We start from the raw sequence: 144,179 nt of genomic DNA, 5'->3' as shown, positions 1-144,179 counted from the left end.
ATACGATTTTATTATTATACACATGTCTATTCCTAATTTTGATTTCCATAGTAAAATAAACATATAATTATTCTGTTCCATTAAAGTGTCAGATCCATACAAATTGCTTTTAGAAATATCGATAAGTGCTAAATATAACTCACATTTAAACTGTGAATTCCCTCTATTCCTCTATATTTACTAAGTGCCAACACCTACCCACACAACTTTAACTCAATTAAAAGAACAAATAATTCACTTTCAAGAGAAGCCGTCCGATACACGACGCTCTGCAAACTAGACGGGAAAACAAACTTTCTACATTTTATATAATAAACAGTTATAGCAGTAATTAATAAAAATGTTCTCTGAATAAATGAAATTCACTCACCCACAGTTTTAATTGAACTGGGAATCAAGCATTCGTAACTTTCGGACGTGCGAATGAACAGTGTAGGATAAATTGTTTATGGTCGTAGTTTGATAGTGCGAGCTAGCTGAAGACTGAGCATCGTTATGCGGACCGTGTAGCGGTCAGCTTCGTTACTGGTGTTGCAAACAATGAAACAACAGCAATCGCGAATCCCCCGCGACTCTTGATTACTACAAATTTTAATTCGACACAACGTTTTGCAAGTCATTCGTTTTTATTGTTGTTAAACTGTTCAGGGTTATATTTAAAGTTGAATTTCTGCGAATATATTCAGACATGATTTCACTTTTTCAATATTTTCATGCTTCAGTCGCTTCGGTAAATAAAAGAAAACTGGCTAGATCGAAAAAAAAAACATTTTTATTTAAATACTTAGATTTGTGTGTAAAGCAAGAAGTTTATGATTTTTCGAAATCAAACGTTATTCGAATAAATTTGAAATTATTATATTTATAAATTGATTGTGCTTATAAGTTTATCTCATTCTAATAACAATAATATAATAATGATGGAAGAATCAACACTACGACTATTCTAGCTAAGGATTAAGTATTTGAAGGACAAATGGTCGGTTTACCAAAAAAACACTAAATAAAACTAAAGCAAGCAATGCTGCCTTTCATGCAGCGTAGCTGGAGTAGCAGTATGTAGTAGAGTAGGTAGCTAACACCAAATATTAAATATTTGGTGTTAGCTACCTGTTACCTGCCTCGATAGTTGATTCAATAACATTATTATAACAAATCCGCACAGTAAGATAAGCGTGGTGTCAATTTTTAAGCAAAGTAAATTCGCCAAACCTCTTAAAGAACCTTTATTTATGTTAAGTAATAGCGTCGTTGGTCTAGTAGCTACGTTATGAAGCTTCCAGATCCAGAGGTTCTAGGTTAAAATATTGCGTCAGGTAAAAGAAAGTGTTTGTCAAGAAATTCTCAAAAGCCCGGAGATAGGTAGTGATTACACGAGGAAACCTTTGAAGCATATCACTATATTTATAAATATATTTCAGATCAAAAGCATTATCATACGCACGCAAAGACTGAGCATGTCGCTAGTATGTTATAAGTCCATTGTCGCTTCGATCATAATGGTTAAAGGATATTGCACCTAATACCGAAAACAGTAGAACTGATTTAGCATGATCGTAATTTTTGATAAAGGTTATAACGCAAGCATACCTCATAATACTTCACATAAGCAAACCCATTGTCATTGCTAATATCATGGACGGTAATGTGGCCAGCCGCAATCATGTCGCTGTATTAACGTTATAAATTAGGACGTTAACGTCTGGGCCCACTCAAATAATCGTAAAGCGAGTCTAGTGGTCATTCTCTGCACTTGTGTATGCTCCCTTTGTCAGTTTCATTTTGCTTTGTACACGAAAATGTTGAAAAAGGAAGAGGAATTTTCTCTATTCCACGCTTGAAGTGGTCTCATGATGAGGATTTAAAAATAGTGTTTAATAAGGAAACATTGTAACTTACGTCTTACCTGAGTTTGAATTGGAAATTTTATTCCGTAACGCGTTAAATCGTAACGCGACGGAACCATCTTTATTTTTCATTACTTTTTTATGATATAAATAAGTCTGTGCTTGTATAATATTTTTAATATGTAAAATTTTTCAAGTGAATACGATAATTTCGTGGACAAATGATTGACAACAACATTACTCACGCGTACATTTTATTTTAATTTCAATCCATATTAAAATGTTTATTTAGCTACGTATTTATTTATTGTATAAGAAGATAGAAGCGATCTCGCATTTCGCGTTGATACGTGGGATGTACGTTGAAAACAGAGACGAACGCAAGCGGTACTAATGGTATTGAGTCGGCCAGACATCTCTCGAAGCATCAGCCACCAGCTCTTCGACGTGATGCATACTTATTGCTCGATTTTCCACAGAGCAGTTTCAATTGTACCATCCCATTAGCGGCATTCGATTGCCTCTGGTTTCGATAAAACTTAATAGAATTCTATATTATTCTATACGTTTTAAATATTCGTGACCTGAAGTAGAAATTATTCCAGTTAATTCCAAATTTAAAATAATTTGCGGAACTATGACCAGCGTAGAATTATGTAAAATATTAAAGATAGTTTTATCTAGAAAGTTTTAGTTATTATTTTTAATAAGTTTTGTCAAGCGGTATGATATAACTATTATAATATGTACTTTAGAAGTTTAAGCAATTTATAAGTGGAGCCAATGTATAAGTTTTGCCATATAAGGAGGAAATGGGGGAAGGGAAGCCGGGATTCTGGGTACTATACATTGCATACAATGCTTGTAACAGTGATGCTTGTGATTTCGTGCTTTAATTTTATGTGCATATTCTGTACTTATATCAAACAATTATTTATTTTAAATTTAATGTAAGGTTAAGTAGTTGAAATTGTATATGTTTAAAGTTATTAGATATATCGGAAACTAAAACCAATAGTTTAAACATAATTAAGGAAAATATCTTTATAAAAAAATTTTTGTAAATTTAAATGACAACTTTCAGATTTTCAAAATTAAATTTATGAAGTAGTAAAATAAAATTATATAACATTTATCAACTTATTTATTTTCAAAACAAGACGAGAGCAAAACAACTTAACGAGAAATAAGCAGAGCCCTTTGAAGAGCTTAATCACTCAATGGACTTATATTTAAAAATAAAACCATTTAAAATATCAGTAAAGGGGTTTCATTACTAATTGACGGGTAAAACAAGTGTCGTTTCTGAGGGTATTAGATACGCAAATATTTATTCTAATTAGCAATCCCCATTTTAGTCTGCGATTGACTATAAAGGAATCGTTGACATCCGAGAGAAAAAGGGCTTCTTAAAGGTACGGAATTTTGAGTGAATACTTCTCAAGTCTTTCGCGACTTAAATTAACTGAATAAGAGCATTTTCTTATTGTACGTGTCATATTCTGTTCGTTTGTAATTTGTCAGGTCGTTTAAAGCAAGTTAAAGGGTCTTTAATTAATATAACGTAAATTATAGATATATTATAAATATGCCAGCCAAGATTACCCAGCGGTTAAAGCACCTGTATCTTAAGCGAAGATTGTAAGTTCAAAACCGGGCAAGCACTATTTAATTTTCACGTGCTTAATTTATGTTTATAATTGATTTCGTGCTCGACGGCATATAACATGCTATATACGTTTAAAAAAGTTATAAAAAGTTGTACCGTACAAGCTAATACATTGTAATTAACGATAAGTTTCTTTTATTTACATAAGCAGGAGTATAAAGTTGACAGTCTAAATTCCTAGCTTCAGATTGCAATTGAGAATTCCTACAGTAAAACAAAAAACGCAACAACGTCGTAACTATTTATTGGAATCTGCAGCATTAAGCATAGACAACCCTATATATTCTTTCTACTTTAAAAAACTAAATTGAGTCAATACATGAACAATCGCAATTTTTATCGTTACAATCTGTAATCATATAAACGGTATATAGTTGATTAAATGATCATCTTAATATAAATATACCAAGTTAATAGTAAATAAGTTAAGTTCGATTTAAGTGGAACTGTAATGTATGAAAATAAAATTTAGCGATATTTTTTATAGAAAAGAGCATTTTCGACCATTTAACAACATTGATAAAATGATAGAAAGTTATGTTATCCTCCGACCGATACATTGGGAGGGGAGAAATGCAATAAAAGATAGATAATACATTTTCTTTGTAGATTTTATGCTTGACCGCACATGGAATATTTAAAACTGGCTTCGGTCCTTTCGAATTGAATAGCTATCCATGTGAATACGGTTTCGATATATTTACATACAGGTGCTTGGGTATAAATATATAAAATGCTTTTAGAAGTATTTATTATTTCGTGGATGCGGTTGGTCTTCACTTCACTCTGACGTTGACTCCCGAAGTTGACTATTTTATAAAATGGCATTCGGTCCACGAACGATGACTTGTGTTTCTTCTATTATACGACTAAGTTGAAAACACTTTCTATCAGATGAAAGATATCTAATAGTTCTATTTAATTGTGATGTTAACTTAGTATTATAACACTTAATATTTATACCTTGAGTATTTAGTAGTTAGAATACGTGAATAAAAACTGAAGATGCTATCTTTCTTATCTGGGTTCACACCCAGGCATGACACTGAGTATTTATCATTCGCATAAAGAAGCGCGGTGGAGTAAGCTCCAAACCTTGGCCTTTGACGAGTAGTGGGCCATTTACTTTTTTAATCTACAATAAAAGATAATGCAAAAACGTGTATCTTTGTAGGAAATATTTTGCTTAAATATGTTATTCAATTGCCTAATTGACTGTCGGTATGTCCAGGTGGTGAATTGTTTGTACGAAGCCGCAACCATGACCGTCCAAGTACAAGATCAGAGCACAAGACCAATCCAATTGCATCGTGGGGTAAGACAGGGAGATGTAATATCACCGAAACTCTTTACCAATGCATTGGAGGACGTCTTCAAGACACTCGATTGGAACGGACGCGGCATTAATATAAATGGCCAACACATTACACATCTGCGAATTGCCGACGACATTGTCATCATGGCGGAGACTGCAGGATTTGGAAGAGATGCTAAACAGCCTGAGCGATTCTTCAAGACAAGTAGGTCTCGAGATGAACATTGAAAAGACCAAAATGATGGCAAACCGTCATGTATCCCCGAGACCAGTGGTCGTAAATGGCTCTCCACTTGAAGTTGTGCAGGAATATATCTACCTGGGTCAAACTATATATCTTGGCCGGCACAACTTTGAGAAGGAGGCTAAAAGAAGAATACGTTTGGGCTGGGCGGCATTCGGGAGGTTACATCATATTTTTGAATCGTCGATCCCACAGTCGCTTAAGAGCAGGGTCTTCAGTCAGTGCATTCTACCTGTAATGACTTACGGTGCCGAAACGTGGACACTTACCGTAGGACTGGTCCACAAATTTAGGGTCGCTCAGCGAGCAATGGAACGTGCGATGCTTGGGGTTTCTCTGGCAGATAGAATCCGAAATGAGGACATTCGCCAGAGAACTAAAGTCACCGACACTGCGCTTAGAATTAGCTCGCTGAAGTGGAAGTGGGCTGGTCATGTCTCCAGGCGCATTGATGGCCGATGGAGCCGACACGTGTTGGAGTGGAGACCACGCATAGGCAAACGTAGTGTAGGACGCCCTGTGACAAGATGGGCCGACGATTTAAAAAAGGTGGCAGGTTCGGGATGGATGCGGACTGCCCAAGATCGGGATGGTTGGCGTTCTATGGGGGAGGCTTTCGTCCAGCAGTGGACGGCAAAAGGCAGAAAAAAAAAATTTTTTTTTTCAATAAAACTGCTATGTTTTGTTTGGGTTATAACAATAAATATATAGTTAATATTTTCGTTAGCTGTCGACCGTCTGCAATTATTGTGAGACTATTGTTTGAGGATTTGCAACTAAGTCCTTTCAAAGGTAAGACGTTATAAAAATACAAAGTACGTTCTGTAAAGCTTTCTGTTTCCTGTTATTTACTTGTTTAACCTTACACACAAGACATAAACAGCATTTTGTATTGTTTGTTGTTGAAAATAAAAACAAATATTTTTACACGTCTCTAAAATTTGAAGTCCATTTGTAACATGCTTTTTTTTATTTTTTTATTGTTGCTACACATCGCTACACGATTTTTTTCTGTTATTTACAAATATTTATGAGCTAGTCCGCACTGCGAATAAAACTGCATGGTTCTATTTTTGCATTTATGAATACTTCTATATTTATGTACACGCACGCACTTGCAGTTTAAAAGTACAAATTTTACGTGGTGCGATGCGAATTAAGCCACAAAAATAAAAATCGTGCTGTCTTATTTTACAGTGCAGCCTTAGTTTTAGCCTTATGCCTAAAAACAGTTCGACTTATGATGACGACATACAATATGACTTATTATAGCGTCGTATTAAATTTCATTAGTTTCATCCCTGTATTATATATTCAATTAAAATAATCTGAATGAAACAATATATATTTTTTCAATATTATATTAGTTTAGTGTGCCCATTTCCTTGAGATAGTGAATAAAATATAACCTACACATATCAATAAAATAAACAAAAGTTATTTATTTGTATATATTTTTAAATACTACATTAATTATTTTTAATAAAGATTAATGATGGACAGAACAAGTACGTTGTCTTTGTACATATGTACGTACCATTCCTAAATGTGGATACACAAAACTCTACCAGGGTTTTGTGTATGCACATTTAGGAATTACCCACTCATTTAATATTTTACCGATAAACAGCAATACTTATTATTGGCGTGTTTCGGTTGGAAGGGTGAGTCAGAGTAATTACACAAGGGACATAACATCTTAGTTCTAAGTTGGTGGCGAATTGACAGTATTAGTAATAGTTAGAAATTCTTACATACATCGACTGGGTATTTATCACAATGGTCTTGCCTATTAAAACAATAATGATCATTTTATCGTCAATCTAAAAACAATTGTATTAGTGTTCATACATACAATATAATATAATAACTTCGTCCAACATATGGTTTTTTTTTTTTTTTATAGAATAGGAAGGTGGACGAGCATATGGGCTACCTGATGGTAAGTGGTCACCAAACGCCCTTAGACATTGGCATTGTAAGAAATGTCAACCATCGCTTATAGCCAGTGCGCCACCTGTAATTACACTGGCTCACTCACCCTTCAAACCGGAACACAACAATATCAAGTATTGCTGTTTTGCGGTAGAATATCTGATGAGTGGGTGATACCTACCCAGACGAGCTTGCACAAAGCCCTACCACCAGTAAACACAACAACCAATCTTAAGACAGCGACCAATCTTAAGGGATACTACCAACCGCACCAGGCATATTATAGTGCACAAGTGTGTGGCCATCACCACTATCAAAGGTGTAGTCTCTATTCCCTCACTCATAATCCGATGGGACGGCAAATCCAAAATGACTGTAAAGATTTATGTGCCTTTAACGCAGGAACAACAGCAACACTAGCTTTCGAAAGCACGGGAGTATATACATTTCCAGCTTGCAGACTGCAGGCTGCTACAGAATATTTTTGACAGCAAAACCCAATAACTTTTTATTCGCCCGATCTGTGTCCAGAACCTCGGGATCTGCGGCCTTATATCTTAACCACTAGACCAACGCGGCGTAAAGTCTAATCAGATGATAAGTATATAATTTTATTATTATCTTATATCCGAGAGTAAACATTGCTCGCCTTTCTTTATACAAGAAAAAAAATATATAGACATAGCATAATGTAATATTCAAACAATCTCTAATTAGTGACGGCATCTTGACGATCCCTAAAAAGCAGTGACATTACAGGGAAGGGTGCAACGATTACGGATTCAAGAGTTAGCCCCGACTCTACAACTTTGGTCTAAATTAGGGTCACCATGAATTTGGATTCACATGGGTGAGTTAGTGTGTAACTACCCTAAACCGCTACTGAAGAACCAACATTATTTTTTTATAAATTGAATGTAATGAAAATCGTGGAATAAAATAGTTTATTATATCGTTGCAATAAAAATGATAACGTACCAAACTGATTTTACAATTTAAATATGTAAAGTCATACACCATGTGGTATGTAACTGGCACTCTCTTAAATCATCCGAATAATCTAAATTAGTACTAGTAGTGATTTGTTATCAACACAGAACCGATATAGCTCAACGTATAGAACGTGGGTCTTAAACGAAGGTTTCCAATTCGGGCAGACACCACGGAGCTTTCAGGTTCTTAATAATACAAATCATGCTTTGTACTTAAAGAAAAAGATGGGGAATTTTAAATATATTCGATAAATATTTGACAACATGAACAGAAGAAGCGTGGTGAAATACGCTCGAAACGTTTCTCTTGAGACAAAGATATTTTTATATAAATACAAATAGCAGTTCAAAGACATAGAAATAATAACCATCTTTTACATCGTCATTGCGCCACTAACCTCTGGAACTAAGATATTATGCCCAGTCTAACTGGCACAAGTCCTGTAGCTACACTGGCTCACTCATATAAGACAATCGTTCTCCGCCGCAGCGTACTCCAATTTACTTTCAAAGATGCCAGGTATATGTTAGCTACAGGTTAATATATACCTTTACGTGCTTTCACACGAGTGTGTTACACTGCCAACCTTAAAAATTCAGGCTATTAACTAATAAATTATTGACATCATAATTTTTAATCGAACATATTATTAACATTGCATCCAGCAATTATTTTTGTTAAAATGTTTTTATTATGCAAGAAACTGGTTGAAACAACTGTACTTGTACTGGTTGTACAAGCTGAAGTTGAAGTAAATTGCTAATAGTCTTCTATTAGGAGCCATTTACATTAAATTATAATTAATTGATATGTACAATTTATATTAAGAAAGAAACATTTTTAATTCAAGCTTAGCGGTAAATTCAATGGTGTGAAGGTGGTTACCCACCCGCCGTGTCTGCATACCTTACCACCGGATAAAGATATTAAGAGCGTAACATGATTTAAAGTAATACGTTTATGAGACAATTTTCTCATATTTAAATCAAATAATACTACTGAAATGTATCTAATAATTCTTTAGTCCCGATTTCAGCATAAACATGGTTTTCCTACTGTCTAATTAACATGGAGCTGTTTCTCTTATTTTCAGCCTGTTTATTTACACTCAAGGGAAAATTGCGCTGAGAACTACCTTCGACCAAATAAAAGTACTCTGATTGCGGATTAAGAAAAATAACATCTCGTTTTCCCTCGTAAAAGAAACCTTCCATGAGCACAGGCGTTATTAGTTATTTATTCATAAAGATTTAGTTAAGCGGCGTTATTGTTATAGCCTAGTTATTTAGGAACGAGACTGTGCAAAAGTGGCTTAACTTACATTATGAACAAACAATATAAAAAGATTTTTTATAATTAGACGACATAAATAAGAATTTAACAAGACACAGTGCCAACTACCGGGCGTAAAAAAAATCAGTCCAGCCGTATCGGAGTTTAGTGACAAGCGTATAGATTATATTTATATATAATTATAAAAATACGTTTTATATTATACAATACTTCTACAATTATATTTAAAAGATTTTATCATATATGGTGTCGGAATTTAAGCTTTAATAGATTTTCAATCAAATGTTACAATTCAGGACTACATTACTTCAATTTAGAAACTATTTTTATTTAACTATTATTGGATATGTTCTACAAAACATCAGGGTTGTGTAACTTCTATTCTAGCGGTTAATATTAAAATGCAAGTTTAGTACTTGGAGGCATATTATAGAGATTATGTCGTAAAATGCTGGCACGACGCCATGTCTCTGATCGCGGTTAACTATTTTAGTCAAATTGCCACCCGTTTGCACGGATCGTAAAGGAATCGTAGAACATAATTTATCAATCTTTATGTTGTAATGTTGCTTTCAACAAACATAAACACTTTTTTAACAAATATAATAAAAAAATAAACATTTTGATGTTTTTTATATCGTTGTTAATATGGACATGTTATATAAAACTTTCAATAGTTAGTTTGAATTGTTAAAAAGCATAAATAACATATAAAATTGGTCACGGTCTTATTCGACGGAGACCAGACAGTTGTCAAGTCAACTACGCAAGATATATTATATTATATGTAAGTGTATGAGAGTACACTGGTTTTCCATACTTTTAAAATCCGATGAAAAGGCAATCCAATACACACAGGAGACAGGAGAGAGTGATATCTCTGAAGGGTATCTTTACGTGCTTTCACACGAGTGTGTTACACTGCCAACCTTAAAAATTCAGGCTATTAACTAATAAATTATTGACGTCATAATTTTCAATCGAACATATTATTTACTAGACCAAGGTATTAATAGTTTTAATATATTTACACATAAAAAGAGGCCGTATGTTAAAAATAAATAAAAAGTCCTAACAGACATATAAATAAGAACTAAATAAGACATTTAAATAACTAAAAGTATCGTTTATTTTTATACCGTATCGAGACGTTTAGTTAAATTCATCGAGTATTATAACCGTATCATCAAAGGATTTTGAATTCAATATCGTGGCAAATCCGTTTCGATATTGAAGTGTTTTTATTTGGCATTTATTGCTAAGGATTGGGGAGTCGCACAGTCAATGATTATGGTTCAATTTCCTTGCATATAGCCAGTTAAGTTGCACTGTTGCATTTAAATGTCCTTATACAATATATTTACCATTTTTTAAATAAATATTGACAACGAAAAATATAGCAATTATTATAACGTGATAAAAAAATATTTAAAAATACTAAAGGATATAAGCCCAATTATAATGATACTAGTGATATATATGTCCATATGTTATGGTGATATGTATATATGTTCGCTCAGTTCAAAAACCATAAACCTAATTAAAAAAATTGGGGAATTAATGTTTCGATATTTTTTTCTACTCTCATTCCTTTTTCTTATTGATAACACTAAAAAAATAATTTTACAAACAGAGGTGTAAATAGTAATTAAGGGCTTTACTTAAAAACATTGTTCTTATCGTTCTTTCTAATGTCTTTTTTTATTGCATAGGTAGGTGGACGAGCATATGAGCCACCTGATGGTAGTCACCAACGCTCATAGACATGGACATTGTAAGAAATGTTAACCTCGCCAATGCGCCACCAACCTTGGGAACTAAGATGTTATGTCCCTTGTGTCTGTAATTACACTGGCTCACTCACCCTTCAAACCGGAACACAAAAATATCAAGTACTGTTGTTTTGCGGTAGAATATCTGAGAGTGGGTGGAACCCACCCAGACGAGCTTGCACAAAGCCCTACCACCAATAAGTATGTCATATAATGACAGACAGAGATAATCAGTGTTTAACTAGACAGTCGCTGAGCAATGTTTATAAGTAAGACTGTTAAAGTTTCGTCTTCGTCTATAAAAAAATAAAGTGATATTCTGTTACTGCTGGGTTAAGGCCTCCTCTCATTTTTGAGGAGAAGGTTTGGAGATTACTCCACCACGCTATTCGAATGCGCGTTACGGCATATATTCGGGTATATATTCCCTCACCACCGAGCAGGAGATGAATTATAAACACAAATTAAGCACATGAAAATTCAACTCGGAATCATCGATTAAGATTCTCTTTTTCTAACCACTGGGCCGTCACGGCTCTTATAGTACGACATATGTACATATTTATATACAAATGACCACTATTTGTAAGTTGTATAGATTGTAGATACAAGAGTCGTATCGATAATAAATAATTATTTACAAAAAAGGCACAGCATTACCTTCGAGTAGTATTACATAAAAAATAAGACTATTATTTAATTAAGAGTATTATAATATAAACTTAAAATACATAACTAATATTCGAAGATATCCACTGTGAAACAAATATTTTAGTAGTTATATATGTAAAGAAATAATTGTAATATTTTTTCAATGTTTCATAAGTTTGCATTGATACAGGCATTTCAGTTTTGTGTAATAGTTTACATATGATAATAAACAATTTTAGAAATGACATTTAAAAAAATATTTGATGTTTTAAATAAATAATTATTTAGTAAAAAAAGGTAATAACGAATTGTAAGAAAAACGGAATAATTAACTTTCAATGTCGTTTCTTTGTGTACAGATGAAGCTTAAGTTTATTTATTTTTAATCCCTAAAATAAAAAAAATATATATTGAAAATAATAATAGAAATTTTGCTTATATATATATATATATATATACTGACTGACTGAGTAAATAAAAATGCAAATATATCTTAATTCTTTAAGTATTTAAAGAATAAATAACGCAACATTTTAATATAATTTTATAATTATGTATCCAAAAAGATAAAAAAAATTGATAGCAATTTAATATAATATCGAAGTTCGATTCGTTTTCAAACTTTCAAATAAGAAACGATGAGTAAGTATAATTTCTCATTATACGAACTAGCGGACCCCGTTCGAACGAGCCGCAAAATCAATATGTCGTGGCTTGTGGTATTAAAGCCTATCCATCAACACTAACAAGGCGGGTAACTAAATGAATGACCCTCGTTTCCTGTAGACGGCGGTCAAGAATCGTACCTAAAGTCACTTCGGCCCAGTCTGGCCCATCCTCAAGAATAATTGGACCATCTTATAGCGTCTGCGGTCAGCGAGCAAGCAGATATTAATTGGTTTGCTCTGAATAATTCAATTCAGTTACGGCTCCACTCACGGGATTCAGTTAATTTTCTATTGCGATACATTCTTATAATAATGATTACTCTCAATAAAATTTTAAATATAAATAAAATACGTATCATTAATATTTTAGCTTTTATTTTTTTTAATTAATTACTGCTAAATTATATAGTATACATACTTACTTTTCTACTCTGTAACAATGCTTTTAATACAGATTAAATATAGTCTTTGCATTTGATCAAAGTTATCTTCGCTCTTTAATTTATCCGCGCTAAATATATTGACATTGATACGTTTTCAAATAAAAAGAATTTGATTGGAATCGTTGAAATGTTTTTAACTTTATATATAAAAAAAATAATTGTCAAAAATGTCAGGCTTTTGATATATTGTATATGTTTCATGTCTAATTATATATGCATCATATTTCATTTGTTATCGTACTCGCTCTTCTTATTTTTTAAGTCTAGATACTTTTATCAAAAAAACAAATCGTTTTGCTTACCAGTAATTGTCTCCGAGACGTAATTGAGAAGCTACCAATATTTCATAGTTACGGATCAGCTATGAATACCTAATATAAAAAAGCAAGCTAAGTCCCATAAATGGGCAAAAGATGCCTCTCCGTTCGAGAAGGCTAGAAGTCAATTCTACCACACTACTCCCACGCGGATTGGTGGATACACATGTAGCAGGTATTCATCTAACATATGCAGGTTTTCTCATGTCTTGCTTCACCGCAGAGCGCGAAATTATAAACACAAATTAAACATATGAAATTCCGTGGTGCTTGCCCGGATTTGAACCCACTATTTTTAGTTAAGATTCAGTTTCCTAAGTACTAGACTAAGTATAGACTCTATTAATATCAATAAAAATATAGTAAGGTAAATTTATGAAGATTACAGAAACTAATGTTTCAATAAAAAAAAATGTAAACACTACTTTTACAAGCCAAATGTTTCTCGTATATACTACCCGAGCATTTATTGCTAGTAATAATGAATGTCTGTTATATTGTGTTATATTGAAAAATATTTACATTTCATAGAATATTCAGATGGTAGTCGATTTGGCTAATTCGAACGTAAGCAAATCCATTCATTAGCACATCTACATAATCGCCTAGGGCTGATTAAATTTGTAGGAACTGTGAAAATCTCTTGATAACAATTTATACGTGAAAATAAACAAATCTAATACTTATGTTTTGAATATTAAAGGCTATATTGGAATAATACCAAAAATCAACATTCTTATAAAATGTTTCAATAAATTAATTACGTTGCAGAGATTCCAATCACTACATGAGTTAAATAATGTTTTGATAATTTAAGAAATGAAACTACGGTTTTTTTTATTTCTGTGTTTATAATTCAGTGTGTTATTAACGATTTCTAACGCGTGCTGGCAATACAAGAGTTACCAAATTTTCGTTATTGGAGATATAGCAAGATAATAAAAAACGTTACGAACTATTTTAATTTTCATCTCCAAAATAAAATATAATTTCAATTAAGACAAATTTCAAAACCTGAATTCGATTGATAAGTGATTTTTAAATAATATACAAGTTTTTATTCTGCAGATTTCGATGTATAAGCGAATTATGGCTTTTCCGTTAAGATAGTCTCAATTGCAATCCTTGGGAGTTGGCAGTGCGTACTCTCCCGTGATTCGGAATGTACGCAAAGCCGTTGGTTGGTAAACTCTTTTCAGTCGTAAATTCATATGTGCAGTTTTCTAGTCTTCCTTAAAAGTACCTTGCATCGGCAAAAGCCGTTAGGAGGTTAACATTATACATTTTTGGCTGATACCGATCAATTTTCCTAATTTAAATTTATCATATAAAACTATAGATATATAAAAAAAAACAGTAAAAGTAACAGCCTGTATATATCTCACTACTGGGCTAAGGCTTCACTCCGTTTGGGGAGAAGATTTTTTTTTTTACTATTAATAGGCCAGCGTTTGACCGTTGACTTGCCTGATGTTAAGCATCGACACGGTCTAAGATGTAGCACGCTTGCCTATAAGAAACCTGTTTACTCTGGATTTGAAGATACTAACATTGTACCTATCGGGAAATACGGACTCAGGCAAAGCATTCTAAAGTTTAATTTAGAAGATTACGATGTTTTATTTCACCGAGCACGAGATCAATTATAAACACAAATTAAGCACGTCAAAAATTAATCAGAACTTGTCCAGGGTTGAGCCAACAACCTTCATTTTAGAAACAGGTTTCTATCTCGAAATGCTGATAAACATTTGTCTATTTTAAATTATATTTTAAAACATCAAATTTAAAATATCTACTTCAAAGCTATTTTTATAGTTATATAATTGTTTTGATAACAAGAAGTAAAGTTATCAAGAAGCAATTGACTCTTGTAAAAGTTTTATTAGTTTACTATAAAACACGAGGAACTTATTACAAGGTTCGGGTCTTGGCTGACGACCACTAAACTTAAGTTATTGAAACTTTGCAGTCATAATAACCGCGGGGGAAAACTTGCTTTTTATAAAACAATTTTACATTTGCATTTTAAATAAGATTCGAAACAATTTCGCTTATTAATAGATATTTAATTAATTCGCCTTATAGAAATAATTTATATTATCAAAATACTAGACTAACCGCTTATTTAATTGAAGATTTAGAACTTTTTGATTAATAAATTCCTTCTCAGGGCGAATTAATTGAAGAGGCGTGAATGATAGTGGACAAGGAATGATGTTTAAGTTACGAAATATAAGCGTAATACTGTATATAATACTGATATATAGTATTACTTTTTTTTTTTTTTTATATTCGCCGGAAGGGCAAATGACTCTACTCCACCTGATGGTAAGTGGTAGTAGAGTCCAAACGCGACGACGGCCAGTACAGACGGGAAAAACGTTCTGTCGCCATCGCCTTGCCGGCCCGCAAGATGCCTCTTCACGCCTCGTTTGAAGGAACCCGGGTTGTAAGAGGAGGGGAACACGTGAGCTGGTAAGGAATTCCATTTTTTGGAAGTGCGACAAAGAAAGGAGTTGCCAAATTTCTTTGTTCGCGATGGAATTGATGTCACAGTAAGGCGGTGACATCGAGAACCAGCTCGCGTGGACTTAAGAAGGAAGGGGGAAGCAGGAATTAGAGAGAATAATTCCTCAGAGCACTCGCCGTGATACAGTCGATAGAAAGCGCTCAGTGCTGCTATCTCACGACGCAATTGTAAAGGTTCAAGGGTGTTTGTGACCTTTACGTAGCCAATAATGCGTACGGCACGTCGCTGCAACCGGTCCAAGGCCTCAAGTAGGTACTTAGCGGAGCCATCCCAAAGGTGCGAGCAATATTCCGCGCAAGACCGTACCTGTGTTTTGTACAGCAGGCACAGTTGTTGTGGCGTGAAAAAGCGCCGCACCTTGTTCAGAACTCCGAGTTTCCGTGAAGCTGTTTTTATAACAGCCTCGATGTAATCCCTTGGACTAAGGTCGCAGCGAACGTCAATCCGCTTATATTTCGATAATGCATAACAAACATGCAAATATTTGTTACGTTCTAAATATGATTAAGAATATTGCAAAAATATTTCTTCATTTACGATTAAAAACTACTAAATAAAAACTTTTTGTCTCTGAACTAAACATTCGAAATTAAAAAAAATAACTTGAAGTAGTGACAAAATTTAGTTTTAAAAATTAAAATCAAAATATTGTAGACTTATAGTGCTATGTAGACTTTTACAAGCACTTTTAAATTTATGTTCATTTGAATTATAAAATGATATGAAGATTCTACAAAGAAGAAACGACGACAAACTCTGTAACGATACTTTTCTGCCAATTCAATAGCATAGGTATAAAAATCTACAAATACTAACTCCACTCTTTTTATCACCTATATAATCTTGTATAGAGTTATATATATATATAATCTTGTATTACAGGCACAAGGGACATAAAATCTTAGTTCCCAAGGTTGGTGGCGCATTGGATATGTAAGCGATGGTTGACATTTCTTACAATGCCAATCTCTAAGAGCGTTGGTGACCACTTACCATCAGGTGGCCCATATGCTCGTCCGCCTTCCTATTCTATAAAAAAAAAGAGTAATATGAGGTATATTACTCTATTCATTGGTGTTTTTTTTTAAATAATATTTTGCATATTTCAAAGTTTGTGAAGATTTTGAGTTATATGTATTTAAATTAAAGCGTTTAACGTTAAAAAATTAGTGTAATATTTTGTATAGATTTAAGCTCGCCGCTTGTACTGGACACGTGTCAAAAGGAACGCTTCTTAAGACACCAAGACCCAAGGGTCAACTCGCCTAAAGCGGTTCTTGCGGTCACTGGCAGGCGTCACTTTGACAGACAGGCTTACTTATGTTTACAAGTCCCTCGGGACAAATGCGAGGAAGGCTACGTGGTTACGAACTAAAATGGATATATCGAATTAAATTCATTATTTATTTGAACATTTATTTCAAGTTTAATTAAATAATTTTAGGCACGCGGTGTTTATCTTTTTAAAATAATTTAAGCGTTTAAAACAATTACAATTTTCAAATAAAAATTTAAAAAATTGGCCGTCACGGGCCTTGTGTGTAATGTCGAAATTGACGGTTATTGAAAGAATTTATAATAAAACCAAAAAATATCTGTATAAATATGTACTTATTTTATAAATAAAAAACAAAGAGTTTCGTTACTCGAACTAGTAAAGAGGACGTGACTGCATAAGCGTCACGCCGTGTGCCGCCACGGCATACAACGACTGCCTCGTTGGTCTAGTAGCTAGATATAAGACCGCTGAACCAGAAGTCCTGGGTTCATCTCCCAAGTCGGGCCAATAAAAAGTTATTGGGTTTTTTCCTGTAGAAAACTCGTGTGTAGGTTTTAGGTACTCTATGTCCTTTTCCCTATCATACAAAATTTCATAATAACCGATGGAGTAGTTAAGCTGTGAAAACATACAAACAACATAACAAAAAAACTCACTTTCGTATTTATAATATTAGTTAAGATATAGTCTATACTATACACACGAAATAAAAAATAATTGCACTAAACTGAAAATATGATATTACTATTATTTACGATATCGAATTTATGAGTTAATAAAATGGATAGAAAAGAAAAGAACATTAGCTGAAGCTGAAATCCGATTTTAAGTTAACAAAACATATGAAATGTCCTTATTTAATTGTATTATACTGTAACAATAGACTGTTGTATTTAATTATACCGTTTGTAAGTATATTGTAAGCTTATTGTAAGGATTCTCATCGATGACACTCTTTATTTATTAAGGAATATATTTATGAAATTGGAATACAGATAAATGAAATGAATGAAATACAGAATGATCAGTGATTTTTGTTTACCTTCTTTTATTTATGATTAGTTTAATATTATTTATCATATTATATATGTTTTTTAATAGATTATGTTTTTTATCAAAATATTGAGATTATTCTTTTAGCAGTTATGTCGATTTTTGTACCCCATGTTTCTGTTTTCCTTAATATTTTTAATTTTTCCATGTTTTGTTCTACATTTAAGGTGTTTTGGATTAAATCTTAATTTAGGTTCATAGATTCAATAGCTCAGCGGTAAACGGGCAGCCTAGTGATGTTAAGGTTGTTCCGACAATATTCCAAGGTCACACCCTCGGCTATCGTTCTCTCCTAAATGCTACTTATTTCTGAGTTTCATACCGGTTCTTATAATCTATATTACGAATGTGTTAGTATATAATATAGATTCTATTAAGATTAAAAAAAATTATACATAACAAGAAAACCAAAGGCTTCCATTAACGATTAATGGCGTTACACTACAAGAAAAAGCTAATGAAAGATATCTGGGATTGAGACTGGATAGCAATTTGTCGTGGAAAACTCACATAGAACAAATCAAAGCAAAACTTTCTTCATGCATTGGTCCCATTCGTAATTTTGTTCGTTGTATTCCACGACCACTACGCTATAACATCTATAAGTCCCTAGTTAAACCACATCTTTACTACATGGTTAAGGTGTGGGGTACTGCTACTAAAAATAATTTAGCAGAACTTCAAATTATTCAAAATAAAATTATTAAACTTATTTTTCGATACCCATATTTAACACCTACTACAAAAAATTATACAGACACTAAAATTATGAATATTAAACAATTATATATTTACAATATTTGCATATTAATACACAAACTACTAAAAAATTCTCTCCATACTGACTTATCATTCACATTTAAACACGAAGTAACAAAGCGAAGATGTCGCCGAGCTAGTTGGTTGGTACGCCCGAAGACTCGAACAAACTACGGTAAAAAATGATTACCTTCGAAGGTGCGCAGATTTATAACAAATTACCCCCAATAATTAAAAATTGTAAGTCAATGCAAACGTTTAAATCTAAATTAGCACAACATGTTATAAAGAGCTATTTTTAATTTTTAATTGTGTACACACTATTTTTTAATGTGTACATACTATTTTCTTTTGTTTATACTCGTAACGATACTACTTTTTTTTTCTTTTATGATTTGATTAATATTATATAACATACATAATATTGTATTACTCTCACAAAATTATTGATATCACAAGAACGACGAACTATCTACATAATATTTTCTTTAAATTGTAACATTTCTCATATAAGTGACTGTATTGTCTTTTTTGAGGAATAAAGTCTATAAACTGAAAGGCTTCTAATTTTTTTTTTATCTCACTTCCTGTGAAATCAATTAAATAGTGTTTTTGATCCAGGTTATGAACTTTAACGTTACATTAAAATACAGACAAAATACAGGCACATAATGTTCTTCTAACTTATCTTGTTTGCCACTGTATCTCTTAGCTTGGTTGGTACAGTAGTCTCTACGACTCATTACTTTTAGCGCTATAGGTCTTCGAGTAACGTTCATGATATTTCAATTGGATATGCGGTTGCTTATTATGGGCTATATATTTCCTAAACTCCATTTATGCTGTTTAATGTGAAGCATGAATTTATTAAATCGAAGTCCCCCGCCGCGTCTGTCTTTCTCATCGCGATAAATACTAAACAAAAAACACAAAATACTACTGAATGGATTTTATACTGCTTTTACCAGTGGATGGAGTAATTCATGAAGACGGCTTTGGTGTTTAATTAAATAAGATTTTCTAAAAATTAGCGAAATTAGATGATGATTGTTGAAGATGACGGAAAAATCATTCCGACTGGGAACTTTACTGGCGTGCGTCGTGTAAACCAAAAGAGTTATGTGTTACGATATAAACGTATTATGTATTCCCTTATTCCACCTTGCAAATTTGAGACTGGTAGCTATTTTATCTACAATAATATCCAATAAGATTACGCTGCAAATCTCCTATAAATATTTTATAATGGGATAAAGTTTTTTATTTGTACCTTCTCTCCGTGAGATTAAAGTGTCAAGAATAAATAAGAAACACTAGCATTTATGGCTTTTGGCGGATTATGCTAGAAAGTAATTATCATAAGTTAGTTCACATATGTTGGTGATTCCGCATTTCTGCCAGGAGTTCTGCATTACGACGCTTGCGCCCTCTGGGACTAAACATTTGCTTTCATGAATACCTTACCATAATAGACGCTGCGAACCTTAGCCGTAAAAGCAACAATGTAAATTTAATCTTGATTCTCATTCTAAATTATGCGAATACTGCGTTCACTTTATTTTTAGTATTTAAATGAAATAGAAAAAGTAAGTTTGTATTTAAGATTATTCTTAAATAGATCAAATGCTCTTAGGTATTTTTTATATTGAGTTTATAAGAATATCGCTTTATTCAGACGAATATTCCGATGCAAATTGAATAATTTTGTTTTTGATTAAGTTTCGTAGCGGGGACAAAAAGTTCATATTGTGTCAATTTAACTTCTAATCACTTTTTAAATACGTTAGTAGCGAGACGAGCGCGTGATCAACGAATAAATTTGAATTTATTAACAAACTGATTTCCCTCCGCCCATTTCGCCGACAGTTCAAGGGGAACTTAATTGATTTTTTTTGTATTCTATCGCTTCTGTAAAACGGAAATTATAGAATACTCATTAAGATATTAATTTATTGTATGTGATTAAATAAAATTGGACAGAATAGACATAAAAGCAATTAGATGAAGGACAACGAAACAAAAATACAATATTGTGTACGGACCTTTGGACTTTTATCACCATCAATTAAATTAATCACCAGCAGTATTACATCAAGATGAGATAGAAGAAATTTGGAGAAATATCTCAGCGACAATCGTGATTTAAAGTGAGATTAGCAACAAATTATTTTATTTAAAACGTGTGGAAGCCTTTGGCAAGTTGTTTGATAACAATCGCTTTTATATTCCGATCACATAGAAACCACGAAGACATATCAAACAGTGTGACCATCGCCACAGTCTACAGCAAAACAGATTCATAGGAATAGGCAAGTGTAATACGGGCTTAGCGTAATAAATTCAGAATGGGTACGACTTTCATGTTCTTTATTTGACTCGTCATCATTCTCCTAGAATCCTCAAGTATAATTACTATAAATGGCTTAAAGGGCCTGTCCCAGGCTCTGTTGAGGGTGCAGCCTATGTTTTTTATAGTATCTTCGATATAATAGAGTCTATGCATTTGCGCTAATTCTCACCCAATATTCGAAGTATGTTATCTCTTAATAAAATATATACCACTCCCATTTTATATGTTTTATTATTTTGTTGTGACCTCTTCAACCATTTCAAATGATATTTCCTATGTAATAAATATACAAAACATGTATAGAATAATTATAGATTTATTTGTATAAAGAGCCTAAATACTATTCTTTTACATTTTACTACAGTAAAAAATATGCTCATGTAATATTAGAAAAATATATTATTTTAAGTGAAATGTGTTTAACAAATATTATTATTCGGCTTATAAACACGGCACGGCAATAAACAATAAACTTAATACCTATTTTATATTAAATATGTTTATGCCCTTCTAAACGAGCTACACAAATGAGACATCGCAAGTCCATCTAAGGGTGGATTTTTTATTTTAATTTAAATTAATTCTCATGAATACTCTAACAGTATAATCCACTCATTAATAATAGATTATTAAAATCAATTAACAGCCAACGAAGATATACACATCAGGTGACGAATCAACATATTTTATACCCTTATTAGAAACTTAAGGGAAACCCTTATTAACCTTTTTTTAAATAAAGTTGGGCGGGCGACAGTAGAAGTACAAATTAAAAATTAAATAAACATAGTAATAACCTTTATTTCCAGTAGAGTTATATTTATTAACTTAAAAATGTTCACAGCTAACAAAAGTGAGCGTCACTATTCATAAGAAAAAATATGTTGCGCATGCAAAATACCTAATAACGATTGTACTCCCGTACTTTGATGAGCTACGTTTATAGAAATATAATTTATTATTTAAACAAAAGTGCCTTGAAATGCCGGAGGTTTAATGCACGCATTCCTCTGTTATTAAACCGGCGAGTCCGGAACAAAGGAAGCAGTGGAGCGTCGATTGATAATTAATATTGTTTTATTATAAGCTCCGTATCTCGACGGAGCAATGTGCCCCGCCAAATTCTAACGCATTCATGCGTGATAATACAATAATGGTATTACATTTAGACTAATTTCAAGCACGGTTTTATTGCAATACGCTTTGATTATATTTTTTGTTTACATTATAAAATCACTGAATTTATAAATATCTTTATTTTTTTTATTAAATTATTTTGTACGAAACACGTCCTAAGCGGTGGGACCGATTTTGATATAAATGTTTGTTTGTGTTTACCCTTAAACCCTCAATAGTTTGTAATCTGTCCAGTAGGTGGCACTGCAATCGGGTTAGAGGATTTTTGTTTTAAAAGTAAAACATTTTTCACCCGTACGAAGTAGAAGTAAATAAAATTTTATTAGTCTGTAAAGTATAATTTTATTTATATAACACATATTTAATAAAAAAATCACAATTATGTATAAAAATGAACAAACATATTTCTTAAGGTTTACAATTTATTATAATCGTAATAAATATCTAACATAAAAGAAACTGAGCATAGAACATATGGATATATTCCATCAACATCTAAAATATGATATTCAAAAATATCTCAACCATACGGCCATTATATATTTTATTATCTTAAGAAAATGGCCTTTTAAATATTCTAATGTGCAAAATAAGTTCAACGGCCGTTATAATGGTACAGTAATGGTTATAGCATTTTTACATTACATCTAATCGAGATTTCAACCCTTACTTGACAGGAGGTATTAACCTTGCCAAATAGATAGACGCTATCTCCGTCTCCGCCAAAAATATAAATAAAATTTATAAAGGTTTGTGTTTATATTTTGAATTTGAAAAAGAATATCGAACTTTCTTATAATAATAATGAGGTTTTAAATAATGATTTTAAAATTGGGTATTTTGAATATGAATAGTAGTTTATATTATTTGGTCTATCATCTGGATAGGTACCACCCATCACATATTCTACCGTCATGCAGCAATCATTATTATTGTTGCGTTTCGGTTTGAAAGGTACAGGTACAAGATACATAACATAATAGTTCGCAAGATCACTGGCACCTCGGTGACGTAAAGGATGGTTACTATTACTTACAGCCAATGTTTATTGACCATGATGATCACCGACCACTTACCATCAGGTGGCTCTTTTTCCGTCCACTATTGTATATAAAGACATTATATTGTATATAAAGATATTATTATTGTGTATGTTTTATAATTATATTATAGCCGTTTATTAAAGTATTAAATATATATATATATATATATATATATATAATGCTTTAATAAACGGCTTTAACGATTCGGCTCACATTCTGATAAGGTTTTGCTTTTTAAGTTTATCTATAAAAAATTTATTGAAAAAACGCATTTCTTTCAAAAAATATACATTACTTATAACTGTATTATTGTTATTATTTGTCTTTAGTCTTTGTTTATACATATCCATCACGCTACGACCTATAAGAGTAGAGCATCAATGATTTTTTTTGCAAAAACAAGAAAAAATATTCCTTTTGAGAGCTTCCGTTGCGTGCGCTGCGTAAACGGTTAAAGTTACATAACAATCATGTATGACGGAACTGTTCCTCTTGAAAATCCGCGATAGAATTTTAGATATATGCTTTCTTTCTTCATTCTTTTAGGGTTGACTCACTATAACCTTTTGTATGGTAATCAAATTTGTTCTAAAATAATGCATTATTTGTAAAGTCGTTTTTATAAACATGACATTAATTCTTATGAAAGACATCAAGATCAGATCATAGACAATTTTTAGTACTTTTTAATTTTGATATATTTTTAACAATAAGTAATAATTAATACAATTATAGCGTCCTGGGTATAACAGTATTAATAATTACTTATTGTTATACACATTGACGGTGTGAGGAATAGTTTGTACAGTGGGCGTCTGGTGTATTTGATTTCTAAAATAAAATTTAAAAAAGATAAAAACTTTCAAATTATCGTGTGTGAATTTACGTGTTAAATTTTACATTATAAATGGACAGTGTCTGGAGTAGCAGAACCTCGTTCGGGTCGACGCCGCCTCGTTGATTGATTGCGGCGGAGACCTCACATATATTGCATAGCTAATTGGAGTTTTAATTGCTCGCGTTACTTTTCTATATAAACGTATCAATTGTCGTATAAAATATTTCGTATATTTATATAAATTACTAGCTATCCTTCTCGACGTTGATCCTTCTCACGGGTAGAATAAAGGTCCACGTAGAGTATTTATATTGACAAACGTTCACTTTAATATACATTAGTAATAATGTCCTCCAAACTGATTTCGGCCACGGTGGCAAATCTCAAGAGAGATTAGCCAACTGCGCAGGATATATTATAGTGCACAAGTGTGTACACAAACACAGCACTCTCTCTTCCCTCACTCTCGGCAATCCGATACGACCGGAAAGAGTTCAGGCTTAGGACCAACGGCTTTACGTGTTCTCCGAGGCACGGGAGTATACACACTTCCAACTTCCAGACTCCGGGACTGCTACTGAGAATTTTCTGACAGAAAAACCCAATAACTTTTTATTGACCCGACCTGGGAATTGAACCCAATACCTCCGGGTCTGCGGCCTTACATCAAGCCACTAGACCAACGAGACAGTAATATAAATTATCATCAATGTAAATAACTAGATTTCGCCCGCGGCTTCATAGCCACCTGGTAGGTGGTGACCATTGCACATATAATAAAATGAGTATAAGCTGGCATCATATAGTAATAGCCATAAATAATCTTCTTTATTATAATTTTTATATCTCGTTATAAAAAATAGTAAATTAAGAATCCTGGATTGTATTGTATTGTATTGTTTACTAGCAACAAAAGGATATAAAAACTTTATATTTTATATAAAAAAGGGAGTTTACACTAACTTTCCGTTTCCGGAAAGTCAAAACATTATTTACGAGGCAAGGTATTCGTTACTAAAATAAAATATTGTATTTCTATAATAACATTTAATTGCTTCTACTATAATAAAGTGAATTCTGATTTAATTTTGTTTTGAGTAAAGACTGGACGATTATCATCCATACGGGCCTCTACGTAAGTAGTGTGAGTAGTGATAGCTTATTTATTGATTGACGAAAACATCTAGGAAGATGTTACAAAAAACACAAATTTGTTCTTAAATTTCATGTTATCCTAAAGCTCACAAGCGAATTTCAGCTTTTTGTTTGAAATGAAACATTCAGAACGTTTGAGACACCTATTTTTATTGTCTGCATGAAACAATAAACGAATCTCGCTAAACGATGTCGAAATAGAGTTGAGTTGGAACGGGAGAGGCGCGATTCAAAACAGATTTGCTGCACGCATGACTGATGCTGGCGACACTAACGACACAATGATATGAGCGACCCTTTAACGTAATTTTTTAACGCAAGGGTGAACTAGACTCCATTAATCTCCGTAGCAACAGCAACACAATTAGGTGAAAAAAATTGAATATTAAGCTGCAGCCATTAGAGCAAAGGGCAAGACAAATGACGCAGCTCTAATACGAGCAGGCGCCATGTTCGTATGATATTGAAGAATATGTCACACATTAATCTTACCGTGTAGGCAATTTTTGTCCTTATTCATACGTACAGGTTTCTACGTGAATATTTTAGCATATTATTAGAGAAAATATTCTCTTAAGATACTGGCGATCTGATCATAGTTGTTTGGAATAAAACCTTAAGTGTGAAGTTGGACTTGTACTTAAGAGTGAAATTGGGGTAAATTGCAGATACTTGTAAGATAATTTTTGCATACATTTCTTAAGCCGTATTAGTTTTTGAAGCGTTCGCTTAGAAAGCGATATATTGTTGAATATGTTCTCGAGATCGATAGTGCTAAATTATTGTATTGTCATCCAAACAACATGTTTAAAAACATCGAAACAATTGTAAAATCGACTCAATGCTGATTTCTACAAGTAGTTAGATATTCCTCGTGATAATATTATATATAAATAAGTTTTTTGTTTATAAGCTTACATAAGTGAGAGAAAAGTTGATATAACATTCCTTTAAAATGAAAACTGGCGTTATCGTAAACTTCAAATTTTATAATCATAAAATTCTAGAAGATTCAAAGTTTATAGCCAACATCGGAACATCTAAAAGTTGATATTTTTATGATGATTATGTGATAGTGAGAGCCGTATAGCCCAATGGATATAACATGCGAATTTTAACCTAAGATTGTGGGTTCAAATACAGTCAAGCATCACTGAGTTTTAATTTCCTTAACCCCACGTTGAGCCATCATGGTGGAATAAACTTCAAGCCTTCTCTTCCAGAGGAAAGAAGGCTTATAAACAACAGTGGAAGTTTAACGATGTAATTCTTTTCTTTTTAATGCAACAGTCACTATATTAATAGCTTAACTTTTAATAGCGATTAAAATATATGCCTTATATTCATTGTTTTTATACAAATATTTAGTATACCTAATACATGTAGTTTAATATATGCAAAGGTTTGTTAATGTACAGCTAAATTTGTTTACGCGATCTTCTTTAATTTATCCTTAATGGGTTTGGAACAAGCAGCGTTCGTTCTGATTGCCAGACACCCCCGGGAGCGTATATATCTTAACAATACAATACTTTGATACCTATCTACTTATTCTAAAACATTCTTTAAAATATTCGTATGAATATTCACAAGGTATTTAAATATTTAAAGTTTTTATATTGATGGCATGGAGACGGGAAACAAAAGAGCAGTTCAATTGAAACTTTGAAGTGTATATAATATTTTATTCGACTGCCATTTTGGTCTAGTGACTGTTTACTAGGCTGAAAATCCCGAGATCGTGGGTTTAAATACCGGGTCAGACCAAATAGAATTAGGTATTTTTGGCAATGTCATTCCAGTGCCTCTTGTAATTTATAGTCGTAAGTAATATCTAAATATCTCATCATCTATTCTTAATTATACTATCTGTGTAAAAGACGAGATTTTAAAATATATTAATTGTCACCATAAGATCGTCTGAAAATTAATCAAATTTCTAGTGTCAATTGCAAAGAACAGCTGCTATTAAATAATTAAATTATTTGATTCAAATGCCACAATTTGTGAAAAAAACTACTTGCTGCATATTCTAAATAAACAAACATGACTTCTATCCTCTTAAGTACAGTCTTAAATGAGCTTCGACACCGACAAAGGATTCCTCCAGACATCACTCCGCGGGGAGTTCGGGGGACAAAGTAAAATGCAAATCCTCATGTATTTCCAATTAGTACCTCCCCGCGCTGTCATACGGTAACTTAAGATATCTAGTGTTGGAACACTACGTTGGAATAAGATTTATTTATTTATTATTTGAAATCTATTCTAGTTTATTACGAAATAGTTCCCCGCGGTTGCGTCCGCGTGTGAGGGGGAGGTACGTGTTAGGTTCTCCATTCGACAACATGCATGAAAGTTTCGTGATGAGGACGTGACAGCGTAAAAAAAAAACAAACAAACTTCGCATTTATAATATTAATTACAATTAGTGCATTATACTTCACGTGCGGTATCGTTTTTATGGGATTCACTGGCTTAAAGTCTATAATATTTTCCGTGCTATAATTACTTTCAATCTCTAAGCAAAAATAATGTCTATCCCTCACTACACACTTTCTCATTTATAATATAACGAGAACAAACGTGGTTCGTTTTATCCGTCACCACCCGTGTCTGCTTGGACGTTTTCACCCGACCCGATGTTAAGCCCCAGGACCTCGAGATCTGAATCCTAACAAACAAGCCACTAGCAGCTATAACACTTAAATTTCCTACATCCTTGAAATTATAAATATCGACCTAAATATAAATAAATAACACAGCTCATCGTCTCTGTAATGTTGAAATGTGAACAATATTTAAAACAAATATTTTGTACGTGTGTGTGTGTATGTTTGAAATAGGATTATTTATTGAGCATTGGCAATTGGTTTTTCGTTGCCTTATATTATTGTTACAAAATCTTGAGAGTTGCACTTTATTATATATATGGACAGATATAACGAGGATGCCTATGTCTACAACAATCCCCAGACATCAAGCGCTTATAAATAATACATTTTGATCCTCCCGAGTTGCAAGACGATCCGACACCTGGACGGTTTTGAAAATTTTAATATAACGCGAAAAACCTTTGGTGCGAGTTCTGTTTTTCATGAAATATTTAAACTTTTAAAATGAAATAGCGTTTTCTATGAAAATAAGATAGGATTGCTTCTATTAGATGTCACAATAGTACGTAAATAAAAGGCATATAATATAACTCAATTTTTTCGTTACCTTATTAAACAATTCTATCGGAATACGAATATATATACTAATATTTTATAGATTAAGCTGAATAGTTTGTTGGTCGTTTGAGTACGCTAAACTAATCTATCAATCTGATTTAAAAAAGATAATTGGTTCCTATATAAACCACTTATACCACAGATAGCTTATCAATACTAATGTTATAAATGAGACTTACTTTAGACTGTCTGTCTGTTTGCTTTGACGAAATTAAATTGTCACAAGATAATTTTATTAAAAACCCTGTGACAAGATGGACCGACGATTTAAAAAAGGTGGCAGGTACGGGATGGATGCGGACTGCCCAAGATCGGGATGGTTTGCGTTCGATGAGGGAGCCTTTCGTCCAGCAGTGGACAACAAAAGGCTGAAAAAAATAATGAAATTTGGTGAACTCTTTTTATATTGAGATTAGTTGTATTATATTCATTTTTTTGATTCTCCATATTTATCGATACATGATCGATGAGTTCAGTTCATATACAGCAGTGTTACCGTCGAACCGAGATAGCCTAGTGGTTAGAACACCTGAACTTAAACTTAATCAAGCTCAAGAATTATCATAAATCAAGAAAAACATCATGAGGAAACCTACCTGCATTGAATGAAGAGTATCTGCCATCAGAAACCGAATTGCAACAGCGTTGTTGGATTTGCTCCAAACTATATCCTCAAATGATGGCAAATTTTTTACTGGTGGTAGGGCTTTGTACAAGCTCGTCTGGGTAGGTACCACCCACTCATCAGATATTCTTCCACAAAACAGCAGTACCTGCTTCCCCCTTCCATCTTAAGTCTACGCGTGCTGGCTCTCGATGTCACCGCCTAACTGTGACATCAATCCCATCGCGCACAAAAAAAATTGGCAACTCATTTCTTTGTCGCACTTCCAAAAAATGGAATTCACGTGTTCCCCTCCTCTTACAACACGGGTTCCTTCAAACGAGGCGTAAAGAGGCATCTTGCGGGCCGGCAAGGCGGGGACGGCTAGTACAGAACATTCTTCCCGACTGTACTGGCCGTCGTCGCGTTTGGACTCTACTACCACTTACCATCAGGTGGAGTAGAGTCATTTGCCATCCCGGTGCATATAAAAAAAAGTACTTGGTATTGTTGTGTTCCGGTTTGAAGGGTGAGTGAGCCAGTGTAATTACAGGCACAAGGAACATAACATCTTAGTTCCCAAGGTTGGTGGCGCATTGATGATGTAAGCAATGGTTAAAATTTCTTACAATGCCAATGGCTATGGGCGTTGGTGACCACTTACCATCAGGTGGCCCATAAGCTCGTCCGCCTTCCTATTCTATAAAAAAAAAGAAGGCACTGATAAAAAAAATATTTTTTATGTATTTCTTTTGCGTAGAATTATATTAATATAAAATGTTGTTTTATTAACTTCCCATTTGGAAAATTTATGTGGCCGCGGTCAATTCTGTGATCAATTCTGTTATAAAAGGATATATCTATCCTCGTGTGTTTCATTCGTCTCGATATCACGAGAATTGAAAACAAATGACGTTATCAACTTCTAAAATTACATCCCACGCGTAATAACATTATGACCACAAAAGTGTATGTTTTTATTATTGTTCGATTCGAACCTATTTTTATTTATTTATAATAGTCAATAGACATCGCACTGTAAGAAATAGTAAAGATCCCTAACATAGCGAATGTGAATTAATTTTGGGCAGAATAAATTCCACCCAGACCATTTTTTTCAATAAATTGTTTAAAACTTTAAAAAGATACTTTAAGTCAAGAGTAAAAATATATCAAAACAATTCTAGAAGTTGAATCAGAAATCATGAGCTGGAATCGGTAACAATAAATTCGATGCACAGTATAACGGCCATTAAAATGTCCTGAGATGGCACTTTCGAATTTAATTTCTCGTTATTACGGAGACGCCTCGGGACGTTGTCAGTGAAAAAAATGGCATTTCATAAATAAGAAAATGCTAAGTCGATGGACAGACGTCCTTGAGCTAATTAAAGTGTCATTGTTCTGGTATTTGTAGCTTCTTAAATTATTATATTGTTTAATATTAAGATAGATAATATACGATTAAACTAATATATCAATCAATCAATCAATCAACAGCCAATCGTTGTCCACTGCTGAACATAGGCCTCTCCCAAGGTGCGCCAAAGCTCCCTGTCCTCCGCCTTCCGCATCCAGTTGGTGCCCGCCACCTTCTTAAGGTCGTCGGTCCACCTGGCTGGAGGGCGCCCTACGCTGCGCTTGCCGATTCGCGGTCTCCACTCTAGGACTCGTCTGCTCCAACGGCCATCGGTCCTACGACATACGTGACCAGCCCACTGCCACTTCAGCCTGCTAATTTTGCAAGCTATGTCGGTGACTCCGGTTCTTTTCCGGATAATCTCATTTCTGATCTTATCCTTCAAAGATACTCCGAGCATAGCTCGCTCCATAGCACGCTGAGCGACTTTGAATTTGTGGACTAGTCCCGCAGTTAGTGTCCACGTTTCGGCACCGTATGTCATGGCAGGTAAGACGCATTGGTTGAAGACTTTCGTCTTCAAACATTGCGGTATAGACGACTTGAGGACTTGACGAAGGTTGCCAAATGCTGCCCATCCCAAGCGAATTCTTCGATCGGCTTCCTTCTCGAAGTTGTTCCTACCGATTTGTATAATCTGTCCTAGGTAGGTATATTCACTAACAACTTCGAGAGGTTTGCCCTCGACGTATATCGGTCCCGGCACGACATGCCTATTGAACATGACCTTAGTCTTGTCCAAGTTCATGCCGAGACCGACACACCGGGAAGACTCGCCTAGGCTACGCAGCATTTCGGTGAGTTGTTCCAGCGACTCTGCTATGATGACGATATCGTCGGCAAATCGAAGGTGTGAGATGTACTCGCCGTTTACATTGACTCCATACCTAGTCCAATCCAGCGTTTTGAAAACGTCTTCCAACGCGTTGGTGAACAGTTTCGGGGATATTACATCCCCCTGTCTTACCCCTCTGCGCAGTTGGATCGCCTTCGTCTTACAGTCCTGGATTTGGACAGTCATTGTAGCGGCGTTGTATAGACATCTCAGTACCTCGATATATCTCCAATCGATATGACATCTCTGCAATGAGTCGAGCACTGCCCAGGTTTCGATGGAGTCGAAGGCTTTCTCGTAGTCCACAAATGCCATACACAGCGGCTGATTGTACTCTTCGGTCTTCTGCACAATCTGCCGAACAGTATGGATGTGGTCCACGGTGCTGTAGCCTGATCGAAAGCCGGCTTGCTCTGGGGGCTGGAACTCGTCAAGTCGTCTGGCGAGACGGTTCGTGACGACTCTTGAGAACAGCTTATACACGTGACTCAGGAGGGAGATTGGTCTGTAGTTTTTCAAGAGGGTTTTATCACCTTTCTTGAAAAACAGTACCACCTCACTCCCGCTCCACGTTTCCGGGGTCTTGCCATGTTGGATGACGGAATTAAAGAGGCTTGCTAGCTCTTTCAGGACCGGAGTCCCGCCTGCCTTAAGCAACTCTGTTGTGATTCCGTCATCTCCCGGAGATTTGTTGTTTTTAAGCTGTTCTAGAGCCGCCCTAATCTCTCCTTGGTCAACGACCGGGAGCTCCTCGGAGTAATGGCGCATAAGAGGGGCGCGCTGGTCATCAATACTGATTCCCATGGGTTTATCCGATCTTGAAGAGAACAACTGCCCATAAAACCTCTCTACTTCTCCGATAATCTCAGGCCTAGAGGTAACGACCCCACCATTTTCAGTTTTAAGTTTTGTCAGACGCGGCCTCCCAAACTTGCGAGCGAACACTTTCGATCCCCGATTTTGCTCAATCGCAGCCTTGATGGCACGGGTATTGGAGCGTCGGAGATCGCGTCGCGTCAGCGTTTTTATTGTTCGGTTTAAGGCCTTATCTGACAAAAACGATGGTAGTTCTCGTCGTTTTCTCATGAGCTCGAGTGTCTCAGCAGAGAGTTTTGGTGCGTTGTCTCTTCTCTGTGGCGGAAAACACTTGCGGGATGTGTTTTGCAGTATTTTGACCAGCGTGTCGGTTCTCTCATCAATGCTGCTTATGGTTTCCAACGCGGTGAATTGATTTTGAAGTTCCATTTGGAACTTTTCGGAGCCTTGAGCAGCTTGGAGCATGGTAGGTCGGAGAGTAGACCTCATCATTCTCGATCTTTCGGCTTTTAAGTCGATATTTAGAGTGCCTCGAACCAAGCGGTGATCACTTCCGGTATTAAACCTGTTGATCACTGAAACATCTCTAAATATGTGCCTTTTATTCGAGATGATAAAGTCTATCTCGTTCCTTGTCACGTTATCGGGGCTTCGCCAGGTCCACCTCCTCTGAGGCTTCTTTTGAAAGAAAGAATTCATCAAAAAAAGCCCCTGCGCTTCGAGAAAGTTTACCAGCATTTGCCCCCTGTGATTTCTGCAGCCCAAGCCGTAAGGTCCGACTTTCGATTCACCGCTATCTTGTACTCCCACTTTAGCATTAAAGTCTCCCATAACAACATTGTAGTGGGCCCTCGAGGTGTCGTTGAGGGCCTTTGCGATGTCCTCGTACATCGCTTCGACCACATCATCAGAGTATGTCGAAGTTGGCGCATATACCTGTACAACCTTCAGGGAGTACCTGTCGGAAAGTTTTAGGACAAGGTACGCTACCCGGTTCGACACACTACTGATTTCCACAATGCTGCTAATGAGATCCTTTTTGACTAGAAAACCGACACCACCCTGGGAGAGGTTATCACCTTCGCGGAAGTAGAGTAAGTTACCGGACTCTAGAGTTATCGTGTCCTCCCCCTGTCTTCGGACTTCAGATAACCCCAGTATATGCCAGTTTATATGACTTAACTCTACTTCTAATTCGGCGAGGTGATGGTCCAGCCTCATCGAGCGTCCATTATACGTTGCCATTTTCAGTCGTTTTATACGGTAGCCTGCCGTGAACCGGTGATTCTTAGCACCCCCTGCCCTGCCGATACCGCGACCGCTACCTTGGTCGGGCCTAGCGGGCTTGCCGGTAACTGGGGGCCTTTTTTTGGGCGCATCTGCCATTTAGGGAGGTGGTTTGCCCATACTCGCCGCGCTGGGCAGGCGTGTTGGCGAGCGCAGTAGGGGGTAAGATGTTTATGGGAGGGGGGACGCTGCTGCCCATCCCCCCTTTTCCCCGTCCCTCAGTCGCCTCTTACGACACCCACGGGATGAGATTGGGGGAGTACTATTCTAAGCCGGTACTAATATATAAAATATTGTAAATAATATGTATTTGTTGTTTTTATTACGTTCATGGATTGTTTCACACTTAATCCACGAATGAATATTTTAAATGAATAGGAATTGAGTTATTGGACAAAATTGTATTTATAAAATACCCAAATTGTTCACAATGGACAAGTAAAAATGCAGGGCGTGATAGCTTCTTATTGTAGCAACCAGCAACATACATAAGAAATTATTATGGGCATGACAAATATGGAATTAGCATCACCCGGTGATATTTTATTAAAAACATATATAAACATTTATATAAGGAAATTTAAAACCACATTAAGCTTTATATTTTAACTGTAATCAACATATCTGGAAAGACGTTTTTTTTTTAATTACTTTTCCGATTTAAATTGGATGACTGTTAACACGCGGGTGCCGTGCGCGTGTAGTCAGCGAGGCGTAGAGATCGTAGAGGTTAAGTTGACTAACTAATTTTCCACACTGCTAGAGCTAACTTCGGATCCAATATTTAAATGCAATTTATAATATATCCAAAAGAACATATGGAAATCGTATGTTGTAAATAAAATAAATATTAGTGTTTCTTTTTGTATACTTGTTCTATATGATTTTATAAGATTTTACGAAGGGAACGAAGTACAAACGTAATATCGTAACGTAAATTTAACATAATTATATTATACTACTTTTTAAATCAATATTAGATAAAATATGTATTTGTTTACTTTATTCTTAGTGTGTTAATTATTATAAGCCCTTAATTTAAAATAAGGATCAATAGCACAGTGGTTTACGGGCCGCCTAGCGACGTAAGTAGTTGCAGGATCGATCCTGACCCCTTGAGCTATTGTCTTCCTAACTCCTTACACAATTCTTGCACCTTGGATTGGAAAGGTAAATAGGAATATTTCCTTAAAGGACATTGCAACTGTTCTTTAAAAAAATTGTTGTTCTTTCTGAATCTTTGTATTATTTAAATTATTTATATTATTTAGACTAAAATGAGATAAATATAATAAAATCAAACATAAAAAAAATATTATTATATTTGTAACATATTATATTCCCTTTGCACGCTTACATCAAAGTTAAGCACTCATATAAATTTAGATTTTTCTGCTTAACACTAATAAATATTCTTTGAAAAACATTAAAGAATAATTTTGCAAACGGTTTTGGAAATGTAAAATCAAAGGACTCTGAAAGGTTTTATATTAGCTTGGATATCGTCTGTCTCAGACGCTACCTGTTGCCGGCCACTACTTGATAAGTCGACTTCAACTAAGCCCACGCGCTAATATTTGACTTGAAAAGAATCCTTAATATATATAAGTATTAAGTTATTAATATATTCGTGTCTTAGCCCTGAATATAAACCTGTATTTATAACGAAAAAAAAATTTGTAAAAGTATACATTTTAATATAAAAATTGGAAGCTGTTTTAATAGTTACTTTAATAAATTGTGTTTTTATTTTATTTAAATCATTTTTATAAATAAAAAGTGAAGAATGTCAGTGATGATTATGATGATGTCCTCCTGACCGATTTTGGCCCCGGCGGTCAATTTCAAGAGAGATTACACAAATAGCGAAGGAGACATGATAGTGCACAAGTGTATGCGCACACAGAGATGCACTCTCTATTTCCTCTCATAATCCGATGGGACGGCCATTCAAACGGCATTTAAATCGGAAAAAGTTTCGAGTTTCGATAGTTCCGAGGCATGAGAATGTACTCACTTCCAATTTTCAGACTCCAGGCTGCTACTGAAAATTTTCAATATAAAATCCCAATAACTTTTTTATTTGCCCAGCCTGGGGGACCTTTAGACCCGCGGCCTTATATCTAGCTACTAAACCAATGAAGCAGTCAAAAATTAAGACAGGAATGTTATTATATAATTTGTTTATCAAAATCAAAACACACAATTAACGCTTCATATGTATGTTATTTATAACAGAAAGTTAATAAAATGAATTAAATAAACTGTTTATTATAAGTTTATTGCAATTTTAGAAAAGAATGCAGCGAAATCGCAATACAATGCGATACTCCCAAAGCAAACCTGTATAAAATACGCGATGCTATTATTCCAACTATTCCACCACTTACTGAGGGAATAAATCTTGGATATATATTATTTGGACGCAAATACGCGACGGACAAAACACTTAACCTGATTGACCCTCGGATGGTATTTTTATTGCTTCTCGGTCTTGAGTCCTTTTTTCTGCACTTGCCTCCTTTGAATTACTCGAATTTTTGCCGAACTTGATACCTTTTATTTTGTTATAGATTATCTAAATAATACGATGATATATCTCTATGTTTAATTTCATTAAATTTTAGGTAAGTTCATACATGTATCCATATAAACATCCATAATTGTACTCCTATAATATATTAATTGCATGAATGAATAATTCATTAATAAAGAATATCGATTTGAAAGCTTAGCGCGTTTAAACGAAGAAATGTGTATAATACTGTGATTGAAAATGAATACGTTACTGTTCGGTGGAAAACGAATACTAGTAGTATTGTATGGAAACAAATTGTAAGTTCAGCCGGCAGTCGGCACAGATTGAGACAATAAATTGCGGAGTAATGGCATCATGTGGGCGACACACCCTAGCGCGATAGCACCCCGACACATTACGCCCAAATTAAGACAGCTTGCAGCTACCAATATGCAAATCCTGTGTTCCAAGCCTGTACGAGAGCCTAAACAAATATTGTTTGTAATAACAGAGACACTTTGTCTTTCATAACTGACATTTGCAACGTACAGAGACGAGTGTTATGCAAATGATTTTAACAATCGTGACGATATTTGCGAGAAATTAATATGTCATATTGCTTTGAAAATATATTCCTTTTGATTTAATTAAAAATTAGTATGCATGATTATGTTATTTCAGCTAGATACGACATAATACATACACAAATTGAAATGATTGAAATATAATTTTTTTTAAACGAAGAAAAGTTTTTGACCAGACAAGGATTTTACTTACAGCTATTGATTATATATTATTCTAGTTAAAGTTTATATATATGTTAATGTAAAAGTATGTTTGTTTTCAGTTACAATTATTCTGTTAACATAGTTGTTTAGATCAAGCTAAGGACTATTGTCTTTCCTTTGTTAACTTGAACGCTCAGTATTCCTTTGAATTGCTTCGCATCGTAAAATAAAAGCGGTTTGCATTTCCGCAACGTATTTGTTGCTCGTTTGTTCAAACAAACAGAAGAATCCCTAAGTTCCTTTCAGTCCGTGATAAAATATCACAAGGCAGTTGAAGCGCATTCTTACGATTCCCCGCCTTAAACCAGCGGCACGGAAAACATCTTTGTGTTTAACGATACCGCGAAGTCTTATAGCCACAAACGTAATAATATATAAACTAAAAAATGCAAAATATATAAAATAAATAAATACAAATGAACGCAATACCAACTACGCCTTTGTAAACAGGTAAACAAGTTTACAACGCTAAGTTATATAATAATAAGTTTTTATAGTCTCAAGCATCGTGATAATATAATTATAATATATAAGATACTTTTCTCTTTATATTTGGTTAAAAGTATAAAGTATTAAAGTCGAGTACTTGTAGGGAGGACCTAAATGGCAATATGCATGATCAAGCAGCAGTATTCTTTATAAAGTTTTAATAAAAATCAACTCTCGCGGGATTCTTGTAACTCTGAGAGCGTGCCGTAGCAATTTTCCAATACAGCCATCGGAGGTCTGGAACATCAGAGTCTTACAAGCTGAATTGATACTTCAGACACGCCGTGAAACGCTATTCTCTTGAAAGCTTTTATATTATATTATCTAAGACCTTTCAACACGTGGGAACCGTCTGTCGTACCGATCAATCGATTTCGATTCTCTCATCTCTTGGGTAAAGGCTAGTAGATACACGAATGTGATGTCTCTGAAAGTTGTTTGCCACCTGGGCAAATTATTGAATTTTTTTATATTGTGAATTTACTTTATAATAAATATAATACAGGTACGTTTATGTTACAAACAACTTTTAATCAAAATTATACCTATTTTTTTTTTATAAAAAGTATTAAATGGCAGCGAACATTTATTTTCAAGATACAAACAAGACTATGAATAATATCCTACAATATACTAATATCAGTGCGTAGTATCCCACAGAGCAAAGACCTGTTCTCCTGTTTAAGGAGGAGGTTTGGAGCTAATTTGATCACAACTGGTTGGTGGAAATACATGTCACAAAATTATAACCGATATATGCATGTTACCTAACGATGTATTCACCCCAATTTGAACAGACCATTTTTGGTTAAAATTGATTTGCTTGAGAATTATTATTAGAGGTTATTCTACGGGTACAAAAAAATATAAAAACAATAAAAAATATTTACCATTTCTATAAATATAATAGGTAACCATTTACCTATTATATTTATAGAAATGGTAAGTATATTTACGGCAAAATAGCTACATGAACATTGGTGCTGTAAGAACTATTAACCATTCCTTATATCGCCAATGCACCACCAATCATGGAAACTGTGTTGTAGTTAGACTGGCTCACTCACTATTTACACCAATATGCAAAAAATCTCTCCCTATTCGAGAGCACTCTTCAAACCAGAAAACAACAATAATAAACAATAAATTAAGTATTTCTATTTGGTGGTAGAATATGTGAGTTATCTACCCAGACGGACTTGCACAACACCCTAAAATCAAGTAAAATTATTTATATATTTAATATTGGTAAGCTCTACAATTTATGTGTTGTTTATATGTATATGTTCTTAAAGTCGGGGGTAAATTTTTCTCGCAAGTCTAGTAACTTGCTCATAAGGCAGGAATCAAGACCAACAAATATAATTGGACCTCTAATCTCGATAGCAGCTTGGTGTTAGGAAGTTGGTAGTCTTACAAAACCATTATATATAATGTGTATTAAAATTTATCTATGTATCCTCGATATCACACCCTCTTATAATATTCTAATAAATATTATTGCTGTATTCTATTTAAAAGTTTAAAAGAACCAGTGTAATTAAAGTCACGATACAAAACTCCAGTTTTGTTGCTTAGCGGCACAAGGGCGGTGTATGGAGAAACTAAAAATATTGCAATCATATTATTTAATTATCATGTTAATTATACATGAGCAACATATTTTTCTATTCGCAACAAATTCCTCCAACACAACATATTCACGAACTCTGCCAAAGCATAATGCTTGGATAAGAAAACTGCTGCTTATGCTACAAAGCTTATTATAAGATAATCTAAGGCCAAGAGAACGTTTGAGGTGGGATCGTTTGAGCATCACTTGTGCAAATTGCTTAGGGCAGGGCTCAGACGCCAGGGTTCCGCTTTAGCGAACTCGCGCCTGATATAAATCCACATTATGCAAGTTACAACGTTTTGGTTCACTGCCAGCAGTCTCCGACGCCGACGCTTGCACATACCTACTCATAAAAGGAGTTGCTAATACCAAACAATGGTTACTAAGGGGCCAATCTGACTTATTGGACAATCAACTTATATAAATTGTATGTGCAAATTGATGTCGTTGTATTTCTACCCGCATCAATTTGTCAAATTATCAAATTAATGGCCAATTGTTCGGTTTTTTGTCTTGACAGAGCAACGATTACGATTGCGACGTAATGGACGTATTATCGTAGTTTCTTATTAAGCGAAACTTATTTAATTTACTCGATGTTTCGTTAATTGGAAAGATATAAACTAACAATCGCTGTGTATCCAGACAATTTACGACTATTAAACTCGTCAGAAATACCTCGCACTGATGTAGTTATTAAAGTTCTGAGAGGTTCTCTATTATGAATACTTTCAAAGTTATTCAAACTTTTAAACGAAGGAATAAACAATCCTTAACCCGCCTTGAACGTCTTGAAGTATCGAAAGTTATGGGTAATTGTAGCAACTTAATAGGATCGCCTACAAAATTCTGTATAATGAGATCAGAACTCGATTTACATTAAAAAGCCTTCGGGCAAATCTAATAAAATTAACAATTCTTTCGTCTGTCTGACACGGGCTTGGGCTTCGCGATTGAAATTCAAATCCAAAGTCTCGAGCATATCTAATATAATTAAGACGCTTCAGTAATTGAGTAGACATCCACCCCTGTTTTAGCAAACTTTCACTTTTATAAACTGACGTCTAATAAAAAGTTTTTTATGTGTTTTACTTTGTACTAACTACCTAGGCATCTAATTATTTACCAATGCTGAGTGACGTATAATTTATGAAGAAATCATACTATTTTTTTTATGTTGTCAAATGACATATAAGTATATATAATTTTTAAGTTAATAAAAGCCAAGATTCCTTTTGGTTTAGTCTTTTATGTATCAATCTTATTAACTTAAAGAATTGTACATAATAAAGTGACAATATATAGCATTTGACAATTTGTTGTATATGTAACTGTCGGGACTGATATTATTGATATTTTTACCATAATAAGTGTTAATATATTCTAAATACATATTTATGTTAAACTTCATGTTTGTAATACATTAACATCACACGCCATACAACTGACACACAGTTTAGCTAAATAGCTTTGTCAGTAAACATCAGTGTGGGATTTCGTCTTAATCGCAAGTCATGGCAAGATTAACTTCGAATATTATTCATAGCTACAATTATATAAACCTACCTATCTCCAACAATCCCTCCTTAAATACATGTATAATAGTTTTTCTATCGTCAATTTTTTTCTAATTAACGAAGAATATTATATACAATTAAGTGAACTAATAGAAAATTAATTACGGGCACGTAACGTTAAGTTAATACGTTTCGCGGTATATGTAAATAAGTTGCCCGCAAACACTGGGTGAATTAATGTCTTACGTCTCGCGTGCCCGAAGCCCGAGGGAGCTGGGAACTTAAATTGTAACAATATCGGTTCCTACACGTCTCGCTAATAAGAACGTATTCAAATTACTTGTTACTCGTGTTATACTTGTAAGCGTGTGTAGTCTGGATTTATTTTAGATATGCATATGTATTTATGTTTACTATATACAATAACTAGGTACTTAGATATGCAAATAAATAATTGAATAGGAATGTAGCGCGCGTGGATAAAGTTAATAAATATTTTCGGAAAAGGTTTTAATAGCTATCAATTTTGAGAATTGATACCTATCTACTTATGTTTAGTATTTTTAGGTAAGCGTCTTTATATTTTGCAATTTACTAGCTAACCGGATTGACTTCGCTAGTGGTTATATATTTTTTATCAAAGTTATTCGGTGTTTTTAAATACTATATTTACTCATTAGTCTACCGCCAAACAGCAATACCTATTTAGTATTGTTGTGATCCAGCGAGCGAGCCAGTGTACAGGCACAAGGGATAACATCTTACATCCCAAGGATGACGGCGCAGCGGCGTTGTAAATAATGGTTAATATTTCCTACAGTCTTCTTTACGAGGAATCGCTTTATGCCACTTTTTTACACTGCGCTGACCATAAATACGATAAAGATAAGTTTCTAATATTATTTTATAGAAATGATTATTATTTTTCCACAACCATAACATAATTTACATATGTCATATATTTTTAGAATCTACAAACTAATATCCATTTATAATTTGCGCTGTTGGTATTGTAACTACGGGCTGGATAGGCGGCGGGTTGCTGCCAGGGGGCGCACTTTGCTGACCTACAGCAATTAAAACACTGAACTTGAGTAGGATAGGCGTCCGCACAGATTACAAACAGCGCCTCTAACTTATAACACAAAATGTGCGGATTCCTAAATGATAGAAAAAGATATTGCAGTCGCTCGCACATCGCGAGGTACTGCCTAGTGGTCGGCTTAAAAGACAAATCCTATGGTATTTTTGGTTTTCTGTCAATAGATTCTCAGTGGCAACACGGAATATAGAATTAGATACCAACAAAAGCTATTCTACTACACCGTGCTGCAGCATTTCAAGCAGTTTATCCTTAAGTCTCCGTGCCTGATTGAGAGCACAAACAATGACAATGAAATAAATAAATATCTATAATATTCATATTGTACGTAGGCAAATAAAATGTTATATAATATATGAAGATGTTTATATATATATGTATATTTATACATGTTTAAGACATGGGCACATGTATTTTTCATGGAGTTTTTCATGACTTGAAGTATATTCGTTATACGTATAATATTTATATACCTTTCAATCGATTACCAATTAACTTATACATATACAGACGGGATGTCTACCAGGTTTAGTTTGAGGTTAGCTAATAAAATATAAATATGGAAAGGTAATAAAAAATGTTATCTTTTATAATATTATATATTTTGTACTTCACAACAGTATTATTGAGTATTGTTAGATTAATGCTTACCTACGCTATGCTACGCATATTTCTTACCGAATATGTGGTCATGCATCTTATACTCCTTCTATATTATTTATAACAATATAATGGTGTATATCAAAATACATGTGACATAAAAACTCTGACTTAGCATATAATTTAGATAATTTTGTAACATTTATTCATTTAACACTTATTAACTTTGTAATTTAAAGTAAAACAGGTATTATGTTCATTTTAATGTATTATAAATAATTATATAGAAAAACTGTAAAATTATAAATTAAATGGCTGTATAGTTTAGTGATAAGAATATAAAAAACTTTTTTTTTATGAAATGCTTTTATATAATTTCAAAGCCTCTGTTTTATTATTTTATACATGATATTCTTTAGTATTACACATTGTGTTAATTTTTTTTTAATTTTCGAAAACACGACATAGCTGCCTGATAAAAATCTTTTTACATAATTTAAAGAAAAAAAAATCCATAATTTCACAATAAAATTGTGTTATAAGCGAGTAAACATTAGTAAAAAGGACTTACCATATATTCGAAATTTAAATAACCGCCATATGTAATGTCAATTTAGAAAAAAATATACGTTCAAAAACGAAATATTCAATTTTTATTAAACACTAAGCTTCAACTATCAATTAACATAATTATAATATTTAGCAAATATAAAATCAAATTAAATAACTACGTTATTATTAGAACAATGTATTTATGGCACAAAAACTAAAAAAAAAAATTTAATATTATTTAGTGACAAACCAAAAATATTAATAATAAGAATATACTTTATATTAAGTCTTAACGCATCATATATTTATAATGTGTTATCGAAACAAGTGCATAATAAAATACATACATACTAATAAAATGCACACAGATGTATAAACACGCGTACCAAACGGCGCGTTCTATGCATGTGTGATGTATGTATATAAAAGAAGCAAATAAACTTAAAAACAATAGCTCTTTGGAAGATAAGTAGAATTCAATTTAATTAAACTTACTGTTCTATTTTTATTACATTATTTATTTGATAAATAATGAACTTGTTTGATTTGATTTAAATACTTTTAGTGAAACATTAATAAAATAAGATTCTGTGTTTGATTACAAAAAATAAATAATAATATTATAAAGTCAAAATATTTAACTAGATAGTCCAATCAAAGGTTTAAGCAGTACTTATAAATACAAATACAGTTCATATGCACTTGTCTCGTATACATTATATGTATAATTAGTGAAGGTAAGGAGAACTATCTCTAAAATAGGGCATTATTTGTAAAGGACACTTAAATGCGTAGGATAATAGTTTAATAAGTACAGAAAAAAACGCTTATAAGCAACACAATATGCCACAAGGAAATAGTTGATATAGAATTAGTGTTAATTTTTAAGAAGAGTGTATTGAATGATTACGTAATCGAGCAAAAATATCAATAGAAACTTTCAGTGACATATATAATATTTACGCAACTTAAGTTATATGCCCGGAATCATTGTCCTCGTTACCTTCCTTCCATAATTATTATATTATATTTATATGTTTAAATGTAAAGCGTATTCATCAAAGGCACATCGCTATGAATCACATGATTTAGCACCGTATTTCTGCGCTTAGCCTTAAAAAGCAATTGCTTATTATGACGTATATAAGAAAATATTTACAAGACTAGTAATGTAAATATATTTCGTATTTATTGTATATACAATATTAAGGGTGATACACTCAAGGCTTTAAGCGGTTATTTGTGAAAAGCTTATTATATAATAGTTGTAGCTATTTTAAGAAACGGCTTAGGTGTGAAGACGATAATGTGGATGGCAAAAACCAACCGTGATGCAAATTTGTATATTTTTAACAGAGAAGTTTTAGTAGATTTTTTTGTAATTGATTATTTTTTTTATAAATTTTCTTTCAACATTTTTTAGTAAGATCTAAGTCTCATTCCGAATAGACATAGAGTCTATCATCTCGTTTAAAAGCAATACTTTACAATACTGTATATATTTTCATGAATTTTATATCGATTAATATTGATTTCACATTTATTTAATTCCCTTATCAATTAAATCATTTATATAAACTTGTAGAGCATTGCTTCTTGCCCAATTTAAGCCCAATATCCCATAAACCGATACCGTAGTTGCTTAAAAAGAATAACAAAGCGTTTAATGTTTAGTCTAGTAATGATCTTATGATATTTATTTAAAATATTAGATTGTGAATCCGATATTTCGCTGCAAAGCATTATTTAATACATTTATAACAACAAACGCTATTGCTTCTAAATTAATGACATTATATTAATATAAAGTAAAAATATTGCTTTTAAAAATTATTGTTTTATGTTACATATTGCAAACTGGTTAATAACTTTTTAGAAGATTAAAAACCGTAGTTTATTTCCACTGACTTTTTATTTATAACCTTATAGGTTTTTCTTTAAGTTTATAAGTACATAATATTTTATAAATTAATAAAATATATATTGTGATGAAACGATTTCCTTTTTGTAAATAAATAGTATAATTTAATAAGATTAATATATGTAAAAATATAGCATTAAATATCATTTATAATTATTATATTATTATAATTTTGTATATTAAATCTCATTAGAAGACATTAAGGGGAAGATTCGGTTAGTCAGTGGATATAACCGCCTAACTTAAAGCCACATCATTTCCAGTGGTTAGCAACCTTGAGGTTACTGTAGAGTGCACCACCCACGCAATAGTCAAAGGTTGACGACCCCGTTCTCTGTGTAATACTCGGCCACGCTGTCGTCTCCATTCACCTGCTGGTCTCGTATAACAATTGTTGGGTTGTTCGAACACGAAGAATTGTTTGATATTGTGCGAGAGGTCTTGCACTTCTGACATTCGACTACTACGATGGAGTTCGTGTCCATATCGGTTTCGGTGCTGCTTGTTCGCCGTAAATGATTCGAACTGTTAGCTTGAAGACGATGTTCCACTATCGCCCGCCAAAGACGAAGCTCTACACCGCCCCTGAAAATAAAATAAAATTATTGGAACTACTCACGATCCAAGAGAATAATACAATATAATGTGACAAACTATATATTTTTAATGATGTTGATGAGGACTCCTGACATATTTCGGCCACTACGGCTAATCTCAGATTAGAATAACCAACTGCGCAGAACTTATTATAGTGCACAAATGTGTGCGCAAACACAGGTACACTCTCCTAGGGTTAGAAACCAGGACCTCGGAGCTTATATCTTGCAACGTTTGATATATCAACGAACTGTAGTTTGATGGTGTGTGAGTGATTTTAAAAATAATAATGGACACGAGTGACATTGACAGTTTAAGGAATCGCTATTGACTGCGAACTGCTCCAAATGCAGGTTACTTTAAAGTGGCTTATTTAGTCAGCTATCGTCTCTCAGATATATTTTAAAAAACATGGAACAAATATATATATATAGTCTAAAGTCCGGCCGGGTGCGGCGAGTACTGACAGCAGGTTGAGGCGCGCGATGTCGTCGCGCCGCGCGTGCGCGAGCACGTCCGCGAGGCGGAAGCGGCGCGCGGCCAGCGACGCGGCGGCCGCCTGCGGGACGTCGCGCGCCGCCGCCCACTCGCTCAGCTCTTGCAGCGACTCCGCGTCGCACTCTTCCTCCGGGTCGGCTTCGTTACAGCTGCACAACGGAAATTGCCTCAATTTAAATAGGTCAAGATGTATTATTGTCAAGTATTCTAACAGAATATGGTTAGAACGCGTGAATCTTAACCGATGATCGTGGTTCCAAACCCGGGCAAGCACCACTGAATTTTCATGTGCTTAATTTGTGTTTATAATCCATCTCGTGCTTGACGGTGAAGGAAAACATCGTGAGGAAACCTGCATGTGTCTAATTTCATTGAAATTATGCCACATGTGTATTCTACCAACCCGCATTGGAGCAGCGTGGTGGAATAAGCTCCAAACCTTCTCCTCAAAAGGGAGAGGACCCCTTAGCCCAGCAGTGGGACATTAACAGGCTGTTACTGTACTGTACTGTATTCTAACAGATGTGTTACGCGCAATCGCTATTATCATCTATACTGCTGCACTGCACTACATCTCAAAAATGTATGAAAGCGTTTTTGGCGTCAGGCAGGCAGTGAAGTGATGAGTCTGTCAAATCATTTTTCTTGCAACAATATAAAACATACTGCGACGATGACAAAAGAGGATAAGAGCATAGTAATGACCAAGGTCAAATTATTGAACATACTTTATATTTGCTTGATCCCTGAGCCCTCAAAGTACGTCTGGCAAGAAACATAAAACATACACATAAAATAATAAGATTTAATATATCTTTTCAGCCCGTTACCTGCATAAGAGCCCCAATTTCAAGTTAGTACGTATGTTTACGTTTTTATTATATATTGCACATTTATAGTAATACAAAAATAACTTTACTAAAATAATAGATCTGGGGCAATTCTTTCTGTACAACAAATGGAATTAATTATTATAATTTTATTACAGGTCCGTCAGTAATGATAATATTTTCTTACTTTGACTTTTTATCGACAATTTCTCTTAAAATTTGAGTTTGTGATTTCTGTTCTTCCAACATCAAACGGAGCAACGACTGGTACTGTTGGTAGCTGTCGATAAGTTCCTGTTGAAGTCTGCAAAAAGTTTTTTAAATAATAATTTTATTTAACGGCGGCGGCGGACAATGCTTATTGCAAAATTATTTACTTATAAACAGTTTGTAACATGTTTAAAAATGTAGAAATATTTTATTTAGTGTTCGGACGTCAATCATTAATTAAATCGCCAAGTGTTAGGTGCGTCACACCGGTTCGCAGAATTATCATTACAGGCAGTGCATAGGGTCGTACAAGGGAGAAACACAAACTTGTGGTTGTCCTGGCGCAGCTGGTGCATCGCGAGCGCGAGCGGGTCGCGCGTGGAGGTGGCGGTGGACAGCGCGGACGGGGACGCGTCGGCCGCGCGCCGCTCCGCCTCCTGCCCCGCCAGGTTGGCGCCCAGCTCTGCGGATATACGCCTTATTACTATAGCCATACAGATTAACGTTGTTTACGGCAGCGTTTCTGGTTGGAATATATTTTTTAATCAACAGCCAAATAGTTAAAGTTATGTATATGTCAAACAGACTCAATAGCAGAGAAAAAAAGAACCAAAGATTTTATTTTGTTTAAGTTAGAACCGAACGTTGAATATATTAACTTACTAAAATCAATATATACAAGGCCCGTTTTTGATTTAATCTCTTACAAACAAAATGTAATATGTAATGCTATACCATAATTATTATTTTTTAATAAAAATATCTAAATCATACATATAAATAATAATATCTTAACGAACAATCCTTACATGTATAAAAACAACCTTAATCAAAAAACGACTTATCTACAATAACATCTTCAAAAGTTTACTTACCGGGTGACAAGACGGTTATCGCAGCTTGTACAGCGTTCCGCACCAAGTTATCTAACGCGAACATCCAATGTGGCTTGATGCTATGCATTCTCAGCACCACGTTCACTGCCTCTTGGAACATGTATATAGCTGAATGCAATTCGTTTATCGCATTGGCGTCGAAGTCCAACTCTTCCTTCAGCGATATTATTGCACGTTCTATAACACTTCTATTTTGATCCATGATGTAATCTTTGAGCGCGCAACGCAGTGTTTCCAAGTGATTCTGAAAGATAAATATATTTTATCCTCTTTTCGGCTTGATATGACTAAGGTTTTATTTTGGAAAGAAAGTGTCGAGTGTGACAAATTTAATGCAGCTGTTACGCTTTGTTACACGATTCGTTTGCAATTCAAGTCAGTTATATAGTATTTTTACAGAAGTTTTGTTAAGAAACGGAGAAGTGTTCAATATCGATAGTAATATATAAGACGCTGTTTACAAAGATAGATAATGATGTAAGGCAGATTTTAAAATTAAACCTTTTGAAAAAAAATATCTTCATTCATGAGATAACTTTGCTCGTGTCATAAACAGTCTAAACTTCTTTTTTTATTGAAAGATACTTCAATATTGTTAAAACAGATAATGTCCATTTATCATTATTTTTTAAATAACCATCTTGTTATATAAACTGTTAGTTCTCACCAATGTTAACACCGTGTTGCCGAAGTCCTGCTGTATACTTAGCATCCACTTCGAGCAGATCTTCTCGCTGTCTTGCTCTAACACTCGCGAAAGTGTGAGACGGCGCTGTGAATCTTTCTTCAGCAAGTAAAAGCCATCGTGTTCTATATCTATAGACGATCGAGGAACGTTCGTCATATCGACCTGTGAAAAAACAAATGTATAAGGGTCCGTTCACACAGACCGGCTCGGAGAGCATCGGCCTGCTTTTTTCTTTTCACACAGACCGGGTCGTATACGCTTGGAATTGGCCGGAGCGGAGCCGCCAACTATTTCACATCGACCGGCTGGAAGAGATCTGAAAGCGGGTGCGAGCGAGAAAGAGCACGCAAGCGGAGCCGGTCGGCTCCTTTTATTACTTCACACGAAGCGCGTTCAGGCATTTTTAATGACAAAAAAGGTGCAAATGCAAAAATAAACTTTACTACAATCACTCAAAACACTGTTTCCAACGTGATAAAAATCTGCTCTCCTCTCCGAGCCGGTCTGTGTGAACGGACCCTAAATGTTAGTTTAATATACATATTTTTATGAAATATATGTAACACAAAAAAATTTAAATTAATCCTATATTTATTGTTTCAACTTAATTTTTCTTATAGTAGAAATGTAAATGTCTGAGTATTTGGAATTAAAATTGTATTTTCTATTATAAATATATATAAAAGCATTGTTTTAAATAAATATAAAGTAGAGATTAAAGTTACAGCACACAAAAGCTGCATTAAAGCCTCCTCTCTTCGTAAAGACGTTAGAACTTCATTCAACACATGCAGGTTTCCTTACGACATTTTACGTCACCACTGAGCTCGAGATGAAGTATAAACGCAAATTAAGCACATCATAACCCAGGGATGCTTGCTAGGTATTGAACCCGCAATCTTTATCCTTTCCACCAGGCTATGACTGCGAATTTCGTATTATATTACCTCCGGTGAAAGCAGGCCTCCCGAAGAACTTCTTCTATTCAAAATTGTATCATTATTGTCCATGTCATCAGTTGACGGTGTATTTGGCATTGTACTAAAACATAACATACTACTGTTTATATATTCACGCATACAATAATCATATAACATAAGTATTAATATTTATTTAATATATAATAATTCCTTATTATTTTTACTATAGTGTATTAGTATAGTCTTACAGTAGCGTTAGTAACCCATAGTAATATTATATAAAATATATTTATTATCATGTCACCTTAGACGTTATACAAAGTGTAAATAAAGGCCCATCAAAGTAACTTCCCTTATCAATATTAAAAACAATGGAAATATTATAAATGTTATTAATTTTCAATTTTAATATGAAAAAAATGCAGATTAGTAATAAATAAAATCAAATATGAAAAATCGATAATCGAATTTAAATATATTATTGTTTAAAAACTCACATTATAATATCGTATTGTTTTTTGCAATATCTACAAAATCACGCACGTTAAGTTCTCGAACTTTATACCACAGTCATATTTTGTCATTTTACATATAATTATAAAAAGTATAAAAGTTACAATAGCAATTCGATCGTTAGCCTCCCATGTGGGGCAAGAGCTCTCTCAAAAATGTATTATTTTATTTATTTAACCGCGTCCGATCTACTGGTAACGAAAAATATCAATACGATATTATGCCATCTAGTGACAAATAATAGTAATATATAATATGGATATAACAGCCTTTATGGATCTAGATAGCCCTAATTTAGTTTGACAAAACCTTACGTTATCGAGTTCAAGACGATTTTAACAGTTGATCAGTCTTCGATATTCGATTTGAATTGAGAATGATAATTAGTAGGTAAGTATAAATTAGTATTCCAATGTTTTAATATTGTTATTTTTTTATAGCTTTATTTACAATTCGTATCGTTTATCTATGGTATAAATTATGAAATTATTAATAATGCTAGTTCGTAATGTTGCGTAAGAAAAATGGATAATTATGGTTTCAGTGAATGGACGTGAACGTTTTTGAAACGTTTATTAATCAAAATACGGTGCTGACGCATCACACTACATGAAAACTTATATAAAAAAGATATATTAATGAAATGTGTGGAATTGTGGACCATAGTTAAAAATATGTGCAAGGAATGTTCAATTTTTGCTATAATATTTTTAAAACTTAATATCATTACTATCTTACCTTATATTTTATAAGTAATTACTTTCTAATTTGTATTTAAATAAATGAAAACATTTCAAACAAATCGTGAGCTTTTAATTGTAATTCACAGTCATAATATAAGACAATAATTTAATGTTAAATTATATATTTATTTTCGAGTATAAAATACCTAATATAATATATAATGATAGGTAACTGTCATAACGAACGAAACTCCAGGATAAATTAAACTTGACAGGAGTTCGTTATATTTATAATTACTAATGTTCGTTACCTGCTGTTCAATAAGTCCGGCGGATATATCAGTATCGGCGATAGCATCGACGAGGCAGTCCTAGTGATTGTTGGATTAGACCGGACCGTTTTAACCCTTGCACGGAAACAAATAGATGCTTAGGCACACACCAAACAGTTGCTTAGATTCGTCAAGTATGTGAATGTAAAGCGTTATCTGGTTTCGTATTAATTAAATCTCATAGTAATGTTTTATTTTTAATGAAACATTGTTTTTTTTAATTGTGTGAATGTTTTTTTTTTTAAATATGTTCAATCAAGCGACATAATTATATTGATTAAATGTTATCTAAAAGTATATACCGGATAATGTATTACTGTAAAATAATTTATTGTTACTGTTTAATACGTGTGGAGAGCTTGCGATAAATATATTATCACTATCGCTCTACGTGTAAACACAACGCAAATACGATCACAAGACACTCAGAAACGAGTGCACAAACGTGACATCCATACATCGTTAAAAACAAATATTAAAAAGACATAACTTATTTATTCTAAAACGATGATAATTGAGTAATAAATGGCAATGATAGTTCGCAATATTAGTATAAAATGATACGATTAACTTTTTTTTACAAATGGCATATTCGAGTGAACTATGAATATATATAGTCCCATCGCCCGCATATGCATGATCTTAAATAAAACAAAACACGATTATTTATCTCTTATTCATTAATAGATAAATCTAAACAAACACTTTAACAACATTATATCATTCCAATAAAAAGGCGATTATTTTGAAGAGCTAAAGTGATTTTCAATATTAAATATAAATCCATGCCTTTTAAATATTTCAACACTAGGTGTAAACGTAAATGTGGAAGCAAATCTAGGGATTACAAATCGCTTATTTACTAATGTTATATGTCTTACTCGATTTCCGGAGAGCTTGGCAGGTTTCCGGGGAGACTTGGTTCGGAGATCTTCTTTTGGGCGACACTCGGTCGAACTTTATCTGCGGGCACTGAGATACTGCGGCTGTAGTCTATGCTATTTCCTAAGCGGCTGCTCGACTTTTTCTTTCTGCGTTTATAAAATTAGATTGTTATAATATGAGATAAGGCAGATAGATCTGTAGTGCGATTCTGTAAGAACTCACTTCATTACTCACACGTAAATGTTGATAAGCGACTTATGGTGATATACTATTTTGATACTTTGATTCTTCAAATTTTATAATTATTACGGTCAATGTCGCATATCACTTTCTATAATTTCACGACCGCTTTCTGCGGTGAGTTTCGAGTTTTTTCTTACGGAATAGCCCTACTGTATCAATCGACATCAGAATCTGAGATCGAGGTGAGAAACGGCAAGCTATATAATTTCTATATGATTTCCAACTTAAAAATACAGTTATATTCCTAAATAAAGATTTTACCAGTAGTTTTAGTTAAGTAAATTTCATATTTTATTCCAACTATTTTTTTATGTTGACTTTGCAGCATCAAGAGAAATAGAATATTTTCAAAAAAATAATCCTAATAATAACTTTCTGATGATATTTAATCCAATTACCCCTTATTATAAATTTATAATCTTAAAGGGATTTTTTTTTGTATAATTAAATATGAATACTAACTCGCATAAGAATGGATCTTCAAGTAATTCGGCAGCCGTGGCACGTTTTTCAGGATCAGGTATGAAGCAGCGCAATATGAAATTCTTTGCTCTCTGCGATAATTCGCTTGGTATCTCTGGATGCATTTTATAATATCCCACCTAGAATACGAAAATTAAATTTTATAGTTAAAAAGTAACAACAATACATTATATTATTAGCAAATAATTAGTACTCTACAAAAAAAATAATCTTATTTGGTGATAAGGCTTTTTGTACAAGCCCGTCTGGGTAGGTTTTTTTTTTTATAGAATAGGAAGGCGGACGAGCATATGGGCCACCTGATGGTAAGTGGTCACCAACGCTCTTAGACATTGGCATTATAAGAAATGTCAACCATCGCTTATAGCCAATGCGCCACCAACCTTGGGAACTAAGATTTTATGTCCCTTGTGCCTGTAATTACACTGGCTCACTCACCCTTCAAACCGGAACACAACAATATCAAGTATTGCTGTTTTGCGGTAGAATATCTGATGAGTGGGTGGTACCTACCCAGACGAGCTTGCACAAAGCCCTACCACCAGTATACACTCACTTATCAAATATTGGACCGTCAAGCAGCAATACTTAGTACTGTTGTGTTTTGATTTAATTTGTGAGTTAGCTAGTGAAAATACAGGCATAAAGGACATAACATCTTAGTTCCCAAGATTGGGGGTATAGTGGCGATAAAATTATGGTTAATATAAATGTAAACCAGCGCTAATGTCAGCGGTTGTGACCACATACCATTAGAAGGCCCATTTGCCACACTGCCCACGTATTTACAATAAATTAAAAAAAAAAAAAACTTTAATCTACAATATAAGGAAACATAGGTTATGTTATTATTATAATTATTATGTAATAATTATCTTCTTACCTTAAATAGAGCTGCTTGGGGAGACCCCAATTCCATAAAAGGTGGATTCCCGGTAGCCATTTCTACCACCGTGCATCCAAGAGACCAAATATCAGCCTAAAGCAGATAACAAAAAATTAAAAAAAACTATAATTAAACATAATTATAATACAAATATTTTATAAGAATAGCAGCAATTTTATTTATGATTTTCATTCATAAGACTGTTAATGAACAACAAATATACTACCGGAGCGCCGTAGCCTCTCTGCCCCTTGTCTATGACCTCGGGCGCCATGTACTGCAGAGTGCCCGCGAAGGTCTCAGTCGACGGACACAGACCCGCGAGTCGCTTGGAAGTACCGAAGTCAGATATTTTTACGACTCCGCTGTATGTGTTCACTAGCACATTGTCGCCTTTTATATCGCGATGAACGATTTTCTGATCGTGTAGGTATTTCAAGCCTGTAGAACAAAGTGTTTAGTCGATAATGATAGTAATAGACTTTCCGATGCATTTAATTTCATTTGTATATTAAATATTATGAATTATCATTATTAATTATCATTGCACGCGGTCGCGATTTGTACAGTAACTATTTTTAATTTTTATTTATATTTATTTAAGGCTTTAATGTAAATAAATATTTATAATTCTAAAAAAAAAAATAGGAATGTTGTTTATCCAAAAAAAAAGTATTAAGTATTTGAAGACAATATAAAAAAACAAACACACTTTTTAAATAAATCTGTAATAATATCTTAAATATGAGGACTTGTTTGGATTTGATGTATATTTTAAGTTAAAGTTACATTTTTATTTCCTGTCTCAATAAACGTGACATAATACTGTTATATTTGATATTATTGCGTCTAAAGATACAAACTAATATAATATTATTAATTTATACAATAGATTCACCTTCCAATATCTGCTTTGTGTAATAAGCGATGGTAGCTTCATTTTCTTTCAGAGGTCCCCACTTGGACCTTAGTAGCGCAGACAGCGATCCTCCCGGTACTTGCTCCATGAATATCTTGAAGTAATTGTCTTCTGAGATTGACCCGAGGTACTGAAATTTATTAAGAGTATAAATTACACCCATTAGTGTGAGCACAAGCAACTTTCTGCTCCTTGACTTTCATAAATTTCATGATGATCAGTCGAGTAATAAAGACACAAAAGCATAACAGACAAATAAACAAATTTACTTTCACTTTTACAATGGCCTTGATATAGTTAACCTTGACTTGTAATAGTTTACCTATTTTTAAATATAAATCATTGAATTTCTTTAATTAAATAATAATTGATATGATAATTATAATACTTTATTTGTGTTCTGTGTTACGATTATAAAAAGAAATAGAATTGTCATGTGTGTTAATTATGTACTTTTGTAATACAATAATGATTTCTGTTGGTGATCTTAAATTAAATAATATTACTCAGTATTACAGTATGACATACCTGTACAATATTCCTGTGTCGTAGCTGTGAATGCAATAATATCTCTTCGTGCAAAGGCTGGACATCTCCCAAGTTTTTCTCGGGTATTTCTTTGACCGCTATCCTGACTTGCGTGTTCAGATCTCTGGCCGCGTATACAACTCCGTACGTTCCTTTACCGAGTACCACTCGTTTATTACAGTCATCCAATTCATATTCAAACTGAAATCGTTTATAAAATAATTATTTAGACATCTTATTTTAATATATATAAGCTCGAAGTTATATTAATATTTAAATCGAAGATAACATTTAAAACGTATGTTGTTTACTATTAAACAAATGAAAAATGCCTACACTGCCAATTGAAGGAGTAAAGCTATACCAAAACTAAATTTGCCTATTCCATGTAATTTGCTAATAGCTCTAATATTATAGTATGCATTACAAACAGTTCTTGGTTACAGTACAGTAACAGCCTGTTAATGTCCCACTGCTGGGCTAAGGACTCCTCTCCCTTTTGAGAAGAAGGTTTGGAGCTTATTCTTGGTTAATATATCTTTATTTATAATATAACACTATTCTTTTATACTCCTAACTACTTATATTCTAACTTCACCGACATTTAAAAACGCGATTTTTCGCGAATTCATAATGATTATCATAGATTATTCAACGTCTAAAGTCAAAGATATTTATTTGTCTCTTTACTTCGCCTGTGGTTAGAATGAACTTATTTTTTTTACAGTAATGATTAAATTCAAAAAAATAAAAATTAGTTTCCTATAATATCGTCGTTAGGTGGATTTTTTTTAGAACATTGCGATTTGCCCTCACAGCTTTAGTGCACAACAATGCGTACATACCTTTAACTGATCTTGCATAACACTTGTATCTAAATCAGTGACTTTCTCGTGATCGGCAGTAAGTTCTCCGAGGAGGTCGTGAAGGTGTTGACGGAAAGCTTGCGATGGCAGAAATATTTGGAAATCGTCCGAGTTTTCACTGACGTACAAGAATAGACACCGCTCGTCACGTTTATAAAGGCTGTTAAAAGTAATTACAGCATACATGAATAAATTATCAATCAAGTTTGAGTCGTACCCTCACGGTGAGGGTTCCGAAATATATCCATTTCCACGGAAATTATTAATTTCAAAAACATAATAAGTATTTCTTACAGTGGTCTTTTTGATATGATTCATCACATGGTGTAATTTAATAAAGCTCATATCAAACTCTAAGCGGCGTGGTTGTGTTCTATTATTGCCAGAAAATTAGCTTTTTTACTTGGTATTAAAAATATCCCACAATGAAATTATTTAATTAAGTTTAGGGCTGCAAAATAACAAAAGGTAATTAAATGTTCATTTACCTATATGTTCTTATCATGTCAGAGGTGAACAGCCATCGGTGCACCTGTCTGCAGTCACCGCGCATCGAATCTAGGCACAGATTAAATATCTCGACGGATTTCTGTTCAGCTCCCATATTCACATTGACATATGACGGCATGTAGATTTTTGTTGTTTCTAAGATTACCACCTGGAAAGTTATTAAATAAAATTAACGTTTTAACTTTGCTTAATATAATTTTTAATTTGTATTATTTTTATTTTTTCGTTAATTTGGGTCAGATGTCAAAAATAATTCTTTGGTTTTTTTTTTTTTTTTATATTATAGATAGGCGTACGACAAATGGGCCGCCTGATGGGAAGTGTTCACGACCACCCATAGACATTGGCGCTAAAGAAATACTAATCATCTCTTACACCACCGATGAACCATCAACCTTAGGAGTTAAGGTATTATGTCCCTTGTGCCTGTAGTTACACTGACATATTAACTATTAGCTAAGCATTGCTGTTTCGCGGCAGAATATGTGATGTGGGTGATACTTACCCAGATAGGCTTGCACAAAGCCCTACCACTAAGTAAAAGTAAAAGTTGGTATCATGTAACAGTTCAAATTTCATGCATTCACATGGTTTGTTTAATTGTATTTTATATTTATTTGATGAAACGATTAATACATATTACTTATAATTAACAATAAATTATTTCCATGAAGCTAGTTAAAGGCAAACGTTTCAAACCAACATAGTCATGAAAAATATCTCTATACATTTTTTTTAAACATAAAAGTATATAATACACTTACGGGAAAACGTATAATATTTTCACATGTGCTTTTAGTTGCCTCGACAAAAAACTCCATCCAGAAAGAGAACACTTGCTGTTCTGGTGAAGTTTCTTCGCTCTTCTTTCGAAATCTGGAAAAAAAGGCTATTTGTGAATATAAGCTTTGGCTATAAGCGATGGTTGACATTTCTTACAATGCCAATGTCTAAGGGCGTTTGGTGACCACTTACCATCAGGTGGCCCATATGCTCGTCCACCTTACTATTCTATAAAAATTAAAAAAAAATAGCTAGTATTGTAGCAATTTTGTCGGTATTTACATACATATATATTAAGTATATAGTTGTATGTATTAAGAACCGTTCAAATTTCAATTTGTGTTTATCACATTCCAATATGCAAGTACTAAAACAAAGACAACCTTATATTGTATTTTTAGATTACATATTCAAATAATAAAAATAAGCTGTGAATAACCAACAAACACAAGGGCGATTCTATAAGGGACTTTATATTTCATCATATATACCAAACACTAATTGTCACCTGTGTCAATTTATGTTTCATTTATTTAAGTTAAAACAATAGAAAAGGTAAATACTCATTCTCACCAATACAATAGGAAGGCGAACGAGCATATGGGCCACCTGATGGTAAGTGGTCACCAACGCCCATAGACATTGGCATTGTAAGAAATGTAAGCCATCGCTTACATCACCAATGCGCCACCAACCTTGGGAACTAAGATGTTATGTCCCTTGTGCCTGTAATTACACTGGCTCACTCACCCTTCAAACCGGAACACAACAATACCAAGTACTGCTGTTTTGCGGTAGAATATCTGATGAGTGGGTGGTACCTATCCAGACGAGCTTGCACAAAGCTCTGCCACCAGTGCAACCCTCAAGGATCTGAATATAAGGTGATAATAAAAAAACTCCTGTTCCAAACTGACAACATATAATCAATACATATTATAAAACAAAGTTCCACCGCCGCGTTTGTCTGTCTGAACGGGGCGAAGAACTCAAAAACTACTAAATGAATTTTCATACAATTTTCAGCAATGGACAAAGTGATACATAAGGGGCGCCACGAATAGTGATATGTATTGTAATATGAACGTTTTATTTTTACCCTTATACTGCCCGTGCGAGTGCAATATAAAGAAACAAACCTGTCAATGAGTTCAATATTTCCTATAGTAGACTTCAGGTACCAATTAGGTGGTTTCAACTTAAACATACATTCGGCCGCTTGAATTGCTTTCACGTAATCTTGAGCGAGGACTGATATTTCAAAGAATGTTGCCACATCCCAATAATCTTTCAACGAAGATAGGCTGCCCTTTTTACCGATCAAGTGATTGAGGACCATTCCTAAAAAAATTAAATGAATTCGTATAAAATTTTCGTTGAAAAAGTGAATGAATAGAAAGAAACTTGAATTTGTTGTATAGTTGTTTTTTTTTGTTGCTGATATAATTAAATGAAAGGAATATTTTTTTTTTTATGTTTTCCTAAATATTAAAAAAAAAGTTAAATTAGTCATGTTTTTTAAATTTTATAATGTTTACAGACTTGAATTTGGACTGAATTGTTTTAATTCAGTTTACTCGATCAATTAAAATTATTTCGAATATTATATTTTATATATTGCTTTAAAAACTACTACTGACTAATTTACGGCTCAAAAACAGCTCATAAAATTAATAGGATTTGAACCAAGGACTTTTAGATTTGCAACATTACAAGCTAACAACTAGTTAATTTTCATATTTATTTCATATTTAAATATGAACGGTGTATGTAATGATTGCATTACCCATTGGGGTAAGTGTGGTTTTGAGATAAACAAAATAATTATGTCTACTTAAAAATAACCGGAATATTAATATAAATATGTAGGTATATAATAACTTTATCAAAAGAACATTACCACAGTGGTAAATTATTAAGAAACGAAAAAAAAAAAAAAACAATTTTATATTCAGACAAGGCCATTTACAACCAGAGTTGAAGTTGAATGAAATATATTTTAAAACATTTGTTTATTTTCCTTATCCATCTGTGTAGTTGAAATGAATTGAGTGAATTATGAGTAATATTTAATTTACGGTAAACATTTTTGTTAGAGTACATACCGATATGCTGTAATTCTTGAGAATTCTTGAAATCATTCCCAGCTATGACTAGCAGCGTCGCCAAATTAATACCCGCGTACTCATTTGGCTGAACTTCGAAACCTTGTCTGTACCTAAAAAAAAGTAACAGTTAAATTTCCACTGCTGGTCTAAAAACTATCCTTGTCAGAAGGTATGGAGCATATTCCGCCACGCTGTTCTAATGCCGATGACGAACGGATGACACATGACGGATTTTCACTTGACACGTGTATTTTCCACACGATGTTTTCCTTCATAGCCAAGCACGAGATTAGTTATGAAGACACATTAAACACATGAAAAAAAAATAAGAAAAAGAAACTTTTGTAAACATACCAATGAATTGCATTTGTCAAGCTTTCCAAGTCACTGTGTTGAGATTCTACGAATTTATCCTTGTATATGCGTCCACAGAGGCACAACATATCTGGAAATCTGTTTTCTTTCTTTTCAAGGGCCTTCACACATACTTTTAAGGCGTTCTCTCTGTCGCCTTCTTTATTTCTCCTAAAAATAATGAAATAATAATTAGCTGGGTCTTATTTTATTTATTTAGGGTCGTCGCAAAGTGTTGCATTATACTGCAAGAAAATAGTTTAGTTAGTAGGATTTTTTTAGACAACCGCCTTCCTTGACTCTTTTCTTGTTTGTTGTTTTTTCACCACTAATATATAATTTTTTTTTGCCTCTCATGAATGCCTCGTTGGTCTAGTGGTTAGATGTAAGGCCGCAAACCTGGAGGTCCTGAGTTCAAATCCCAGGTCGGGCCAATTAAAAGTTATTGGGTCTTTCTGTCAATACTCAATAGCAGTCCGGAGTCTGGAAGTTTGTAGTGTGTACACTCCCGTGCTTCGGAAAACACGTAAAGGCGTTGGTCTCACGCCTGAACTCTTTCCGGTCGTGTCGGATTGCCGTCCCATCGGATTATGAGAGTTAGGGAATAGAGAGTGCACCCGTGTTTGTGCACACACTTGTGCACTATAATATGTCCTGCGCAGTTTGCTAATTTCCCTTGAGATAGGCCGCCGTGGCCGAAATCAGTCTGGAAGATCTTATACATTTTTTTTAGTCAGATCAGAGCCCACGGGTTGTGACTTGTGATAGAGTGGCATACAGTCTAGTCTGTCAAAAACACGAGTTCATATATAATAGAAAAACACTTAAAAAAAAAAAAATTTTTCTTCAAACCTTACCTATTCATAGCAAAAGCATACATAAACCTTATAATAGGCATATTGACATAATTCTTTCGGTTCATAATAGTTTTCAGATCATCAACAATTTGGACTATAGCGTCATAGTCCTGTATTTCTCTATACGATATAAGCAAATTGAGTATTGTATCTCCGGATAAAACAGCGGGATCGTCGAGTCTCCGTCGCATTGCGTGCAGAACGTTCGCCAATTCCGTGCCGCTGTATGTTTCACGGGCCTTCCGTAAATCGGATAGGAACTTCTCTTGTAAATGTGCCCTGCGAAGAATAGAAATAACAGCTACATGTTTGTCACCCTGGTATTTTTTATAAATTAAATAACTCACCTTAAAATAATATATATGTCAGGGCTAATAAATTTAAGCGGGTATACGACGTCACTTATTATAATAGCAACACCAGTACGTGATGTATGTCATATAGGTTAGGACGTCAAGTTGTGAAAATATAAGACAGGTGCCTATTTTATTATGTAGCCGTCTGATGGAAATATAAAAGAGTATGTCAGTAGCGCGTGTGATCATTTTGTCGAGCGACCCCCTTGGTCTCTTGCTCTCAGGACAGCGCCAGCGCCGGACGTGCGCACTGCCTGATTTATTAAAATCAACATATTGGACGACAATGGCGGCCATTAAAATGGCAATCCATTTGAATCCGCGACATATATAAATAATTTATTTTAATATTTCTATGTTTCATAACAAATAATAGACATTATGCAAATGTTCGTATTATTTTTTTTTATTTTACAATTTGCCATCCAAGATTGACTTTCAAAACAGAATTCGTTTTGATATACGCTATACGTTCTTAATGAGGTCACCCATCATGGTGTTAGTAACAAATTTATGCATTTTCCTCTAGTAGATTTAAAGAAAATAGACTGAGCACAAAGGTTTATTTGTATTGTTACATGAAAGCAAGATGTTTATAGATATAATTCAAGGTTGATTTAATATTTAAAAGAAAAAAAAAAAGCACAGAGTTCCGACATTATAATATCCTACTTTCTTAGTCATAGTTTAAGAAATGTTTTACTTTGCTATGCAAATAATATTTATATCGTTAGAGTAAATAGTTCACTTAATTATAAAGAAAAATGACAACATGATCTTGGTGTGGGCGTTTATTCAAATGCACGCAATAAACATTCGATTAAATGAGAAAATGTCATGTTTAATTCCGCTTTATCATCAATTTGCATACCCACTTTAATAACTCGCTATAAACTATTATATTACCTACGCAATACTGGTAAAAAAATACTTCATATCATCACTATTTTACTTAATAAATTTAATATTTAAATGATACAGATTAAATCAACATAAATAGGTAGAAATAAAATAGGTAGAAATAAAATAGGTAGAAGGTAAATGAAAGAAATATTAACCATTCTGTACATTGTGACGTATAATTTATGAAGAAATTATACTATTCTTTTATCCTGTCAAATGTTACATATTGTCAGCTTATTATGTACAATTTTACTAACTTAAAATATGTCTCAAGATAATTTTGTCGATACTACACATTCTTTTTTTCACGCCAAGTTTCCTTTTGGTTTTGTCTTTTATGTATCACATTGCTAATGCGCCACCAACCTTGGGAGCTTATGTCCCTTATGCCTGTAGTTACACTAGCTCACTTACCCCTCAACTCAGCTTACTCCGGAACACAAGAATACTAAATATTGCTGTATGGCGGTATAATAAATAATGAGAGGGTGGTATTTACCTAGATACCACCAAGTAAAATTACTACATTCTTACTTATATAAACTTACTTGGTTTGAACCTCAACATCTTGGAGTATATTCTTAAGCCGCAGCGTAAGGTGCTGCTTGGGATCAGGAGCTTCTTCGCCTTTGAATTTCGCAGCAGCTGGGTTTGTCGTGACGCATGTCCCCGCATCGGTGAGTTTGTATGATACGAACAGGAAGTTAGGTAGAGATATCTGCAACAGATAAATATTTAAAATATTCAATTCGAATGATATTGTATATAGATTCGATGTGCGTTTATAAATGGTTATTGTCACCTCGTTATAACACGCCCATACAATCGAGCAAGTTAAATAATTTGAAAATATATAATAATTTGATTATATACTTAAAAGTCTTTAGTAAAATGAAAGTAATAACATATATTTACAATTTTTTAATAATTGTTTTTAATAAAAGCAGGGAGGCAGACTTTCAAATAGACCACCTGATGACAAGTGGTCACCATAGGTCAGAGACATTGGCACTGTAAGAAATATAATTAAGCAAACATTACATGCCCGAGATGGCCCAGTGGTAAGAACACGTGGTTCAAACCCGGGCAAGCACCACTGAATTTTCATGTGCTTAATTTGTGATTATAATTCATCTCGTGCTATACGGTGAAGGAAAACATCGTAAGGAAACCTGCATGTGTCTAATTTTACTGAAATTCTGCCACATGTGTATTCCACCAACCCGCAATGGTACGTGGTGGAATAAGCTCCATACCATCTCCTCAAAAAAGGGAGAGGAGGCCTTAGCCCAGCAGTGGGACATTCACAGGCTGTTTACTGTAAACATTACATCGCTATTGCGCTTCCAAAATTGAAAACTAGATGTTATGTACATTGTACACACTGGCTCACTCAGTCATCAAATCGGTACACAACAATACTGAGTATTTTTGCTCAGCAGTAGAATAAGTGAACCGAGAGTCAACGGCTTGGTTAAGATTACAAGTCTGATTGATATAGGTTACTAAGTGAGCGAAACCACTAAACCGACAAGTATCAATATAACGCAATTTTCGTAGTTATGGAAGGAAACGATATATACACATAGCTAGGAATTTATATTAAATAAAAATTGAATATATTAATAGAAAGTAAATTATCGAAATTTGTCCACAAGCTAGAAACCAAAAAAATGGGCCGATTTGAAAACATACATTTTAGAAGTTGACTAAAAAGAAAAAAATATATAAAAATCCTTAACATTTGCTCGATGATAGTTAGATGGTTACGAAATGACACATGACTAAGCGACCGAAGGCGCGGGCGTGAGATAGAACTAATAATTAAATATGTTTAAAAAAATGTAACACAAAAATACTATTATAATTATATTTTAAATTGAAGTATACATGATTATTAATTTTATCTTTATTGAGAAATAGCCATGATATTGATTTGACATGCGATTCGATCCCATAATCATCTGAGTCCATCAACATAGTTCGAATATATCCTATATTTAAAAAAAAAAAAAATTAAATTCATTCGAATTGTTATTGTACAATTTGATCTAACAATAGGAATTCAAAGACGATACAAGACGACTATAATTCAATAAAGCGACAGGTGATCATGGACTTCTTACATAAACTGGGATTAAATATTGAGACACGTCATATTACGATTCTTAATTTATTTTAAACTATTCATGGAAGAAAAAAACACCTTATTAAAGTAACCTTAATTACTAAAACTTAACAATATTATATAGTGCACATAAGATGAAGTAATACATAACAATCTTCTGCTTAGCTAATTTCTTTATTCCGGCGCCTTCAGTGCTGGCCCACCTCATTTAGGGGAAACGCGTAAATGCATTATTCCAGCGAAAAAAAAACACTATAGAGATTACTACTCTTACAGGTCACCGGTTACAGTTATCGTGACCGAAATTTGTCTAGGGGAATATTATTATATCTCTGATCCTGTATCTGTTCTTTGAGATCTGATACAGGACCAATTCTAAGACGCGAGTGTAACGTTGTCAAATACCTAAATAACTTCGAGCAACTACTGCTTCTTTCTTGACCGATCATCACTTTCATTGACTAGACAAGGGATTCGAATCCGGGACCTCAGAAACTGCAACCGTATAAGCTAGCTACAAGACAATGGTTACTAACTAATTACTCAATCGTAATGAAAGTCTTAAGTTTTTTTATGTCTTATGCTATTGTTGTGCCAAATTTTACAGCATTCGTAGCATGACACACGATGAAGAAATGCACATTTTTTTACACAAAGTATTAAGAGCTGTACAAAATGTTGGTATTTTTGTTTGAGATTTCTAGTATATATATTTAAAATCCTTTTAATAATTACGATACATCAATCAAAAATGATTCCTAAATATTTGATGTTGAAGTCATAGGTCATTGAAATTGGATTAGGTTTTCAATAAAGTGTCTAAATATACATATTTATAAAGCCTAACCAACGACCTATTTTTAAAACATTTATTTTAAATTTAAGTACCATTATAAAAATATTTTCAATTTGGATTCAAATAAAAAAAAAGAAACAAATAAACAGTAAGAGTAACATAAACCATTATTTTATAGCTGTATTGTCTTGTAATTAGATTGTTACATCTTCACATAATATGTTATTAGTTATCGAAAGAGGCTTCGCTCGCTTGTGACGAGAGGGAGGGCATGATTAGTAATCCATGTCCTTTTCTATACCACAGACGTATGTGCAAAATGCAACAGTTAAGACATGAAAGTATAACAAACAATCCACCTCAGATTTGTATATATAATATTAGTAAGGATATCACCAGTCAATGTGAAATGGGGTTCTGTATATGTAACATAGTCTGGATAGAGCAATTGAGAAATTGAGAGTAATAACTATTGAGATATTATCATTCAAGGCTTTGGTAGCTGCCTATGTACGTTGTTTATCATGCATGTTGCTTCTTTGTATTGCAATATGACACTGAAATACCACAGATATTGTTTATATGAAACATGACTTTAGTGTGAGAGTATATTATTGAATAGTTTATAACAATTTTATTAGTTTATATCATATTTTAAAAAAATGTTATGGTAGACAAATAAATATCTACATTGTTGTAGTCATTTTCTTTTATATTAATAACCTATCTAACCTGGATACTTAATAAATAAAATAGAAGTGCTGAATTAATTTTTTTTTTTTGTCCAACCAAAGTAAAATTTTAATAAAAATTATCACAAAACACTATATCGTATTTATTTTTCAAAGAATTATTAATATTTGGTTGAGAAGATGAGTTTTTTTATTAATTCATAATGCTTATAGAATAAGATAAGGAAGCAAAAACAAATTTAGTCTCGCAATTAATTTATATTAATTTAAGATAGGTAGGCAGACTAGCACATAGGCCTGATGGTAAGGGGTGACCATCATCTTTATTTTATAATTACCTAAAAAAAGGGCACACAAATCGCTGCTTAGACGGTGCACAATCAGTATCTATGATGTTGTATTCCTTGTATCTGTGATTAACTTAGCTCACCCATTAATCCGAAGCACAACAAAACAAATTATGAATAAGTTGTTGCATATTCTGTCAAATGATTCATTCAGATTAGCCTACTGTATATAACTTGAGCTGATATACCTGTTTTGAGATTTGTACATCACTGACATTTAAATGAATATAATAATCATTTCAAGCATGTCAAACTATTTCTCAAGCTTGTCAGGTAGGAATAAATTTTTTTAAAAATTTGCCATAACAAGAGAATGTACTTACTTTCAGCCGTAGGGTAGCATCAGAATCAACATCGTTATATAGAAGTACATTTTCTTTCATATCAAAACTTTCTCGTACTCCAAGATGATACAACAGCGAGCTCTGTTGTAATTGTACACTAAGATCAACCAGAGCCACATCTGCATTATAAAAAGTGTCTAAAACACTTGTCTCACCAAAGTCTAGCTTCTCAAACTGCAAAAAAACACTGAATATATTTTCTGGTAATATTAACATTTATATTTTAAGCAATTATTAACATATAATGTAAAGATATTAAAAAAGGAACATATTTGCTTTGTTTACATTTTATTTAAAAAATAAAGGTAATTCTGATGCAATTCAGTTAAATAGATTTTGTTTTGATCCCAATAATAACCTCTATAGTTATATTAAAGGTGTGTTTTTTAAATAAAATGAATATAACTTACGTGAATGTGGTGTACGTTAGCATTAACGAGTTCGGAAGCCAAACGGACTTCTTCCAGCGCCCGTTTTCTGTGAGCTATGTTCAATGTTTGGGTCACGTCCAAAACACATGCGATGTCCATACGGGGCCTTTGATTAACCCCTGGTTGAACTGTGGCGTTTGATCCATCACTACAAACACTCTCGCAAATGCTTCTCACGTCACCTATAAAATATAGTTAATGGATATTTTGAAAATATTTGCAACTTCGCCGTTAACAAATGCTTAGTATTTTCGTACCCGATTCTTCTTGCGCCGTGGAAGTATTCGCAGCGCCGAATGTTATCATTTTTTCCTTTGTACATAGAAGGCTATCATATTTTTAAAAAAATAATTCAAAACTTAAATGTCCACAAATAAATACTCAACACATAACAGACCACAACAAGTACTCTCTACTCCAGCTTGTTATTTAATAATAGTGACGTACATTGGAGCCAAAGGCTAAGTGATTCTTCTGACGACGTTTGTTACAAATATTGATTTTTACTAAAACCCATTGTTGAATCGATTTCTTATTTCATTTTAATTGTTAACAAATTAATAAATAGGTAAACTTTTTTAAGTATTTTTATTTAATAAACATTTAATGTTATAATCAGTGGCGTAGCTAGGTGGACAAGGGGATCGGTGCATAAGAAAAGAATCGGGCCCTCATCCCCTTTTTCCGTGTAGCTTGAACTTACATTGGCCTTCAAAGTTATAGATAGAAACAAGAATAGGAAACGGTGAGTTCAACTTTTCCATAGTAAGCTAAATCCATAAGTCGCCTATGAGGGGTAGAATCTCTATGTACTTAATAAAAGAAAATGGGAATAAATAAACAACGACGCACATGACAATACAGAATATTTATTATACAGATGAGATAAATAAAAGGCAAAAAACGATTTTTAACAGAATTCCACGTTCACACAAGTTTTTTTTTTTTCTTTTTTTCTTTTATGCTCCTCTCTTTTCAAAACTGAGGTTAAAGGGCCCCCTAAGCTCCGGGGCCCTGGTGCATTGCACCACCTGGCCCTACGAATAGCTACGCCACTGGCTATAATACACGCAATACAACTGAATCATTGTTTTGTATTCTTGTTATAGCTATGTAGCTGACGAACAAGTTCTATGACTTGCTCATATGAATAGTGATAACAGTGCCAGAGGAACATTAAGGACCACATCTACCACCAAGGTACCACTGCACAGTCAATTTACAGAGCTTTGAATTTGTAAAAATTGAACGTGTACAATGTTACTTGGTCATGTCTGCCTCTGAGCTAAAAATGTTCGCCAGCTCTCTAGCCACAATAAAAATAAATTACATGATGTTATTTATTATTGAAATAAATTACATATTAACATTACACATACATACAAACTACATACAACCGAACCGAACCGAAACAGCCTGTGAATGTCCCACTGCTGGGCTAAAGGCCTCCTCTCCTCATTTTGAGGAGAAGGTTTGGAGCTTATTCTTTATTAGTGAATTATAATCACAAACTACATACAAGCTTATAAATAAATTTACTTACTCTTACAAACTAAAAACATACATTGGAAGAGAAGACTAATGTATTTGTTTAATAAAAATCGATATTATTGTGAATACTGCTTCACATCCCTACAACTGACCTTGAATTTCTTTATTGTGCTTTGCCTGCCATCTGTGAGGAAATATTTAAAGCTATCGTTGCCTATTTAGTTGATATTATTATATATAGTTCTGTATTGGAAAAAGAGATGGCTCTGTCTACCCTTTACGAATTTAAGTTTTCGTAATTCAAAAAAATGTATAAAAATTATAAATAAACAATAGCAAATACACTAAAATAATATTGAGTATAATATGGTATTGTTAATTTCACACAGTACCTTACAAAAGATTTTTGCCAAAGTTAATTCTTATCATCTAGTCGTTTAAAAAATATTAGATGTAACAGGTCCTTTTTTAATTACGTTCGTCATTATTTGAATATCGATTCCTCGTGTTCATGTAAGTTAAATAATTGCAATACTTATGTCCCATTTCGTTAAATAATCATTTGTGTTAGTTATGAGACTTCTATGTTAGTTATAATCTCAGATCATAGTCACCCTCTTTCTCTTCTTACATTTGAGGTAATATTAGAATTTATGAAAGGAAATCTATATGTATATTGTCTTCTAAAGTTATTCAGAAGTTGTTTTATATTTTTATTCTATAAAGCCTTATAAAGGATCCAAAATTAATTGGAAAATATACCCATTTTTAATTACCTATAATCTAAAAGTGCAATTCTTTACATAGTACTGATGACCCAGGGACCTATGTTTCATCGTTTTATGAAAAAGTTTTAGTTTTCATAGGGAATTTTATTTTCGATAACTTTTATTTACAACTTTTTTCTCTATATTCTATATTTTTCAAAAGAAATACGTTTTTTTTCTAAATGAAAAATCAATTAAAAAGCATTTTTTGTTTTTATAATTATTTTTTAGACTTTTCGCTTTTAGTTGTGCCAACATGGCAAATATTACAAAAGGTGAAATTATCATATTCGTCAATTTATTTTCAGAATATTTGTTTACCTTCCTTATCAAATAAAGGATTTTATAGACTATGTAAAAAAACAAGTAAGTAATTGTAGGTTTCTTAAATCTTTTATTTAATAATTTCATTACATGCCTTTTTTACATATACAGTAGTAGGTACCTATTCTATATTTATTTATTATTTTACATAATAGTTCTCAACTTAGTTTATATATAAACGATAAAATGAATCTACTTTGTTGCAGAGATCAAAATTATTTTTTAGGTTATAGGTTAAGCATCAATCGTGTTGTATTTGTAGTAGTTATATTTTACATAAAACAGCAAATATATATATTTAATTAATAACTATTTTGTCTCGTTCCAAATTTCTATTTATTGTTTTTTTTTTTAAAGTGTAAGTATGTAAGATATTGAAGATTTAATACTACATTTTTGGTTTGTTTATTCGGTCACATAACTTAAAGAACTTTAATTTAATTTTACTTACTTACATAAATAAACGTTAATCATCTTTGGTATTTTTATAGCTTAAATAAAAATATAAAAGTATTTATGAAATAAAAATATGACAGTTATTATTTAAGATCTAAAGTTATATACGTATAATGTTCTTCAAATTTCTAGTATCCTAGTACTTCACTTGCCGAGAATGATTTTGCGTGAAGCGCCAAAGTTTTGTCCCGATTGTGATGCCAATTTGTTTGTGCCAGCTTGAAGACCAATTACCGCCTCTCCGGCGCGAAGAACATCTTCGCTGAATTCACGTCGGTTTTCTTCAGCTGGTTTCGGACCAAGACAGGGACCGCGCCATTCTGGATGTTTGTAGGTCTGTGGAAATAATAATAGTTAATTTAAAAATAATTCAAACGAATTCCGGTGAACGAAAAACAAAAGAAATTATAAATTTATAGTGTATGAAACAGAGATCATTCTGAAGTATCTGCAAAGTATTCTGGTAATTTTGTGTTTCGATTTTATGTTAAACTGAATAAAATCATCAATCTTCAAAATTTATTTCTATAAATCTTTAATTATTATTTAGTATTTGTCGAGTTTTATTTCAACTAATTTGTCACAGAGATTTCATTAGCAATTTGGAATTTGGATTTTTAATAAGCTTCTACAGAGCTTGTACTATGGAAACCAGACAACTGATATAAAACATATACTATTTTTCTTTTGTAAATACATACTTATATAGATAATTACACCCAGACACAGGACAAACAGACATGTTCATGCACACAAATATCTTTCCTGGATGGGAATCGAACCCACAACCTTCGGCGTGAAAGGCAAGCATCCACCAACCACGCCAACCGGCTCGTCAAAATAATAATGGTTTAATTAGTTAGAGTCGTCTTTTAATTAGTTAGATTTCTACTATAAGTTAACATTTATTTAAATAACAATTACCGTCCTGCCAAGAGCAAAGATTGTCTGCGTGACGAGAGCAATGTTTTTCTGGTCCCACAAATCGGTTGATTGAAATAGATCCACATCAGGAACTCCGTATTTAATGCAAGCGTTTTGGAACCTGTAATAATAATTGACAGCGAATTAAATTTTGGACGTCACATCCATGACACATCAATTTGAGATTTTACTTCGCCATGTATAACCTGAACACTTTAGTCGTGAGAGTGTACTCATGCATATATGTAAAGCAAGCATGTACCTACAATCACGCAAACTCAACATTTTATCGACTGGTAATTAATAATTTGATATTTCTCGCAATGTAAGATTTAAATTAGAATGTTCAACATGAACAAATATGTTCATTTTTATTCGTAAGTTTTATATTAATTAACTTCTTCTTCTGCATAGCGTTTTCCCGGCCTAGTAACGCCAGGGTCCGCTTTTCTGCATCTATTCCTCCACTTTGCCCGATCTAAAGCATCATCCTTAGTGAGATCGTGCTCTCTCATGTCTTCTCTCACGACATCCAGTCAGCGCTTCTTGGGCCTGCCGCGGGATCTAAGGCTTTGACAACAAAGTCCAGTCCAAAGTTTTATATTATTTAAGTTACCTCCAAACCTTTTCCTCAAAAAGAAGCTAAGGCCTCCCAGCACAGCAGTAAGACACTTACCCACAAAATCTTAAATATTATAATATTTAAAAAAAATACTTACTGGCTTATATTATCCATAAATTTATAATCTCCACCGGAAACGTTCACCTTGGGGATAATGCCCGGTTGTAGCCTGTTCATTAACTTGCAAAGGATGATTCCATTTCTAAGGGCTAGCTCATAAGGAAGGTCTGCCGGAAACTTCTCCCCGATAACAGCTTCAATCCATCTCTGTGCTTCTTGCTCCTTTTCGGGTTCACGCTTGCCAGCACACTAAGAAAATTCATTTAATAAATACTTCATATCGACATAAAATAAAAATCAGTTACTATGAACTTAAAAATTGCTCATGGAATAATAAAGATTCTGTAAAATATATTAATAAACACATCGATATAAACAAAAAATTATGACATAATAACAACATATTATACAACACAGTCCCTTGCCGCGTTCATCTTTTTTTTATAGTATAGGTTGGCAGACGAGCATATGGACCACCTGATGGTAAGTGATCACCAACTAACACCTACCACCAGTAAATTACCACCATTAATTACGGACAGACAATTACTGGTGGTAACTCAAAAACTTCTGAATGGATTCTCGTCTGGTTTTCACTGGACAGAGTAATTCATGAGGAAGGTTAAGGTTTTTAATTCATTAAAGTTTTGCGTAAATTGGCTAAAATGTGACGATGATTGTTGAAGATATTGAAAAAAATCATAACGACTGGGAGTTTTATTGGCGTTCGTTACGTAACTTAACTGGTAAGTTATTACAATATAAATGTTTTTTGCAGACTTTTATTCTACCCGTGCGAACCGGGACCCTACAGGTAGCTAGTAATATTGTATATAATTTACCCGTTTATATAAAGCGAGCTACAATTTTAGGAAAATATTGACTTTTTGTTTACTTGTAAATTAAATATTGATATCTTCTTTTGTTTAACATGATCCTGCTGGGAATTACACTGGGTGTATTCTTTGTTACATATTACACGACAAAAAGCGTCACAGTATATTCTTAGAATTTAATGTTAACTATTCATATTTAGTGGATCAACTTGGACTAAGATGTATGTCCCTCGTGCCTGTAGTTACACCCACTCACACACTCACCATTGAAAATGGAATACAAAAAGACTTAGTATTGCTGTTTGGCGGTAGAATATATGATGAGTAAAAGACGTAAAAATTCAATGGTGCTTGCCTGTGTTTGAACCCGCGGTCAGCGCTTAAGATTCACTCTAGACCTTCTCGGCTCTTTATAAAAAAACAAATATTAATTAAAGCTGATTTTTATTCTGTGGCCATAATAGACCACTAGCACGGTTTGCATCCAAGGTATGCAAAAATTAACACTTTATACTAATTTTTGATTATGATAAAAGTTTTATATCATAACAGCATAGTTAAGCATAAAAAAATTTTTGTAACGATAACAGCTTCAATAAATGTCACAGTAAATAATACACAGTTTAACTGTAAGTATCAATTTTTAAGGGGTTTCCCGACACGTGCCAACTTGGAAACGTACTTCGACTTTGTGTTGGATGAATGCCAATGTGAGATGTATTTATACATTATAAGTACTTAGTTTTAATGAATATCAACAATATTTTGTAATACCAATGTAATGGAAGTAAATGATTATAAAAGATTTCTTTATAAACTTGTAGATTTATTTAACTTCGAATATTTTCTGATAAAATAAAGGAGTATTTGAAATACACATTGAAATGTGAAGAACTAGGTGGAATTTGTTTTCGCACAGAATTAGATATTAATTTATATTACATAAGAATTAATAAATTTATTTGATACTTAAAATAGCGTAAAGTTCATAAAATTAACAATACACAGTTATTTTTTGAATTAATTAATTTAGTAAGGATTTTTAAATGCGTGTTTTTGCTGACATTATTTAATGTTATAAATTAAAATAATAATAGTATATCCGGACATTAATGACAAAAGTACAAAACATAAAATAATATGCAATTTGCGGTTTCGCCCACATCAATTTAGTCTAGATTTATGACCAGTAATACACATTCTAGATAGTAGCTGAATGGCTTCAAAAATATTTATATATCACAAATTTTTAGTCTGTATCAGATCTTAGTTTGTTTTACGTTTCTGGTCATATCGTAAATTATCAAATTACATTTCATGGCCATCGAAATTCGGAATCTGTTGTAAAAAAAACCAAATAGTTACAGAAATGCAATTTGACGATTACAATATTTTTTTAAATTGTAACAATTAAAAACTATTTTATTATTAACAATGTGAACATAATATTAATAAAAAAGTAATTTTATTTAGGACATTATATTTATGTAATTATGAATCTCCATTTTAAAGTTTGCGTTTGTGTTCACTAATTCAGCGTTTGAGATTATTTATTTAGTATAAACGTTTTATCGCATGAAATTATAACATTAAAATTAAAAGTTTGTCGTAACTAGGATTACCTAACCTTAATAAAATCCATGCGCTGACGAAATTAGGCACTGAAAGCTTATTTTTTATTGCTATTGCCAAGCGACGAGTATTTACGATTTGATTTCAGTTGATTTTAAATAGTACTCGAACTAAAGAATTTCGATATTTTAATTTTGCTTTCAATCTGAAAATAATTTTATTATTTCGTATTATAAATATGAATACAATGTGCAAACAGTACCTACTAATCTAATCTACCGAATCTATGAATCGATCTTTTTGGTATATAAACCTGAACAAAATATTTAAAAAAATAATTGTTTGTTTTTTTACATCTCATCCAGACCATGAAATGAGAATATTAATACTTTAAGTCTTTATTAAACATTACTAATAATATTTTTATTGTATTATATACCCACATTAAATGATGTCCAGGAATATGTATATCTAAGAGGAGGCCTTTTTAACTATTTCTTTTAGATGAAATGAACCTTAAGATAAAAAAATGGGTTAAATATAATCTTATTTAAAACACGTTAACAAATAAAACTGTATATCTCATACAGTTTTATATGAACTTAAAATCATATATGATTACACTAGATATTACATGTAAATTATACTAAAGAACAAAATTATACTTTATAAAATTACTAGCTGTCAAAATCGGGAATCGGGCTAACAGTTTAGGCCGATTCTATTACAAATATCATTTGAGCATATAAGTACCTATGTCCAGCCGAATAGGTTTGATAGTGTGACAAATTTGTTATTCTATTCTATGATTATGTTTAATTTTAAGAGTGTATTAATTATTATTTTGTATTTAATAGCAATGCATCAGTCTTCAGTGTATTCGCCGATTACTTTATTTTCGTAAATATGTCAATGTTGTTTCAAATAAATATATTCACATTTACTAGTAAGATTTATCGCTTTTGCAACAGTTTAATTGAATCGAAATTGAAAGAGAACAGAATATTTTTAAAACCAAAATAGATTTAAAAGCCGGAAATTGCATCATACTGAATTCATCCGATGATAAATATAAACAGATATAAATGTTCCTAAGGCTGAATCTTCAAACAATGTTGTGTAATATTTGGAGACTATGAAGAATTACAAAAGTTGCAAGCATGGAAAATGTCAACTATTTTTGTTAAATGTATGAAGATAATAAAAATAATTCTAAATAGCTAACTATATCAAGTTAATATTATGAACAAGTTTTATTTGCAGGTAAAGTTCAATAGAATTTATAGCGAATCAATTTATTTCTTCATAAACAAAACATACCTGGATTAAACTGGATAATAATCCTCAATCTTAACCCGGACGAAGTTGGGATGAGGAGAACGGTTTTTTACAACAAATTAACAAACGAACCTCAATTTTTAGTATCGATAACATTTTCTTCTAACACAGTTTGACTTATTTCTTAGAACAAAAAAATTCAAGTTTAAATTATTTAATTAGTAATATTTAAACAACATTAAAAAAAGTCAACAAAAAATGTTAAACGACTGACAGCTTTTTCATTTAACCGTAAACATTTTTAGTCCATCATAAAACGTCATAGGGATTACGACCTATCATACCATCATAGCGTGGATGGCAATGGTGTAATAACTATAATTACATGCGTTTGAGTTTTAAACTTGTTGAAAACAACTGGCGAAATGACGCTCGCCGCCCCCGCGGACGCTGACCGGCTTTGGGCGGGCGGCTTCGAAGCCAGTCCACATTTTGATACGGATCAGGATACTCGTTTCATTAGTGTTCAATAAATTGCACATCTTATCAAGATGCCCGTAAGAATCTTTATTAATTTTTAAGACAATTTAATAAATAATTTATACAAAAAATAATTACCAATTAATAATAATCATTTTCGGCATAATTAATACATTATTTAATCGGTACAAAATGTTTAATAAAAAATATTGTGTGATTTAAAAAAACTGGATCGATGTTAATGGCACATTCATGACCGCATACGCAGCTGCGTACTCTGTCATGAATTACTGCACGGCGCATGCGTCCTTTAATCTCGTAAGCTTTCCAGGCGCATCATTGAGATAACATCCGTAGGTTTGCGTTAACGTTATTTTCGGATATGATTCTGGAATCCGGTCGCGCTACCATCAAACGACTTGGCACTGGAGCAGATATTTTATGGCTGTTGTTCAAATACTTTGCTTTTATTTACGTCTCTGACATAAACACTAATGTTTTCAGGCTAGAAACAAGGAACAAGAGGAGGAAGTTCTGGTCTGGATCTACACCGTCCTTGGTGAGCCCCGTCCAAAGGGGGAATACGAGGACATCCTCAAGGATGGTACTGTGCTATGCAAACTAATTAACAAACTTGCTCCTGGTTCAGTAAAAAAGATTCAAGAGAGAGGGACCAATTTCCAACTCATGGAGAACATCCAAAGGTATTTTATTGATTAAGTTTAAAGTCACAATATACCAATTTTATTTATCTTCTTGTCTTATATATAACATATATATAATGTCGTAAAATGCACACTGCTTTTATTTATTTATTCATGTGTTCAATGTCGTAAATTTCAGGTTCCAGGCGGCTGTTAAAAAGTATGGCGTTCCAGAAGAGGAAATTTTCCAGACGGCTGATCTATTTGAGAGGCGCAACATTCCTCAAGTCACTTTGTGCTTGTACTCACTAGGCAGAATTGTAAGTGATTGGCTTAAAAAATAATAATTATTAAAAATGTTCAATTAATTAAAATATAAATAATTTTTTTTAGACTCAGAAACACCCAGAATACAATGGTCCTCAGCTAGGACCTAAGATGGCGGAAAAGAATGAACGAACCTTCACGGAAGAACAGCTTAGAGCGCACAACGCTGAGCTCAATCTCCAGATGGGCTACAATAAGGGCGCCTCTCAATCCGGCCATGGTGGATTTGGCAACACCCGCCATATGTAATTACCTAACTAATAACGTATCATCGCCATGTCAAATTTTTAAGACCAACGCCGACTTATTCGGAAAATCAGTATTTTTTTCAAAAGTTAAGCTAATTTTATCTTTAAATTTCTCAGGGTAAAGTTTGCTGTTTTTTTCTTATGTTGCTCGAAGAATGTTTGTTATTTATTTTAGTTTTTGTCATTATTTTTGTTGGATTTTCACACAATGAATTTAATAATGGGAAAATGCAATAATTTTATCCTAACAAATTCTAATTGAGCTAAGACCTTTTTACCTGACTAATCTTATTTTGTACATATTTTATATTATTTAATAAAAACTTTTTGTACAATTTGTTTTTTTTTAAACGCGTTCTTAATTTTATTGATATCAAACATAATGCGACCTTAACATAGAAATAAACATATTTATTTGTATTCAAATATTTATGTAATTACTAATAACGTTATGAAAAATCTAACTCCCGAGCAACTCCCGATAACTATTCTAAGAGCCCTTAGAATAGTCTGGCCATTAATAAAACTCTTTTAAATTTGATATAATAAAAAATCAAATAAATCTTAATCAACATATCATATAAAGTTATATTTGAGTGTAAGAGCTATTTGCGTTGACATTGATGAATTCATGTTTAAGCTGTCATTTGTCGCAAACAATATTATAAATCGTATTCAATTATTATTATAATAAAAGATTAGACGTTACGATGTGCCAAGTTAAACATTACTAGAGGTTTTCATATAAGCAATTTAAAATGATTGATTTAATTGACATTTTATATTAATTTGATTTACCTACCAAAATTTATTCTGAAATGAAAATGTATTTTCAGCATATTTAAATGTCTGACTAATAATACACTGTTTTAATAATAAATTATTAATAAAACTATAACAAATATGCAATTCGAAGATATCCATAACTTTTGTATTGAGAATAATAGGATCAACATAATTCAAAAGTATAATATCGTTGTGACATTGTGTAAATTATAAGCGTTGTTCTATTATCCAACCTGCATTAGAGCAGCGTGGTGGATTAAATTTTAAACCTTTTTTTAAAAGGAGAGGATAAGTCTTATCCCTGTTATTATTCGGCCATATATTTATTTTGTGCGTTCCTCGATAACTTTTCCGTACCGATCGATTTTTTCGATTCGACGATATTAATTAAATAGTTTATTATCAACCACCATACATTTAAAGAAAAAACCCGTGAGAGCGGAAAATCATGTTTCTCTGGTGGCTCTGTCTCATTTAAGAAGGCGTATCTATTATTGCTCCAGGCGTCAGTTGGAATGGGTCGTGAAAAGGTCAAAAACCATTTTCAGAGTTACATAAGCGTTGTTTGATTTGTACAAAAGTGGTAATTATTATTCATATAACATTAACTGAAATGCAATTTATGTGAAGTGAAAGCGTCGATCTAAGGGCGCTGAAAGACAGTCTCGCTCTACCCTCATCAAGCTCCAGGGCCAACGCTGATTGTAATAAACTATTACACTTATTAACTCTGCTGATTCATGTTTTAAATTAAAAGGTACCTAAAGGTACTTAATGTGATAATAGTGGCAAATTTTTCGTTTTTTATTATTTTTGAAAACAATTTTGATTGATTACAATTTCATGCAGGACTGTGTCAGGTTTGTTGAAGACAAAAACTCAATTCATATAATATAAAACTAAAAGTTTACGGTCTTGCTTATATACGTTACTTAGTGGGTGTTTATTTAAAAACCTCATTTCTCCTTTCTGATATCATTGATTTGAGATTCGAAAGAAGAGGTCACAGCGTTGATATTGAAAAAGGTATTATGTCTTATTGTCTCTACTAGTGACATGAGGGCTCGTTAAATTCATTTGTCTCTCAAAATATCGGATTTGCGGCGTCTGCTATCATTCTTGCCACCATTCCATGATTTTTACAGTAGCTATTTTTAATTACTAATATAAAAAATTCTTATTTGAATAAATTTAAAAAATATTTTGTAAAAAATGTGTACTTTTCGATTCTTTTTTTATATATACTAATTATTTCTTAATCATACTTTTCCTTTGTCGTTTGCATGGGGATTAATATAAAAATGTTTTCATTTAATTAATGATTTTATTAAAGACGAATTTTAGTTTTAAATAATAACTAAACTGTCGCTACCCTGATCAGTAAAATATTCTATAAATTATGTATGCTCAAATTTGATGCTATGCACGTATTCTTACAAAATGAGTAAAATTGTTGACAGATAAACGATGTAAGCGAAAGTAGTAATTGACAAACTTTAACACGATATCTCAACGCGTCGAGATTTCAAAATATATTTAAAATGTCAAAGTATTGTTGGTTAGTTTTGTCAGTATATGCTTAATATAAAATTTTAAATGTTATTAAATCTTATGTGTGTACTTGTGAAGTACTTATATTATCATCATAGAGTTTCTTGGAGTGTAACAAATGGGCCAACTAATGGTACGTGGTCACCTTCATCATTTCAACAGAAAAAATATCAACCCTATTTTTACACCAAATAAATCGTCTGTCATGGGAGCTAATATTTTATATCACTTAGGTCTCTTATAAAATTCATATTCTAATATAAAAACTTGACTAGATTTGCTTGAATAAATCTAAATGTAAAAAATTTATTTCAAGTGTAATGTATTATATATACTTTTAAATACAATACACGAATATATGTTAGTAGCGTCAGACGCGAGTAATGAAATTGCGTGAGTGTGACAATCTTAATTACATAATCATTTCTAAATAGCATTTCTTTTGTATCATTTTCATTTTGCATTTATAATTTGTTGGTATTGTTAGAAGATAAATCTCGTTTATTGAGGAATTTTATATAAATATATATAGGCTATATTAATATTATAAGCATAATATTTTATTTCACGCTGAGACCCTTTGGAGCAGAGCAATAGACATAATGTCAACTAATATAGAAAAGTATACGTTGAATAATTTAAATTTGAATGAATGGAATTAAGGTGCGCAGCTTGTATTATACAGACATACATATTAATTTACAATTAAAAAAATACAAAATATTCTCTATTACAATGTGACACCACATTGTACCTAAGTACTAAACTGTAACGGATAAAAATAGGCATGTTGCAAATAGGTTTATCTTTTAAGCCATAACCTATTTTGAAGCTATAAAATAGAGTTGAGTCAGAAATAACCACAAAATCCTTGCAACGTTTCTTAAGCAATTTAATTTTTTATATTTTTGTTAGAAAAACAAATGCACATTGTGTCACTTGGTAATGAGTATACGTTCAGAAATAAATTATTTGTATAATTATTATATTGTTCACTGCATAAACATTCGTTTCATTAAGCAATGAAAAATAGTTACTCATTTTTTTTTAATATACTCAGTAATATACGACATCATTAATTCACATTATAGATTTTTTTTGGATTCTTTAAAGAGTTTATATATTTTACTAAAGTAAAAATGCTAGAGGACATCCTTAGAAGTCGAGCGCTTGTTCGTTTTGGCGAGATATAGTTTACTCAGTAACAGAAAGCTAGACCTATCACTGAAAGTCAAAGTACCAGGCTTTCATAAGTATTCAAAGATCTTTATTAATCTGCAATTTTATTTTTGAGTTCCAGAAAGAGCTGCCATTCGCGCGTGGGCCTTGACGCTGTATGATTTGTTTATCTTGACCAGGAGCCAAGAAACGAGGATGTACTGTTGAATTTATCCTCACTCATGACTACAACTAAAAGGCCTTGACATAGGTATGGTTTACGTCAAGCAATCAGTACTAGTGATAGGCTAAATTGAAATGGATTTTATCGATTACGAATAATCCGCTGAATTTTCATTTAAGTAAATCAACCAAACCGAATATTTTGCGCCTTTAAAAATTATAGATCTGTGGATATTTAGTATAATATAGTTTAGGATACGTGTTTTAAATAGCCGGATAATAATGAGTACAAGAAACGACGGTACAAAGAAGGTACCAAACTATGCTTACGTTCAACAACCAACACGTTTAACAAGTATGGAGTCAAATTAGTAAAAAAAAAATATTACACTTAAGAGAAATATTGTCTTTAAAATTTGTCAATATTGCGTTAATTTAATAATATGTTCAGTATTGTCAATACAGTATGAACTTTCTCTCCAGATAAAATAGATTAAATACTGTTATTTCCGTGATATGCTGAACACTGACATAAAACAAATTCTCAGATCAGCCCTAATTAACTAGGTAATAAAATTATTACCTACGCATAAGTCTAATGATTTACAAGTTTAATGAAATTATTCATCAGCTAATGCCGCGTGGGTTCGTTGGCATGTATTTTGTAAAATTATAAGAGCCAAAATTTTAATTGTATATATATCTAATTATATTCTTAGAAAAAATAATGTACTTATAATAAGAAAAATATGTCATTTACTTTTAAATCTTTACTCATCTTTCAATAATGTATTTATATTAATAAACAAATGAGAATACGAAATTGTAAAACTATAAATATAATATTCCAAAATTCAATCTAAAACTGACCAATTTTAGATATCCATATGTAAATCGTATGGAAGAGAGTAAAGCGTTAACTAGTTTCCATGTTGTTTTCTTCAATATTATATGAATAAACAAATTAGTGTATGTTTGAGTTATGATTACCTTGAGTATTTCTTTAAATAAATAACGTGGTTTTCGTCTGATACGTACACAGCGACAGAAACATGCTAAAGATGTCCCATTACGCCACCACTGATTTTCACGTACTTAATTTGTGTTTATAATTCAACTCTTGCGCGAGGAAACCTGCATGTGTCGGATAAAATTCTGACATGTATCTCATCAATTAACCCGCTTCGGCACGGGTGAATAAGTTCCAAACTTTGAATGGTTAAGATGAGAGGCTTTTAATGAAATATTAACGGGTTACTTAGGTAACTATACATTGAAGTGCGCAACAACACAACTATAGGAAAACTATGACACTAATAAAACTCAAAGTCGGACGTTAGTGCTAAAACATCTCCAGGCAACATAAAGGCAGAAAATAATGATAGCGGGCGGCAATTAGGGTAATAACAGTCATATAATATAATTATGAAAAACATATGATGATGATAACATTGGATTTTACAATTATAATAAATTTTATTCGGTATATATATATTTTTTTTAATGTACCTATTTCTGAACATTTTCCAACCGCGAAATTTTTAGCCGACTTCAAAAATAGATGTAGTTATATGTTTGATTATATGTTTGTGTATGAAGCAAACATTTGGGGTGTCATTTCGTTTTGCTTACTCACAAATAACAAAGGTAATATACGTTCATATATGACTAGTTTCTTTGTTAAATATATGAGGTGGGCGAGATATACAGGTATATTAGCTGGCTGTTGTTACCTAAGGTAAAAACGACATTAAAGCACTTTAATCAGGACGGTTATTCTGTCAGAACAAACTCGAAATCTACTGTAGAAAACAGCCGTGAAATGTCAGAAGGTGACATGCGACATTGATCATAATAATTATAGCACTTCAAGAATGTACGCATCAAAATAGTATATCACCATATTAGTTATATAGTTTTCAACATTTCACGGATGACTAATGAAGTGAGTTCGTACAGAATAGCACTACAGTCCTTTATCCTGTGGCTCACTGTGTATTGTGTAAGCTCCGAGACCGCATTCACCGTTCAAGGCCTTTTTAAGTTTACAAGCCGTTCTCTAGTCACCCTAAAATAACTTAACTATAATGTAATAGTTTCATAACGCTGCCCTTTTTGTTGTACACCTAACAATAATATTACCTAATTAGTAAGTCTCTACCCATTACGCTTAATTATTTAATCATTTTTTCAATAAAAATTTGCATCTTTTTTATCAATTACGAAAAACTCATAGAAGGATTTAGATGAAAGAAATAAAGCTATCTCTGTTATACCCTGACTTAACTCATAGGCTACTTAACAATTTTCACCCTCACACACGCTGGCGAAACAGCGAGCGGAAGCTGACCTAACTAATTATTCATGAAATTAAAGTTAAAATGACGAGTAAAAAATATTGATTGCCAAATAAATTTAACGTCAAGGGAGTCGTTGATACGGAACCAGCGTAACACTTATTATCTACTTTTATTAGGTTTCTGTTACGAATGCATCGCTTCACAAAACAACACACTTGAAAAACTCGTTGCACAGGAACTGTTCGTGGTAATAGTTACAATTGTTTCTAGTTCACAAGTAATCCTCATTTGAGGTAATATCACCAAACAGGATGAAATCTATACCAACTTCTTATTGCCTTACTATATTAGATACTACAAACCAATATTAAAATGACGATAGCAAATCGTTGAAATCTTACAAAACATCCAACTATATGATTAGATAAATAAAACAATGTAATGATAGACTTATCTTCTTAGTAATGCGATAATCGATGTAATAATGACTATTATTGAAGTTTAAAAATATAACTTTAATCATCACAAAGGATTTCACATCGGCAATATTGTAAGAAAAACGCTGAGTAAGCAAAAAGTAATCATTATATAATCATCAGATATCAGTTGTTGCTTGACTATGTTGACTTGGTATCTATTGCTACAAGTAGTAACGCTGTGACGCGTAAACGAATCGAAAAGCCATAAACATAAAAAGAGGGTTGGGTGTGCTGTGCACTCATCAGTGATAGTTACTTAAGAAGGGCAAAGTTTATGTTATGTTTACTTATACTCACAATTGCGTGGTACCTGCTCCCCACCTTTCGGTACAGAGTCAAACAGACCGGCTCGTAGGAGACAGTCACAACCTACCACCTCGAGCAGCCAGCTCGGGGCTCACGAACCTAAGGTTCATAACTGCAAATAATCGTATATCTAATAAAACATGCAGTTAAAATTCTTAATAGTGTTCATTGTGCTCCAATTTTCAGCGATAGTCGCTGATTATTATAAAACGAAGCGTAAGTATTTTTGAATGTAGGTTTTTTCATTTAAAAATATCGTCTAACTTTTAATCGTAAATGACAAAATTTCGTTTTTTATTTTTATTGCTAGGCGGCATTCATTGTTTAAAGTATGCTTTTATCTATTTATTCACATGTTTTTTTAAATGTAGCATTCCATAAAACGTATCTTCACAAAGATATTTTCGCCTAGTAGTCGGTAGCATTTAACAATACAAACCGGGACGTAGAAAATAGAATAAAAAATAGTTTTAATGCTCAATTTTCTTATATTTAAATTTTACCATATATACAATTTTACAAGCCATTTGATGTTGTTTACATTTTGCTTTTTTTTAATCTGAAAATTTGATTTAACTGCGTTGATTGTTTTGTTCGTTTACTTTTTAGCAAATTTTGTGCAGACTTGCTTAAAGAGTGATCCAGACTTTGAAGATTGTTCTAAGGACGCCGTACAACAACTCTTCAATGCCTTGGGGCCCGGTACCTACATTTTGTATATTTATTTTCTATTGTTTTGTTATTCTTATAAAGTAACATTTATGTTACATATTACGGATAAGTAGGTAATATGCGGTTACTAGACCAGTCAACTGCGTAAGTCGCTGTTGCAGAGCCTACTCTATTGCACAACGGTAATACACCTTGCATACCTACTCTTATCGCTAAATCCCTGGTATTAACTATTACCTAACGATTGTATTTTTCTCTCATTAGACACCATAATGACACAACGTTTTGATTACTTATTGATGTGTACAATACGAAAAAGCGTCAAGCGCATAAACATTTGTTTACGTATAAATATCGTAATATTATGTAACTAAACTAATAAGTAAATTATCTTCAACAGTCAAAGCCTCCGTGGGTTCAAGCCACTAAGTTAGTGACACAGTCTTACTTACGAAATGTGCAACTATAGTGGGATATAACTTGCAGAAAGCGAAAGTGCTATTTCTTCATCTTGTTTAGATTATATCATGATGGTTACAATTTTTAATGATATGAAAATTAAAAAATATTCTTTTACAGGGTTACCAGAAATAGATTTGCCCCCTATAGACCCACTAAATATTCCTAAAATAAGGATTTTGCAAGGCGATGGACCAGTTAACGTTAATGCCGCACTTGATAATGTTGTGGTAACAGGTTTTGGACGTACCGAAGTGTTGCTTAGTCAGTAAGTTAACATTTTCATAATTATCAAATTTTCCAATTTCGCCACAGCATTATGGTGTTAAGTAATAACATTTATTTATTTTTTAGAGTAGATGGTGAGACATACAACTTTTATACAAGAGTCCGAGTTCCGAAAATAAGAATAGAGGGAACTTATGACTTAAAAGGCAAAATATTGTTAATACCTTTAGTTGGCAGTGGTCTATGTTGGTTCGAGCCAAGTAAGTTTTTTTAATTTTTACAAAATAATGTCGTAATGTCGTTTATTTTTATTATTGACTTGATTGATTAATATATTTTTTACAGGTAACATGACAATAGATATCGTCAGTGATGTTAAGCTGTATGAAAAAGATAATTTACCTTTCTTTAATGTTACCAAGGTGCATGTTAAATACAACATTGGGGGGCTTAAATTACATATGAGTAATTTATTTGATGGTATTTCATCACTCGGTAAGTTTATTTATAAATATATATAATATTTCACTGTAGTGAGCGCCATCTGTTTTAATCATGTAGTACTATACGAATGTCAACAGTATTAACGTAACTCGCATAAGAGTATGCTATCCTGTAATAGATGGCGCTTTGAATTTCATAATGTTTAAATTCATACATTTATCTTCAACGCTTATGATTGCCTGGTACATTCGTGTTACAAATTGCAACGTTGAAACGTCGTGAGACGTTGTGGTGTTTGTGACCTTGGTCCATTGTTGCCAATTCGCCGTATAAATTTTTTTTTTTTTCTTCTGTAATATTGTTTCGTTTTTAAAGTTGTACTTTCGTGAATGTTTTTTAATGATATGCATATTCTTTTGTATATAAAATTAAAACCTTTTTTATTTATAACTATTTTATATAAAACAAAATGATAATATCAAATATCATTTTAATATGTAGCTTATAAGTTTTAAGCTTTTAGGTGGTATATTTGATACTTTTAGGATTTCTTGGAAGATATGATGTAGAATAATAATTGAAACAAACCCGCATATGTACCTATTTTAATTAGGCGTTTTCTTACTTTTCAGAGGATAGCACAAATGCGTATTTAAACGCAAATTGGCGTCCAGTATCCGAGTCTTTGAGACCAATATTATCAAAGACTATAGAAGATATTTTATTAGGCTTCATGCAACAAATATTTCACAATCTGCCTGGAAACTTTATGATTGGAGATATTAAATCTAACCTAATAAATAAAAAAAGAAATTAATGAATTATAATATGCTTTAATTTAAATGTAGGTTACTTTAATATTATTTATGAATAAATTCTAATTATAAAAGATTATATCGTTTTGTTCTTTTAACTTTTGTCAATTAGTTGTTTATTATTGAAAACAGTGTTTTGTTTTTAACACTTTGCGAGTGATATTATTATTACATGTATTAAATTTATTTTTATTTACAATAAGGATGTAAATAATAAACTTTATACAAAATAATTTTGTTAAGTATTTATATATTTAACCTGTTTTAAATAATTATCAATAATTCTAGCTATTACATTTAAGACTGCCCTGCATACTAGATGGAACATATATATATATTAGGTAGGTATTTATAATACATATTAAAACCTTCAGAAATACTTACTACACAGTATTATTTACCTGATATTTCAGGTAGATATACCAAGGTCAAATGGATTACTCATCTTGTTTGGTCGCGTTTGTAAGCATATTTTCAGATTTATAAAAAAATTTATGCGCCGCAAATTTGAATTATTTGTTGAAGTTCTAATTGATAATATTATATTACGTATGAAATTAAAAGATTATTTTAATGTATGTATGTGTCACATACGTACATGACATTTTGATTATTTTGAGTTTATTTTATTTGTTTCTAGTTATGAATTATTCTGTATTTACCTGCCAAATAGGACGCCCAGGCATTTTTAAAAACGAGGATTACCAAAACACTTCACAGTTACACTAACCACTTGCGTGAGTTTGACACGCTTGTCACTAGATGGCTCTCTCGCAAAAGTTGAGAACAAAATAAGCGCTACTGAGTCACCTTACGTGTTTTATACGGCGCAAAGCGATATCGGTGTAAATACCAGTGAGAACGGACACTACGCAGAAACGAGAAAACGAGGGACGAAAATATCTCCTTACGCAGTCAGAATCGATTACTAAAATACTTTATTATAGAAATAAGTACCAAACCACACATTTTATTTATTAATAAATTTGTTTTTACTCGCTTATCGAGTTCAATTTTTAGAAAAAATACACTTCTATTTAAAATAACATTTAAATTTAAAATAATTAAATAAAAAGTAATTTAATGCTAGTAGGTTTATTTTTATAAACTGACCTTTGTATAACCGCATTAGTAAAAAGTCATGATTAAAGATAGAAGACAGACATATACTCTTATTTAGGTTTTGTAAAAATGCCGATGTGCCTAGCTCGTTTTATCACAGGTCATGGCGCTTAATAATTCTACATAGTTATTTATTAAAACAAGCTTTTATTTTATTTTATTTATAAAGACTTGAATCGACCGTTGCTATAAACATTTTTTTAAATGGGAGGTTATTAAGATAGTTTTTGAAATAAATCAAATCTAAATATACTTTATTTAAATAACCTTTTTAATGGCGGATGAGCAAATGGGTCACCTGATAGTAGGTGGTCACCAGCGCCCATAGACATTGGCGAGGTAAGAAATAATAACCATTCCTTACATTGCCAATGCGCCACCATGGGAACTGAGATGTTATGTGATTTGTACCTGTAGTTACACTGGCTCACTCACCCTTCAAACTGAACGCAACTATACCATACTAAGTGGTGCTAACCTAGACGTGCATAAAGCCCTACCACCAGTCTTTAATGAGCACTTTTAAATAGTCATTTTACAGAATAATATTAAATGCAAATGCAACTGGGGATTGACGTTCGCTGCGACCTTAGTCCAAGGAATTACATCGAGGCTGTTATAAAAACAGCTTCACGGAAACTCGGAGTTCTGAACAAGGTGCGGCGATTTTTCACGCCACAACAACTGTGCCTGCTGTACAAAACACAGGTACGGTCTTGCGTGGAATATTGCTCGCACCTTTGAGATGGCTCCGCTAAGTACCTACTTGAGGCCTTGGACCGGTTGCAGCGACGTGCCGCACGCATTATTGGCGACGTAAAGGTCACAAACACCCTTGAACCTTTACAATTGCGTCGTGAGATAGCAGCACTGAGCGCTTTCTATCAACTGTATCACGGCGAGTGCTCTGAGGAATTATTCTCTCCAATTCCTGCTTCCCCCTTCCTTCTTAAGTCCACGCGAGCTGGTTCTCGATGTCACCGCCTAACTGTGACATCAATTCCATCGCGAACAAAGAAATTTGGCAACTCCTTTCTTTGTCGCACTTCCAAAAAATGGGATTCCTTACCAGCTCACGTGTTCCTTCCTCTCCTCTTACAACCCGGGTTCCTTCAAACGAGGCGTGAAGAGGCATCTTGTGGGCCGGCAAGGCGAAGGCGGCTAGTGCAGAACATTTTTCCCGTCTGTACTGGCCGTCGTCGCGTTTGGACTCTACTACCACTTACCATCAGGTGGAGTAGAGTCATTTGCCCTTCCGGCGAATATAAAAAAAAACTATCGGAATGTCGATTTTACTGAGAAGAATAGGCAAGAAACTCAGTAGTTAGAATTTTTGCCAAATAAATATCAATGGCAAAATTGAGTTGGCAGTGAGATTGAAAGTAAAATTTTTCCAGAACAATATCTATACAGAAGCCTCATGTCATCTTTATTGATGGTCCAATGTTTATATTGTTCTTTATTTATACACTTTTGGATACAGCTTTGAATACACACATAAATATATTTAATCATATATTATCATATTTTATATCGAATTTGATTAACACAGAAACAAATATTATTTAGAACACATTCACTTTTTAATGTTCTGTTTTTATAAATTAATTTTTAATGAAACTTAATTCCACCAATAAAAATATAATCTTCGAAGTCAAGCTTTAATTTATTTCTTCTTTCTTAGGAAATAAGTTTTGTCTGTATAAAATCAGTTTTATCGTGTCGATGATGAAGATGTGATATTTGTTTAACGAGTTTTATTTTTAACTGTGACGTTTGGGGTTACTACATGAAACTGGAACGAGGTTGTAAGTAATTTTGTGTAAACGAGACTTGACTTGATATAAGAGCTTTTTTTTTCAAATAGGTTTTTTTAAAATAATAAAACCGAGATGGCCCTGTGGTAAAAACGCGTAAATCTTAACCGATGATCGTGGGTTCAAACCCGGGCAAGCACCATTGAATTTTCATGTGCTTAATTTGTGATTATAATTCATCTCGTGCTATACGTTGAAGGAAAACGTCGTGAGGAAACCTGCATGTGTCTGATTTCACTGAAATTCTGCCACATATGTATTCTACCAACCCGCATTGGAGCAGCTTGGTGGAATAAGCTCCATACTTTCTGATCAAAAAGGGAGAGGAGGCCTTAGCCCAGCAGTGGGATGTTCACAATCTGTTACTGTAGTGTTTTATCTATGGGACTTAATTATAATAGTGGAAATTGTTATCAACAGGAACATTAAAACATATGTTATGATTATGCAAAGATGCAAATATCGCGAAAATATACGAGGTTACGAAAATTTGAAAATCAACGTAACGAAGTCATAAGTTTGTTCAACAGGTAATTAATAAAATATGCACATGACCTGAAAATATGGAATTAATTTAAATCTTGAGGAGATGACTATCAGATCTGGCAAAATTTATCAATTCACCCACATCAAATTATAAATGTACGCCAAATGTTTGTAATTTTCAAATGACTTCAAAATAATAAAAAGTTATCTATTCAAAATATTCTTAACTCCTTTCTATATTTATTTATTGATTGAAATAATTACACCATTAACCTATCACTAAGCACTTAACAACTAAAACAGATAATCTTACTAAGTGATACGCCTTAAAAGGTGTAAACAGCATTTACCGTAAAAACAAAAATAAGCTAGCTACTAATAAAACTAAACTAATTCAATGGTAAAAAATAACAATATTATACTAATATTATAAAATATTGTACTTATACGCTATGAGAACGATTAAATAATTTTTTTAGAAAGTTTAATCAAATTTGTTTTGTTATATCGAATCTATAGGTATATGTAATATGTATATGGCTATTTCTGCCTATTTCAATTGTATAGCCATCTTATTTCCGTAATGTCTGGTACCAAAGTTTAAGTGTAAGAAGACAATTAACATAGTAAAAATAAACGCGAATGTTATTCTAAATTCGACAAACTTCGATTACTATTTAAATCAGCCGTAGTGCAGCTAAAGGATATTATTATCACATTCGTTTTACGAAATGCATTAAAGTATGCAGATATTTGCATCGCATAACTCTTTCGTTTTCTGCACTCCTTGTCGTTCGAGTTCCTGGTAAGACCAGTCTTTTAAATATGTTGTTGCACTTATTTGATAGGTATTTTTTTCACTTTTTCTTTTTTGTTTCGTTTTTTTATTAGATCATTTTTAAAACTATTTTTTTAGTTAATCTGCGCTTAAAACATTATTAAAAATATATGTATTTCAAAATACAAAAAAAAATATACGTGTATTAGCTACCGTAACATGATGGAATAGTTTTTGGATATAACCTGGAAATTAATGAAATAAATTTATAATAAATCTATTGAAATTTATTAGGTTTATTATATATAACATCAAGATACATTTTCAATATGTAATAAAAATATAATTACGTTGAAACGAAAAATATATACATAAATTGCACGTATAAATTACATTTGAAGATGAAATAATAACAAAATAGATTAGTTGAAATTAATGTAACTCTAAATTAAATCGCACGAGAAAACGCGAAATGTAAACGAAGGTCGTCGAGGCCAGTGACCGAGTGACGACTGACGAGCGATGACCCAGAGAAGGGTGCTCTCGAAGGGGATAGGGCCCCTTTGGTGTCGCTCACAAAAGGAACGATCACCAGGGCAGCATAAATGCGGAGAGATTAAGGTGCATACATGCACTTTGCACCGAATGCGTGTGACGTCAACCAGTTCGCACTGCATTGTTTGCGGTTGCACTTTTCAAGTTGGTAAGTGTCATTCATTTACGCTCACATGTGCCGGTGGCTAATCACTTCTATTCGTGTCTCCATTAAATCTATTCTTACAAAGAAAGACGCTTACATTTTACGCTTACATTGATTGATATTATACAATTAATATGTAAGCTATTAAGTACTTGTTGTTGACGTCATACCTATTGAGTTTATTTTACTATTTCTTTCATTAATATTTTTTTATTAATTTTCTCATGTTTCTCATGAGTTCATTTGCTCATGTTTTTTTTTTCTAATTTGACACGGACTTTTATTAAAAATATGGTAGCCAATGATATATAATATAAATTCAATAAAATATTTGAAAAATAAAACCATTCTGTTTTTTTTTTTTATAGAATAGTAAGGTGGACGAGCATATGGGCCACCTGATGGTAAGTGGTCACCAAACGCCCTTAGACATTGGCATTGTAAGAAATGTCAACCATCGCTTAAAGCCAATGCGCCACCAACCTTGGGAACTAAGATTTTATGTCCCTTGTGCCTGTAAGTAATTACATAATATATAATTACTGGCTCAATCACCCTTCAAACCGGAACACAACAATATCAAGTATTGCTGTTTTACGGTAGAATATCTGATGAGTGGGTGGTACCTACCCAGACGAGCTTGCACAAAGCCCTACCACCAGTAAAATAATTGTTAAATGTTCATGTGTTTTTATAAAACTCATGTTAAATATACGTGTCAATGTGTGTGTATAGGTCTACACATTGACACGTATATCTTCACAATTAAAAAAAACCCTGACAAAAGCTTAAAAAATAATAAAAAATCGAGTATAACGAAATCCAGAGCCCAGACAAAATTTCTATTTGCAACGATCGTTTAACGGCGTATATTTTGCTCCACACCGTTAGCTACCCACACGAATTCTTATATAAGCCTGTGTTAAACCTAGACTCGGCGAAAAATACCTGTAAAGCCATTGGCACGTGTTGGAAGTCGCTATACTTATGCCTATGAATCATGGAAGGTTTTTAATAAAATCGTTGTTCTCGAATGTTCTTTAGTCGTGAAATTTAAATAGGTCGTGCTTGATGGTTCAAGGCAGTGGATACAGGAATAGCCCTATGAGTGAGTTGTTTAAAATAGACATCAAATAGCTTGTCGTATGTTTACCCTATTCCGCGAGTGAATCGCATTTGTCTACATATTTAATTTAACAAAGATAAAAATTTAAGTCTTTTTGATTTTTTTGTTATTAATGATTATAATGTTGATTATTCTTGAAATAACACATATTATTTTATTAATTTAATTATATCATAACAATTATATAATTATTGATTGAATAATTTAATAATCATACAATTTCAATTCATATTGTCGTAATATTTAGTAATATGATAAATACATAAAGATTTAAATTTTTTATTTATACAAATAACAATTAAACAACTCCCGTTTTATAAACAATGGTAATTTTAATAACAACGTAACTTTTAAATGAGTTTATAAAGCGTATGTAATAAATATAAGCAAAGGTGGGATGGAAAGAGATTATTTATGTAAATAGATGTAAAAAGGCACACTTTACGTGAATGTCTTCGGAACGTTAGGAACGTGGGCGTCCGCTAGTGGAGAATCTGGAGCAGGCAGTTACAATCGCCATGTACCAGGACATCATCAGTTAGCAAGAGGTTAAGGTATGCGTAGCTGCGAGCACTAGCTGCATGCATATCTTTACGATGATGTAGTTTTTTGTTGCTTCTACTCCATAACAGATGTCGCTTTTTGGCATTGAAGCAGATTTATATTCTAGTAGATGGGCGCTCTGTTTTTCTATTTTAATATAATATAACCTTTGACAAAAATTGACGAATAAGAATCCAATTTAAATGCTCATTACTTTTTTAGTGCAATTTTAAATTAAAAAAGTACTTAGATGAAATTCTTTAATTCTTTACTTCAATATTCTAAGATGTTTTTTTATTATAAAACAAAATAAAGCGATGACTTGATGATTCAAAATCGATCTTTCAGGTACTATCTTATATGATTATGTAAGTGTTAGGTACAACTAATGTTATTTTAATGTACTTTATGTATATATATTTGATCTACACTATATTCTATATTTAGGTATAAAAAAGTAATAATCTGAATGTTTTTTTTTTATTGACCTGGTAAATAAGCCGTGTTAAATGTTAAACTAACACAAAAATGTGTTTTCATATCCAAAAATTTGAAAATTGCAGCTACTTCCATCTATACGTCCATATATCCATGGGAGTTGATACAATTTTCACCATCAATTAAATAAATATATTTAGGTGATTGCTATAGGGGATATATTATTATATCATAATTGTTACATATTCAAAAGATATTTTTAATTGAATTTGTGGCTTAACGCTTTCCTATTGTGTCGGATTCGTCGTGTGTCATCGGATATTTGAGAGAGTGCACTTGTGTTTGCGCACATGCTTGTGCAATATATAATACGAATATACCCCAATTATATGGATAGTCCCTTTTTAGAAAACCCACCGTAATCAAAACAGCACAAACGAAATTGCAGTATAGAGAATTCATTCATTCATTCATTCACAAATATGTTAAATAAAGCAAATTGGTTTTGTCTATGACGTTTATTTATCGCTTTACATATTATGTAAACAAAATGTATTTACAATAAAATAGTACATACTACGCTTACGTCTATTTTAATAATGTGGAAATATACAATAAAAAGAAATGTATGTAAAAACATATATTCTTTGTATTTTCGATGACTAGAATTATTTCATTGTAACCATATACTATATTATTTATCTATATAATATATAAATTGTAAGTAAATGGAATTCAATCGTCTTAATTAATTAGTAATAAAACTTCATTAAAAGTAGCCGTTATTATACTAGCAATAAAAGAAAACTTGCAGAGATAATTAAAAGTGCGTAATATTTTTCTTCCCTAGTTATTTTTATACAGCATTTGTTACGTTTTAGCAAAAATTATTGGATTAAATCATATTGTTTTATAATATAAAAAAATTAGATAATAAAAAATAGAAAATAAAAAAAAATATACCTATGTCTCAGCCCAGTCTTGTTCAAAACAATAAATCTAAATTAAATAAATAATTTAGCTTTTTCGTGTAAATTATGTTACATAGTACACAATATAAAGCTCTAACAAGTTTGAAAATTTGATATTTTTATTTTAAGTTTTTTATTTGTGCTAGTAGGGCAAAGACTACTTCTTCGACAATGAGAAAATCTGTCTCTTTGGTAACTGTTTGACAACTGACAATACAATGGAAATGGTATATTTAATTAAATACAGATTTAAGCAAAACCTTTGTTTAAATTTCATTAAACAATATCAATACTTGACAGACTCGAAAATGGTTGAACTTATCCTAATTTGACAACATTCAGATTTATTAGTAAAAAAATTAGGTGCAAGAATTTCCTAAAATTTATTTAGTCTGTGCTATTGTTTCTATAACAAACATATATTATATAAATAACTATTTATTGCACATTACTTATGACTAGAATTTCCAATGACCAGATCATATTTACAAATTATTTGGTTATATAAGCGCTTAGTACACTGACAAATTATAGTATCTTAAAAATTGTATTGCGATTTAATACATAAAATTGACTTAACATTAAATTATTGAAAATCAATTTATCATATTTAATCACTGTTTTTTATCTAAGTTCATTGAACTGTTCTAAATTGTTAATAATACAGCACTTTATAAATTAAGGTTATTGCTTGCCACACGTGTTAAAATATTTACAAATATTATTTTATGTAATTTAAAATTGAGTTCAATTAAAAATAAACCTAATAAACAATAATGTCTAATTTGAGCATTATTTACATACTTAGTATTTTAAATTCAATTTCTGTTTAAGCTAGTGTTCATGCCTAACGTAGTCAGTCGCCGACTGTCAGCTGGTTTACTTTCAGCCCTAATGTGATCGTAGAGATAAACTGCATTTTTCGTTCACACTGCGTAAGCTGAGCGGCTGATTGTCGAGCGATTCTGCTATATAGCCAATGAGTGACAGCGGCGCGTAGTGGCATCGTATTGCACTAAGCAGATCATCAGTAACTGTGCTCAGTTTGAAGTGAACGATAAGTTTGATAACTATGGATGCAATAAATTGCTGACAGTTGGCCTGACCTTACGTTAGGTGTGAACGCTCGTTAAACATAACTAAAAATAAATCACTTAACCCGTTTTATCACTTATACCAAATCGTCGTAGTGTTCGTTGAAGCTCTGATCCAAAGCGTCGCTGTCGAAATTAGCGGTTTCGTTTTGACAAGTCTCCTTTTGTGCTAGTAATCTATCGCAAGCATTTAGTCTCCCGTGCAATACGTCATACACGCGCGTCATCGATGCAACTTTTTCTTTGCTAGAAGGATCTGTTTCTATTGCGAAAAGTCTTGAATCAAGCAATTTTATTGCAGCGACGATGTAATTACGCAATGTTTTTGTTTTGTGTTCGCTGCTTATTCTCTCCAAAAACGCACATACTTGACTTTCCCCACACAGTAATACATCGACATCATAAGCTAGCGGTGAATGCTGTCTATGTAAGTACGCGATTAATCGTTTTGCGTATCTGCGGTATGTTCTGTACGCTTTTCGCTTTCGCGCTCCAAGCGAACGACCCATCGCCATTGATTTTTTCATGTCATCGATTACCGCTTTGTATCCTGCATCGATTTTCGAATCAAAAATATCTCGCAATCGCGTTTCCACAGGCTGTAATTCATAAGGCGCGGGAGATGGCGGCAGAGAGGGTGATGATGGTGGTGGTGACAGGGGTAAAGAGCCACGTGCATTTTCTTCTTCACTGGACTCACTAGATACTCGACTCTCTGCTGGGCTTGCTACTGGAATAGAATAAGGTCGCGGACGGGCTCTTGTCCTTTGAACTCGAGCTGGGCGTGGTGCAGTTCTAGCATTATATGCAGTAAGTACATTCGCATCTTGTTCTGTAAGAGGTCGTGAACGTTGAGTCGCGGCCAGTGGAATTATGCGTATTTTAACAAGAGAGTAGCTTTGATGAATTTTTGCACGAATCCGAGGATCTTCATAATCTGCACCCCAAAGATCTCGAATAGCCGATTCCTTTAAGAACCGAACTTGACACAGTTCTCCATTGAAAAATCTCTTTCTTTGTTGTTCGTTGAGCGCGTCTCTCTCTGCTCCAGTTAAGCCGTGGACCTTAGTCAAGTGGTCAGGTAGCTTCCCATATGTGAAGCGTGCGCAATCCTCGATGGGACATGGTATATTGGCATGGTTCTGTTTTTTTGTCCGAGCGCCGGCTGTTGTAGGCCGCGCACTCATCTTTTATCTTCAATCTGAAACAAAGATGACATGCCATAAATATATATTGAAGCAAACGATGAGAAAAAATAACATTTAAAAGTGATTTAATGAGCCAATTTGAATAAAGCATATTTTGATAACAAAGTGAAATGTCGTGCTTAACTTTCCGCGGTATGCGCATAATAGCTATACTATATGTAATATAGTTTAAAAAGAAATTTAGTTGAATTGTAATAGAAAATGGAATTCATATTTGTTGCAATTTCAGCTATACTTGTAGATGGGAAATAGAAAGTCAAAATAAAGTAAAGTAAGCATGTGAATGTCCCACTGGTAGGCTAAGATCTCCTCTGCCTTTGAGGAGAAAATTTGGATCTTATTGCCCTATGCTGATCCATTACGGTTTGGGTTGTATATCCAACACATGTGGCAGGATGCTTTCCTTTAGCTTTAGGATGTTTTCCTTCACCGCTGAGAACGATATGATTTATAAACACAAAAGTAAGTAACCAATAATATTTTTAATATTAATAATTCAATTCTTACAATCCAACATTCGTAATGTAGATCAGTTAATTTATTTAGAGTATGTTTATCAACAAGGGTGGCTGTCCGAGTATAATAATTGTGTTGACGGAGCCCGGCGGCTGTTTGCGGAGCGCCTTGTCCGTTTAATTTATTGAAAACAATGTTTCCTTCGAGGGATATGTCTCAGCTCGCTTTTAGTAGAAATTACTGGGTGTCATACGATGGAGACATCTGCGTAGAAGTTCATTAGCAATTTTAGTATGGATATGCTACGTTAGATATAACATGGGATAATATACTTTGTTTGTGTTGATATATTCTGTGTATTTTTTGGTAGAGTAGAATAGAGTCATGTCATATAGCTCATATATATTTAGGGTTTTTTTGTTTAACGCAACATTCAATACAATTACAATCAATTACAGCGGTAAACCAAATTACAGTAAAATTACCGTAACAGCCTGTGAATGTCCCACTGCTGGGCTAAAGGCCTCCTCTCCTCTTTTTGAGGAGAAGGTTTAAAGCTTATTCCACCACGCTGCTCCAATGCGGGTTGGTGGAGTACACATGTGGCAGATTTCAGTGAAATTTGACATATGCAAGATTCCTCACGATGTTTTCCTTCACCGTAAAGCACGAGATGAATTATAATCACAAATTAAGCACATGAAAATTCAGTGGTGCTTGCCCGGATTTGAACCCACGATCATCGAGTAAGATTCACGCGTTCTTACCACTGGGCCAAGGCTTGTTTTCAGTATCGGATTAAGAGATCCAAGGCTCCTCGCCACGTTAACGTCAGAGGCCTTTCCATTCTGAATGACTGACTGGGACCTTCGGTTGGCGGCGGTCCTAGACCAGTGTCTTATAGGCCTGGGTATAAATATGGGGCTGTTTGTTTTAAGTTGTAAGAAATAAGAACTTTATATACCTTTCTATATATCTTTCTTTTGCATATCAATGATATGCTCTCCCTTGGGAACATACATTGCTATGCAGATGATAGTACAGTGCATGGTGGATACCACGGACGCGCAGTGGCTGGGCGGGCGGAAACTGAGGAGAGGCGGGAGAATCTTGTCATTGAACTCGATAGGACGTTAGAGCTCATCGCCAAATGGGGCTCTGATAATCTTGTTGAGTTTAATGCCAAGAAAACACAGGTATGCGCTCTCACGGCGAAAAAGTCAACATTTTCCCCTCTTCCCTCCCTCTGTGGTACTCCGCTGGTGATGCAAAGCAAAATCGCCATGCTGGGGATTGACGTTTGCTGCGACCTTAGTCCAAGGGATTACATCGAGGCTGTTATAAAAACAGCTTCACGGAAACTCGGAGTTCTGAACAAGGTGCGGCGCTTTTTCACGCCACAAAAACTGTGCCTGCTGTACAAAACACAGGTACGGTCTTGCGTGGAATATTGCTCGCACCTTTGGGATGGCTCCGCTAAGTACCTACTTGAGGCCTTGGACCGGTTGCAGCGACGTGCCGTACGCATTATTGGCGACGTAAAGGTCACAAACACCCTTGAACCTTTACAATTGCGTCGTGAGATAGCAGCACTGAGCGCTTTCTATCGACTGTATCACGGCGAGTGCTCTGAGGAATTATTCTCTCTAATTCCTGCTTCCCCCTTCCTTCTTAAGTCCACGCGAGCTGGTTCTCGATGTCACCGCCTAACTGTGACATCAATTCCATCGCGAACAAAGAAATTTGGCAACTCCTTTCTTTGTCGCACTTCCAAAAAATGGAATTCCTTACCAGCTCACGTGTTCCCCTCCTCTTACAACCCGGGTTCCTTCAAACGAGGCGTGAAGAGGCATCTTGCGGGCCGGCAAGGCGACGGCGGCTAGTGCAGAACGTTTTTCCCGTCTGTACTGGCCGTCGTCGCGTTTGGACTCTACTACCACTTACCATCAGGTGGAGTAGAGTCATTTGCCCTCCCGGCGAATATAAAAAAAAATAATACCAACTCTATGGTAAAGCAACTATGGGCAAAGCTGGTAATTAACAGATATATCAATACTACGGTCAATATTATTATACATTATCAACCAAATATAATGTCTACACAATCAGATAATCGACGCATGAACGATAAGTATATAAAAAAATTTCTTTGATTATGTATTATGGAATGTTTACATTTAGTATGTATTTTATTGTTAGTCAACGTTTATCACTTTATTCATAAATACTAGAAAAACCATTTGGACTACGGTATTATATCTATGAATTTTAAAAACGGGCGTGAGTGAATTCTTATTTCGCACATATTATTTTAATTATTTATTTTATGTGCTGTTCATATGTATTGTATGTATTTTGGGGTACTTTTTTACTTTTATTAATAGAAACGGAAACATTTATTAATAACAATGTTTATATAGATTTCAGAACAAAGACAAAAAAAAAGTTTGTTTTTAAGAACTGTTATTTTTATTAACTTACCATCACGTTCCTAGCATCGTTTAGGTCAAATTTTGCGAGTTAAATTAGAGTCTTTACTTTACTACTTAATCTTATACGGTTGGAGTTTTATATGTAGGTTTAATTATTTTTAATGATAAGTATGACCTTATTGTACACACAGAATTGGCTTTAGATGAGAAAAAGTCTTGACGATCAACATCACATACACGAGTTTTTATCTGCGTTCAATTATGACAACTAGTTCAGTATTTCTTTCTTTATTTTATTATAAAGCATTTTATTCAAAATGTTACAAAATATTAATTTATTGTAGTTATTTTACAAACGAAGTATTAATTATAAATATGTATTTGTTTAAATGGAATAATAACGGGAACCTAAAACAATATAGACTATATAAAGAGGTATGAAAATTAAGTCTCTGTAATAACACCGCTGTAGCCCCAATGACTAATATTACGGCCATTGGAGTCTGATTGAACTAATATTTATTTTGGAAATTAGCTCGTAGACTCGTACCGGCATCTTGGCCCGCGCCCACTCGCCGCAAAATTATAAATAATCTAAATTAAACGTCTCCCCGAGGAATCTATCCGTGATATCTTGCTATTGTTTAATATTCTTCAATTAATAATTTTGATTAGCTTCGTTCGTGAACATAAGCGTATTGTTTTTTTATGACAACAACTATAATAGCTGCGTTCAATTGAATAATAAAGAATATACTTGCGACATTCAATTGATTGAAGTAATTTATGTTGGTATGAGTTTCAACGTAATTTTTGTTCATATTTAGTATATAAAATTACGTTACTTAATATATTGCTATTATTTTATTTAAGGTAGATTTATAATCACTATTGACAATATTATTATCATAATTTTAATTCCTTTGTGATTAATTAATATTTTACCTGGCCTTCTTAAACTCTTCTGGATCTTATAGAAATTATATATAAGTTTTTTTATAACCAAATTATGTATTTGAATTGTTTTAATGATAATCCATACACAATATTTTTATGATGATCGGCGTTGGAACGTGGAATCGCTTAAAAGAGTTAAGAAACAAAACAGTATTTTGTAAATGTCCTCTGATCTTTACATTTCCTTGATATATACTGGTAATGTTATAGGTTATTGCAGTGATTCTCAACCCCTGTGCCGCGGCACTTTTGTGTGCCGCGAAATTCTAAAAGCTTGCCGCCAAATTTTTAAGAAACATCCTTTTAACAGGAATAAATATTTAAATCCATAAAATTTGATTGGGTTCGTAATCTATTTTACGCAGTGTGTATAGGTAAGTAAATAATTTTTAAACTTATATTTTTCTTTGTGTGCCAACAAAAAAAGGATGAGAATCACTGTGTTATTGAGACAAAAACTGTATAATCTAATTATATTTACAAATAATCCAGTTTTTTTTATTAAACTTTTTCGTTTTATTTTTATAACAATGAAGTTTTGACTTAAGAAAAAATATATATATTTAATTTAAGGGGTGACAAGCGATAGGAGATGGGGTTTCATAAAGATCGTCCTTTACCGCCGAGCATAACATTAATACACGCATATGAGATCTCAGTAATGACGGGATTTGAAGCCGTGTTCTTCGTTTAAAATCCACTGAGCTATCTCGATACAGAATTAATTATAAAAGTATGACAAATTTTACATCGTGTAGCGATACTGTCGCACAATTATGACAAGAGCGTCAAGTAAATTAGCGGTAAGTTTTCATAAAGAGCTCCCCTTTGTGAGTCGAAGTGGCGCGCCTTGAATAAATAACTTATTTGCATATTTAATACAGGTATCACGAGCAGATTCAATTGTTCAAATCTTGAATTATTAATCCATGCCGCGGTTAGCTTATTACCCTCTGGCTGAAACAATCAAATATTCAGATCAGCTTTTCTTTAATTAGCACGGTTTCTATTCGAATTTTTGACATAAAAAATAAAAGGTTCGAGTATTTCAAATAATCGATATTAGGGCCTGTTCTACCCCAAAAGAGAAATATAGTCAGTTTATTAACAGGAAGTAAGGCAAGGGGTCATCATATATTCATCTTGGAGTCTTTATTTGGTGACAGTGAACGAATTGTTTTTTATTGTATCAGTTAGGCAGACTGTACACAAGTGGGCTGCTTGGTGGTAAGTGGTTACCTGAATAATACTAAGTATTAGGTCCTTACAAATGAAATTAGCGTTTTGTAGTACTGACCACTTTGATCTGAAATATCTCCTCTTTGGTTAAGAATTCCAAATTCAAATTTATAAATTAATTTGAGTTTTGAAAACAGTCATTAATTTGTTTTTTCCTCACATCATCTAACCGCTGTATTAATCATCATCATCATTTCGTATAACGGTATAAAATATAAGTTTAGAATTTATAACTATAACAAGCGATTAATTTGATTTAGCACCCAAACAAGCTGACAAAGCCATGGGTGCCAAGAATAAAAATAAATATTAATATTTTGTTGTTATATTTAAACAATAAATAAACTTTTGTGTCAGTACCATTTCTTAATTTCCATTCAGATGTATTTCTTTGTTGTAATCATTACATTCAGTTTTAATATTATTTTCTGAGATATATATTATATTAAGTGATTACATTTTAATCAAGTTGATTCGATATATATAAAACTAATTATTGTTAACATACGAAACTAAACTTACCTACATGATTATAAACTATCAAAACTTTATGTGCTTTATTGTAGATAGGATGCCTAATTTGCTTAATTGGAATAAAATGCGTTTACAATTCTTCGAGGGTAAACAATCACGATAAAAGGTATAGGAACGGTATATAAAATTAGCATGGTGACACAAGGTAGGTAAAATATATTATTCTAACTATAATATTCGGCATGCGAAGCGTCTTTAATGTAAACTTTGGCTAACGAAAATACGTTCTCAAATCAAATGTATGTATATCAATTGTCATGACAATAGTTTGAAAGATATTAAATATGACAGGTCAAAGTGCCATCTAGCGGCGAAATACAAAATTAAAGATAGTATAAAAATCTTCATGAAAGAAATCACTATCACTAAATATTATTTAAGAATGTGCCCCGCCGTCTGTCTGTCTAAACGCGATAAACTCAAACTACCGAACGAATTTTCTTACGGATTTTACCAATGGACGGATATAATTCATTAAGGTTTTATGAAAATGGGTTAAAATACGACGATTAATATTGAAGATAACGGAAAGAATCATATCGACTGGGAGCTTTACTGTGCCGCGTAAACCATTAGAGTTATAAGTATGTATTACGATATAAAATTATGTAGACCATTATTCAGTCCGTGCGGAACCGGTACTGGTAGCTTGTATGTTATGTACATATATATGTAATTTAGTCGGTGAATTATGATGTTGAAGCTTATTAATCTCAATCAGATAAAAATCGATGTTCATTTTGTATAAATATACTTAAAAGTATTAAAGACGTAATCGTTAGCAATGAATTAAAAAACCACAAACATGTTTGCAATTAATAATTATTATTTGTACGGTTGCTTCGCAATATTTGCCGTTGTATTAATGAAATACACTTCGATTCATAACTTTAATACCGTAACATCACAGACCCGAGAGCGTACGTTTGTTTTCCACGTCACAGGGGGACGCCTCCACCCGGTAAACAGTAAACAGGGGGACGTAAACAGGGGTTGCATTTAGATATGCAACAAAAACAGTGCGTATTTACGAGTTCAAAACGCGTCGTATTAAACTAATCAAAAACAATACGATATTGATATTTATAATTATATAATTAAATTATAATTATATAACATTCGATAATATGTTTTTTTTAAGAACCTCTTTATTGATCAACAGAATTGTGTACATGGAACGAAAAGCGGTTTAATGTCTGAAGACAAATTAGCCGCTCACAGATAATTTAATCACATAAACATTATACATTTCAAAAATAAATAAATTTCATAGTGAGAGAATAAATAACTTAAATAATCAATAAACAAAAACTTAAGAAATATTTAATTTACTTAACCTAATTGAAGCACCAATAGTATTATTATAATTATATTATAATTCGACATTTTCCTCTTATAAAATATTGATAGCGGTAGTCAAAATATTTTTCTTTTTGTTAAACGTTACTACCTCAATGATCGACCAATGAAAATATACTTATACGATTTTAAAGTAAAAAAGTATAAGTTAAAAATGTAAACCTTGGATATTGCCCTTTGACTGTTCGGATCATGCGGAACATATTGGATAGAACTGGATGGTTTATTAACTTAATATGGTTCCACATGGAATCTGTGTCATTTAAGGGTAGGCTTATGAACGGTTTAATAAAGAATATTCCAGAAAATATCATCATATTAAAATCTTTTAACATATGTAAATAAAATTGTTAAAATATCTATTTTATATTTCTTATTTTAGATATTACATTTAAATGAAAAGTCTTCGAATTGGATGGCAGATGCAATTGGTGGACAGTAAAGGCAAAACAATATCCCAATGTCGTTCATTTCAACGTAAGAGGGAATATATCAGTGTTTTTGGTTGCTTCATATGAGTCATAACAGTTGTTTAAAATTTGTCATACGTATTTGAATCTAGAAAACCCACGTTTTTCTCTTAAATTTAAATTTAAAGGTTAGTTTTTTTTTTTATATAAAATAGGAAGGTGGACGAGCATATGGGCCACCTGATGGTAAGTGGTCACCAAACGCCCTTAGACATTGGCATTGTAAGAAATGTCAACCATCGCTTATAGCCAATGCGCCACCAACCTTGGGAACTAAGATTTAATGTCCCTTGTGCCTGTAATTACACTGGCTAACTCACCCTTCAAACCGGAACACAACAATATCAAGTATTGCTGTTTTGCGGTAGAATATCTGATGAGTGGGTGGTACCTACCCAGACGAGCTTGCACAAAGCCCTACCACCAGTAATTAATCACCAGTAAGTAATCCTCCCCGCGGGCGAATACTAATTTTAAATAATATCTATTTCAAATAAAATAAAATAAAATATTTAATTCAAGCTGGAGCAACTTACAGGAGGCGAGCACTTTTGAATAGTCATTTAATAAGGTTTAATTAAATTTAAAGATAAATGGTAATTTAGATTCTACCAAGGAGAACCGGCTAGAAACTTAAACCTAGTTACTCTTTTAATGACATTTACATAGATAATTAAATACAATTGAATTTTTATTTATCCTGCACGCTTTTTTCTTCTATATAACTCTTCGTCGAGGAATATGTCTTATTAATTAAAGTTGAATAAATTATTTTAAAAACGCTGCCCTTTTAATTTATATGATATTTGAAATTCATTTTAATATCTTCAAAACGCCTATATTAATTATTTATATAATACGTTACTGTATATATTTATACAAATGGCAATTTTTATAAATTCTTAAAATTTGTATGTAAATTATTTTGATTAGGAATATCAATTAAATTAAATTATTATATTTTTTTCACTTATCTTGATAATTAATATAAATGGCAATCTAAACATTTTTGAGTTTGTATGGTCGCACAATAATTTTGCGGACACATCTCAAGTGTAACTTGAAATAAAATAATTTAAATTTGACGAACAAAAAATAACTCCTAAGTCTCTCTTCCTAACTAATTATATATATATGAATGAAATAATGAAAAATCATATAATACACATATCAGAGGCATAAAAATTGGCCTCTATGTAATTCAACTACAAATTTAATATAAATATATTTATTAAGTATTATTACATGAAACATAAGTTTATGCTGACTATATATAAAATTATCATTATTTAAATAATAAAAATGCATAATCAGTAATTTACAGATACAAAAATACCTAAATTTATTTCATAGAATTATATCTAAATATATTTATTTTGCATTAATTAATAAAAATAGGTAATTACATAAATCATAAAGCACTTATTTTTAAATAACTTAAACTTTTTAAATGCGCTTGTAACTCGTAAATCATTATTTGTTTCATTTACAAATAATTCCAAAAATCTAAACGATAAACGATATACTTTGCAATGCGTTTAAAAAGAAAATTGGTTTTAATTAAAAGCAATATTAAGTATGTACGTATCGATCTAATTTGATAGTTATTCTAATGTTATAATTATTGCGTCTGAGTTGTATTAAAACTTGCATTGCCTATTAAAACATAAGTAATTTATTGTATCGTCGAAGTTTGCAAAATTATTGTAATAATAGATGACTTTTTAGTTATATCGTTAAATTACACAAATATCGTTGAGTAATTAGTTTTGAAAAAAAATAAAAAAATATTTCTAATATATTTTATTGGAATCAATATAGTTCGTATCGATCCTTCAACATATGTATATATAATTACACTAAATGTAACTATCACTTACCTTAATACAGTTCACGAAAGTCCAAAACTTGTGTTGTTTACGACTATAAACACGTTGTTGTTGTTTATTGTGTACTACGGAAAGCTGACGAAACGTGCTCTCCCCTACAACGCCGATGCTCGACTGAAATTACGTAACACATCCTAGCGGATTCCTTTCCCTTGATTTCCATGCATTTTCTCACAGAGCGCACCAGTTAGAGATGAACTCCTCTTCCTCTTTGCGCTCCTGGTATTTCGGTCGCTTGAGGGGGTAACAATTTTAATGTAAGGTTCACTCGTAGCTAGTTTCCACTCTGCTTGCTCAACGGATAGATAGGCCGCTGTCGGAAAACTTCGTCCATCAACGGGGGAAGCTCCACCTACTTTTTTTTGATTTGAGATTATATATATATATTACGGACATTCGAAGCATGGAAGACATTCTTTCGTTAGCATCTGATAAAAAAAAAATATCCATAATTTTCCGAACGACAAATCGTCACGACATATTAAAACTTCTTTGTTGGTCGATTGTAAAAAAATACTTTTTGTAATTTTTTTTAGGTAATATTTTTTTAATCCACACGATAGCAACAATTATAACAGAGCTCATCTTCTTATTTGTATAAAAATATAATGCCAAACAGAACATAGACTGTTGTTTGAAAATAATTTGTGATTTTTTTATTTGGATACAATTTTAGTTTTATTTTCGGGTTGATTGTTATTATTAAACTATAGTGCAATTTAGTTATGCGTTAATTCATTATTCTTAATTTATAAAAGTTATTTGATAAAATTAATACGTAAGCTTAATAAATGTTTTACGTGTCCTTGATTTCAATAGGACCGAGTTATAAATTATTTTTAATATTTGATTCGTATGACACGCCTACTGTGTAGGCGTGGTTTATTTCGAACACGCCCTCCACACCTCCTTCGTAACTTGAGGCGCGGACTCTTGAGAGAGACGTTTCTGCTGTTATCCATCCAGTTTCAGAATACCATTTGAAAGCATACGATTTTAAAGAAAATCAGTAATTTTTGAATCAGTCGTATAACGCAGGATATGGCGATTCGCATATTGATCGGTCCAACTTTCTAGACAATTGATTAATACCTTGTGGGGATAGGTTTTAAAAAGTGTAATTTCAGAACAACGTGCGTCACTTTTATATACCATTTAAAGATTTAAAAAACGATTGCTCTATTTTTGCGTCTATTAACTATACAGTTTCAAGGAAAATATATGTTCTGAAATATAGCCTACGATTTTACTTTAATTTTAAATCGATATAAAAGCATATTTAAAACATATGTAGGCCGGTAGGTAGTAATGGGCCACGTGATGGTAATTCGTCACCATTAGAAATTGGCGCTTTAACAAATATTAACTATTCCTGACATCGTCAATGGGCCACGAACCTTAGGAACTAAGATGTTATGTCCCTTGTGCCTGTAGTTACACTGGCTCATTTACGTTTATAATTTCTTTCCGAAACACGACAGTACTAATATAAATGGGTAGTTACTGGAATGCTACCAATAAGAAAGTTTTTTTGTTGTTTCTTATTTTAAATATGTAGCATGTTAGGTACACGTTTATAAAATATAATTATCTATTTGTGTGTGTGAATTCTGTATATGTACATGTTAATTTTTTTTTTTCAAATAATTTAAACAATTTTATTAAAAGCAATCTAAATTTTATTTATTGTTTACATCTTAAGTTTTATAGTATGTTAAAGTATTGTAAATAAATGTTAATTAGGTATATATATATACATATATAAAGGAAATATATTAACCTTAAATATCTTGAAACGCAATTTGGTCAGTTCAAAATATTATAAGAGATTATAAAGAAATGAGACGACGGACACCAATGTGTAATGTTCATTTCTGGCATCTTTCCACGGTAGTATGAGGCTTATTTCATAGAAGTCTATCTGGGATATAGGCGAAGCTTAAAATACGTCGCCGGTATCGGTAAAATCAGAGAAATTTACTACCAAAGAAAAATAAAAAGACAAAAATTGATGAAGCGGATCCTTTGACATCAAACTGTTTTCTAATGTCAAAATTAAAGTAGGTAAAGAATCAATTTCATCACCGAAACAGTGATGAGATTTACTTCGTAATAAATAAATTTTAATATGAAATAAAATATATTTAAAAAGAGGATAACTTGATAATATTTTAATTGGTCGTAGGGCTTTGTGCAAGCTCGTCTGGGTAGGTACAACCCATTCATCAGATATCCTACCGCAAAACAGCAGTATTCTTGTGTTCCGGTTTGAACTTTGAGTGAGCCAGTGTAATTACAGGCACAAGGGACATAACATCTTAGTCCCCAAGGTTGGTGGCACATTGACGACGTAAGCGATGGTTAACATTTCTTACATTGTCAATGTCTATGGGCGTTGGTGACAACTTACCATCAGGTGGCCCATATGCTCCGCCTACCTATACCATAATAAAAACATAAATTCTGAGTTTTCTGAAAATATTAGCGTGATGTTCAAAGTCAAAGTCAAAATTAAAATTAAAATCTTTATTCCATATAGAAGCGTTGAACTTTTTTATGTAAGAGCGGGGCAAACGAGCAGGAGGCTTACCTGATGGACAGTGACTACCGCCCTGACACCTGCAACACCTATGGGCTTGCAGGTGCGTTGCCGGACTTTAAAGAATGAAAAGCACTGGCTTATTGAATATTGGCTGTCAAAAATCTACCACTTATATTTTAGAGATATTCTTGAGTCTATGATTTTTTCTTATACAGTATTTATTTGGTATATTTTTGGCATATTATAGGCATTTCGACTTGACTCTACATCTCACAATCTTAAGTTTTTAATAGCATTTTAAACTAATTTTGATTTATAAATTCGTAAGGAGAGAGAAATGGGTCGTGTCATGGTCAGTAGCTACCAACACCCATAGACATAGGCTCTGTGACATGATGATTACACTTTAAATGCATCGCCAACCTCACAGCTAAGATGTTATGTTTATTGTGTCTGTAATTAGTCTAGGCTTTGCCAGGCCGATTCTTAGTCATTGGGTTTTCGGGATGTATTAGAGATTGAGATACCGCAAACTTGAGAAGAACCGAGGAAAACTTACTGGGATTTTTTACCGTAATAATAATATTAATAAGTACAATTCTATTTTTTATTAGGCCCTAGATTGAATTGTGAATGTATGAAAATGAAATGAATTGAAATTTATTTGACGTGCTCTAGGATTTCCTGTGGAAACGCAAGTAATAATAGATTTATGTACATAGCAAAGGTATTTTTATCTACATATTTGTGCTTGTTCTTTGTATGCATGGTAATTAAAAAGCGAATGATCAATTACGAGTACATTCTTCTAATTACCAGAATTTAGTCTTAAAACTATTTAAATACATTCCAACATAAATATATAAGGATGTACCGACATGAGCATGATATTAAGAAATCAAATAAACCAAGACACGGACAGACGCATGTATTATATATATTATATTCTAAAACATAGGTAAATTTCTTGATAAAGAAACTTTTAATTTTACACAGTTTCCGTTTAATACATTATCTCAATGTCGAATATGATATTGACTTTTTTTTCTTACTATTTATTTTAAAATGACAATAAGCTTGTGACCTATCTAACCAGTTAGGTAGGTACCACCGCCAAACATATTCCACCTCATATATTAACTATGTATAATTCTCATATTCCACCGCCAAACAGCAGCAGTGTTGATAACTTACCATCAGGTGTTCTATTTGCCAGCCTCCCAACCTATTTTTTATAAATATATATTTATATATAACAAAGAAATAACGAAGAAGGTAATTATTTAGTTTTTGCATTTGAATGCGTGATATTTTATATCATGTGTAATATACATTCAGTGGTGCTTGCCCGGATTTGAACCCACGATCATCATCATTTCTTTGCGGCTCGAAAAAAGCCAAGATGGCCTAGTGGTTAGAACGCGTGAATTGTAACCGATGATCGTGGGTTGATGATGTGGGTGGGTGGATGAAGCACCACTGAATTTTCATGTGCCTAATTTTTGATTATAATTCATCTCGTGCTTGACGGTGAAGGAAAACATCGTGAGGAAACCTGCATGTGTCATTGAAATTCTGCCACATGTGTTTTCTACCAACCCGCATTGGAGCAGTGTGGTTGAATAAGCTCCAAACCTTCTCCTCAAAAGGGAAAGGAGGCCTTAGCCCAGCAGCGGGACATTAACAGGCTGTTACTGTAATATATATTCAACTTATTTTTCCGTTGTCGAGGCTAGGTGACTACGCAATCATTAATCAGCCAATAAGATCCAGAGCCCTGTTAAAAACATCTCGGCGGATCAAAATGTGACGCTTAACATGGACAAGGCTTTAAATAATTAATATCCTATATATTAAAACAAAAATTTTAAAAATTAAATTAGTAAAATATTTGTAAATTATATTATAGATAAAGTTGGTATTAAAATTCACACAGTAAAGTTAAATGTTTTTTTTACCTCAGTATATTATTTCAAATACGGAGATATAAACAAACATTATTAACCATCACATAATTTGTATTGAACCAAGCGATTTTTTCGGCTGTACTTTGCATTAAGTGTAATTTTTCCCACGAACACATTTTTCAAATATCTTAGAATACCTACAAAACTACAACTATAACTTATGTTATATTTAAAAAAATATTCAAAATATAATAATATAAACTCTCATAATATGAAAGTTTTCTGTCAATTTGTTTAGTACTTATTGCGTGAATGCGGGAAAAAAATAATAATGAACTTTTATACAGTGTAGAATTAAAAAAGTATATATCTTCTTACAACAGCATAAAATAGCATATACATATGTATAAATGTCATTCGATCCTTATTTATTAGAATGTCATATTAATCAAATTATATGTTATCAAAAACCCGTGTCACTTCACTGCTGGACATGGCCTCTTCCAGGGCTTACCTTGAGCTCCATCTTCAGCCCAATTAATATGTTTAGGTTATTCGAAGTGGATTGCTGAAATTAATTGAAAATATGATGAAACTAATTGAGAGTAATTGAAAGTAGAAAATATGTAGAATGATACTGATTTTAAATAATCCATTTATTATTCTAAAAATTTTCGCCCGATCCATATAAATGTGACCTCAATTTTTTTGACATAATGATGATAAAAATATGATGTTGAGCTCCCCTCCGGATATCCGATGGATATTGTGTTATCCGGCGGTACAATAAGACGCTCGTGATAAATTTGTACCGGGAAATGCCTCTTGATTGATAATCTTGTGGTAAGAAAAACACTTGCTGTAGGCGATAAAATACGCTAAGCTCCTTCATACATATTAATTATTGTATTTGTGGGAAAAAATAATTCAATTAAATTATTTGCATAATGTGATATAATTTTCTATTCCTTGTCTGATGAACCCTTAGCCCAGCGGTGGGACATTCACAGGCTACTAGTTTTTATTTTAGTAATCCTAAGGATTGGTAAGTACAAAAAGGCAATCAATGAAAAATATGTGCATATTTATTACCAATGGCAGGGCTCTTTGTTCTTAGTTCCTGTGATTGACAGCTGGCAATACATATTTATATCAGTGTTTTTGGAAATATTTCTTGACGAAACTTCAGTGAAAAATTCCTTTTTCAGCGTGCAGTGTGCAAAGTAAATCATAGGGCGTCTTGCATAATAACATAATAAAATAGGGTTCCGATACTTTGTTTATTGTTTTGATGAGTCCGCAGATTCTCCCCTTCATCATCAGAGTACAGTGCACTGCCCGCATATGCTGACGGAAAATATCAGAGAAATCCTTGTTTTGATCTTACAGTACTTACTTTGTTTTATCTCAGGCTAATTTTGTTTTTCGTATTACTTGGTAATTTTGTTAAATAATGTATGTATCATTTTATTAATTTTTATTGTCTATCATTCAGCAATACTATCAAAATAGGTAAAGGGGCTTTAATAGTTATTGCTGTATGTCTTTTAATGTATAATTAATACTACTATGATTGGAAATTGTAACGATACTTTATAATTACGGTTATTAGAATTAAATTTATTGTAATATTATAAGTTGATTTTAAGTTTCCAGTTTTTTTTTTAAGTAGGTATACGTTTTTTTTTCTATTGTGTCTGACAACGGAAGAATAATTAACTTCATTTTTTTGATACTGTTGATAATTATCCATGAATTAATATGAAGTATGAATCATATTCGTATGATTTATATTTAATATTACAAACAATTAAAACTGACCTGTTAATGTATTATAAGCAGGTCAGCTGAAATTATTTGTTTTCTTTCAATTTTGACGCAAAAAAGATTGATATGTAACCTATATTATTTCAGTTTATTGTTTTAGGATGCACATAGGCGAAATCGTATATTAATATGCAATATATGAGAATTAGCTTTATATATCGACGTAGTTGATAGGAAAATTGTCCATTCAGGTGCTTAAGAAGCAAACGCCAAAACTCTAATTGACGTACAAAAAAATATGGGACATTTGTAGGTCTTCAAAATATTTACAAAAAGTCAGCAACGTCATATACTTTTATAGGTAATAAATATCATTGTTATAATTTAAAAAAATATTAGATAAAATAATGACAATTTTACGTTTTATTTTCAATTATAGGTTATTAATCCTTAAAAAAATAATAACGCGAGCCGTGTTATTTACAATGCATTAACACGAGCTAATAGATCAGTTGTATATATACATAGATATTAAATCCTTATTAAATTAGTGCGAAGTCGGGATAGGTAGCATATAGGTAGCAGTAATAAATAAAATTATGCATATCCTCAGTTTTTTAATTTTATTATTTTATTAAATAGGAAGCCAACGCTGTAAACAATTTCGTTATTCTTGACTACAATCTTAAATAACTTAAATATAAAAATTGCATACCTCACTTATAGGCTAACTTAACATGCGTATGTAAAACGTTTATACGTATGTGTTTGTGAAATTACTGTAATTACAATAATGGTAATTAATATATTTGCTTTCAAGAACAATTTTTTGCTTTTTTACAATGTATTAGGGCAATGTGAAGGATTTTATAATAATTGTAAAAACCAGCAATAGCCTAACCAAGTAAATATCACGGGTTGTCTGTTTGATGATAAATATACCTTATGATGATAAATTTACTGGTGGTGGAGCTTTGTGTAAGCTCGTCTGGGTAGATACCACCCACTCATCAGATATTCTACCGCAAAACAGCAGTACTTGGTATTGTTGTGTTCCGGTTTGAAGGGTGACTGAGCCAGTGTTACTACAGGCACGAGGGTCATAACATCTTAGTTCCCAAGGTTGGTGGCGCATTGGTGATGTAAGCGATGGTTAACATTTCTTACAATGCCAATGTCTATGTGCGTTGGTGACCAATTACCATCAGGTGGCCCATATGCTCGTCCGCCTTCCTATTCTATAAAAAAAATACCTAACATAACGTGAGCAACTAACCACACGAAATTACAAAACGTTTTCGCAAATGAGTCGAATAAAATGTCAACTATCGTGATTCGTTGCTATTCAAAAACGGTTGTTTGAACGTCGCTGCGATTAAGTTCGTGAATTTTTGATACACCAGATCGTGGAGAAACAACAGCCGTATGTTTTTCACTTCGTTTTTCGGAATTTCGACCTGATTGTCGACTGAATAATAGATAGAAAAAGCTGAATGTAGTTCGAGGCACTGATTTTTCAATTACATCACAATGAACAGGGCTACAATGTTTGCGATCTCCAGCAATAAAAGCGAAAAGGATTTTATTTTTCGGCTGTCACTTTGTTTGTTATAGCGAATGCATTTTTATTAACTCATCAGATCACTTATTATCAATTTTATATCGAATTTATTATCGCATTGATCTCTTTTAAATTGCATCGTTCTGAAATGTCAGTTAATTAATTAATTTATACCTATGAAAGAATGTTTGACTAGTTCTTAACTGGCAGTTTTAAAACTAGAATACATTATTTTTTAGAATAATTATTTATACGATCAATACAAGGCTGACCTTTGAGTTCAGATGATTGCGTGTGAAGGACTCTTTTAATATATATTTTTTTAGTCTATCTTGATCTAGAAGTTCCGGTGGGCTTTTGAAAGACGCTTTTTGGATGTTGAATCGCTAGGCTTCTCATAATTATATAATAAAAATAATTTTTTTGAACTTAGCCGTGATAGTAAGAGACCGGGTGGGCTAACAAACCTTTACTAGAAACGGGTTCACGTCACATGCGTTAGTCGACATTTTTTTTGAATTGTCATTAAATTTTAATACAATGTTCAATTGATATACAAGCTTTTTTTTTAAAAAGTGGTTATAAAGAAAAACTGATAAGCTCGACATAATATATTTACATATAATATTTGAGTGATTGTGTATATTTTTGAAAGGCTTATATATATACGTATATAGTTAAATACATTGAAATTGAAATTACGGTAGAAAATATAAGTACCTTTTTGTTTCGAATGATTTGTTATCAGAAAATGTGAGACCGTAGCGAGTAATCTGCAGAGGGGAGGCGATGGTCTGTCACCAGAAAGTGGCCGAATAAATGAGAGGTCGTTTTTTGTCCTCAAACTAGCTTTTACCTCCTCGTGCCGATAATATCGGATCGCAACGTGTAATGCCCGCATGGATTATTGCGTTATAAATTGTCCGCATTGCCCATTCGATTTCTGAGGGCTGTAATGTTTTCGATATATGCTTTAAATAAACTGCTATTTTGCCTTTTCCTGTAAATATTTTAACTTTTATTTTCTATTTGAAATTTCGAAACCTTTACTATTATGGATATTGTGCACTTAATCTAATTAAAAATAATATAAAAATGGCAATTAGAATTATTACTAAAATTTAATATTGAATCATAAAGTATGAAGAAATAAACATTTCTATTCTATAAAATAAATTAAGATAAAAAAATCCAAATAAAGAAAAGTGCAATGACAGCCCTGTTTCCTGAATTTTCCGCTTTGTCCAGTCACTCCCCAAAGGAGCATTTAACGGTATTAGGGCTTTATTTTTTATAGTTCGAGGCAAAGAACTGCCTTATAGGTAAGTGAGCGCTATCCACATCGTTGTATTCACTTGAATGGATATATAATGTAACAAAATTTAAATTCCACCAGTACTAGACTATTTCCGGTAAGTTTTAACAAGCACTTTTGAATCATCATTTTGTAGATATTTCATATCGACAGTTTTGTATAAGGAAGTTTACACTGGGTGGAATTTAAATTTCGATAAAGCTAGACTTATTTATTTCGATAGAGCTATTAGTAAATATATATAAACCGTATGATTACATCATTCAGACAGAAAAAATATAATTAATTATCATCATATTATCTTTACTATCATCTTATCGAAATTATAAAATAACGATTCATAAGAGCTTGTAAGAGCTTACTGGACAAAAGTACTGCACTTCGAACACGAAGCAGTGTAGTACTGCTCTGTTATAACCATAAGATAAAATATCTGGATTCACTTAGCTTTATTTTTTTTAATTTTAGAAGCGCATAACGTAATGCGTTTTTAACGACAAACAATCGTTAAAAACTTGACTATAAATTTTCTCGCTATACATTTAACTTTCAAATACGGTCAGGTGATATCAAAAGTTGCAACAAAGGGCTTGAAAAAAATCCCATTGTTATCGAGGGTATAATTTATTAGGGGCCTCGGCTCACGGGAACCTTTTTTTATATATCATCGCATTATCCCCACTTGGAGAGTTACAACTTCTTAAAGAAAATCAGGGGAAATTAATTTAAGCATTTAAAACTGTCCTAGACACGACCTCTTTTCTTTGTTTTGATAAATGACATCTTACAGAATTTAATGAGGTGAATAAAGAAAATATTGGTTTACTATTACTAAATCATAATTAGATATTTAAAAAAAATTGATAACGAATTCTACTGTTGCTGGGGTATTAAACAAGCGTTTTTACATCTAATTTGAGAGCAGAGCAAAACGTCAAAAACAGAACAGTCAGTGACCGTTTGACAAACCAAAGACGTTGCTGTGACGTTGCTCTATAAATAAACATTATAGAAAAACCATTAATTTATAATATCATTGATAGTCAATCATGATCAGTGAAATTACAATTGAATTGAAATTGATTCGTGATAATATATGACATTGAAAAAATTGAACATAGCCACAATCAGGAATCATTTTGGTTTAACATATAAATATATTTTAGTTCATAGCACGAAGTCATTTGTTTTTACTTTTCAAATGGATGGTTAAATCTAAAGGTGATGTCAGACATATTCACGCCGAAGAACGTTCATTCGAGTGAATATACCTTTCTATGCTTTATAATAACCAACATTGTTGGATCGGTTTACTGATTAATGTATCACTTGGCTTATATTTTTGTTTAGACGTTAACACGTCACACACTTTGAAGAAAAGAGAAAAAAAGTAAACAAAATGAACGAAAAGGAAACCGTCTGATTCCACCTTAGTATAACGATTTCACACTTCAATGTATGTTGTTTTATAATTATTATTGGTACAAACACCCCTCACCAACACATACATACACCATTCACAAACAATAATATCTATACATTCATATGTTTTGCTATTATATATCAAACAATATCGTAAAATTATTTATATAATATAAATTAAACTTGTTAAAATTGAATTAAAAAAGGGACAATCTAAGGGTACCCTGTTCATCCGTTACCGATTAAGCGTGTCCCTAATATTTTTATCTCCTCACATAAATACTACGTAATGAGTCCCAAAAATTCTCGGACCGCGTTTAAATTTATTCAAGTCGTCGAGTGTGCTTATTTGATACAATAATCTATGGCTAATATTAAATCCTTTAAATTAATCTTATTGTTTTTAATTTTTGCTTATATTTTTATTCCGTAAATTTGTAAAAATATTCTTGTCATTTAAATTTAGAAAGTAATACAAATACAACATTCCTTGAATAAAATAAACATTTTTTATTCATTTAAAAAACGGAATTTACCAAATTATTGAAATTGTCGAAAATTTTGGTACTAAAGGCGGACTTAATTTATAAATTTACTATTAAACGACTGATTAACCGTATGTTTGTCAAATTAAAAAAGCGAAACAATACATTTTTATTTTATACATACAATTGTTACGCGCCGAAATTGTTTTTCTTGGGCTACCAAAAACTCTAATGGACTTGATAGCGGCTGAGGAGCCCTGATTTATAGTCTCCTGGCTACTCACCGTGAATATTTACGAGAATTTATGCACTCCTGGTCTAAAGATACTTAAATCATCTTAAAAACTTATATTAAAATTATATATTAGCAAATATTACAAGTCAGTTCAGCTAGTTGTGAAAATATTTGACATTTTTAATAAAGTAAAAAATACAAAGCAGAAAATAAAAATTTAACACGTACTGTTTGTGCTTCTGTGGCACTCGTATAATTTTTATTTCAATCGCAAACGGACTAGTGCCAACATATAAATTTTATTTTTCAAAACATTATTCGAGTATCATCGGTATACCAACACAAACCACGAGAGCGTTGTTCGCTGGATGTAGCGATATCGTTGAGTCTCAATTGTCCTTTCAACTTAAACACTGGAGCGAATTGTTTACGTCCGTGCCAATCAACAGGCTCGCTAACAAAACCAATCAACTTCGTCTCGCCTCTATTTGCTTAAAAGGCTACTTTTTCCTTTTAGTTTTTCATTGTCGCTGCGACCCTTTCGTCTATCACCCGTTCCGGATATATTTGATTAAAAAATAACGTCGTCAGAAAGCGGCGGCGCAATGTGTGCGAATACGTGGATGCAAAAGGAGTAAAACGTTCCTTGCGCCTGGTAGCGGCTTAGCTGTCAATTGTCACGTTCCGGCCGCACGTCCGAGTCAACGTTTGTGTTTTGCTTCACTATCTGCCGAGGCCGAGATGTGCGGCGTGCCGGGAAAAGATAAATTGCATAAAATCGCTTTCCGATAGGCTTATGTAACCTTGGTCGTATACAAGTTCGACTCTCATGATTACTGGACTGAAAAGACAATTCATTGAAATACAGTATAAACAATTCGCAGCGGTAATCATACTATATTGTCAAAAGTTTGTCGTATTATGTAATTATTTAATCAAAGTAACCTGCACTACAAAAGGGCGAGAACCTCTAACAACTGAAATGTAGGTGTAATTGATTGATGTTTACAGAAATAAAATTAGTAATTGCAATTTTTTAAAAGTCTTATTTTGTGTTTATACATATATATGTTAGTCCAGTGCAGAGATATTCGATATTTGAGTTTTGGTTTGTTAATTGTTCCATTTTAGTTCGTTGGTCCGCTAGCGTAACAAAAGCTCGAGATAGTGGCTGTAAGAACAATAGAAACGATTAGAATAGCAGAGTGAGTTGTGGACGGACCGCGACTCACTCTATTCATTCAGTTGGTTTTTGATCTGCTATTTATATATACGTTTTATATAAAGTAAGAAAAAATATTGACTCAATGTACTTATTTTTATTATGGTAAATAATTTTGTAAAACTAGCAATAAAATACAGTTCAACTAGAAAGAGTACCTAAGTTTTTGTTAATTAGAATACATAGTTTAAAGTAGTAATAATACAAAATTATTAAAAAACTGACTCATTAAAATGTAACTTCTGATTGTTGCAGTTAATACGATATAATCTTTATTCTATTCTCTTCTTATTGATAGTAAAATCTCCGAAATTTTATTGCAAATAAATCGACGCACCGTTGCAAGATGTTCGCTGAACGTAAACACATAAATTCGCCGGCAGCGCCTCCTAATTGCCTAACTCTCTACCGATTTCTTACCTAACAATTAAACGTGTAATTTATTTGTTTTTGTCCAAAAAGAAGTCCGAGAATTAAATTTATTATTTACATCTATCTTTTGTTGCAATATAACTGTCGATATAAATCGTTGTAAAACTATGTAGTTTTTATAAGATTTTAAGTAATAATGTAATAAAGCTATTATAAATTTGCTTCCTTAAACCTTAAACCTTCCTTCCTTCCTTAAACCTTCTGCAATATTTATTAATACTATGTATACTACTATGAAGTCGAGATGGCCCAGTGGTTAGAACGCGTGAATCTTAACCGATAATCGTGGGTTCAAACCTGGGTAAGCACTACTGAATTTTCATGTGCTTAATTTGTGATAATTCATCTCGTGCTTGACGGTGAAGGAAAACATCGCGAGGAAACCTGCATGTGTTTAATTTCATTGAAAATATGTCACATGTGTATTAACATTAACATAATAAAACCCGCATTGGAGCAGCGTGGTGGAATAAGCTCCTAACCATCTCCTTAGAAAAGGGAAAGGAGGCCTTAGCCCATCAGTGGGACATTAACAGGCTGTAACTGTAATACTACTATGACTGTGAATTTTATAAAATAAATGTAAAATATACGTTGAAAATACCCAAGCTGACATGTATTGCTGTTACATTACTTAATTTAATTATTGGCATTGAATGTACTGCCACACACACATAATAAATAAATCAAATATTAGTCTTTTGTGCAAACCTATCTGGGTAGGTACCACATATTCCACCGTCAAACCATAATATTCTGTATTGTTATGTTCCGGTTTGAACAACCATTGGTAATTAGTGAGTGAGCCAGTACACAAGCCGTATTCAACCTTATTTCTTGAATTTTAATATTCTTGAGTGACCAAGGTAACGTAGTTGATATGAATGAAAAAGCATCTCACGGGTTTTCAGTGCATGTGGGAGTTCGCAGGGATCAATTCTTAGTACATTTCTCATCCTCAATTATATAAAGAAATTTCCTTAACGTGCTTTAACTATTAGGTAATAAAGATAAGGTAAGTATTATTAGCCAATGGCTTCACGTTATTAACATCGTCATAAGTTCATAAGAGATCAAAGCTAAATGTAAAATGAAAAAAAAAATACATTATACGTCAATTTTAATACGCCACACGTTCACATAAGAAATGTATAAAATAATGTATTTTAAATGTATGCTCTACAGCGTTTATGGTTGAATATGTAATAATGATAATATACCTAAAAGTCTTAATTAATCTGGATTCGACTCGTCCTAAATATATTATTTATTTCCGCAGTTCAATGTACTAAGGCCAAAGTCAAAATATACTTTATTCAAGTATGCTCTCACAAGTACTTTTGAATCGTCATTAGACAATTTTAATTTCAATATAAAGTTACTACCGGTTGAAAAATACCGGTATATATATATATATATATATATATATATATATATATATATATATATATATATATATATATATATAATATATATATAATATATATATATATATATATATATATATATTCTTATTATATATATATATATTCTGTGTGAACAATCAATGAATGAACAAATGAATCAACAAATATCATCATTTACACAATAATGTAAAATATAAAAAGTTTATAACATGTGTCAAATTTAGTTATTAGCAAATGTAAAATGGTCTGTGAATTTTATAGAATCAAATAACCTGCCCGGAAACTGGCATTCACAGATATACATCTAAGTATGTGATGACAGTTTCATTAAGAAGTAAATTAAAATATATATTGATTTTCATTTCTTAATATATACCTACTTGATAACGTGATATATATGTTTGTTTGAAAGTAACATCTTCTTCTGGAAAATCTGACGCCTTCTCTCGCCCGTATCAACATTACTTGAACCTATGGTAAGTGCGATTCGACAAACTAACTAATGAGTTAGTTTGTCGAATGACAAGAAATTTTATTAATAAGACTGTGATTTTTAATTAAAGATAAAAATCAATTCTTATGATATTAGTATAAATATGTAGAAATTACGAAATCCTCTAATAAAATTTGTTGTATTATCTAAGTTTTAGTTTAATTTTGTAATGAAATTTCCAGTTTGAGGGGAGCAGATAGACGGGTAACTTTTAAGCGGGACGCGGCTTTACGATAACGATCGTAATAAAATATGGAACTTTGTTGTTACACGTTTACACTAAACGTTTTATTATAAATTCGGCGCCGATTATTGTTTTAAGATAAAAAGGGGAACACGGTGATCTAGTATATTACATCACTTTTATTTTATTATTATTAATTGTTTGTAGTAAAGGCCAATTTCAATGAAGACTAGCCAACTGCGCAACATATATTATTATAGTGCATAAGTGTGTTCGCAAATACAGGTTGCACTCTCTCTTACTCTCATAATCCGATGGGACGGCAAATCCGACACGACCAGAGAGAGTGCAGGCGCAGAATCAACGACGTTACGTACTTTTCGAGCCACGGAAGTGTACACACTTGGAACTTTCAGACGCTGGGCTGCTACTGAGAGACCTAATAACTTTTTATCGGTCTGACCTGAGGTTTGAACCCAGGACCTTGGGATCTACCACTAGACCAAAGAGGCAGTTATACTGACTCGTATTTATCATTATTATTACATCATATCAATATAAAAATACAAGCATGGTACAAATGTATACAAACATATTTTACTTATATTTAATCGGATAAAAAAGATCTGACTAAGTCTTCACTCCTCAAAAAATCAAAAGGAGCAATAGGCCTTAGCCTTGGGAACCATGTAAAACCGGTGGCCCTGCGCATAAAATCTTAACAGTTCTGCCCGATTTGCCATCCAATAGGGTTATAAGAACAAGACCATCTATGTTACCATGTTATGTACCAGTTAGACAGTCTTGATTTATTGTAATACCTCGTGTAGACAATTTTTTTATAAACCAAATTCAACCTCTTTATATATGAGCTTCAATAACTAAATTTTTCAATATTTACGTATTATGGCTATTAAATATGGATAGATTGTATATATTATTGTATACACTAGTATACACCAATTGTGTGTTTCTTCTAATATGCAGAAGAAAAATATAGCTTACAATAGATTACGATATAATATGTTCCTCTTTAATAGGAAATGTAGATTTTATGCAATTTAGATTATAATTAAATCCACTTAAAAATGTAGCCGTCAAATTGTGAAAAACGAAATTTATGGATATTAAAATAATTTTAATTACAGAAAACCAATAAATATGGACTAAAGTAGAGAAAAGCATAGAGTAACATTTGCGAAATGACATATAATATAAACGCCACGCACACACGAGGGAGTAGAAAGCGGGCTCGGAGGGCTTAATGAACAGAGCGTCATACCGTTTGACGTCACGGCAAACGAGTCGGCCGCCGCCAAGGTGAGAAATATTAAATTAAGTACGTACAGATCGTCTGAACGTTTTCGTGACCTAACTATATTTGTATCATTTTGTATGATTTGGTGTTGTTTCAAAATTTGCAATAACTATAAAATATTTAAATATTTTTGGTCGAGATAAACCTAACAAATTTTTAAGAAGCGATTATACGTTACATTAGACTCGGCAAGCAGTGAAAACTGCGTTATCGGCCAAACAATGGCGCGGGAGGTTTTCTTAAACTGTAATAGAGAAAGTTGATAAGTTTTATCTGCGAGTCGCCCTCGAGGATCAATTAAAAGTCGGCTGAGCGCTACGCTTGACAATTATTGTTGTAATAAGAAGGAAAACGTTTTGCTCAAGAATTTTCAAAGTCGCGTAAATGGTTACGTGTTGGTACGGTTAATTTATCTTAACTTCTAAAGTATTCACTTTAATGAATATCAAAAAAATATCATTATAATTAAATTATAATATATACAATAATGTAACATTTAACAAAAATGTTACATATTAAGGTTATCTTTGATTGTTATTATCTGAAAAGTAGAAGTAAATAATTATAGCAACAGCCTTTAAATATTAATCTGCATTAGTTTGAGCCGTAAAATAATTATTTGATTTCTTTATAGAGTCTTCAAGTCGACATTTATAACACGGGAAGTACCAGGCAGCACTAATGTCCCCGTTGAGATCGAACTGATGGCACTTATAATGGGACTTTTAATTATTTTAATAGCTGTTTGAAAACAAAAGGCATTAATTCATTATAAAACAAGTGATCGTGGTTATGAAATAACAATTTTTTATTTCAGCGTGAAAAATAAGTTATAACTTGACGCCGAGGAAAACAGCATAACTTTCAAACGCATCAATATTTTATATTTCAAGAGGTTTAAATAATATTGGGAAATATCGCATCAAAATTTGCAACCCGTTACGACTTCGTAGTAATGAAATTCATACAAGTTTACCCCTTTCATTTCCACCATTTAAAAATATATCTTAGCTGCTAACATTAGAAAATAAGCCTATGCACCAAATTTCAACGCTCTAGATTGAAAGCGAAGAATCGGAGAAGTATAAGATATTTTGAGTAAAGAATTAAATTTTATATGTTTAATTGGTGAAAAAACGTAAACAACATTGAAATACAAAGCAATTCTCTGAAAATCTGCAAAATACAACATCAATACTAAATCGTTAAGATCCTGGGAACGTCTGACAATTCACGGTACGTGCTAACTGGCTGCTTTTTCTCCGTTACTTTGTTATCCTCTTACTTTTACATGTTTAATCGTTCCCTGGAGACGAGGGTTCCGCAATAAGAAAACTCAGGTTTTACCTGCTTTGTAACATCTTCGTTGAGACTTAGAAATCTAATTTCGTTTGACATACGAACTACAAACTTATAAAGCCATTTGACAGACATTAATATTTTTTTAATCATTATTTATAGCAAGATTGACATTCGTCAAAGTTAAATTTTTATTTGTTTGACAGGTAGTTGACGCAGTCGATTCGATTTTCTCTCATGACAAATATTTAAAATAGGCCATATCAATATTTGCCTTGGTCTGGATGACTTTATTGTGCTTGTTTTTTAAGCCGACACAGCGTTTCCCACTGAATACTATCAATATTGTGTGCAGAAAAACTAATATAAATGAATATGTTTCTCTTTTTAAATTGTAGTATGTGTTCAATGTTTTTAATTTAGTGAAAATAAGTATTTATCTTTAAATCAGCCTTTAAACATCTCTGCTTTAATTTCTACCGCGATAGCTGGTAATTGCGGGTAATAAAATCATTAATTCTAAACCGAATAACGCATTAAAAGTAACAGCTTGTGGAAGCGAGGTTGTTTCATTTTGTTGATATTATAAAATTATACATTTGATTTGCTTATTGCGAATATATTTACAAGCTTTTATTTAATTTGAAATGTTTGTTAGTTTGTGTTTGTTGTTATGTTAAATCTTGCAAGCAGGTTTGAATCACTTTCTCTTATCCTACGGAGTTGAAATTTTACCCGTTGGCTCAGTTCCATGTCCAATGCATTTTTATGGTAAGCATGACCCGATTCTACATCCAAGACTTTTTAGTACTTTTATAAATTATTTAAAACAATCAACTAACTCTATTTCGAATAAGATATATTCCATTTATTTATACTATCCGATATAAAGAAATGCTTGCATTTATTTCATCGCAATTGCTAATTAATAATGTATATTCTCTCTCACACTCACTTTCTTTTTTATTCTTATACACACACACACATTTATATATATACACATATAACATACACCTATACATTATGAATATCAAGCAAAATTCTTATAGTACATATACTACTCGTTTATTATCTTGTAAGGACGGGACTAGGTAAATAAAGTAGATGTTTAAGGTTTGAAGATAAATTTATTACTGCTCCTCAATACCATGTGTCAGCTGCTTATATACTACACTACATGCCCTACCAAACAAAAAAAAATGTTGGATACATTAACATTTTTTTTAATCAAAATACAATATGAAAAAGTAAAATAAAATTGAATATAATAATAATTAAACAAAATAAAACAAATATGTAAACAAAGGTATAATAATGCAGTGCTGAAATTTAATATCAAATATCATAATAGGTACAGTCATAATCACAAGTCTTAATAAACAATATGTTTAATGATCATTCAACATAAAGTCTTGTCCTATTTTTATGAACAGTTTTTTCTTTACCATTGACTAAAATTACAACATTCGGTGATAAATCTTTAACAACTGTATATGGACCTAAATATAATGGATCAAGTTTGCTAATATTTTCATTTTTAACCAATACTAAGTCTCCTTGTTTATACTCCACTGGGTTTATACTTCTATCATATTTTATTTTTCTTAAAGTTTTACAATTTATGAGGTTTGTTTTAGCATCATTTTGTGACTTTTGTAACCGGTATTTTAGTTCTATTGCATAATCATCAAAATTGTAAATTGGATCTATTGTCGACCTAAGATTACTTGGTAAGTTACATTGTTTGCCAAACACTAATTCGTATGGAGTAAATTTTGTACTCGAGTGTACAGAAGTGTTATACGAAAAACACCAGTAAGGAATCCATGAACTCCATTCCTGACTATGACTGTTAACTTGCATTCTTAAATAAAATGTTAAATGTTTATGACTATTTTCAAGTGATCCTAAGGTCTGATGGTGGAAGGCTGTAGACTGTAATTGACTTATATTTAAAATTTTACAAACCTCTTCCATTGTAGAATTTATAAATTCAGTTCCTCTATCGGTCACGATCTGCCGAGGGATGCCATATCTAAGTATAAAATTATTTACTAGAGTTGTAGCTACTGTGCGCGCATCCTTACCTGCTATCGGATATGCCTCGACATATTTGGTGAGGTCGCATTGGAGCGTTAAAATGTAATTATAATTATTATCTCTTGTCAATGGACCTACCAAATCTAAATAAATCTTATCAAAAGCTGAATTTCCACAGTCCGTTATGGTCATAGGTTCTTTTATGGTATTTAAATATTTATAACGTTGACATTTACTACATTTTTTTACAAAAAGCTTAACATCATGCTCTAATCCTGGCCAAAAATATTTTTTACGAATGTTATTTAACATACGTCTTATTCCTGCGTGTCCGCTAGTGGGCAGGATATGATAATCGTTTAATATAACTCTTTTCGTATCGCCGTCTATAATTTTTGTAACTCCTTTAATTACGCATAAACGGGGTCCGGACCACTTACGCATTTTATTAATAACCTGAGCTAGCTCTTTAATTATTTGAAAATTATTCTCATCTTTTATTACATATAACGTATTTATTTTTAAATCGATACAAAATGATTCCATTTCCCTCACAGAGACAGCTCGTGTACACTGGGATTGGGTAAACAGTTTCACAAAAATTGTACGATTTGACGACGAGTATGCATAATCACCACGCTCTAATGATACGCATTTTTTAAACTTTCTCCATTCTTCTTCATTCACAAATACCAACTCCGTGTAATACTTCGGTAGTTTTAACATCTCTACAACTCTTGGGTGATCAGTCCAATCGTCAGAAGAAATATTAGAAACCGAAGTAGAATTACAAGGTTTTTCATCAAGCTTCTTCTTTTGTGCCCTTGTAAGTACTGATAAAATATGATCATTCATCGCCTTTAATTCTTCACTACTAATTTCTATGCGTGACAATGCATCTGCAGCTACATTATCACACCCTTTCACATAAGTAACCTTAAAATCATACTCTTCAAGTATTAGCCGAAATTTTAACAATCTACTGGAAGGATCTGTCATATTGTATAAAAATATTAAGGGTCTATGATCCGTTTCTATAATGAACTTTCGTCCATAGAGATACGGTCTAAAATATTTAACAGACCAAACAATCGCTAAAAGCTCTTTCTCAATCGTTGGATACCTACGTTCAGCTTTATTTAAACTACGACTGGCGTAAGCTATTGGTCTACGATCAGCATTACATAAAATCGCACCTATTGCATACCCTGAGGCGTCTGTCTGTAGTATAAATGTGTTATTATAATCGAAAATAGGATATTGTAATATTGGAGGGCTCATTAACATTTCTTTTAAAGTACTAAATGATTTTTGACAGTTTTTATCCCAATTAAATATTACATTTTTACGACATAAATCATTTAATGGAATACAGATTTGGGCGAAATTCGGAATAAACTTTCGATAATAGTTCGCAAAGGCTACAAATCGTTTGAGCTCGTCTACGTTTTTAGGAACCGGATAATTAATTAACGCCTTAATTTTTTCTGGATCTGGTTTAATGCCGTCCGCTGATACCACGTGTCCGAGGTATAAAATTTCTTTTCGAAGAAAATCGCACTTATCAGGATTTAATTTTAAATTAACTTTTCTAAGCCTTGTTAAAATATCTAACAAATTTTTATTATGACTATCTAAATTTCTTCCGAAACAAATTAAATTATCCAAATATACAAAACATTTATCGTAATTAAGTCCCGACATTGCTACTGTCATTAAGCGTGAAAATGAACCAGGACTGGTTTTCAAACCCATAGGCATACGGGTCATTTGATACTGGCCAGACGGTGTTGTGAATGCGGTATATTTCCTACTGTCAGCATTTAGCTTCGTTTGATAATAAGCTTGTGTTAAATCTAATTGAGAAAAATAAATAGCTCCTGAAAGTGAGTCTAATATATCACTTATATTCGGAAGGGGAAATTTGTCATGCATTATACAATCATTTAATTTCCGAAAATCTATCACTAAACGCCAGCTTTTATTATTATCTTCTGATTTTTTAGGTACTAATAGTACTGGGCTAGACCATTCGCTGTTAGCGGGTTCGATAATATCATTGGCCAACATTTTTTGAACTTGTTTTTCTATTTCATCACGTTGAGAAAACGGTAATCTATATTGTTTAGTATAGACCGGATTCGTATTAGCTTTTAGTTGTATATTTTGTTCGTAAAGATTACACGTACCTAACTTGTCTCCTGGCAAGAAAAATACGTCAGCATATTTCGCACAAATACTTTGTATACTAATGCTTTCTTCTTTGTTCAAATGATTCAATTTAATTAATGATAATAATTTCCGAACTCTTTTTCCGTCCAAATTTTCTTTGTTAAACGAACAAATATTATAATTCGATAATAAATCAATTTCAGGCCTAAAATAACTAAGATTAATTTCTGTTTCGCGAGTATTTAAAATTTGAATAAATATTTTTCCCTCTTTCGGTTGACAGATACTTCCAGCGATAAATACACCTTCACACAATTCTCTGGGAAATATAACACACGATTCATTCAAATAAGAATCAACTTGAAAAAACTTTTCACACCTCGGAGGTACCTTTATAAATGTATTTTTACCTAATTTTCCTAAACCTAAGGAGAGCGTAATTGGTTTGTCGAAGCTATTTAAAGTAAATGTATTATTTTCGTAATTTAATACACAATTATAATTAGTTAAAAATTCTTGTCCGATTAAACCATCTTGAATACAAGGCAAATTCTTTAAGACATAAAACTTATGTTTGAATTCTATTCCACATAAGGTAAACGGTATGTAAACATAGCCCTCGGTGTACGAGGTGCCACCAATACCATTTACGGCTACGCGTTTTGGATGTATTGGAATATTCCTATCTCTTATTACATCGTATTTAATCACTGACATCGAGGCGCCCGTGTCAACTAGCATTCTATATTTGGTACCTAATATTGTAAACTCTACGAAATTATTATATGTATTGCATGCTAGAATAAAGTTAGGATCGAAAAAACTCTAAGTTTTGGTTATTTTCCGAAGTAGTAACCTGTATATCGTTTTGGGATTGATTCATAAGATACCCATGCTGTTTTCTACCGTTATTATTTCTACCTCGCGATACTGCACGTTCAAAATTATGTCCGCGTCCTCGAGAATTACTTGTGGATCCTCTATTGTTTCCTCGGTGGTATAAACTAGATGTTTGATTCGGCATCGGCCTAAATGAACTATTTGGCGTGTAATGTTGGCGTGCGTTGTTTAATACTCGACCTCTACTATGCCCCCTATAAGATGGTTGGTACTTACCTCGATGTTGAGTCGTGAAAATCGTTTCAGCTGATGTAAAAGAGCCTTGACGCGACAGTTCCTCGTCTTTGGCTGCTCTTATAACATCTTTCAGCTCTGAGTAGTTGCGGGCCGCTAAAATAGTGCTTAATCGACTGTTCTTTAAACCTTCGGTGAATCGCTGTATTGCTAATTTTTCGTTTACGGGTCTCAATATTTTAAACGCGTTATCGTCACCGTTAGCTTGGGAAATAGTCAATTCAACAAATAAATCCTCAAGTTTCTTACCAAATTCCTCAATACTCTGCGAACCTTGTCTAGATTTTAACATTTCTATTTGTAGTGCCGTGGCTGACTGCTTAGTCAACAGATTATTTTTCATGTCGGCAATAAGTTCTGTGGAAGATTCATAGTTAGATAATAAACGTAATTTGGCATTTTTAGTTAAACGAGTTTTAAGGACAAAAGAAATAAGTAACTGTTCATGTTCTTTCCTAATGGTTTGGCTATAGAATTCGATACAATCTATTAATTTTTTAGTAACTTCTTCATCTCCTGTCATAATAGGTAGAAGAGAAGTAGCAGTTTTCATGTCAAAGTCAGTCATGGTGCTAAAATCTTGGTCACTAACTAAACAAGTTGTTTGAATTTTTTGATAAAACGATTCAATTTCTTCGCAAGCAACTAATAAGTAATTTATCTCTTCCTTTTTTATATACCCTTTAGATGCATTAAAGTTTAACTCGTCACGATATTTTATATATTCGTCATATAAACTTTTTGCCTCTAAATATTTCTGTTCTAACAACTTTTTAGTTCTTTTCCCTTTACTTAGTTTAATTAAATTTATTTTTATATTTTCAATTTGATGTTTTATATCTAATATATGATCCATTTAAATCTTAAGAAACGGCTTAAAAATATACACTTAAAAATAATGATAAAATATGAATATATCTATTGTCTATAATACCATAACACCTTTGCTGATGACACTATTTCACTTCTCCTTTTATATATTTTTCACACTTTTACACTCCTATTTTTTTATAAGCATCTATTGATGCGTCTCCAGGCTAAACGACACGTTCCTGATTTATTTCTCCAGTCTCTGGTCCACGCCTCGAACGTCTGAAAGCGCTCCTGGCCATCTCCTGACGCATCCAGTTTATGTGGCAGCGTTTATATAATTTATATATGGCAAACTTTGCCCCCAAAATTAAAAGTAAAAGAAAAATACCCAAAATTATATTTGTCACTTTCTGATTTTGGTGTATTAGTTCCACGTCGGCCGAATTCACGCCTCCTGCGGCATTTTGTGCAACCACAATTTGTTCTTTACTTTGTTCTTTGCCCATTTTGTATTATGACTCTACTAACGTTCGAACAATTAAATACACGAATGTCCAATATTACACAGAGCGACATTATATTGTTATACTGCACTTCGTTAGAACCCGAAACCGAACCTTAAATGGCAGGGTCGCCATGTAAGGACGGGACTAGGTAAATAAAGTAGATGTTTAAGGTTTGAAGATAAATTTATTACTGCTCCTCAATACCATGTGTCAGCTGCTTATATACTACACTACAATCTCCTGTTTAAATTAATAACTAAATAATTGTAATTATTTGATAAATCAATAAACTTATATAGCGTTATATCAATAAAGTAATAAAAATAGATACAGTTTAAAGGTAATATTATACAAGGCAATCTTAATATTATACTATATATAGAGTGTACTAATTCTGACCCTTATAACGGCAGGTAATTCTGATGGCGCTCCTCGCAGCCGTATTCTTATAAATTAATTACTTGTAATCTACTCATGAAACGAGACTTACAGAAATGAAGTTACAACACAGCGTAATACCACCGTTTGCTTTAACAACGATTGAAGAAATCATGGACAAGGTAACAAAGATGTTAATTTTTAAACGTTTCCTAACCTAAAACCTAGTTTGTTAACCTAACATTAAAAATTTACTAATTTTATGGGCTAAATACTTTATCCGTATATAACTTCAATATTTATTTAATTAAGCGTTCCAAATAATGTATTGTTTTTATATAAATTTATAGATGAAATAAATTTCTTTTTTATAATGTCATACCTGTAAATATGTATTTACTTTTGAATATTTTGTTAATGTTTTATGTACACAAAATTAAAGTTATCTTTTAGTAATTTTATTAATATTACGTTTATTAAAGTGGCTAGTTTATATAAGGCAGCAAAAATAAATAGTTTTAGTTTTTTGGTCAAGAAACTATCTTTAGCACCAATTGAACTCTCTCCAATTGTGTAGAATCGGAATATGATAGTAAGGAAATAGAGTGAGCATCTGTGCTTTTTTCTTTAAGATCTTCTATCTTATTTTTTTTTTCTTTAATATCGGTAATTCTTAAAACATTAAGTTAAATAGTAACAAATATTAAGTTAAGTAGTTATAAGTAATGGACTTATAATGTATTTTGTATCAATTTTTTTTTGTATTTTCCACCTTTGGTAGGTATAAGTTTATCTATAATTAATTTTTAAAAATATGCTTATAATTATCTATAACAATAATAATAACATTATTAATAGAAAATTATGTCAATGTTTTATTTTAAATAAATAAAAAGTAATTTCTATAATCAATGGTTTCAACCACGCTAGCTAGGGTTCGGTAACGACTTAATGTCGCGTCGGGAGAACAACTCAGAATTAGAAATGAGCGTCTGTCTAAAGTGCCTTGTTAATAAGACACATATGTCGCGATTTAGGAAAATAGGAATTAAGATTGTCTTAGACAAAATATAATTTAAGCCTGATATATATAGAAGTATATATAATCTTTACGTCAATGTTACAAGTACAAACGCTTACACTGGCTCACTCACCCTTCTAACCAGAACTCATCAATACAAACTATTGATGCATGTTGGTAAGACTAGGTGTTCAAAACCTGTTAATTATAATGCTATTGCATAAAAAACGTGGTGATAGTTTGAATTGAAATAAAATAATGAAATCGATAATAATATAAAGATCATAATTCCACGCTTTTTTCTCAAAATCATTTCACACGCATTGTTTGAAACAGACGCAGTCTGAAGCGTTGTGAAAAGATTTTAATTTCTCGCTTGCCCACGAAGCGAATGGGGGAGGTGTCCCCTTGATCGCGTCTTATCCACTACGCAAACATTCTTTACAAGAGCTCTCATTCCATTCACTCCAGAGGTTATCTTTTATTATTTCTCACTGCATCCTCTTTTTATTGCCACTCATATTGGCTTTTTTATGCCGTACGAATAAATACATTTTAATTTTAGCACCCGTTCGCAGTCTTTTGTACAATTCGTCTAGCGGGAAATTAACGCGGGAGGTGTAATAATTTTTCCAAAAATGTGTAAAGCGGTTTTATATGCAAAATCGTACATGGCAAAATTTCAATTTCATGCAAAATTTTGACTGTTCTTAAATTGAAATTGTATAATTGGCGACTACCAAGGAGATTTGGCACTACTTTAATATAAAATATAAACAGCCTTATAATAAGATCCATAGAAGATTTGATAGAGCCCATCCATGACCTCGTTATGACGTCATGACCTCAGCTGACACAGGCATATAATAATAAGATACAGGATGTGGAGATTAAAAAGATGAAAAAAGGGGTTAAATTGTAAATCTAGAATTTCAAAATAGTATCATCCAGAATAGCTTTCATTACGATGTTATAACGTTTTAAAAATGTTGTAATTAGTCGAATTATTTTAAACAATTTAAATTTTATTTCTCTACCTAGCTATAGACATAACATACCCTAGCCACTTTACATGTATAGTCGACGTCATGTAGCAAATTGCGTATACCGTCTGTTAGCTCTTAAGTAAACATTATCGAGGGATTGAAAAGTTCTTTCACCGGAGGAAAAACAACGATAAATCCAACTTAAGAACTGGCCAAGTACGTTACTAAGATTGTGTACGATTGCTTGGAATATTTTTTTTATTTTCATAATAGCAACCAATTATTTTAGATTGAAGTTAATGATCTGTGAGCAATGGTTTTAATGGTAGGTTTTTTTTATAAAATAGGAAGGCGGACGCGCTTATGGGCCACCTGATGGTGAGTGTTCACCAACGCCCATAGACATTGGCATTGTAAGGAATGTTAACCATCGCTTACATCACCAATGCGCCACCAACCTTGGGAACTGAGATATTATGTCCCATGTGCCTGTAGTTACACTAGTTCACTCACCCTTCAAGCTGGAACACAATAATACGAAATATTGGTAGCTATCCAGAAGGGCTTACTCAAAGCCCTACCACCAAGTAGTTAGAATAGAAGATTTTCGATAGAATAAACATTCCAAGCGACTTAAGGTACTTAGATTCCATTTAAGTAATTAGTTGATTATTACTTGTTATAAATCCAAATCAAAGAAAAACATTATAAAACACGAAAGTTGTAAAAATATTCTTTGTTGTATTTGTTTCATAATATTAAAAGAACATAAATATAAATATCGTTTTATATCTTTACTTGTGACGGGTATTCGTATGAATGCTTTTGTTTTCCTGTCACAAGTTGCCATATCAATACTCTTTGTTTGCATAACTGCTTTGCGGCAAGTGCGGAGTAAACACGCGTATCTACCTGAGTACGGGTGTTTTCTCAGTTAGATAAACAAAAAATATTATTGTGAATCTTTCTTTAATATAAAGTAAAGCCAAAGGTAAATTAATAATAAAAAATATTAGGAAAATCACATGTGGTAGTTGATCCAGTTTTTTTTTTTTAAATCAATGTCGTAAATATACGTTTTTCCTTTAATAAAATATATTCATATATATTTTAAACTGCTTAACATTACGTAAAATCCTGTGTTACGACTATGTAGTTTATTTTCATTTGATACGCCATGAATGTAATATAAAACAATATATTTCATCCTAATATGTAATCGATAGTATTGGATGTCCGAAGACGGACGATAATATCCGCGAAGAAAGCCGGATCGCCATATAAAACGCACTTGTGCGCATAATATACGTTTTATTAATAAAAAAGCTAAGGGAGAATCACCCATAAATAGCCTTAATGGCCACTACTGAGCCGTCAATTTTTTCCGATACATAGCAGGGCATTTGTTTGACAAATCCCCCGTGAATTCGCGACACTATCTCGTATTATCTAAAAGCTAGAGGGATACGGGTCATTCCGGAGGTGATGAAAACCGTATCGCAAGCTGTCTGAGGGTACCTGTAAATCATTCCAGGTACTTTTTTACTCTACGTATTTCTTGGTAAATAGTATTTGCTTTTATTTATGGCCGTCGTATTTGTCACATTGAATGTTAGTAGGAAAATTTAGTGGATGTTTTATATTTTCTTATAAAATACTTTCGATTTGCAGAAGTTGAAACGATGGAGTTAGCAATACTAATTGCGCTTAAGCCGACTTAGAAATCAGCGTGTTAAAAGAAAATTTATCGCATTGAAAAGTCGCAATTAATAAGACATCTGAAGTTGCGTGAAAATGTAATTTAGATTGTTTCCCATAGACGAGGGTAGCGTTGCTTCCTGCCTACGAAATCGAGGCGTCTTCACAAAGGCAGCTTATTTATATATGGCCGCTTTATATTAGCGTCTTTAAGAAACCAGGGGAGCATAATAAAAAAAGAATCAGCATCAATGTCTTAAGGCGTCTTCCGGAGCGATAGCGGAGACCGCCCCGCCGCAAAATGGCGATCCACACTCGAATAAATTATACCACCCCCGAATCGAATCGAACGATTGTTCGATTCTTTTGAGAAGACTCCCGCTTTAAAGTATAGCCTTTATTAGTGTAAGCCAGACGATTATCCTAAGCCGTCATTACATATTCAAATTGAAGTCATTTCGCTTTGTAGAAATTGACGCGAAATAAAACGAAGCCTTTTAAATGCTTGGCTATTCTGAAATGATGGCAATAACATTTTTCGAGCCATTAATGATAATATTGCTTAAAAAACCGCTGATTTTTTTTTATTGAATAGGAAGGCGGACGAGCATATAGGCCACCTGATGGTAAGTGGTCACCAAACGCCCTTAGACATTGGCATTGTAAGAAATGTTAACCATCGCTTACATCACCAATGCGCCACCAACCTTGGGAACTAAGATGTTATGTCCCTTGTGCCTGTAATTACACTGGCTCACTCACCCTTCAAACCGGAACACAACAATACCAAATACTGCTGTTTTGCGGTAAAATATCTGATGAGTGGGTGGTACCTACCCAGACGAGCTTGCACAAAGCTCTACCACCAGTAAATGATGTACTAAAGTTAGCATTCTGGAACTGTCTATTTACGCAACATAAAAACCTCTAATATTTTAACCGTAATTTTCCCTTAATGCTTATATTATTCTTAGCTATTTTAAATTATAAACATCAAAGCTATTCTTACATCGACTAATAAATAATTATAGCATCTGTAAAAAAATGACAAAAAGGAGATTTATTTTATATACCGTCAACATTGTATAGTATACGCAGTAATTTTAAACGTTAAAATTTAATATTCATACTTCCGATCAACTAAATCGTATTAAAGAACGGATTTATTATATTAATAACCGTGAGTTATTCCCCTAAAACAGAGGCATATATGCGTGTGGCTTTTAGATATTCTAACTTACTAAATTAAATGAAGCACAACTCTTCCAACCCAGTAATTTCGGGTCCGAAAAACATAATTTTTGCGCGACTGACCAAAGATTAACATTTAGATACCGCAAACTCTTTGTTCATGACGGAAGCTGTTCTTTTCAACCCTATTTTGTTAAATCGAAAGACTTATTTAATCTCATGATTATTATGCAAGGAATGGAGTTTCATATTTGTTTTATATTATTTGTTTTTGAAAGTAGGCGTTATTATAGCTTTCATGCAAAGAGTTTTTTTTCTTAAATTATTATGAAAGCAAGTTTGTCTTCTGCCAATTAAATCATTTCTTCTTATCTATATCTTTTGCTATTTAACTGTATTTTATAACTACCTACTGATTTATAGTAAGAACGTCATTGATTATCTTACACACACTGTATAAAAGCTTGTATTACTACTGGTTTGATCCCCCGATATTAGTTCGTAGTAACCACAAACAATTTACGTATTTTAAATCCAATACAATTGACTTATTATAAAATTATTCTCATTATATAATATAATCTTATATTTTTGAGGAAAAATAAAGATCTTTGAAATTATACAAAACCGAGCAAAATAAACATAATAAAATTAATGGTCTTGTACGAGCAAAAGAAAGCAACTCGAGCAAATTGATGTTTTGAATAATAAAAGGTACCCGGCGAATTATTATGAGTAACACAAACATAAGTCAATAGCCTGCTGGGGCGGTCAATATTGGATTAGCTGCCAAAAGGAGCCAAAAAGCAACGTATACAAAAACCTTTTACAGCGGTTAGATCTACGGAAAAATGTTTATAAAATGGTCATATAATGAGGAGAACACTTTTCATTTAATATATATATATATATATATATATATATATATATATATATATATATATATATATCTAGTGTATAAAACCTAAGTGTGTATAATCAAAGTAGCTTATAGTATTTTTTATATGCTTGTTTTAATAAACGTTTGATTAAAATAATATAATATAAGTTTCTTTGTATTACATGTCGCGTTCGCGTGAACTATTCGTTAACTTCTCAGCTATGAGTTGGATTTTGTTACGTTTTTTGCCAATATGAATGTAAGTAATTTAATGTCTTCGTATTTAATTTTATGTAACAGAGAAGTTGTATTTTTGTAATCAAGGTGGTAAAATGTACTATCTCTGATTAAAAAGATACATCAAATTAATTTACTTATAAATCGCAGTCATCTACATTTTACATACAATACACAGTAACCATTATTGAGTTTGAAAATTGGTAAAATATAAACTTAATTTACTAATTTCAACCACATTATTTGTCACACAGGATCAATAGCTGGCTTTATAATAATATTTGCTTATATCTAATAATTATTTAAGAAAGTGTCAAGGGTGATCTACTTATTATCCATGCAATTCCTCGATAGCTAGTTGGTTCTTTTATAAAATAAAGATACAATCAATATTTTTGAAATATTATTGATTAATTAAATTCTAAATCCATATTGAGTTAGCATCTTAACAGCACTAGTGCAAAAGGGTTAGGGTATAGCCATTGTTTATCCAAAGTATGGAATAATATAATCAGAAGTGAAGAAATGGAATACGACGAAAAACCAACAGAGGCGGGCGAAAATTTGCTTAGGCCAGCGGAATAAGTGGCCGATGCCCAGACTGGATAGCCCTTCCATTGTCTATAACGGTTTTGTCTGCATAAATATATTTCGGAAACGTACGATAATACGTTTACTAATAAGACGAATGTAGTGTAGTGTTTGTTCATTTGTATTTTCAGGGATTATAGATCTCGAAAATATATATAAAAGAATTCGTGTTAACATAATTAAGTCTGTGTTTTAGTAAGAGGTCATAACTCCAGTTTTACGTCAATAAAAATAAATAAAATAAAAATGTCAGTTTTTGCTTTATATATAGAAATTGACGTTTAATAATTCATAGTTATTTGGGCCAAGCGTTTCGCAGATATTAATAGATGCTTGAAAATACTTTTAAAAAAGCATTAGGTACGCGTAGGACTGATTAGCTGATTAGATGTGAGTAGAAAAATAAGTTAGCACGATATACAGATGTTTTTCAAAATTAAAACATATGGGCGAATCGATCAATTATACATACAAATTTATAAGCAAGCACAAGGGGTATTTTTGATAAGTTGAACTCTGGAGCCTTTAAGAGTAGAGTGTACAGGTTTCTTTTGGATGCGCGTGTACCACCTTCGTCTTCATTTACACTTTCCATCAGGTGAAATGGAAGACAAACGCCTATTCCATTACAACTATATAAAAAAAAATAAAAAAAACTTAATTATCATGATATTTTCACTGCTAATGTGGCCCTCACATGAAATCATATAATGCTTGCATATATTTATTTAAAAAAAATAACTGATCGTCTATACTTAGTACGGCTAAAATTAATTAACCTTGGATATTGAAATAATGAGATAATATTAATATAAGAGACTAATGAAACAAAGTTCATAAACAAGCCGAGATAGTCTAATGAATCACAAGATTTCGAGCTTAATCCTGGGCAAGTATCACTGAAATTTAATATGCTTTATTTGTGTTTATACTTCCTTCTCATGTTCGGCACTAATAGAAAAAAATCGCGAAGAAATTTGCAATTGTTGGATGAAATCCAGTACCACATACATTCTCCTCTAAAGGAGAGGGGGCCATTGGAGGAGGGCCATTACGGTATGTTATATTATTTTTAATAAACAATATATGTTTATATTTTTAATAAACAATACTATAATATAGTCATAATTAGATACAAGAGATTTTTCCGCCGGTACTGTGCTAGTAAAAATTTTTCCACACGCCCACACACACACGAGGATTTTTTTTCTAATGCGTTTATTCAAATGTTTTATAATATCTCCGAAAATACAGTTGATATTTTTTATTATCAAAAATGTATGTAATTATGATTAAATAAGACACAGTTAATAAATTAAGTTTATTATTTTTATTTATGGCATAGTTTTCGATAGCATTTGAATGTCTTAGACATTATAAATATTTTAATATAAAAAGCAATATACATCATCGAAGCTCTTCTGTCTCACGAATTAGAGAGGTCTTCTTAAAAAAAATCATCAACGAAAAGTAATAATTTTCCTTAACGCTTACAATTCATAAAGTCGCCAATTTACCTTTTCCCGTTTTCTTAGCAGCTGTCGCCGGACTTATTAAGACGCACCTGTCAATCTTCATAGCACCGAATTTTTATTTCAAAATCCCTCTTCATCTCAATAGCTTCGAGTATTGGGACGTTTCTAAAGTCTTATTTTAGCATATTTATTTAGGACCAGCCGTCGGAAAACAAGAAATCGGTCGGCATTTTTAACAATTGGAAAAGTTGATTGGATTTTGCTGGGGATACATTGTTTTGTTTACAATATTTTAAATGCCGTTTCAAGTCTGATTTGCGAACGAAATTACAACACAACACTAATTAAAAGCCATATAAATTATCAATTGAAAAAAGTAATGTCATTCCTATAACGATGAGAGCTTAGTTAAAAAAAAAAACGAGGATTATTATAAATCAAAACTATATATAGTTTTTAAGTGACTTCCTTTAAAGTTAGTAGAAACAATACTTTATCGAAGTACATCAACGTGTTTTAAAAACAAGAGCCGAATTGGTAATTCGAAGACCAATCCTAAATAAACAAATTCAGAATTGCGTGAGGGTGTCCACACTTCGATTTTCAATTTCGCCCACTACATTAATTCGGGTGTTCATTATAGATGCCATCAAGTCGGCCGTTAACGAAGTGGTTCGCAATTAAACTCGCCGCTGACGTCACACCCCTGGTCTAAGGAGCTCCTTCAGGCTCTTTTAACAGGAGGACACCTTGAGACGGAATTGAAAAATTGATAGATCGTGATCACTCGTGTGGAATTTATCATTGTCATCAGTTTCTTTTGTAGGACCTTAAGATACGATCTAGATCTGGTCATCCATGTGATAAGTTTTAAGCAGTTACGTTATTTTTAGTCTTAGCGTTTCTGGTTCTGACAGACAAAACATTTTGATGAATTATCATTGTAACTTTTAAATATATTGGCATACTAATCTTAAATTAAGAGTATCAATTACATTTCATATTTCAATAGCATGATATTAAGTGTATCCTAGCACATCAAGACGAGATGTGTACTCAACTTGTGGATCTTAACTTTAAGAGTGCGGATTCAAAATTGCTAGCTAGTATCACATAATTGCATGTGTTTTTATTTGTATTAATAAGTCAAACCTTGCACATCTGTGAAGAAAAATATTGAGAGGGAAAACCGACGAGACAACACATGTAGTGTTGCAAAAAAATTTACATATATATTATATAATTACCTTGTTTAATATATATATATATATATATATATATATATATATATATAGAAATCTTCGTATACATATAGTCTTAGGCGTAGTGCAGCAGTGTGATGATTTCTGGTTGCTATTTCACATTCCTAGTAGCGATATTTTTTATATCCGCACTAAAGAAGTCGTTAAAAAGTACCCGATCACTTTGATCTTACCATAATCTGCGCTTCATTAATGTGTCAAAATCTTATTATTGTCGCCCGCATAAGGACATTAGGGGATAGAGATAAAACAGATTCCCATTAGCGAAGATTCAAAAAAACGATGCTATCGCACACGAGGTGGCAATCTAATTTTTTTTCTTAAGACTCAGTCAATCACAAGAGAAATGAGCCTAGCAGTGATCCTCAAAGGGACTAATGTTGATTGGCTAACAATTCTAACCTTATATTATTTTATACAAATTACTCTCTTATTTACGATGTAATTAGGTTCAGATTTGCTCGCCATTATTATTTATTCTGCTAATACATTGTAGTCCGACCGAAGTTTGACACAATTCGATAAGAATCAAAAAGACTTTGATGGATGTGTTTCTTAGTTCCAATGGACGGTTACCCGCGTGTTAGAAACCGGGCCAGGTATCAGGTATAAAAAGATAGGTAGGTAGTCTATGTTATTTCTTGGGATTCAAGCTTGCTTCAATCCAAATTTCACCAAAATCGGTTCAGTGGTTTAGCCGTAAAACTGTAGTTGACAGACGGAGTTACTTTCGCATATATAATATTAGTATATTCATTATATTTTTTTTCTCGTGATTATTATTTTGATAACAGCTAATGCATACAATATAATAAAAGATAAGAATTGTAATAAATAATATTTATGTCGTATTAGAATTGTTTTTGAAAATAATTTTAAATAAAGTGTTTTGTAAGGCGTTCAAATGTGAGGGTGATCCACAATTCGCTAAGGTGTCTCAATCAGCATAAAACAAAAGAAATCAATAGCTCCCCTCGGCACGCGGCTGACAAAGAGCAAAGATTTCTTTTCACAATTAAACACCCCTGGGTGTTTAATGCCGATAACCGATTTAAGCTTTACTAAAAAATCCTTTATAATCCTATAATATAAATATTTAGGTATATAAACATAGCTCGTATATTATTTTTATTGTTTACTAGTTTATCCGTTCTTACTTCGCACGCATCTCGTAATACATAATATTACAGTTAATTTACAAGGGGCTCGCCAGTTAAATTCTCAGTCGTCATGATTTTTCCGTCATCTGCAAAAATTATCGTAATTGTCCAGCCAATTGAAACGAAACCTTCCACGTGAATCATTCTGTCCAGTGGTTAAAAATCCGTTGCATAGTTTTTAAATCTATTCGCGTCCAGACAGATAATAGTAAAGTAGAGTAGTGATAGTAATTTAAAATATATTTAACAAGATAATCATTTGCATAAGACAATATCATAATACTAAATCTTATACCTACTATTTCGAACGAAATCAGGATCACATACTAAATCTTATAGCCCTATCTAGAAAATATGATGCAATGTCCTTTTAACCTTAGTGTCCATTTCATAACCCCTGATCGGAAATGCCACTGAATAAATCTGAGGTTCTTTCTTTTTTAGTCCATTCGATTTCTAATCCCACAATTAAGTGGGGCTTACATCTGGATCAGTATCTAAAGCAGGTGCTGCAATGGACAGGACAGTTCGTGATGTTGAATAAGCAACGATTTATTTAGACGAGATCAAACTGAAATCCTGAAACAACTACACTGTATAAGTAATATATATATATATATATATATATATATATATATATATATATATATGCTTTGACTTATGATTCTGAAAGCTTATATAATAATCCAAGATAGTCCTGTGGTTAGAATGGGTAAATCTTAACCAAAGATAGCTGGTTCAAACCCAGGCTAGCCCTGCTGAATTTTCATGTGCGTATTTGTGATTTGACCACCCAACATGCAGCAGTAACTCCAGCTCTAGCAGCAGCATGGAGCAGCGTCGTGGAATAGTCTCCAAACCTTTTCCTCAAAGGGGGTGGATGTCGTAGCCCAGCAGTGTCACTACTTGTAGGCTGTAATTTTTTTTTGTATACCATTATATACGATCGTTTCCCCTTAATTGTTATTCAAAATTTAACTTTCTTTTTTGCACTTATTCATTTGTCACTTCAATATAATTAAAAAAACTATAAAAGATATAGATATATTATGATTTTTTTTAATGAACAACTAGCCTAAAACAAAACAACAAAGCTTTGATTGAATTGGATATCCAGTTAAAATAGAACTTTAATAAAACAATGTCTTTGTTCTCATTCCTTGGTAGGGATTTGCAGTGGTCGTCTAGGAAGCAGCTTTTATCTGACGAACTGATTCAATATTTAATAATCCTTCGGTAACGAGCTCGCTCAGTGCTCCGCCATCAGAAAAGTTTAAATGGGCAGGCGATTAAAACACGTATGTGTATAGACGGCTCGCAATAATGGATGTTTGAAGGTGGAAATAGACTACGCGATGATTTTTTAATGCTCTCAGTTTTTACCAGTACCTAAGTTAACTGGAAAAGATTTGGTTTTTGCATATATATCCCTAAATGTATCGTTTTTAACTGATAACTTAAATTTACTACGGAGTTTATAAATTTAATTACTTAAAAAAAATTTTATAAAAATATTAATTAAGTGTGTGCGTTATTTTTTATTTCGACCTTGTCTAGATTTACAATATCGGTGTAATTTAATAATACTTACATTTTCTATCAATGCTCTCAAAAAATAATCCCTGGCATTGTGTATCATACTCTTAACATTAATAATAAGAATGGTCCATAACAATTTACGAAGAGCTTAAACCCCCTATATGAGGAGGGGCACGGGTCAAGCAAATTTGACGAGAGATTATTATAACTGTAGAATCGCTGTTTGTCTTTCGTCTAATGGACCGAGCTCCTGCATATACGACCTTAATTAATACACTTCTGTTTTTATTGTTAATAAATAGATCTAGGAACATGTTTTAGGTTTTTGATATAAAAAAACCCTATTATATGATAAGCACAGATTCCAAATTTGTTTTATATAACACGTCTGTCTACTAGGCCATTCTGCAAGAACATACTCGAAATTCGCCGCAGAAAACGGTCGTGAAATGTTAGAAAGTGATATGCAACATCAATCATAATAATTATAACATTTTAAATATACACGCATCAAAGTATATCACCATAAGTCGGTCAATATTTCACGGACGAGTATTGAAGTGAGTTCTAACAGGTACTTCTTATCTACTAAACATGAATAATGAATATTCTAAGTATAAAAACATACTACATATAAATATTTATACATCGTACGCTATTAATTGCAGGTAATAAATAAATAAGATAGTGTTTAAATTTTAATGCTTAATATTTTTTGAATTGACACGAAATAAGCAATATTGGATACTGATGTTATAAATATATATTGCTTACTATTGAAAAAAAATTCCGGGAGGTCATAAAAAATTATGAAAAAATGATTCTTTGTAAATATTGTCACTGTTGCGTGCGGATTTATAGTAAATAATAAATTATAAAAAGGAATATTTTTTCAATAAAAATCTATCAATATAGTATCAACTGCGGTGATTAGGAACGCAGAAGCAGACAAAGGTCAGCAATAAAATGACCGTCGTCAAGCTGTGTCACGTCCGACCACGAGCGGCGACAGTGGCGACACCCTCGTTTCGCGTACGGTGCGATTTCATTTTATTGACTCTTGCGGTTTCTGCGTTCCTGATGACATTTCGTGTAATCGAAAGTGAATACGAAACGTTTTTGTTTTTATTCTGTAGGTTTTTGTTTTTATTGACAAAAACGAGTTGGATGTGATCTCGTTTTAATTTTAATTTATTATTTTATTTTAATTTATTATTTATTTGCGATTCAAAGGGGAAATGCGTATTCGAATTTCGTAATGAGTATTCTTGCCACCATTCCACGCGGTCACTATTTGTACAGTATCTATTTTTAATTTTTATTTGTATGTTGGTTTTAAAGTTATAATAAATATATATATATAGTTTATAATAAAAATTATTCAATATGAAAAAAAAAAAAATTATAGCATAAATCTATATTGATTATGTATTTCCAAATTTATGTTTAACATTCCTATAAAACGCAAAGCGTCAGATATACGTACACACATTCACTTTAATTAAGAACTTAATAACGAAACCTGGGTTCTCCATCCGTAAGTGTTATAAATATCCTTCATATTTCAAAGTCGTTTGCATCTGGACATCGGCTATTGAGATAGGGATATGCTTTGCAAGAATTATGTAGGGTTTCATTTTCCTATTCAAGGTGTAGGTATAAGTAGTAAGGGGATACTTTTTAATTCAATTCAATTTTCATTATTTCTTAAATTCATAACATCAGCTCAATTCGTAATTTACATGGTTTCAATTATGTAGCATAAAGAGTATTTTACGTTGTGAGGTTATGCTATAATGTAAAAAAAAGTTATTCAAATTTTACTATTTAATGTGGCTCCTTTATGTATTATAAAATGGATGAATTTCAATGCCAATAAGCTAGTTAATCGTTGCATTATAAACAAAAAACAGACAAGACAAGGCTGCAGAATTGTCACATTCTCTCAGCATTCCCTTTGTGACAGCCCATAAAACGCAAATTCGGCAATAAAAAGAACACCCCGACAAAATATCCTTCCTGGACACTGACTCAATACAATAGCCGCCATTCACAGCGGATTATTGTATTTTTCCAGTACTCGAAATATTTAAGAAAGAAGCTAATGAATATAAGATTATTCGTTACGGGAACTTAGACCCTATGTGTAAAGATTTAAGTCTATTTATATGGAAATACATTAAAAGTTTGAAAATGCGGCAAGATTCCTTTAACAATGAGAGCTCTAATTAGCTGTCAAGGCGTAGATTTCAGCGGCCGTTGTCTGTCCCAGAAATAGGAATTATTCAAAAGATGTCTCCAG

General features: G+C 32.6%; 5 protein-coding genes across 6 annotated transcripts; 2 read left to right on the top strand and 3 right to left on the bottom strand.

Annotated features, from left to right (window-relative positions):
* Positions 1-42,103: 42,103 nt before the first annotated feature.
* Positions 42,104-66,593, bottom strand: LOC126771098 (mitogen-activated protein kinase kinase kinase 15). 2 transcript variants are annotated; one of them, XM_050490817.1, is made up of 25 exons: positions 66,435-66,593; positions 66,157-66,359; positions 65,726-65,920; positions 61,988-62,157; positions 60,181-60,459; positions 59,324-59,494; positions 58,967-59,079; positions 58,001-58,202; positions 56,843-56,954; positions 56,057-56,226; positions 55,548-55,728; positions 54,703-54,903; positions 54,154-54,304; positions 53,482-53,696; positions 53,253-53,348; positions 52,349-52,488; positions 51,640-51,789; positions 50,738-50,833; positions 49,258-49,351; positions 48,290-48,472; positions 47,602-47,866; positions 47,054-47,189; positions 46,704-46,820; positions 45,656-45,835; positions 42,104-45,176 (listed from the first exon to the last, which is right to left on the bottom strand). In XM_050490817.1, the coding sequence occupies exons 1-25, from the start codon at positions 66,481-66,483 to the stop codon at positions 44,903-44,905; spliced, it is 4,143 nt and encodes a 1,380-aa protein (XP_050346774.1). In that variant the 5' UTR covers positions 66,484-66,593; the 3' UTR covers positions 42,104-44,902. The 2 variants fall into 2 exon arrangements, with proteins under 2 accessions (XP_050346774.1, XP_050346775.1); XM_050490818.1 differs by lacking the exon at positions 50,738-50,833.
* Positions 66,594-69,021: 2,428 nt separating this feature from the next.
* LOC126771178 (muscle-specific protein 20-like) lies at positions 69,022-86,434 on the bottom strand. The gene is made up of 4 exons (XM_050490934.1): positions 86,250-86,434; positions 70,859-71,070; positions 70,140-70,260; positions 69,022-69,551 (listed from the first exon to the last, which is right to left on the bottom strand). The coding sequence occupies exons 1-4, from the start codon at positions 86,271-86,273 to the stop codon at positions 69,360-69,362; spliced, it is 549 nt and encodes a 182-aa protein (XP_050346891.1). The 5' UTR covers positions 86,274-86,434; the 3' UTR covers positions 69,022-69,359.
* LOC126771179 (myophilin) lies at positions 74,910-76,543 on the top strand. Its single transcript, XM_050490935.1, has 4 exons — positions 74,910-75,064; positions 75,492-75,691; positions 75,831-75,951; positions 76,025-76,543. The coding sequence occupies exons 1-4, from the start codon at positions 75,059-75,061 to the stop codon at positions 76,205-76,207; spliced, it is 510 nt and encodes a 169-aa protein (XP_050346892.1). The 5' UTR covers positions 74,910-75,058; the 3' UTR covers positions 76,208-76,543.
* LOC126771166 (uncharacterized) lies at positions 82,925-85,738 on the top strand. The gene is made up of 6 exons (XM_050490923.1): positions 82,925-83,185; positions 83,579-83,671; positions 84,221-84,368; positions 84,455-84,588; positions 84,674-84,823; positions 85,405-85,738. The coding sequence occupies exons 1-6, from the start codon at positions 83,110-83,112 to the stop codon at positions 85,587-85,589; spliced, it is 786 nt and encodes a 261-aa protein (XP_050346880.1). The 5' UTR covers positions 82,925-83,109; the 3' UTR covers positions 85,590-85,738.
* Positions 86,435-94,739: 8,305 nt separating the features above from the next.
* On the bottom strand, positions 94,740-105,312 carry LOC126771140 (uncharacterized). The gene is made up of 2 exons (XM_050490887.1): positions 105,188-105,312; positions 94,740-95,856 (listed from the first exon to the last, which is right to left on the bottom strand). The coding sequence occupies exon 2, from the start codon at positions 95,847-95,849 to the stop codon at positions 94,740-94,742; it is 1,110 nt and encodes a 369-aa protein (XP_050346844.1). The 5' UTR covers positions 95,850-95,856; positions 105,188-105,312.
* Positions 105,313-144,179: the final 38,867 nt, after the last annotated feature.

Source organism: Nymphalis io, chromosome 10, assembly GCF_905147045.1.
Source record: "Nymphalis io chromosome 10, ilAglIoxx1.1, whole genome shotgun sequence".
Lineage (NCBI taxonomy): Eukaryota > Metazoa > Arthropoda > Insecta > Lepidoptera > Nymphalidae > Nymphalis > Nymphalis io.
Note: the sequence above shows the minus strand (reverse complement) of the source record. Positions and strands in the feature narration are given on the sequence as shown.

Coding starts and splice junctions, on each gene's coding strand:
- LOC126771098 (XM_050490817.1), bottom strand. CDS start 66,483: ATGATAACATTCGGCGCTGCGAATACTTCCACGGCGCAAGAAGAATCG. Junction 48,473..49,257: donor GAGGCCTGCTTTCACCGGAG/GTAATATAATAC, acceptor GTTTTTTCACAG/GTCGATATGACGAACGTTCC. Junction 46,821..47,053: donor CTGCGCCAGGACAACCACAA/GTTTGTGTTTCT, acceptor AACTTTTTGCAG/ACTTCAACAGGAACTTATCG.
- LOC126771179 (XM_050490935.1), top strand. Junction 75,692..75,830: donor CTCATGGAGAACATCCAAAG/GTATTTTATTGA, acceptor CGTAAATTTCAG/GTTCCAGGCGGCTGTTAAAA. Junction 75,952..76,024: donor TGTACTCACTAGGCAGAATT/GTAAGTGATTGG, acceptor AATTTTTTTTAG/ACTCAGAAACACCCAGAATA.
- LOC126771166 (XM_050490923.1), top strand. CDS start 83,110: ATGCAGTTAAAATTCTTAATAGTGTTCATTGTGCTCCAATTTTCAGCG. Junction 83,186..83,578: donor TGATTATTATAAAACGAAGC/GTAAGTATTTTT, acceptor TTTACTTTTTAG/CAAATTTTGTGCAGACTTGC. Junction 84,824..85,404: donor TGATGGTATTTCATCACTCG/GTAAGTTTATTT, acceptor CTTACTTTTCAG/AGGATAGCACAAATGCGTAT.
- LOC126771178 (XM_050490934.1), bottom strand. CDS start 86,273: ATGCCTGGGCGTCCTATTTGGCAG. Junction 71,071..86,249: donor CTGGGCGTCCTATTTGGCAG/GTAAATACAGAA, acceptor GAATTTTCTTAG/TGTGCTGGCAAGCGTGAACC. Junction 70,261..70,858: donor TTTATGGATAATATAAGCCA/GTAAGTATTTTT, acceptor TTATTATTACAG/GTTCCAAAACGCTTGCATTA.
- LOC126771140 (XM_050490887.1), bottom strand. CDS start 95,849: ATGAGTGCGCGGCCTACAACAGCCGGCGCTCGGACAAAAAAACAGAAC.